Source organism: Corvus cornix, chromosome 1A, assembly GCF_000738735.6.
Source record: "Corvus cornix cornix isolate S_Up_H32 chromosome 1A, ASM73873v5, whole genome shotgun sequence".
Taxonomy (NCBI): domain Eukaryota; kingdom Metazoa; phylum Chordata; class Aves; order Passeriformes; family Corvidae; genus Corvus; species Corvus cornix.
In genome coordinates this window covers 611525-751847 of record NC_047057.1, presented here as the reverse complement: position 1 = coordinate 751847, position 140323 = coordinate 611525, and the positions used below count along the sequence as shown (strand labels likewise).

At 51.5% G+C, this 140323-nt stretch overlaps 4 protein-coding genes and 1 long non-coding RNA gene across 6 annotated transcripts in view; 3 read left to right on the top strand and 2 right to left on the bottom strand.

Moving 5' to 3' along the window:
- ZC3HC1 (zinc finger C3HC-type containing 1) overlaps positions 1-2165 on the top strand; it is a 12550-nt gene extending 10385 nt beyond the window's left edge. Inside the window, exons 8-10 of one of the 2 annotated variants that reach the window (XM_039570991.1) lie at positions 171-380; positions 550-759; positions 1735-2165. In XM_039570991.1, the coding sequence (XP_039426925.1) occupies positions 171-380; positions 550-759; positions 1735-1803 (489 nt within the window). In that variant the 3' untranslated portion in view covers positions 1804-2165. The remainder of the gene's footprint in view (positions 1-170; positions 381-549; positions 760-1734) is intronic. The other variant, XM_039570992.1, reaches the window with a different exon arrangement.
- Positions 2166-4606: 2441 nt separating this feature from the next.
- UBE2H (ubiquitin conjugating enzyme E2 H) lies at positions 4607-49604 on the top strand. Its single transcript, XM_039570994.1, has 7 exons — positions 4607-4868; positions 32558-32634; positions 33229-33303; positions 41697-41736; positions 42020-42072; positions 44560-44688; positions 48245-49604. Exons 1-7 carry the CDS (start codon positions 4816-4818, stop codon positions 48367-48369), a joined length of 552 nt encoding a protein of 183 aa, XP_039426928.1. The 5' UTR covers positions 4607-4815; the 3' UTR covers positions 48370-49604.
- A 17510-nt stretch (positions 49605-67114) lies between these two features.
- On the bottom strand, positions 67115-109132 carry NRF1 (nuclear respiratory factor 1). Its single transcript, XM_039571157.1, is given in 12 exon segments — positions 67115-67456; positions 78041-78097; positions 92031-92155; positions 94672-94727; positions 94729-94830; positions 97016-97117; positions 98763-98957; positions 99644-99802; positions 103969-104109; positions 105105-105231; positions 107120-107234; positions 108399-109132. Coding segments are annotated over 12 exon segments (1566 nt in total). The 5' UTR covers positions 108622-109132; the 3' UTR covers positions 67115-67292.
- A 15465-nt stretch (positions 109133-124597) lies between these two features.
- On the top strand, positions 124598-126929 carry LOC109146050. Its single transcript, XR_005604542.1, has 2 exons — positions 124598-124722; positions 125680-126929. It is a non-coding gene; the product is annotated as an uncharacterized LOC109146050 (long non-coding RNA).
- An 8480-nt stretch (positions 126930-135409) lies between these two features.
- SMKR1 (small lysine rich protein 1) lies at positions 135410-138117 on the bottom strand. Its single transcript, XM_039571443.1, has 3 exons — positions 138028-138117; positions 137337-137395; positions 135410-135687 (listed from the first exon to the last, which is right to left on the bottom strand). Exons 2-3 carry the CDS (start codon positions 137337-137339, stop codon positions 135484-135486), a joined length of 207 nt encoding a protein of 68 aa, XP_039427377.1. The 5' UTR covers positions 137340-137395; positions 138028-138117; the 3' UTR covers positions 135410-135483.
- Between the last annotated feature and the right edge of the window lie 2206 nt (positions 138118-140323).

Genomic DNA, 140323 nt, shown 5'->3' with positions numbered 1-140323 from the left:
CACCTGGCCAACTCCAGGTGCTCCGAATCCCGGGCTGCCCTCATCCACATCCAATGGACACATCCTTGTGGTGGGAAGAGCTCCTGTGGGATGGCTGAGGAGGATTGGAGCCGGACAGGGCCCCCTTGGTGACCAGAGGAGCTCCATTAATTCCATGTTTTTCCCCCCAGCAGCACGAGAAGAGCCCATCCCCAGCTGTGTCCCGCCCACGGGTTTGGGATTCTCCCAACTCCATCGACCGGGGCGAGTTGGATGGGACCAGCCCCACTCTGAGGAGCCGCCCTGTGACCCGGAGCATGGGACAGGGGGACAACGTGGAAGTGCCATCCAGCCCTGTGCGCAGGGCCAAGCGGGCACGGCTCTGCTCTTCCAGCAGCTCGGTGAGTGATGGGGGCACAGGGATGCAGGCAGGGTGCTCCTGAGCCGGGGATTTGGTGGTGTCCCCCTAGCTGGCTCAGGGCTGGGGTTTGGGCACGGAGAGGTTTTCTTGGAGTCTGTTTAAACCATCCCATCGTTGTGTCCCTTCTCTGTCACCTCCTCACTTCCCAGGACGCTTCCCTGAGGAGCTTCTTTCACCCCAGCTCTCAGCACCGCGATTGGTGTCCCTGGGTCAACACCGGGGAAGGAGAGGAATCCCTGGAAGATGCTGCATCCCAGATGGAGAAGGAGCCTGGGAAGGCTGAGCCAGGCTGGGAAGTGGTGCTGAAGAAGCTCCTTGGCATCCGAAAATGTGACACAGTGCCTGAGGCAGAGCCAGTGGTGAGCATCCCAAACCAGAATGCTGCTTGCCCAGGCAGCAAAATTTTGGGCTGGATGGGCTTTGTTTGGGCTAGACACAATCCCAGCCAGGTGACAAGGACCAAACTGCAGAGGCTGAGCTTCCCCTCCGGCATTCCCACAGCCAGGCTCCATCCCATGCCAGGCTGGGATGCTCGGGGGCTGCTATAAATAACAGCCATTCCCAAGCGCCTCGGCACTGCCCAAGATCCAGTTTCATTCCATGTCCCCAGAGCTCCTCTCTGCAGCCATCCTGATTCCTGGCTCCAGGTTCTTGGATTGCCAGGTTTGCCGAGCCAGGGGAACAGAGCTGAGGCCACAACTCCCTCCCCAAGTGGCTGTGGAGCAGCTGCTGCCTCCCTGGATCTCATTATCCACTTGGATTCCTCCTGCCAGCTCCTTCCTGCTTTGCTTGGAGCTCAGAGGAGCAGTGGAGCATTCCTGCTTCAGGATTTGTCCTGGATTTCGTGTGATTTGTGTCCCCAACAGGTCCCTTGTAGTGGGAGGTGTTCCTGCCCACGGCAGGGGGTTGGAACTGGGTGATCTTTAAGGTCCCTTCCAACCCAACCCATTCCATGATTCCGTGATTCTGGCTCTGCCTTGTGCCAGGAAAGCTCCAGACAGTCCAGTGGGACCAGTCACAAGTCAGAGGCACCAGACCCAGCTGGAGCAGGGGATGGTTGGAGTCCCTTCCTGCCTTTTGGCGTCCTTTCCTGCTTGTTGGAGTCCCTTCCTGCTTCTTGAGAGTCCCTTCTTGCTTGTAGTCTCCTTGTTTTCCCCTCCAGCTGGCAAATTGGGATCATGAAGATCAGGAACAAACTGCTGTCCTGGCAGCCAGCTGGGATATTTTGGATGGTTTTTTGCTGCAGTTTCTCCTCGTGCCCTTTGCCACTGGCAGTTGCAGGTCCTGTTCCAGTGCTTTGACCTCTGGATGTTGCTTTGTTCTGTCTCTTCCAGAGTCTCTCGGAGAAGTCCTGCAAGGTGTTCCGCATTTTCCGGCAGTGGGAGAGCATGAATTCCTCCTGAGCAGGCCACTGCCTCTGGAAACCAGCACAGGGCATCAGGAGAGATCCAACCTCTCTGTCGTTCCTGCAGCAGCTCCGTGCCCTGGGAAGGGAATCTGAGGAAGCTCCACGCCAAACAGAGCCCTGGCCACGCTGGGATCCCCTTCCCTGACTGCCTTCCTGAAGCCCCTGCCTTCACAAACTGCTGCTGTGTCCCTCAGCTCTGAGGGCTGGAGCTGGGATGTGCCACGGGCGCGTGGGGTGATGAGGGGACACCGTCACCTCTGAGGTGTCCGTGGTGTCCGGCCGTGTCCCGCCGCCGGCAGCGCACGGAAGTGACGCCAGGTGGGAATAAACATTTCATTTTTATTGTTTTGCTTTTTCCTTCCTGCTGGTGTGGTGCTTTTTCCCAGGGCAGGAGGAGCTCGGGAGCTGGTGTAGCTCCTGTATCCCTTGGGGTTCTTGTTCTTGTGGGATTAACGTCTGGCTGCCTCCCTGTTTCCCACTCGACATCTTCTTGTCTTGTTTGCCTGTTGTGGGTGTTTTTCCATTGCCTCAATCCCTGGCCACTGCTGGTGGCCAGTTTGGGGGAATAAATTCCCCCAGGTTGGAGGCTAGGACGCAGCCAAAAGCTGGGAAGAGTTTCCATGGCTTGGGCTGCTGGGAAGGGAGCGGTCTCCATGGAAGGGAGAGAAGAAGCCAAGAGAGGAGACAGTGCTGTCATTTCCGTCCTTGAGGATGTTGGGGAAGGGGCTTTGGGAAGGGCTGAGATTCCACAGACAGCCCTGCACAGTTGGATCTCCTCACTCCAGGTCTGTGGATATGGGTGGAGGCACAGGGATATGTCTTTTATTTTTTTTTTTTTTTTGAGGAAAGGAGCTCCTGCCTCGGTTTCCCCAGCCCCGGCTTCGAGGTTTCATCCTGCCTCATTCCCTTGGAGGAATTTTCTGGCCGTGCTGTGCCTGGAAATGCAGGGGCTGCCTTGGTCAGGGCTGATCCGAGCTCTCCCTGAACCCCAAAAACTTGGGGGTGCACCAGCCCACCTGGGGGCTTCTCCTGGGATCCACTGTTCTGGGATAGGTGTATCCCTCTTGGGCAGGAATCCCATGGGAAGCAGCAGGACCTGAATTTGGGTGAATTCCCTTCTCTTCCTAAGGGGATTCTAATTAAAAGGGCCTTAACGAGGGGCTGCTTCACCCCCATGGCCCTGCTGGGCTGGGAGTTGGGGTGAAGATGGGGATACCCCTGATCCAGAGGGGTGAGGATGGGCTGGGAAGTGCCTGGGATGGGCAAGGAAGAGCCCCTTTTCCAGCTGCCTGGACCTACAGATCCCTCTGTTCCCCACAGCTCCCCATGGTTTCCCCATTCCTTACATCTCCCCTCAACTCTGGCTCCTGACAGCTTCCCCATTCCCAGTGATTTCCAGCAGCTCCCCATGGCTCCCCCTATTCCCTACATTCACTCTCCATGGATTCCGCTGCCCTCCTTCCTCCCCCCATCTCCGTTTTGCTCCATGATCAGGGAACCACCCTGCAAATCATGGGATGCACCCATTCCAGGGAGGATGATACCCCCATTCCAGGGTGGGAAAGGCCAGCCACAACCCCTGCATCCCAATTTCCAGACCCAGGAGGGCTCAGAGGGTCCCCAAAATTCCCTCTGCACTTGCATCCCGAGGTCTGGGTGCTGGCCTTAAGGCATTCCAAAAAGGAACGGGGTGCTGTTGTAGTCCCTAAAAGCCTGGAATAATCCCTGTTGCAAAATCGGTGTTTCACAGATGGAATACCAGCATTCCAGGAAGTTATGGTAAAATCCTTATTCTCCCTGTCCAGTTCTCCCAGTTGCTTGGAGCCAGTCAGGGAATATTGTGGCCTGGGAAATACAGGACCCTCTATCCCAAATTTTCCAGCTGCTCTGCTCAAATATAACCCTGTCCCCCTCCCAAATTCCCCCTTGGAATGTGGGGAGTGGATTTGAGTCCCCTCTGGTGGTGTCACCTCCTGCCCCTGCCAGACTCAGGGCTTGTTGGGGCATTAAATGGAGGAACTTTTTGGGATTCTTTGGCTGTGTCTCCTCCCCATGGGGGGAGGAAGCACCGGGGCAAATTTATGGGATGATGCTGGGGTCAGGAATGCGGGGTGTGGAGGTTCCACACCGGAATCCCATCAGCTTGGGAGACACCCATTAGTGCTGTCATCATCCGGGTGGGTAAACTGAGGCACCGGGAAATGCTTTGCCGGTGTCACACCGGAAATCCGGAATGGTGACTCCTGCTGTAGGGCCTGGCCAGCCGCCACATTCCCGCTTGGATTGAACGGGATTGCCATGGGTGCACTCCGTAGTCTGTGGGGTGATTCCCTGAGCCTGGGGAGGTCAGGCAAAGTGGAGATGGGGCAGCAAGTGCGGGGCATCAAAATCCATGGGGAACAGGGGTAGCGCAGGGAATAACGGGAAACCATTGGCCCTGACATGGGTGCACCTCATTTTTTATGAGGTGGTTCTTTGGGCATGGTGGGAACAGACAAAGTGGAAAGGGGGAATAAGGGGAGTGTCAGAATCTATTGGGAATGGGGGAGACCCAAGGAATACGGGGAGCCGTGGGGAATTGCGGGAAACATTGGACAGGGAGGAACTGGAGATCTGCGGCCCCAGCGGGGCCTCGAACCCCCGGCCCCTCCATCACTCCCCGCTCCACCTACCCCCCTCAGAACTACAACTCCCGGCGTGCCTCGGGGCCGGCGGTGCGTTGCGGGTGCGGCCAATGGGAGTGCCGCGGGGCGGTGACGTCACCGCAGGTGACGTCAGGGGTCCAGAGAGAGGCTGGGGCAGAGGCGGCCGGAGCGGCTGAGGGAGCGCGAGCGGCGCGGGGGGGCCCTGTCGGCGACAGCGGCGACAGGAGCGGCGACAGCGACAGCGGCGGGTCCCAGCGCCTCGCAGCCCGGCGCTCCCCCGCTCCCCTCGGTGCCGGGCGGCCCCGGCCCGCGGCGGCGGCGCTGACAGCCCGCCCGGAGCCCCGGGGGCGGCCGCGGCCACCATGTCGTCCCCCAGCCCGGGCAAGAGGCGGATGGACACCGACGTGGTCAAGCTGTATCCTTGCCGTGCCCCCCCCCGGGCCCACGGGGGACGAGGATCCCCTCCTTCCCCCTCCCCCCCCACGGCCGGGCCTGCGGAGGGGCGGGAGGGCGGGGGCACCGGGGACCCCCGCCGGGGTCGCCCCCCAAACCCCCCATTCGCACCCCCTCGGCCTCTCCCCGGAGCTGGGGGTTGGATCTGCCCCCCCACCCCCACCAGGGGAGGCCTAACCCCGCTTCTGCTGTATTTTGGGGGGTTTATCCCCCTCTGTGGCTTGACAGACAGCCCTGGGGGTGTCCCTGCAGACCCCCCCTTGGTGATGCTCCCCCAATCTGGGTGCCCCGCACCCCCTCTTGCCTGCCCTGGGGAGGGTGAGGAAGGGGAGAGCAGTTCCAGCAGCCACAGCCCAAAGAAAGGCTTTTGTGGGGTTTCTTATTATTATTTATTCCCCCATTTCACCCCGCGGTTCACGAAGCTTCTGTTGCCGGCTGAGGGATTTAATTTTTTGGGGAGGACGGCGGGGGGGTCCCTCGGGGTCTGGTTCAGCAGACCCAGGGGTGGGTGAAGGGCATCAGGGCCTGAGCCCGTCTCCCAAGAGGTTTATGTAACCTTCCAGGTTTAGTTAGGCTTTATTACTTTTTATTTTTCCCCTTCTTCCTTGATAGATCTGTTTATATTTTTCCTCCTTGTTTTTATTCCTGGCCCTTTACGGGGCGGTGAATCCCTTTTTCTCTCTGTCTGGAGAGTGGGTGGCGTTGAAATATACCATTGGGAATTCGGTTCTAGGATTGTTTTATTAATAGTTTTTGTTTACAAGGTGGCGGTGTGAGCCGGGAAAGGGTAGGAATGACAAGAGTGGATGAAATGTTTTTTGGATCTGTCGCCTGAACGTGCCCGACCTCAGCAGGACTCGGGGCTGGTGGCTCTGCCGTGGTGGTGTCGAGGGGTCGAGAAACGGGTCTGATTTAGTTCCCAGAGAGAGATAAACAAACTTATCTGGATTTGGTGGTGTTTTTTTGGGAGGGGGGGGTGTAGGGAGGAGCAGCAGCAGCGCTCCTGTTTGTGGCTTATCGAAGGAAACTTGTGTTTGACGTTCGCCCTGCGCCTTTCTCCCCACAAAGCTGCTCTTGGTGTATTTTTCGCCCTGTTTTTAAGCAAATAGGAAATGAGTCCTGATGGTGCTCGAATCGGAGCTATTTTTATCCAGGGGTTTAAAGTTACACACATGTCAGACTCCACCAATTGCGATCGATGCTTAATCGCACCGGGAGGAGGGTCGGGAATTCCAGCTGTTTAGTGGGGGGGGGAAACCTTTCTTAGGGATACCCTGGAAAGAGCTCTGGGCCAGAGAGGGGCCGAGGCCCAACCTGATCGGCTGCTGCTCTGTTTCCCTTTCCCCTCCCCCTCTCTTCTCCTTTTTTTCCCCTTTTTTGTTCGGTTCCTCGCCGACATCTCCAGCGATCGCAGCATTTTGGAGGACAAAGAGCAGGTTTTCCCTGTGAAGTGGCTTTGCTGTGTGTTTCTAGGAGCTGGGTAGGTAGAAAGCCCCGAATATCTGGGATTCCTCTCGGTGCTGGGGAGTTTCTGCTCTGCTCTTTCTGACCCCTGACAAAAGGAACCCCGAAGGCTTTTCCAAAAGCGAAGCCGTTGTTGTCGGCGCAGCCGTCCCTGTTTTCCAAGGGGTGAGGGTTAGAGCAGTCGGTCTCCTGCGGACAACAAACTTAGGAAGTTGGATGTGTCAGATGACTCCTCACCACTCCTCCCTCCCTCGCTCCCTCCCTCCCTCCCTCCCCAGCCTTTTTTGTTTGTCTGCCTGACTTGCCCGGGGTGAGCAGCTCACTAGGCCCCGGCTCCCGAGACGCTTCCCTGGGGAATCTCCCCCTCTGGAAGCTGATCTGAAATCAGGGTCTCCTTTGAGACATGGCAGCGAGGAGGGTCTTGGTGGTGGCCAGAGGAGAAGGGATTCGTCTGAAGGAATGTGCTTGAAGGCAGCTCCTCCCGGGGCTTTGAGGGTTTTGTTGCTGTGTAGGGTTTTTGTTTGGGGTTTTTTCCCCCATTTTGCTGCCATTTTCATTACAGTTTCCCTTTTCATCCCCTTTCCACGTCTCCAACAGAGAATAATAGTATGGATTTATGGCCTGCCAAGGGCTACCTTTCCCAGTAGGGAGGGGGCACCGAGCAGAGTGAATAACACTCCTGCCTTCTCCTGCTCTGGCAGGTTTAGGAGCCGAGCGAGGTCTTTTTATGATTCCTATTTTCAATCCTAACACGTCCGTGTCCTTTTGTGGATGCCTCTTTGTGAGGAGGGAAGGGGAGAGGTGGCTGCTCTCCGTGGGGCTGCAGGGAGGGCAGAGCTCTGCGTGAATGTGTGGAACTGATGTTTAATAATCTCCTGGACGAGGATGTGCTCAAACTCCCCGTCACTCATTGTCTCCCTCCGGATGGGGTTTGTAGTGCTGAGGCTGGGAAAAGAGAGCCATAATCCCTCCTTCCCCTTTTGGGGGGCTCCAGCCAAAGTTTCCTGGGTAACCTGGTGACCCCTCAGAGTAGAGGTTTTTCAGGAAGGCTCTGTGCTCCTCAAAACACCTCCAGACCCGCTCGCCAGCGGCCTGGAAGCACAGGGTTATCCCACCGGGAAGCACCCAAACTCTAGGCCAGGCCTCTCCAGGTAGCTCCCACCCCGGGGACGGCAGAATGGGGGCTCCCCTTTGTGGTTCCCCGCAGTTTTGGGGCGAGTGCTGACCTCGGAGCCGTGTTTGCAGGGAAAAGGCCTCGAGCTCTCACAACTCCGCGGATTGGCTGCTCTGTTACTACCCGGAAACCGGGCCCGGGGCAGAGCGAGGCTGCAGCTGATGGGGTGCCCCAGCCAGGGTGTTTACACCCTTGGGGGGACCCACCCCGGCACCCCCATCCCCCAGCAAACCACGGGGCAGTTTCCCGTTCCAAGCCGGGGTTTATTGTTCCGTGGCCGCTCCGCTCGCAGCTTCCCCTTGGCCGGGAGTTTATTTAGTGCTGATTTATTTTCCTCCTTTTGTGGATAAATGCTGCTGGCTGGGTTGTAGTCCCCGAGCTCTATTTTTAAGCGTCAGAGCTGGAAAAGGGAAGTGTCACCCTGTTTTGTGCCTGAAAGGAATTATAAATAGTGGCCAGCTTTGTTTGAATCTCCCTGTGCTGCCCAGTTTGCAGAGCCGGGGGTTTGGGAGGTGCATCGGGAGCGTAATTCACGGAGCGTTGCACTCCCTGCTAATTTTAGGCTCGTCCTGAGTCAAGGAGAATAAAAGTACAAAGCTCCTTAGTTTACCTGCGGAGCATTTTGTAATCTCAAAACTCCCCCCCGTGTTTGCTCCGTCGAGGCAAAGGGTAGGACAGAGTTTACATTTGGGATAAATTCCTTTTTCTGGTCGTTATAGGCTTACACCGCACTTATCATCCCACTTGAACACCTTCCAAGAGTGGCGTTGAGCAATCGCAGGGTCACGTGGCTTTGTTCTCTTTGGCCTGTCCCCAGGGAAGAGCGTGTGCACTGGAATGTCTTGTTTTGGTAGGGTTTGGTGGGGCTTTGTTGTTCTCTTGGGGTTTTGTTTTATTTTTGCTTTGTTTTAAAGGATGGATATTTCTGGAAACTTTTAATGTAAATTTTCAAATGTCATGCTACATTTCTTTCTGCTCCACTTCTGGGGCTCTGTTTTAATGAGGTCTCCAGGGATGAGGGGAATCGTGTGGTGATGTTTTAAAATGCACAAAGACGTGGCAGCAGCCCCTTCCCAGAACTGGGAGAGCCCCCCTTTTTCCCAGAAATGCTGGCACAGGTGGTGGCTTATAAATCAAATCCAGGTAAACGTGGCTCAGGAGGTGGTGCCTGTCATTAGGAGAACTTGAAATCCACAAATCTCTGCCCAAACCAAACCAGCTGGAGGAAAAATAAATAATCCTTTTTGCCTAAATGACAACTTCCAAGGGTATCATCTTGCTGCTTTTAGAGCGGGATTCGATGTCTTTGCTAGTGGCTCGATGGTTTTTTTCCCAAAAAATTGGCTGGAGCTGGAAGTTCACTCTCCCTTTGTTGCCTTGTCTGTTGGATTGGGGAGGATTTGGGAGCTGGGGCTCCTCCAGCAGACCTGAAAGCCAAGTGCACCTGTTTAATCATGGAACTGCCACGGTCATGGAGATGAAACTGGGAAATATGGATTTGGTTGGGGCTGCTTGGAGCAGAGCGCCCGTTGGAGCCTGACATCCCAGCCCTGCTTAAAATAAGGAAAAAAAAGCATTTGTATCACTCTGCTTTGGGATAATTTTAACTCTTTCCCCATCTCATTCCCCAGACTCGGAACAGGGATTTTGGTATTCTGAGTAGTCTGGCAGGATGATGCTTCCCAGTTGCCGAGTTCTGAAGTGGCATTAGAGCCCTAAATGCTGATGAAACAAATTCTAGAGGCCTTTTCTTTGTTGTAACAGTTTAAAAACCCCAAAAGTCAACGTGGGATTTTGGGAGAACAAACGCCTTGCCTGTAAAATGGAGTCCCCGTTCTCCCCTCCGCTGGGTCCAGGAGTTTTCCAGTGCCAGCTGTTTTCCCTGGCTTTCCTAGGGAAACTGTGCTTGGATTTGTAGTAGGGGATTGTTTTTAAGTGTCATCACGACTATCTTACGATCCCAGTGAGCTTTTGGAAACATCTCCCGGAGTGACTCCCACGTGCTTGACATTCTCAGCAGCAGGAGCCGATAATGGGAGCTCGGAGCACGGCTCCCAGTCCTGCAGACCCTGTCAGGTGCCAATATTTTGGATTAAGCAGGAGATGCCCCTTGATGAGGCCCTGCATTGTTTCATTTGCCAGGGAAAAATCACATTTAATCTTCATGGAAGATGTTTTGTCCTGTTTCCGGTCATCGTCGTGCACTGCCATTAAATGATGGTTGGTTTTTTTAATGTTTTGAGGTTTTTTTAATAAATTTCTCCTTCAAACTCACCCTTAATTCCTGTCCTACCCTGTGCCTACCTGTTGTTCCTGGAGCAGGTGGAGGAGACAGTCTGGAAGCTGAGGGAGTAAATCCTGGAAGGTGCCGAGTGCCTCCTTGGGAGCTCACACCTGGATCACTCCAGGAGCTCATTCCTTGGAGGCTCCAGGTTTGTTTTCTCCGTGGGAATGCCAGCACAAGGGGGTGATACCTGAGGATGGAGGCGATTCCCAGAGGGACAACTCCCTGCACAGGCTGTTACATCTTGGATCCCTGCCCTGTGTCCTGGGGAAAGCAAAAGCAAAGGAGTGCTTAAATTGAAAGTCTGGATAGACTTTTTCCCAATTTATTTCCATGGGGTTTTTTTCCTAAATTGAAAATCTTGGTAGACTTTTTCCCCTCTTTGTTTTCTTCTTTTTTTCCCCCCTAAATTTAAAGTCTTGATAGACATTTCCCCCTCTTTGTTTCCTTGGGGTCTATTCCTAAATTTAAAATTTTGATAGACTTTTTCCCTGTTTGTTTTCTTGGGTTTTTTTTTTCCCCTTCCATCAAGGCAAAGCAGCAGGAATGGGGCTGTTGGGAAGAGAAGGGGCCTCTGGAAGCACCCTAGTGCTGGGTGCAGTGTCACTGAGTGTTCTCAGCACCTGTTGGTGCTTGGTGCCCTTCTTAAACCGTGATTTAATCGGAGCCATACCCGGGATAAACACATAACAGGTTGTTGTTAAGGAGGGAGAGAGCCCACAGTTAAAGTGACAGGCTCCCACATGGAGCAGATTCTGAGCCAAATTCTTCCTGGTTTTATGGTCTGCTTAAGTCAGAGGTGATCCCACGCTGAGGCAGAGGTGCCTGAATTTTCCTGCTGTCCTGGACTTCATTCCAGCAGCAAAAAATGCTGAATAACGTCTCTTTTTTTTTTTCCTTTTTTTTTTTTAATATGAAATGGGAATTACAGATGTGGGTGTGTGTATCAGAGCTCAGCACTTCATTGTGTGTCTTATTGTGTGCATTCAGCTTCCCTCCTTTCACTCCCTCCATTTCCCTGTGGATTTTGTCCATGTATTTCTGGAATAATGAACATAGAGCCCTGCTCTTTGTTTTTCCTCACCAAAATAGAGCTCGCGTGACTGAAGGATCATCCGACCTTGTCATCTCTGGTTTCTACTGGGTCATGCAGCCCATGTGGATTCCAGCAGGAGCCTGTGGATGAGCTGCCCTGGCTGTTGGATGGGATGGATCTCCCAGCACATCCCAGGGAAATGGGCTGAGTTGGTTTCGTTGCTGGCAGAACTGTGCCATTCTCGCTTTTCTTTTCCCTGCTTTTTTTTATTCCTTTTTTTTCACCTCCTTGGGGTGCTGAGAGCTGTCTGTGCCTTGGTGTGGATACACCTGGAATGCTGGTTGTTGTGGAGGAGTGCAGGGATTCATTCACCCATCACCCAGGCAGTCTTTTCCCAGGCTTTTCCCTCTGCTGTCCCCCCTCATCCCATTGCCTTTATGACCACTCGCCTTTAACTGCTGCCTCCTCATCTTCAGTCTCCATCTTTTCCCAGCTCCTTAGCCTCCCTAAGGATCTGTCCGAGATTGAGGGTGGATTTAATCTCTTGGAAAACAGTGATTTTTGCTGCTTCTTGCTCTTGTGTATCCAATAATGATTGGGTTGGTTCTGGCTTCAGGACTTGGCCTCTATTTTATTTTGCAGCTTCCAAGAGCCATCCTCTAATCTTAAATCATTTCACTGATTCCCTGGAGCAAGTTGATTCAGCCTTCCAGGAGAAGCCAAATCACTCCCAGCCCTTTTCCTTGGCGTGAGGGCTTGCAGATCAGTGGAGGGGTGGATCCGTGTGGGTCATTTGTAAACTGAGCTGGTGGTCTGTCAGCTCTAATCCCTTTAAACTGGGAATTACAGAGCAGGGCTGGATATCCTGCATGATCCACATCCAGGAGGTGATGGAGACTCCCAGATATTCGTGACTCAGCGTGAGGAAGGGATAGAGCCATTTTGGATTGTTTTTCTGAGGGTCAGGTGCTGCTTTCCAGAAATTGCTGCATTTCCCTGTGCATGCTTTCCTTGGAATAACTACAGGAAAACAGCATAAAATATTTTTTCAGGGACTGCACAAATAGAGTGTCTGGGTGGATTATTCTGAAAGGTTTTACACCTTCTGGCTTTAATTGTTTGGGGTTTTTTGGTGTTATTTCCTTCAAAATGAATGTTTTGAATTCATGGTCATGTTTTCTTTGGGAAAAGTCTACATTTATGACAGTTGCTGCCTTTTAGAGGAGCTTCACCCTGGAGGCTTTGTGTCATTCCCTGTTAAAGATTGAGGTTAAAAGCTGACAGTTGATTGTTAAATAAATTTTGCATTATTTCCAAATTCCAGGGGGCTTTTACCTGGCTTTGAGCAGTGGCAGGGGGGACTTGGGGTGGGAATTAGAGCCGTGCAAATCCTTGCTGCCTTCTCTCCGTGTCACAGCTGATTGTTTCTAGTCACTGCTGTGTGGATCTTTCCTAAAGCCTGGGTTGGGACAGTTGGAATGGGAGGGAAGGAGAGGGATGAGGTGGTGCTGTGCATAATGAAGGAATGGGATTGAGGGAAGAGGAATCCAGGCTCCCTTCTCCCAGCCCCGGAGTGAGGAACGGCATTGAAAGGTGAGCTTAAGGATGTTTGCACCAGGGAGAGACACTGGCAGGCTGTAAAATCTGGGATTTTGAGAAAACAAAACAGATTTTAGGGTAGGATCAGCTATTTACACAACTTACCAAGCATAACCCCTGAAAAAGTAAAAACCAGTGTGTGATACTAAGCCTGAGTGTCCCAGATTAACCTCCACTGTGGTAGATTAATGGATGCAAAGTTGAAAAGATTGATAAATTATTAACTTAACCACGTTGGCTTTTTTTTTTTTTTTTTTTGTGGGCTGTGGTGCTTTGTTTTGTGCTGGTGCTGGCAGGTCCGGGCCTGCTCCGAGGCTGTGTCCAAGGAGACACCCGATTCCTGCAGCAGGAAACGTGGATGAGAACACAACCCTGAGTTGTCTGAACAGAGATTGAAAATCATTTTGCTCTTAAAGGAGTTCCTAAATCAAAATGCTGTTTTAGAACTGAGTTCCGAAGCTCTTGGATCGCCAGTGTGGCCACGGTTGAAGAGCTAAGACTCATCTTGGTTTTAGGAAATGAAGCTGCTCCTTTAAGCCTTGCTCAGTGGAGTGTGAGTGGTGTGAAGCCAGATTCTTTTTTTAGTTTGAAAAGGACCAGGTTTAGCTTTCAGATGCATTTGGGGAGGGGAGTTGTTGGCTTTTTAAAGCATAATATTGGGAGTTCTGCACTGAGAGGAACCTGGTGCTTCTGGAAGCTGCAGGAACAACATGGAATCACGGGCTGTTCGGGTGGGAAGGGACTTTAAAGATCATCCACATCCACCCCCTGCCATGGGCAGGGACACCTTCCACTGTCCCAGGCTGCTCCAAGCCCCAATGTCCAGCCTGGCCTTGGACACTGCCAGGGATGGGAAGCCCACACTTCCCTGGACAGCAAGAACATGACATGGAATTAGTGAGAGATGAAGCCCAAAACTTGCCTTTGAGCTGTTCCCAAACTGATTTGTTTGAGGAAAATCCTTTTTAATCTATCCTATTTTTTTAAATTATTTTTTTATTTCCCTCTTTTTTCTTCCTTTTTAGGAGTGGGGAGAGGCTTCTCCCTGCTGCTAAATCCAGTGAAAGCTGCTCCATCAGGGGAAGCTGGCGGAAGCCACCGCTCCATCACCCTCTCCTTTCTGCTGAAGGCAACTGAAACTGGTTTTGTTTTTCTTCAGTCTGATGCCATTAATTCAGACTCAGTGACCTTCCCCCTCAGATCTCCAAAGCCAACAGGGCTGGACCCGGTTTCACGTGGCAGCCAGGCAGGTTTTAAACCTCACAATATCCCGGCTGCCTTCCCGCTGAGCTCATGTTCTGCGGGGCAGACGTGTCCGTGCCCATGCACTCGGCAGCACTGGGATCCTTTCCGAAGGCATCCACATCCCCCTTGGCTGTGCTGCTGAATTTTAGGAGCTCTCTGAACACAAAGTCAGGTTTAGAAACCAGCAGGGGCTTTGTTTGGATAAGAAAGAAATCAGGGGTTGATTTCCACAAGTTTTGGGGATGGCCTTGCTGGGGAATCCTCAATTCCAAAGTCAACAAGCCTGAAATAAAGGAACAATCCTTCCAGGAGTGCAGCAGTTATCCTGGGAATGTCAGATGTCTGAGGTGACTCAGCGTGGTTACACTGATTTATTCCTTGCTGCTCCTGAAGGCACCTCCTACTTTTTGTTTCCCACTGTTTATTTTTTCTTTTAAGGCTGTGTCAGTGTTGAATGGAGGGAAGCAGCGGAAATAACGAAGCTGAATGATCAGTGCTTTGTTTAACATCGTTGGTAACTTCATAGGCCTGGCTTAGGGAAGGAATCCGTGCCTGGATATTGGGGAAAGCTCAGATCCCAGCAGGAGAATGTGCTTTGAGAAGAGGGGGACACAAGGCTGGGTTGAAAAGTTGGGATGTCAGAAATCAGATCCCGGGAAGTCAGTGCCAGAGCCTGTGTTCCTTGAAAGGGAAGGTATGTGAGGAGGTGTTAACTCACCCTGCTCCCGGCTGGAGCCGCTCCACGCTTTTTTAAAAGCTGACCACACCATCCTGAGCTCCTGTGCCTCGTGTAAAGCTCCAGGCTCTTGGATTTAAACATTTTGTCATGCTCACAACTGCTGAGAAAGCTGCAAGTTACTGAGAATCCACTGGTTTTGTTACTTCATGGTTTCTGTCGCATTTTGTTTGGTGTTGCCACAAAAAGATACATTTAAATACTTGCCTGGTTCGGTGCAAAAAATCCCCGGAAAATAACCACGTTCTGCAAGCTGGGCAGGAGGCAAAACCAGTGTGTTTTACACGTGGAGAAAAGCACCAGCGACAGGAGTGGAAAGTGTCTAAAAACCCCAATTTGGCAGGACTGAAGAAATATTCCCACATGATTTTAGCAAATCAGTTAAACTGTGAACCCTGCTTGAGTCACTGGTCACTGCTTGAATTTCCCCCGGCGTAAAACCGAGACTTGAGCCTTGCCAGATGAAACAAAAGACACCCTAAAAGTGAGCTGATGAGCAATAATGTGCTCCTAACGATCCCTTTCATCCCTGGGAAGGCACCACTTTGCATTTCAAGGTTTGCCACAACTGTGCTTTCGCTCTGAAATCAGGAAATTTGCTGACCCTGCGCAAAGCCCTGCCGAGTTTATTGACCACCAGCATTTAAACCATCTGCCCATCTTGGATCTAAACTCAATTTTACACGTTTAGGGAATAGACTGTGGAGGAGAGGGATGTGTTTGGCTCTTCTGTTGTGTCCCAGAGGGTCAGAGCCTCGTGTTGGGATTTGGAGCTGCTCTCCCTGAGTTGCATCACAACAGTTCTTGCGCTCGCACCTTGATTTGTGCAGCTCCTCAGGTGTGGTCCCAAACTGCTGGAGCTTTTTAAATGTCAGTACTCTGGAAAAAATCAGGATCTTTCCTCACTTCAGCAGGATTTATTGGAAAAGGCTGAGGGGTAAGGAAAGATTTGCCTGTTATGCCTGTTTAGATGTAGCAGGAAATGGGTTTGTGGGGTTTGTGCAGGGATTCTGTTGTGGCAAAGTGCCTCGAGAGAGCCCAGGTGCTGCTGGTGCCTCTTCTCAGCATTGTGCACGTGGCTTTGGGGCCTTTTTTCCATTAGTTTTTCTCTGGAGTTGGTTGGATAAGTGGGAATTGTGTGTGAGAAGAGCTTATGTTATAACACAACAAACCTGGTCTAGGGAAGGCAGCCCTGCCTGTGGCAGGGAGTGGGAATCAGATGATCTCTAAGGTCCATCCCACACCAAAATTCCATAATAACTGGAGTCTGAACCAGCATCTCTGTCTTACTAGAGGCAAATTTTAGTCCTGTGTTGATAAATATTACATTTGCTATAGTTTGCTTATTTTTAGACTTTTATCTGTTTGCAGGGGCTTCCTGCTCAGTGTGGCTGGGATGCAACAGGATTCTGCAGGGTCAGGAGGTGAATTAATGTGTTTTTTTTAAAGAGTTTTGGAATTTTTTTCAGCTCAGTAACCACTGAGTCCTTAAATTGTCCTCTGTGGCTCTTGGTGGCTTCCAGAGTCACAGATTTCTCTGCTGCCACCTGAAGCTCAGTGTCATTAAGGCATTTCAGGATATTCTGTGTGTGAGTTTCTCCTGCCATTTTTCTCCAGACTTGGAAGGCACCAGAGGTGAAACCTGGGATGGGTGAACTCCATAATCCTCTGCAGGTTTTGTTTTATTTCCAGTGGCAGCTGGGAATGTGCTGCTGAGCATCCCAGGAAAAGGTGGATGGGGCTGTGATGCTGAAGGCTGTGACACTGCTTTACAAGGTGCTTCAAACAGCAGAAAAACGCTGAAAGAGGGTGGGGAATGTTCACATAATTCTTGCAGGATGGATCAGAAGCTGAAAGCACTTGGCTCAAGCAGGTCCTTTGGGTACAGGTGTGAAATAATCCCCACCTTTCCCATTTTGGGTCTCCTGAAGTCACCCAGAAGGCAGCAGGACTTTGCCACGTGCACATCCCTCTCTTAGGAAGTGGCTGGAGCTACCACAGGCGTCACAGAAACCCACATCAACTGGTTTTTAGGTCATTACCAGACTGGACTAAATTTAGCCTGTGAGCCAGAAGTGGGAGGTTTTGTATCCAAATTCCTGCCCCATCCCTATTTCTGGAGCATCTGGGCTGTGCCCTACACCCAGTCCTGCCTCTGCTGAAATCCCTGTTTCCTTTTAATCACACAGGGCAGGGACAACGCTGAGCTTGGGTTGGGAAGTTCCTGAATGAGGAAGTGGAGGTGGAATTGCAGGGAAGAGTAACAGGACGTGGAGCTTCCTTAGGGATGATGGGCTTGAGTCCCATGTAGGGCTGACAGTGTGGCCAAGAGGAGAACCCTGTCCCATTTTTGTGTATGGATCAGCTGCATATCCCAAAAACTGTGGCTTGCTGAACTCTGGTTGCTGCTGGAGATTTGTGTAGGTTTAGGGTGGGAACAGCTCGGAGTAAAGGGAGAAAACCACTTTTCTCATTACCCTTTAAATTTATCTCAAGGAAGGAATGTTCCCACTTTTTTTTTTTTTCTTTTTCCAAGCCCCACATCTCTGCTAAAATTGTCGAATGGCAGCGATGAGTAAAGGGGAGGAAAATAAGTCACTGTGGCAGCACAAGGGAAAATTGCTGGGAGCAATGTGCTGGTTCTGTAATTCCAAGCTGTCTTTATTTTAACTTCCTTGATTGTTGCAGGATCCTGGTGCTTTGCAGCAGCACACGGCTTAATTGGGGTTTTTTTTTTTTTTGTGGATTAGTAATATTGGCCTCTAAAATGGCTTCAAGTGTGTCAAGGCTGCTTAATTCTGATTTATTAAAGAAGGCTGTGATAAATGTGTGTCTTTGAAACCCTGGCTGGCTCTGCCGGAGGTCACCTGGAATTCAGAGCATCTGGCAGAGGTCGGCTCCAGGCTTTTTGTTCTGTGCTGGGGAAAACTCGGGGGGTTTTATCAGCTCCTCTCTGAAGGAGGAGACACTTCAAACTTGGTGACAAAATCCCACTTTTCAGGCAGCTGCACCTGCTAACGACTAAACTGTTAATTAGTTTTTAGTGCCATTGCAGTGGTGTTCCTTTGTCTCGTCTAGAATGGTGATTCAAAGAGATGATGTCAAGGAATCTTCTGTTTCAGCTGAATTTAACTCATTATGAGAAAGCTCTGCCTTCACTCCAAAGCTCCCCACCACAGCCTAAAAGCTGGGGATAGCAGTGTCCTGACAACACCATTTATCCTGGCAGTGTGGGGTGTATTCCAGGGCTGAATCCAAAACTCAACTTGGATTTTAAATTGACTGCTGGTATTTTCTTTTTCTTTCTTTCTTTTTTTTTTTTTTTGATCCACGTAACAAACTCCAGGTATCATTATACCTGCAGGAAACCTCCAGGCGAGTTTTTCTTCCTGCAGCTCTCAGAAATACGAGGACATAAATTTCGGGATGGCTGATTTGTAGAACTCCCCTGGGCTCTGTCTTTCACAGGAGTGCTGAGCCTCTCGTTAGGGAGCTGAGAGGGAAGTGGGATAATTAAGCCTGAGCAGATGTGCTAGAACAAGATACTGGATCAGGAGCAGGAGTGTGGATGAGCTGCTCCTGATTCCAGCGGATGCAAACTCACTCTGTCCTGGTTTTCCTCTCCAAGTGGATTTGGTGCTTTTGGTTAGGGAACTTTACTTCCAAGAGCTTCCAGCAGAGAGAGCACCTTCCAGACTCTCCCAGAGAAATATCCCAATCTTTCTGCAGCCCTTCTACCTCTACAGCTTGGAGGTTATTTTGGAGGAATCTGCCTGGCCACAGTGACAAGGACTTTGTGTACTGTGTTCCTGTGTTTTACCCTCTGCTGTTCTGCTGGTCCTGTTATAAAAAAAAATTCCCTTTTTCCCTTCCTCTGGTTGTGGTGGTGTCACCTGTGACAAAGTGGCTTTAATGAATCCTTCCAGTGCCTGAAGCGGCCTTGTAAAAGGAGGGAGAGGGACTTTGGAAGGGCTTGGAGGGACAGGCCAAGGAGGAATGGCTGTAAGCTGAAAGAAGGGAGTTTTAGATGGGATCTTGGGAAGGAATTCCTGGCTGGGAGGGTGGGGAGGGGCTGGAATGGAATTCCCAGAGAAGCTGTGGCTGCCCCTGGATCCCTGGAAGTGTCTGAGACCAGGCTGGACGAGGCTTGGAGCAGCCTGGGACAGTGGGAGGTGTCCCTGCCATGGCAGGGGATGAATGTGGATGAGGTTTAAGGTCTCTTCCAACCCAAACCATCCCATGATTTTAACCCCTGCCTTCCTGGGAAACGCTGACATCAGAGGCTTCCCATAGTCAGAGAAACCCACGGTGCTTGAGAACAGCCTGGACCTCTTCCTTCTGCTTCTGGTGCAGCTGCTGAGCAAAGGACGATCTTCAAAGCCTGGAAACCATAAAAAAAATCTAGAAATGGCTGTTTTCCATGCCTGCCTTCAGCATGACAGCTATCCCGGGAGCTGGGCACCCTCCACTCTTGGCTCTGGTGCTGCCCCAGCTCTGCCTGGCTGTGGTTTTGTTGGTGCTGGCGAGCTCCAGGCTTCCCAGACATTCCCATCTCCAAACAAAGCTCCCAAGGCTTTGCTGCCTCCTTCCTTGGCAGCCTCCGGGCGCAGCCCCGCTCCTGCCTTTCCGCTGCACACGGAAGCTCGTGTGGGGATCGTTGTTCATTCCAAGCGTGGCTCTCTCATGTCTCCCTCTGGAACACAATGTATCTTTAGACCTTAAACTTGCAGGAAAATCCTGGGCGATTTTCCCCTGGGAAAGGCCAAAAACGCCTCGGAAGCGCTCAAGACTTGAAACCACTCTTTTGTGGGCAAGTGTTGTTCTTGGTGCAAAGGCTGATGGTGGGAGCTGGATGCAGGAGGAATTGCTGGCATTAAAGGAAGCACCAGCCTGGTTTCCTGAACTCCCAAGGCTGATAAATGAACTTTTTGCAGGTGGTTTGGTGATTAAATGACCCCTTGTCAGTCTTTTTAAGTTACATTCTAAGCTGAATTGGCCAGGCTGGGTGGAACCTGGAGCAACCTGGAGTAGTGGAAGGTGTCCCTGCAGGTGGAACTGGATGGTTTTAAGGTCCATTCCAACCCAAACCATCCTGTGATTCCAGTTTTCCAGAGTTAATGGCTTGATGGATGGGAACTATTTGTACTGACCCTCTGCCCAACCTTGGAAATTGTGTATTTGTTTTTTCTCAGGACTGATCCATGTGGTGGAATCCCATCCGACTTGGCAGAAAGCTCTGAGTGATAGACTCAGATTTATTAATGAACCCTTTAAATAGAGATGGCCAAATGCACTGGACAGAAATCTGGGACAAACCCACTTGTGCAGCTTGGCTGTTCCCAGCCAGCACTGGGATGTTGGCTGTGTTTATGGGATCCACTGGGGAAGCCACAGTGCCCCATTGCCCTCATTCCATAGGAAGGATCAAGGGGATAATTGATTTAATAGCCATGACAGTGGCACATTGGATTGCTGGAGGAAGTTCTGTACAAAACTCTGGCATGCAGGAAACTCCTACACTTTTTCCTGTAGGAACACTGGGCTGCAGTTTCCTGGTGTGTGGGATTATGGTGTTTTTATATTGCAGGTGGCCTGGAAAGAAGGAAAACTTTATAAACTTCAGTTGTGTGTAACCAGGCTGCTTGTTCCTAAATCACTTGGGGTTTTTCTGCTTTGGTGTGAGAGAAAAGAGGGAAATTGTGGTTGTTTTAACTTCACCGGGTCTGTGATTCAGGTTTGGAGTTTGGGCTAAAAACCCAACAAAATTGTATGTAAATCCTGCCTGAGCTGCTCCTTTAAAACACTTTGAACAAAGCCAAGGAGAGGGGAAGCAAATCTGATCCCTCTGGAAGTTCTGGCAGGGCTCCTTCCCGCAGCAGAGAACGGAACAAATCCCATCCTCCAGGGTTTGGGAGGGATCTGTAAAAGGCACAGCACCCTCAGGTCCTCAGCACCAGAACATTCCCACGTGCGGATGGAAAGGACTCTGCAGAACAACCCCACACTGGAGAGAACTCTGTTTTCCTTGGTGTTAGAGGTGCTTAGGGAGCAGGACAGGAAAAATCCCACTGGATTCCGTTCCTGGCAGGCCATGGAGAGCTGTTGTAATACCTTACCCTGATGCCAAAGGAGCAGGATCCTGCCCAGGACTTCAAATGGGTTTCAGATGAGCCTTTCCAAGGTGTGGGTGCTGCCTCAGCACTTAAGGAAGGATTTTGGGTGCAGGCCCGTGCCATAGGCTGGATGTTGATGTTCATCCTGATTTTCCACTGCTTGTGAGCCGCTCTATGCCTTCTCTGCTGCACCTGAGAATCAGAAGAGCAGAATTTCACTTGTTCTTGAAAAAAACTGTATTTTTAATAGTGTTTTGAAAGGAACAGAAATCCCCAGGTGCCTCAGGAATGATCCACCCTGAAAAAAAACACCTGTAGCTGGTGGAGCTTTGTGTATTCCTTCAAATCAGGGGGTGGGAAATCTACATTGAAGCCAACTCATTATTTTCCCGTGTGTTACTTTAGGTTAAGGGAATTCACTAATCTCGAGCTTAATTTCCAAATCCAGTTGGCTTTTATTTCCTACACCCATGCTGGAGAAATCCCAGTGGGTTTGGAGATTTGTTTTAAAGCTCTTTTCTTTGAGGATTGGCAGGTAAGAACCCTTCTCCAGGAAGGCTCAGAACTGCTGGAGCTTCCTCAAGTAGCAAAGAATTCTGGAACAAGCAACTGGGGAATGGCCTAAAACTGGAGAGGGTAAGTTTAGATTAAATCTTAGGGAGAAATTCTTCCTTGTGAGGGTGATGAGACCCTGACACAGATTGGCTGGATCCCTGGAATTGTTCAAGGGGACTTGGAGCAACCTGGGACAGTGGAAGGTGTCCCTGCCCATGGCAGGGGTGGCACTGGATGGGCTTTAAGGTGCCTTCTAATCCCAAATTTTATGATTCTATGAAATATCAGTTGTTCCCTCTTCTTCAGGGGACAAATCATCTCCAAAATATCTTTGGGAGACCTTACTGCTGTTGTGGTTGGTGCAGAAAACATCTGGGTGGGAGGCAGTTCCCTCCTGGGAGTTTGGATTTTAAGCCCAAAAGCCAGTTATTGTTGAATTAAAGTTGAAGCAGCTTTGTGAGCACCAGAGCTGCCTAATTTTCACTGGCACTGTCTATTTGTGTGCTTGCTCTGGGATCTGAGCCTGGCTTAGAGTTCAAGCCCAGCTTGCCCAGGCTGGATTTTCAAAGAGCTGGTGCTGTCTCAGTTCTGAAAGCCATGGCTTGCAAACTCCTCTTACAAAGCCCAGTGCAGGCAGGACCAGGAAATGCATCCCTGAGTATTTCTAGTGGGGTTGGAAGGGACGCTGCAAAACAACCCCACACTGGAGAGAGCTCTGTTTTCCTTGGTGTTAGAGCAGGACAGGAAGAATCCCACTGGATTCTGCTCCTGGCAGGCCAGGGAGAGCTCCTGTCAGGATCCTGAACAGGACTTTAGAAGTGTTTCCTCCCCTTTGTGATGTTTCAGCAGTTCAAGGCTCGCTTTGTTTGTGGGAAGCCTCTCTCAGGGCTGATTTTTCTTGGAGCATCCCAGCATGGAGTGTTGATTAAACCAATTCTCAGGATTCCCTGGTTTCACACTTCCTCAAGTCAGTGTTAGGCTGTAGTTTGAGCTGAGGATCAGCATCTTCTTCCTGAGTCTCTGTGGCCCAATTCAGCATCTTTTGCAGGCAAGGAAAGATCCTGGCAATGGGCAGCAGAGAGGATGTGGAATCTGCCTCCGGAACTGGACCTGCTCCATGCCAAAGCTAAAATTAAGCTAAATTTAAGCTTAAAATATTTCCTTTGACACTTTCTCCTTCCTGCCACTGAACTCTTTATCTTGTTTAAAATCAAGACCTTGACATAATTCTAGATTTTTTTTTTCCCTAAATAAGCCCTGGCCAAAGCTCAGCTCTTGGCCTCTTCTGCATGTGCTTTGAGTGCAAACATCTCATCCCAAGGGCTTTGCAGCAGGAGGAGATGGATGTTTGTCCCTTTGGGGCTTCATGTCACCGTTGCTGAGGTGCTTTGAGGCACTTTCTGAATGACTGTGGAGGTTTCTGGGAGTAAAAAAGCATTTCAGTAAAATCTACAAAAACCTAACCCAAACCCCCCTTGAGGGAAAAGGCCACATCTTATAATAATACATTTTTCCCCCTGAAGACTAAATCAGAGAAGTATTGGAGTATGTCAGAGCAATCTGCTTTTAACAGACCTGCTGCATTCTTGTAAATCACGTGATGAGGGCCAGCCCCAAATACACTTAAATCTTGGGTTTGGTGTCAGATCTAGCACAGCTTTGGGGTCACGCTCAGTCCTGTGGTTTCACAACCACGGTTTCTCTTTCACAAGAGCTTCAGCACTTCTTGAATCCTCCCGAAGAGGAAATGAACCGTTGCCAGCACACCTGGAAGAAGCAACGATTGCATTTTCTCCTTCTCATATTTCACTGAAAACACACTTGAAATTTCTGGCTGCTTTGAGAAGTTGATTATTTGTACATGAAACACTCAATTCCACCAGTATGTCCCATCTCCATGGAAACCAACTTCTCTTGGTGGGAGCTGGAGTGATGCAAATATTAAATGTGGTGCTTCAGCTCAGGGACAGATGTGTGGCCACCTAAACTACTCCAGCTCCATCCTCCCTGCTCCTGGATCCAGCTCTGGCTTCCCCCTGAGCTGAAACTCAGAGCAGTGAATTGTTCTGGCTCCTGATTATTTCCAGCTCTCATGGAATTCTAGGAAGCTCAAGCATCAGGTGTGAGTCGAATCCTGAGGATGTTTTTGCCTCTCCAGTTATCCCAGAGAAGTCCACGTTGTCTGGTCTTCCCCAAACAGTGCAGTTCCCTCCCTGTAGGATCCATTTAAGGAGTTTGCTCATTGACAGTTGTTTCTAATTAGGTGTTAATTGCACTTCTTGGATCCCTGTTTGGCTTTTCCAGAGATTCAGTGAAATCTTGTGCTTGTGGAGGCAGCTAAGTCACGTTGTGGTCACGCACAGGGACATCACTTCAGCTTTATTGATCCCAACTTCAACTCCTTTCCATCAAATGCAATCCCTTTAAAATTCCTATGCCAGCTTCTCACCTTGACTAATGCATCTCCCTGCCAGGACTCGTGGAGGTCTTGGTTTAAAGGGATTGGAATCCATCGATGGGATGGAGGGAATTCCTGGTGCCACCACTGCAATTAAATATTGGCCCATCCCGTGGAAGCTGAGCGCAGTTTTAGACAAGTCTGTTCCAATCCGTTTAATGCAAAAAATAAAATACAGGATCATGGAATCATTTTAGTTGGGAAAGGCCTCTGAGCCCATGGAGTCCAACCATTCCCAGCACTGCCAAGGCCACCACTGCCCGTGTCCCCAAGTGCCACATCCACAGGGATTTGAAATCCAAACAGGGATGGGGACTCCACCCCTGCCTCAGGCAACTCTTTCCGGTGCCTTACAACCCTTTCCGGGGAGAAATTTTCCCGATATCCCCCTGAGCCTCCCCTGGCCCAGCCTGAGGCCGTTCCCTCTCTCCTGTCCCTGTTCCCTGCCAGCAGAGCCCGACCCCCCCGGCTGCCCCCTCCTGTCAGGGACTTGTGCAGAGCCACAAGGTCCCCCCGGAGCCTCCTTTGCTCCAGCCTGAGCCCCTTCCCAGCTCCCTCAGCTGCTCCAGCCCCTTCCCAGCTCCCTTCCCTTCCCTGGATAAAAGATCCAGTACGTACCTGTCTTCTTTTTTTCTCAAGTTGAAACTTCTTAAGGGGCAACAGAGAGTTGGGGAGGGCAGTGAATGAAATTGTTTCCCACAGGAAAAGAGCAGTGCTGCTCCATCCAGCATGGAATGAGGTGCATCTTGTCTTCCTGTGATGGATCTGGTGAAGGAAAACCAGGTTTGGAGCCTGGAGTGGAGGGGAAATGCTGACTTCAGTTTCTGCTGGGTTCAGAGCAGCCAACTCGTTTGCAAAGTGTCTCCAGGGAAAAGCTGACTTCTCCTTCTACCTTTTCCTTATTACTCCGGTTTCTTGGCACAAAGATGGGTGGAAATCAGCCAGATGTAAATCACCAGGAGCTCCAAAGGAAGCAAGCCAGGCTGGAGGCTTTGCTGGAACAGCATTTCCTTCTCCCCAAATCCCTGTTTTCATCCAGAAGGTGCCTTTTGGTTCACAGGGAAATGCCTCTCAATGGGGTCAGTGGTGACTGAGGGCTTTGTCTGGGGGAAATTTGCCATCCTTAGGTGAAATTGGGAGGGGTGCCTGTGGAATAATTTAAGCATTCTTTTTCTTGTGTGATTTCTTACCTCAGGCAGGTAAAACCTGGTAGAGAAGCAGCCAGGAAGGGTTTTTCCAAAGCAAAGCTGCATTTCTAACAAGGAAACTCTTGTGTGCAGTAAAATGAAAACTCAGCAGCCGAGCACAGGTTGCTGTGCAGTTATTAATTCACAATTCCTGTCCTTGCAGGGCGTTTTTGGCAGCAAACAGAACCAGTGTTGTTTTATAAGGAGTGAAACCCCCCCCTGTGTCACGGTGTCCCTGGTTCACTCGTCACAGGGATCAGCAGAGCCAAGGGATGGGAAAGGTGTTTGTCCTCAGAGCTTTGCAGAAGTGCCTTGCTGTCCTTTTTCTGTACTTGGTAGGATTAAAATCAGTTTTGTGGCTTTCAGAACTGTGGGATTCCTGGACAAGTCCAGTTCAGAATCACAGAATCCCAGAATGGTGTGGGTTGGAAGGGACCTTAAAGATCATCCAGTGCCTGCCATGGGCAGAGACACCTTCCACTATCCCAGGGATGTGGGATAGTCCAGTCCCTGTCCGGCCTGGCCTTGGGCACTGCCAGGGATCCAGGGACAGCCACAGCTGCTCTGGGAATTCCATTCCAGCCCCTCCCATTTTTCCCGGCCAGGAATTCCTTCTCACCCTCCCAGCCAGTAATTCCTTCCCACTATCCCTCTAGCCCTGCCCTCTGGCACTGGGAAGCCATTCCCTGTGTCCTGTCCCGCCATCCCTTCTCCCCAGTCCCTCTGCAGCTCTCCTGGAGCCCCTTCAGGCCCTGCAAGGGGCTCTCAGCTCTCCCTGGATCCTTCCCTTCTCCAGGGGAACATTCCCAGCTCTCCCAGCCCGGCTCCAGAGCAGAAGGGAGCCTTTGAAGCATCTCTCTGGCCTTCCCTGGGCTCTCTCCAGCAGCTCCAGGTCCTGCTGCTGTGTCCCCAGGGCTGGGGCAGCTCTGCAGGTGGGGTCTCGTGAGGGCAGAGTGGAGGGAGAAGCCAAAGGAAGGTTGGGATTTGCCCCAGGGACGTGAGGATAAAGCCCAGGTCGCCCCGGTGGTGTCATCCCAGGGATTGTGCCACAGAACATCCTTGGCAAATAACAAACCTGGCTTTGGCGCTACAAAACCCCTCTGCTTAAAGGTAGAAACTGTGAGGGTGCCCTGTGGCAACGAGAACCCCTGGCTTGAGGAAAACCCGTGGATTTTAATACTGGAATAGTTTTCGCTTGGAGTTCTCAAGTTTGCAACAAACGAGGTGCGAAAAATCCACCTCTTGCTGCTCGGAGAAATCACAGCTTTTTGTTGCCTTTATAACCTTTTTGACTTCTAAGAGTCTTTTTTTTTTCTGGTGTCCTGCAGGGCTGGAGGAGCCTGAGGGAAGTTAAATGTGAGTAACGGGCAGGGAGTTGAGGAAAATAGGGATAAATATGCCTTAAAGCATCAAAGCCCGGGCGCCGGCTGCGGTTTCACGTGCACCACTGGCACCCGGGGGTGTTGTAGCAGGGAAAGGAGGGAGTTTGGAGGAGGAAAAGCAGCTTCCAAGGGCTTGGAGGCAGGGAGGGACTGAGCTGAACTCGCCCTTTGCTGCCCACGCGCCGGCAACTCCGTAAATCCTCGGGCTCGGTGTTGCTTCGAGTGGAGCTCATCTGCCTTTGTAAGAAAATAAACATGAATAACCATCAGTTGCACTAATAGAGGTGATTTATGTTGCAAAACGCTGCTTGCAAAGACTTCAGAGGGATTCACACCTCTGACACCTCGAATTTCCCGTGCATGGTGGTGTAAAGCTCTTCACAATGGAAAAAATCAAGTGTCTGAGTGTTAATCTCATTTTGAAATCACCTTTTATCGCAAAGTATGGTGAATGATTTGCTCAAAGGCAGGTTCTCTGCTTAGGTGGCAGGGCTGGATGATTTATTTTCTTTTTTAAATGTATTCAGGTATGGTGTTTGGTTTTCCCTCAAATTCAGGAGGTTTTCTCTGGTGATGTTCTTCACCTGCAGACAAGTCTCGAAATAAGAGAGGACACATCAGAGATCCTTAGAAAGGACTTGCTTCCCCATCATGACCCTCAACCCATCTCTCACTTCGGTTGTAACCCCCAGATAAATCCACAGCTTTGTTTTTCTGTGGGATGTTCCAGCTTGCTGCTCCTCTTCGGGTCAGGGCTGCTCGCTGTATTTTCAGTGGAGTATTTTTATCTGGAAGCCTCGTTTTTCCAAGCTTGTAACTAATGTTAATTTGAAAGAAACTTAATAAAAGGGTTGGTTTTGGGGTTTTTTTTGAGTTAAATGTTTGCCAGGAAAAAGCCACTCAACCCTGTGAACAGACAGACCATCTGTAGGCCGTGATGTTCATCTGGGATTTGGGGAGATCTGGGTGTGAAGTCAAATCCTAACAAAATTTTTTTTTATTGCTGCAGGGGAAATCCAACCCTCCAGTGGTGGGTGGCCCTGCATGAGGATGAGGAAATGGGAATTTGACCCTGGAACAGGCAAATCCACGGTGGCCAGTTTGTCCTGACTGATGGGCAGGTCCTCGCACTCCAGATTGGAAAGGTTTTGTGGGGGCTTTGTCCTGATGTAGAAAAAGCAAAATGCTTTAAATTGCTTTTTATTCTGAGTGAGGAAACAATTTCCTGTAAGTTCAACCCTGGAAGCAGAGCCTTGATCCCGACAGGGAGCTGGGATGTTCCTGTCATGCGAATCCATGGCTCCGTCGGCCTTGGAGCTCCTGGCGCATTTCAGGCACAGGATGGGGAGCCTGGAAAATTCCCTTGGCTCTGTCCTAGCAACCCTTCCAAGCTGGTATTTGAAAACAAGCTTCCATAGCATCATGTCAATATTCCCAACATTTACTGGCATTAAAATTCTCTTGGTAGTCCTGGAACTAAGATAATTTATCTTCAGGTCCTCAGGACTCACTCCTCATTTCTGTGGCTTTTGAACTTAGAAACCTGACTCGTATCCAGATTTTTCTCTTTTCCCTTGACTTTTCCACTGGCTTTTTTTGGCACCAGGTCCAGTTGGCATCCTGAGGTGATGAGGAGATAAAAGCAGCAAGGCCAGAAGTCTTGGAAGGGATTTGGGTGATGGTTGTTAAACATTTTAGGGCGTGGGATGTGTTACAGGCTGGGTTTGTAGCTGTGAGCTTGACTCCGTGTCCTGCTGTGGGGACAAGTGCTCCTTCCAGGATGAACCCCTGGGATTAGGAATGTTAAAAGTCTTTATCCATTAATTTCTTGGGTTTTTTGTAAATTTCACTAATGAAGAGTGCACTGAGAGGCAATGTGGGCACAGAGGGATTGGCCTGGACAGGGTGGACTAAAAGGTGAGGGGGCTGTGGCCTTCCCAAAAAATTCTGGGTGTGTGGTTGAATTCCTGGGGGCTTTCTGCACGGATGCACATCAGTATCCAATGAAAGAGGTGGCTGGGAATTGTGGACACAAACATAGCAATCCCGGGAGAAACGCATGGAGGTCACCTTAATTGTGGGAATCTTGCTCCAAGTTCTTGATGCTCCCTTCCTGGGCTTTCCCAAAGCTGTGCTCAGTTTGCTGAAGACCTGGAGCATTTCTCCTTGCTGGGAGTTACTTGGAATCGCTGCGGGATCTGGCACTGGAACCCTGAATGCGGGAGAGGAGATTCTGTGTGCCCTTGGCACAACTGGGTTCCGTAAGGATTGTGGGTCTTCAGACAGGCAACTGCTCCTAGATCTGAGCCTGATGATTAATTCCTGGTGTGTTTGGGACAGAATTCATCTGGGATTTGGTTGTAAGACTTTCACCTTACGGAAAAAATTCCGTGTGAGCTGAGAGAACAGTTGGATCAGAGCCTGTGCTCCTCACTCCCAGATACATCCCCGGGAGTCATGGTGGAGCTTTCTCTGGGAATGTGGGCTGGACACTGCTCTGAACATGTCAGATCCTTCTGCTGTTCCCCTGTGCTGATTCCTTGTGCTGCTGGAGGGTTCCCTTGTGGCAGTGGGAACAGCTTTGTGAGATGGAGGAGCCTGGAGGTCTCCCTCAGATTCCTGGTCTTCCCAGAGTCCTGGCTTCTGCAATAAGTGTTTCCTTTCCTGGAAATTTCTGGAGATGGAAAAAGCTTGTAGGGTGGAAATGTTCTTTCTGTAACAGCTCCATGCAGTTCTCCCAGGAGTGCTCTCAGCTGTTTTGTCTGTGGAATTCCAAGATTTCACATTCCTGGGCATCTCTTCCATGGTGGAGAAGGGAGAGGGCAGATGGGTTCACCTCTGCTGTGTTACTGGGGGCTCACCTGGAATTCACCTCATTCCAAGGAAAGAGGGTTTTCCCAGCTTCCTCATTTCTGCTAACGCACTTCCGGAGATTTCCCCTGTGTTGGTGCAAGGGTTTTATTGCTGAAATCTGCTTTATTTTCAGTCTGTCCTCAATTATGGAGTCATGGTTTTGGTTGGGAAGGGACTTTAAAGATCATCCAGTTCCAACCCAAACTATGGGCCGGGACACCTTCTGCTATCCCAGGCTGCTCCAAGCCCCGTCCAGCCTGGCCTTGGACACTTCCAGGGATGCAGGTGCAGCCACAGCTGCTCTGGGAATTTGTGCCAGGGTCTCACCACCCTCACAGGGAAGAGTGTCTGGTATCATGTCAATAGACAATGTGGTTGTTCCCAAACCTTTCATCCCAATATTTCTCCCTTTCATGAACCCAGTTCACTCACTGATTTTTTTGGTAGGAATTTTAGGTCTTTGCCACAACAGGGACAATATTCAGATACGGCCCTCATTAATACTTTCTGAATTTGGGAACACCAGGATTGAGTCCGAGTGTGGAAAACTCAGCTTTAATTTATGGTCAGCATTAACTCACGGAGCTGGGGAGCATCCAGGCTGGGCCTGCTCAGGATCAGGCTGGGAGAGCTGGTTTTTATTAAGCAGAACTTAATTTAGTCCGAAGTAAAATCATTTGTATTTAACCTGCTCCGTGAAGCTGCTGCGAGTGTGAAATCCTCCAGTATTAAACATTTTCTGGGCCATCATCGTACACAGCAGGACCGTGTAAGAGTTTGGGAACCTGGAATCATTATCCTAAGGAATTAAACTTAAAACTTCCTGATGTGCTACTGAGTGACATGAAAAGATCTGGTGACAAATGTCCCTCAACATCAGCACTGAAAGCAGCCATGACACTTCTTTGGGAGGCTCCTCTCCGCAAACCTGGAGCGATGTCGCTTTTCCCAGAGATTCCCGTTGGATTTTAGCAGGGAAATCACTTGCACTGAGAGCATTTATGTTTCCATCTGCCCTTTGTGAGCTGCTCCTGGGTGACTGCTGGGTGCAGTGAGCTCCTTGCCGTGGAATTTTAGGGCAGAGCAGCTCATGCTGAACTAAGAAAACTCCAGAGCCAAAACAAACGGCCGTAAACTTTTCCCTCACCCCATGAGAATGAGGAGAAGGAGGTTGTTGTGTCCAAACCCTTTTGGAGCCGACACTGTGGGAAAAGTCTGTCCAATCTGGGAGTCATTGTACTTGAGGAACTGCAGTAAATCCTGCCGGACCCCGCGGATGGGACTTGGATCTCCCCACCCAAGCTGCCCGCGTGGAGTCGGCACCTCGGGCTGCAGGAACCTCTCACAGCCCTTTGTGAGGCACCTCCAGCAGATTTCACAGGTCGTCAATTCAGATCAGGGATCTGAGGTGGCAATTCTTTGTTCCTGGTGGGTTGGGAATATTTGGGTTTGTGCCCAGGTGTCATCAAGGTCCGAGGGGGGGTCTGTGGAATTCCTACAATCCTGGGCATGAAAGCAGGAAACCTTTTCCATCCGAGTGAAAAGTCATGTGGGAAAAAAGGGGGAATCTGCCTTTAGTTCCCAGTAGCTGGAACATTCCTGCCAAGCTCCTGCTGTGATGTGAGGGATCTTATTTGAAATATTCCGTGTCCCCTTCTCTCAAATGGGAGCAGCCTCGGAGCTGCAGAGCTGAAGTTCAGGTGGGAACAAACCTTTGATTTTCTCCTGCTTCCCTTGTAATTCATATCCAGACTATTGATGAAAGGGAATTGCTGTAGGATATTATTCCCAACCCATTAACCCTGATTTACAGCAGAATTCCTTATCAAGCCTCAGCGCTGAAACATCACCACTAATTGTCTTAAGCGAGCCTTGCTTGGAATAAAGATTTCCTGCCTTTCCCATTGTATTCCCTTCTTCCCACTTGCCTTTCCCTTTGTATTCCCCTCTTCCCGAAGCGCTTTGATTCTTCCAGTTGTTCTTTTCACGCCGCACTCTCCCCCCTTCTGTCTCTTCCAAGACTCGGGGTTTTTTTTGGGCTTGCAAGTCAAATTAACATGAGAGTGCCACGATTTGCATGGGAGCTGTGGGAGGTCTCCACCAGCTCCGGAGGCAGCCGGGGAGAATGGAATTCATGGGAGCAGCCTCAGTGCATTTATTTCATGGAATTCCTGGGAGCAGGGGCTGTGAGCATCCTGAGTGCATTTATTTCATGGAATTCATGGGAGCAGGGCTGTGAGCATCCTGAGTGCATTTATTTCATGGAATTCCTGGGAGCAGGGGCTGTGAGCATCCTGAGTGCATTTATTTCATGGAATTCCTGGGAGCAGGGCTGTGAGCATCCTGAGTGCATTTATTTCATGGAATTCCTGGGAGCAGGGGCTGTGAGCATCCTGAGTGCATTTATTTCATGGAATTCCTGGGAGCAGGGGCTGTGAGCATCCTGAGTGCATTTATTTCATGGAATTCCTGGGAGCAGGGGCTGTGAGCATCCTGAGTGCATTTATTTCATGGAATTCATGGGAGCAGGGGCTGTGAGCATCCTGAGTGCATTTATTTCATGGAATTCCTGGGAGCAGGGGCTGTGAGCATCCTGAGTGCATTTATTTCATGGAATTCATGGGAGCAGGGGCTGTGAGCATCCTGAGTGCATTTATTTCATGGAATTCCTGGGAGCAGGGGCTGTGAGCATCCTGAGTGCATTTATTTCATGGAATTCCTGGGAGCAGGGCTGTGAGCATCCTGAGTGCATTTATTTCATGGAATTCCTGGGAGCAGGGGCTGTGAGCATCCTGAGTGCATTTATTTCATGGAATTCATGGGAGCAGGGCTGTGAGCATCCTGAGTGCATTTATTTCATGGAATTCATGGGAGCAGGGCTGTGAGCATCCTGAGTGCATTTATTTCATGGAATTCATGGGAGCAGGGCTGTGAGCATCCTGAGTGCATTTATTTCATGGAATTCCTGGGAGCAGGGGCTGTGAGCATCCTGAGTGCATTTATTTCATGGAATTCCTGGGAGCAGGGCTGTGAGCATCCTGAGTGCATTTATTTCATGGAATTCCTGGGAGCAGGGGCTGTGAGCATCCTGAGTGCATTTATTTCATGGAATTCCTGGGAGCAGGGGCTGTGAGCATCCTGAGTGCATTTATTTCATGGAATTCATGGGAGCAGGGGCTGTGAGCATCCTGAGTGCATTTATTTCATGGAATTCCTGGGAGCAGGGGCTGTGAGCAGCCTCAGTGCATTTATTTCTCACACGTTGCTGGTAGGGGCCCAACACTCTCCTAAATCCGTGCTCACACCTTGCAGGACAGGATGGAAAACTCAGCAGCTCTGAGGATTCATCCCAAGTTTCCTCAGGGCAGGGCAGGGTGGGGAATTGGCTTTTACTGACGTCATTGTGGTGCTGTGGTCACTTAGATGTGTCAGGACACTGAAATTCCACGTCAGGCTTGGGATATTTTGAATATTTGGGTCAACAGGCTTTGAGTAAATTCCTTGGCTCCGAGTAATTGGGTTTTGTTTCCCGGATTAAATGTTTTTCCTTGACTTGCTGCATCAGGATTGAGAGCAAACACGAAGTCACAATCTTAGGAGGACTCAATGAATTTGTCGTGAAGTTTTATGGACCACAAGGAAGTAAGTTCGTGACCCAGCCCTTCTGAAAAACAAGCCAGTGGATTATGGTGGGGAACTGGGAGATGCCATTCCTGAGGGGAGGAGATGAGCAAATCTAAGGGGGAGAGGGAGAAATCCAGGGAAGCTGCTTTCTGGAGGGTGGGGAGGATCCAACTGTGAGTGTGGACATGGCTAGACCCCACCCTTTGGAGCTGGCAGAGCTGGATGCTGCCTCTGGAAACCTCCAGCCTTCAGCATTCCTAAGCTTTCCTACACCTGGCTCCCAAGTTTTGCATTGGTCATGGGAATTTCTTTGGAGTTTGTCGTTAAAATGGCTTTTCCACCTTAATTTAGCACCATCTCCAGAGGTAAGGAGGTGATCCCAAAGTGCCTGGTTTTAATCTGGTGTCTTTGTGCCGAGATCTTTTCCAGAATCGGTTCAAATCGTGTCAGGCAGAGCAGGAAAAAGGCTTTTCCCGTGGGAGGTTTGCTCTGAAATCTCACCCCCAGCGGAGCCGTGTATTATTCCAGAGATGTGTTTTCCTTAATGCTCTGGTTCTGTTTATCCTCTCCTCAGCTGTGGAGTGTCTAATTCCTGCTTTTCTTCCCTTGCAGCACCATATGAAGGTGGAGTATGGAAAGTAAGAGTCGACCTTCCTGACAAATATCCCTTCAAATCCCCGTCTATAGGTAACAAATGCTCATTTTCCATCAAAATCCTGTGATTTGTGCTTCAAGTTTGCAGGTGGAGTTGTACCAGTGCAATATAAGACCTTAAAGTCTGCAAAATGTTTTTTGTCAGATTTCAGATCTCAAGCAGAGAGGAATTTTGGGCTTTGGAAGGAGTAGGAGCTGGGAGTGGGATTTGGCTGCATTTTTGTGTGTTGATGAATTAAATCTCTATTCCATGTGCTTTTTTTAATAATAACTCCACTGGTGGGTGGTGGAGCAAAAGCCACAGTTCATGGTCTTGGAGAGAACCCAACTTTTGGGGTCTTCTGTCCAAAATTGGATGGAAGTTCCTCCACTGAAGCCTCCATCCTCTTGGAGCAGGGAATGCCGATGCAGAAGAGCTCAGGAGCAGGGATTTATCACCAAAAAAAAAAAAAAAAAAAAAAGCTGGCTTGACTGGTCAGGTTTGTTTCACCTTGGAAATTTAATTAGAAATGGCTTTTAGCTTGGATCCATCCTTGGGGAACAGGGAGCCACCTCAGATGTCTCCAGGTGCCCGACTTTATTCCAGTTGCTGAAGCTGTAAATAAAACAACCAATTTTCCAGTTTTCTGCTTGGAAAACTGGAGCAGGAGCAGGAAGTTCCAGCATCTCCCTTGTGATGGTGAAATGAGTGTCACCTGTGGGGCAGTGTCACCTGTGGGGCAGAGGGATCTGTTTGTGGCTCAGCCACCACAGGACTCCAGGAATGGGGAGAGCTGCCCAGGGAGAACTGATGTGGAAACTCCACTGGAAGGGTTGGATGGGATGGGCCCTTTCCAACATCACCATCCTCCTTTGGAGCTCACAAGCATTGGCTGCTGCCTTAAAATAACCCCTTAGGCTAAGATTTTATTTGAGAGCTCTGTGGGATGAGAAGTAATCTGTTCCAAGTGGGATTTGTGCCTTTTGGGAGAGGGCGATGCTGTTCATCCACCGTTCTTTACCTTTTTTTTTTTTGTTTGAAGCCTTCTGTGAACCCCAGAAATGTGCAAAGAGCTGAGTAACAGCAGAGAAATCTGCAGCTCTGAGGAGCCTTTTCTTCCTCCTGAGTCAGCTCTGGAGCTTCCTCTTGGAGAGTCACACTCCCAGTGTGAATTCCCACTGTTTGCTGCCAGTCCTTTGTCCCTCCTCCCTCCAAAGTGACACAAACCGATGCAGATCAGGGCAGTCTTAAATCATGGAATGCTTTGGGTTGGAAGGGACCTTAAACCTCCTTCAGTTCCAACGCCGACACCTTCCACTATCCCAGGGTGCCCCAACCCCAGTCCATCGTGGCCTTGGACACTTCCAGGGATCCAGGGGCAGGATGATGTGCAGGGAGCTGTTTCCTGCTCAAATCACTGAGTTGGTTTGGCCCTTCTAACGTTGGTTTTGCTGCCTTTTTTTTAGTTTTCCATCCCTCACTTGTTTAAATCCATTGTGTTTCCACTGGTTTATCCCAGACCTCATGAGGAGCTTCCCTCACCTTACGAGTCTCTGTTCAAGTGGCTGACAAAAACTTGTTTTCTTCCCAAAAATCTGCCTCTTGCTGGAAAATCCCTTTTTTTCTTCCCAAAAATCTTCCTCTTGCTGAAAAACCCCTTTTATCTCCTCAAGGTCTTGCTGAACCCCTCCCCCCCTTTTTTTCTTCCCAAAAATCTGCCTCTTGCTAGAAACAAGAGTTGGGTTGGATAAAATCCTTGCTAGACCTGAGCTGGTGTAGCAAAGCAGAGCTCTGGAAAAGCTGGGAAATTCCAAGGAAAGTGCTGGGCCTCAGGAAAGCTCCCAGGAAGCTGCAGGGAGGGGTTTGTTTTCCTTTGGTTCCCATTTTTGCTGCCCCAGCCCAGCTTATCTGGGACAGCCAGGCCTGGGTGAAGCCTCCTGGGCCATCCCGATTATCTCTGGTTTGGACATTGCTGATAACTCCAGATCAAACCTTTGTCCCAGCTGAACTGGGAGCATTGGAAAGGATCCTGTCCATGTGAGTCCCTCCTTGGAGAAAATACGGAATCCAGCAGCTTTTCCTTTAATAAATTCCACTTTTATGCTAAAGCTTAAAGCAGAAGCACCGTCCTTGCACCTTCCCTTGTTCCTCCAGGGCTGGAGGCTGAACTATTCCTTCCATCCTTGGAAATCTTTGATCCTGGCATGGGCTTTTTGCAAAAAAACTTGGAATTTTCGGAGCATATTTGGCTTTTTTTTTTTTTTTTTTTTTTTTGGTTTTACCGTGGAATTTTTTTTGGAGCAAATAACGCGAGGGCTCGGAGCGTATCTGTGTGCTCCAGAAAAACGGTGGCTGAGAGTTCCCTTCTATTCTGCTCCAATTGCTTTTATCCCAGCGTGGATCCAAGGATGAGATCCAGGGAATCTTGGTGTTCTCTCCCAAAGCACCAACCTGACAAGAAGAGGGTTTTCCAGTGGGTTCCAGAGTTGTCCTTGGGAGAGGTGTGGATGTTTTGGGAATCCCTGAAGGAGCAGCGATGCTCTTTGAGTCCAGGAGAAGCTTTTTGGCTCTTTTCCTGTCAAATCTTCGCTCCCTTCTCCCATCCACAGCTCCTTCCTCAAATATCCATGGCATTTATTCCCTGCCCTTCACAGGGATCATCATTAGTGCTGTTCCCTAAAACTGGCACCGGGAATGGCTTTTAAGGACCTAAACCATCCTGGGATCCGTGTGGAGATTCCTGGGACAGCTCCCAGTGTTCCATCGCATCCCGCGCTGCCTTCCCGGTATTCCTGGCACTGCCTGGGTGTGCTGTGGGATCGGACAGATCCCGTATTTTGCAGGATGATTTTTCCCAACAGGAGCTCCCCAGCTTGCAGTAAAAAGGGAACTGGACATCCTAGAAAAGCCAGGAATCTAAACGGAGCCAGATGTAGGGCTGGCAACTGGGCTCCTGTTCCCATCAGGATAAATAAACCCCTGAATATCCCGATTTTCAGGGTTGACCTGGAGCAGTTGCTCTGAACAAAACCAGCTCCAGTCACTTCCTGATGCTGCTGCTCCCAAAGCTTCAGCCAATTAACGGGAATGGGAATATTCCTGCATTTTTGAGGAAGCAATTCCCTGCTCCATGTCTGCTTCCACTTCCAAAGTGTTTGGAGCTGTTTATGATTTCACTGCCCCTGCTGGCTCCACTTCTCTCCTTTTCCCTGGGGTTTAATATCTTCAGGGCAACTTCCTGCCTTTCCTGCTTTTCCAAAGGGGAGTTGTGGAGAACTGGAAGGGCTCTTTGGGGCTCCAGGTCAGGAGAAAACTTGGTGTAAATTTGGTGGTTTTAATCACTCCCTGCTCCTGCCAAGAGCTGGAGATTCATTCCCTTTGATGCCACAAACAGGAGGAAATTCACTGGCAATGTCCTGCCCTGCTCGGATACAGGAGCAGTAGAAACAACCTGGGAGCTCGAGCTGTTTTCTGGAATTGATTTACTATTTAATTACTATTTATTCATTTCTATTATTTGAATTTAAAGTTCATATTTTATTGCTAAAATCTGCAGGAGTATTAGGCCAGCACTGGGTTTGTTAATAATCAAATCCCACGACTGGAAAATTTGCATTCAATATGCCCAGAGCCTCAATTGCTCAAACAAATTCTATGTATTCTATATATGCTTATAAAAATTCTCTCTATGTTTATAAATTCCTTCTGTATTTATAAAATCTCTCTATATTTATAAATCAATATTAAAGATATAAATATATATTTCTAAATATATTGAAAATATATTTATAAATCAATATATTTTTATAAATTCTATATCTTTATTCCTATATTATATTATCTTTATTTCATATTCTATTCTATTATTATATTTTCTATATCTTCATACCCAGCTCTCATTTTCCTCCATCTCTGTCCCAGTTATCTGCAGGTGCCTTGCATTTCTATTTTCCCTTTTTTCCGAGTGCTTCCCCAAACAAGACACCCTCTGTGTGCACAGAACATATGGAATATATATTTTTATATATAGATATGTATAGAACGAGGCATTGTGGCAGCTGGTACAAGAATGAAGCTGGATTTAACTTAATTTTTTAAAAATTTCATTTAATTCCAGCCAGGATTTCACAGATTTCTCCTGGCCTGTGCTTAAATTTATTGTTTTGGGAAGCTGCTGGGATTTGAGTGATAAAAACTCCTTGTGTTAGTGAGTACACCCCATTCTCAGTGCTCTGAGAGGGCTCCTCACCTCCAAATTCCATCAAAAATCAATTTGTGCCTTTGCCAAGGAGGGCTCCTTGACCTGACAGGGAGTGAAGCTCCGAGGTGGGAGCATCCCTGAAAAATGGGAACGGCCACAGGCTAAACCGGTTGTTCCAGACACCAGGGGGGACCAGGACAGAGGATTTGCTCTGCTGCCCTCTCCCCACCTCCTACCACAGCTCCTCAATCTTCTCATGGTGGTTCCACGGGAAGGGAGTCCCTGAAATCGGTGTAAAGTGGGTTTAAAAATTAAAAAATGAAATATCTAAAGATTAAAACCCAGTTCCCTTGCAGGCCTTTGGGTGTTTGGGGAGGCACAAGTGTCCAACTGGCCGCAATCCATGAGCAAATCCCTGTGTGGGGAGTTTGGGATGGGTAGGTGGATATAAACCCGCTTCATCCCTGGATCCAGTGGGAAATCCTCTTGCATTTATCCTCAACCATGCAGCTGCAATTGGAATGTCATTTTTCGTGGGTGTTTATGGTCAGTTCATCCTTTTTGTTGGTCAAGATAAACACGGAGCACGTCGGTGTTATTGGGCTCTCCCTGGGCAAGGCCAGGAGATTGGGATGTGCCTTTGGGAACGTCGCTCTTCCCTCTTATCTCCCAACTTTTGAGTTGTGCCTGGATGGTGGATGAACACCCTGGGGTAGTGGAAAATATCCCCATGGCAGGGGGTGGAACTGGATGAGCTTTATGGTCCCTTCCAACCCAAACCATTCTGTGGGAATCTTCCACATTCCCCAAGCTATCAGGTTTTAGGGATCTGCCTTTTGGAGGAGAACTTGCAGGCAAAGCAGCTCATGACAGCAGCACGTTGGTTCTTGTCATTCCTCGTGGCCATTTCCTGGGAGTTTCAGTCTGGACATTGATGTAAGTCTGGAATTCCTCCCATTTTTCCACTGTGGTTTTGCTCACTTTGATCCCATTACAAAGCAGTGCCCTGGATCTTAGGGTTAGATGGGGTCTTGGGAAGGAATTCCTGGCTGGCCTGGAATTCCCAGAGCAGCTGGGGCTGCCCCTGGATCCCTGGCAGTGCCCAAGGCCAGGCTGGATATTGGTGCTTGGAGCAGCCTGGCACAGTGGAAGGTGTCCCTGCCCGTGGCACTGGAGGGGCTTTGAGGTCCCTTCCCACCCAAAGCATCCTGGAATTCTGTGATCTGGAATACATCCAGCTGTTGGAGTGTTCTGAGTGTTCCTGTGTTTCCAGCATCGAGGAAGACTGGCAGCCTGTCAGTGAGCTGAGATTTAAATTTAACAATGCCCTTCTCCTCAAGGATTTTTGGCAATCCAAGGAATTCTCACTCCGGGGCTGTTAATGAAACGTCACAGTTTTCAAGGTCAGCATCCACATGTTGGTTTTGCAGGGTGGGAACAGCTGCATCCCTTCCTGTTGTGGAATTCCTTAGGGATATCCAGGGGTTCTTCTGTTATCAGCCAAAGGCTGATTTTATTTTATGCTTTGCCTCCAAAGGCAATCCTGGACTTCAGTGTCTCCATATGGAAAAAGGGTGGACTGTGCTGCTCATACTCTTCCCAAACATTGGCTTTTCCAGGAGTTCAGTGGCAAATTTGGTTTAAAATGTTAAATTAAGTGTTTGAAGTCACTCCAGCACCTGGAATCACAGGCTGTGACCTCAGCTTCACGCTCCAGGTCATGGAGAGAGCCCAAAATCCCGATCCTGTCCGATGGAATGCTCACCTGGAATTCTGCTTGCATTAATTGGGATGTGCTGTCTTCAGGCCTGTGGCAGTAAACTTGCTCCAGTGCTGGGAATTTTTTCCTCCCTCCTGGCTTCTTTTTGAACTTGGAATTTCGTTTTTACCTGGATGTTCATGGGCGCTGTGTCCTTTTTATCTGTAAAAATAAACACGGAGCAAGTCGGGTTTGTTGGAACGATGTCGGCGCAGGAGAATTTACATTCCACATAAAGGAGGAGAGAATTGTGCTTACTCCTGGATCAGGGAAAAGAAGGATTTCTATGGAGCCTGGATAATTTGTGTCCAGGGAATGAGGCTGGAGAATGAGTCCTCAGAAACAAATGCAGGGAGAGGATGTTCCTGTTCTTCCCTGCAGAACAACTGTTCCATTTGGGAAGCTTGAACCCAAGGACAATGTGAAGGAAGGGATTATTCTCAGTGTCTTCCCCACCCTCTCCAGTCTTCATTTCACTGTTTGGTTTTTCCCCACAAAGAGCCAGGCAGGATTTGGGATCGGGATCAGTGCTCGCTGCAGCTCAGCTCCGGCAAAATGGATCCGTGACCTGATTTAAACTTGCGGGAGCTGCAGAACGTAAATATTTGATGAAACTACAGCTTCCCTTTTGAAATCTGCTTCGGTTTTTCCAGCTAAATCCTGCCAAGCTATTCCTGAAATCCACTTGTTAGTGTGGAGATGTTTATGGAGTTCTCCCTTCTCCTCTTGGAGATTGTTCTGGCCTCGGCCGTCGTCTCAGCCTTGTGTTGTATCTGTGCAAAATCCCGCAGTCCAAGGAGACTTGGAATTCTGTTTGTGTCAGAATCCATGGGAAGGAAGGGAGTTCAACCCATATGCCAGCTCTGATCCCAGATGGGATCCATGCTGTCACTCAAACTGGGATTGCTCCTTGTTTGGGCAGAGATGATACTCCAGTGCTTGGATGAAGGTGGGGGAGGTTGGGAGCTTTTTAAATGGTAAATGAGGATTTTTTTTAGGCTTTTTGGGGCTGCTCTGGAAAGAAAACTTCTGTGTGTTTTGAGTCCTGGAAGGAGCTTTTTCAATGGATTGAGTCAAATATCCCGGACCTGAATTCCTTCCCTGTTTTTATCCTTGTCAGAAGCAATAGTTGCTGTTGGCTTAAATGGATTCCTGCAGAGTGCAGGGAGATTCCCACCTGGGCCGTGTTTGTCGGGATTTCTGGGCTGCGGGATGGTGGCACAAGAGGGAAAAGGAGATTTTGTTTCAAATTCTCAATAAAAATGGTGGCACAACAGGGAAAGGGGGGATTTATTTCAAACTCTCAATTAAAAAAGCTATGCCAAGGTTTGGAAGCAGCTTCTCCTGGTTGGAGCTGCCCCTCTGGGCAGAGCCCAAATGATTTCTCCAAGCCAGAAATGTGGGAATGAATTCCATCCCCATTCCATGTTTGTTTCGTGCCCACATCCAGATATTTGGGTTCCTCCTCTTGAAGAGTTGGGATCCTGGATCCTGCATCCACTCTCAGCCATCACTGGAAACATTTTTTGGGGTGGATGTGCTTTGCTTCCAAACAGATTGAGGATGGTGCATAATTCCATTAATATCTTAATTTTATCGTTATTTATGGGATAAGAGAGGAGTGTTTGGAGCTTCCAACTGTTCTGAACTTGAGGCTGAAGTTAGCAGCTGGAAAACAAAATTTACCTTTTGATTAAAGTGTGGGGCTCCTTGTGCTGGGACGTTGGAAGTCTTGAAACCACAGGGGTTTATTTAACAATTTAATTTGCAACTCAGAACAAAAAAATCCCTCTCAAATCCAGAAATCTGAAATGTGGACAAAGCCACATTGAGCTCTCTCCTCCTAAACCTCATCTGAGCTGGTTTTTAGGAGACCAGAGGCACCAACAGGAGAATTAATTGCTGTATTGATGGAAAATTGGAATTATTACCTCCCTGGCTCACACATGTAGATTAATGTTGTGATGTCGAGCTCATAGAAAATCTCTGTTGGGAAAACTATATTTAAAAAAAAAAATCAAATGTTGAGCTTAAATTTGTGTTTGGTGTTTATTTAGAAGTCTTTAAATTAGAAATGTAATTCAATAAATATAATCATAAATATAATTTAAATTATTTAAATTCGGTGTTCAGTGTTTGTTTAAAATTCTTGCCCTTCTAAACCCACTTCATCAGATGTGGGAGCTCCGTTGAGCTTGTGGAAAGGAATTTTCAGGATCCAACAAAAGCTTTGTGGTTGCACTGCAGAGTTTTCCTGAATTTCCTGAATCCAGGTTTCCCTGGATTTTGAGGGAATGGCTGAGGACCCCAGGCTGGGAATAGTGCCTGCCTATTTTAAAGGTTACACAGCTATTTATAGCTCAGGCCAGGATGGCTCTGAAACCACTCCGATGAGTCCTTGTTCCATAAATTCCAGACTCCTCTTGGGGAAAAAAAGACATTTATTTGGGATTTTTCTGCTAATTTACCTCTGTGTCTCCTTGCAGGATTCATGAATAAAATCTTCCATCCCAACATTGACGAAGCGTAAGTGAATCCCTCCTCCATGTCCGTGCTCAATCCTCTGAAATTTCAGATGTTTTCCCATTTTGTTTTTGGTTGTGTGGAGCTGCCTGTGCTTCCATGTCAGTAAAATTCCAGTTTGTTTTCTCTTGGGCAGAGTGGGAAGATTGAGGTAGTTGACAGCTGTTGACCGTAAATAGGAATAAATCAGGGCTTATCCCAAACCCTGGGGAAGGGGTAGGGAAGGATTTTATTCCGTTCCCAGAGGGTTTTCCGGTGTTAATTCCATCTTTTCCATGTGTTCCAGGTCAGGAACTGTATGTCTAGATGTAATCAATCAAACTTGGACAGCTCTCTACGGTGAGTTGGGCATTTTCCTCTGTATTGGGGGGACAGATGATTTTAGGCCGCTTTTGGGGGTTTTTTTCTTTGATTTTGGGGTTTTTACTGGATTTTGAACTCCTCCCTGAGCCAAGATCAGGTGAAAAATAAGATTTTATTGCAGGTTAGGAGGTGGCATTGCCTCTGATGCTGCAGAGTGATCCCCTTGGGCTCATTTCTGGTTATGCATCTCCTTTTTAGAGATAAAACAGATCAGCTGAAGCTCCTTTAAAATGGAATTTAGGGAAAGCTGGAATTGTTGGAAGGAACACAGCTGAATTTAGTCCAGGCTGCATTTAAAAATGGGAACTTCAGATATTCCAGTTATGCTTTGTGGAGGAAATCCAGGGAAATGCGCACGTGAAATCCCTCAGATTCTTCCCTGGAAAACTGATTTTAGCTATAACTCCTCGTTGGAATGATGGAATTCCTCAGGTAATACAGGGATGAGGGTCACAGCGTGGCTTTGTCGTGGGAGATCAACTTTGCCACTTTTCCATAAAAAGGACAAAAGGATTCCAGTGGTTTGGTGCTCCAGCATTCCGAGTCCTGCCTTGGAGCTGCAGGAGGACCCTGGGATGGCTGAATTCCCACTTCTTCTTCCCTCTAAAGTCACCAATCCAAGATTCCAACACCACCTCTTCCTTTCCAAGGCTTTGCCTCCTTCTGTGGCACAAGGAAATGAAAAAAGGGGGAATAACATTCCTTTGCTTTCTGGAGCATTGCCCCTTTAAAGCAGAGCATTCCCAAGCTGGCAAAGGATCTGGGTCAGATAATTCCAGCAGCAACCAAGGTGGGAGAGACCTGGAATATGCATCAATAAATTCCTGAGGACCTCGTGGTTCAATTCCTGCTCCTTCCCTAAGGAAGCATCAGCTCCTCAGTGCTGTGGTTGAACGTCCTGCACGTGTTCCTCCTGTTCCTGCTGAACCAACACAGATCTGGGGGGTTTGAGAGAAGGTTCCTTCAAGAAAAAAAATCATTATCCTGGGTGTCCTGTGAGCAGGGGGGAATTCCAGGGCTCTGCTCCCTCATCCTCAGGAGGTTTTAGTGGTCAGATGGCCACAAAGAGGCTCCTGATCCAAGTGGAGGCACCTGGCCCAAGTTTCACAAACTAAAATCAACTTCTTGCTGCCAGTGCCCGAATCCAGTCCCCGGGGATTCCAGCTACCAAGGGCAAGCTGCTGCCATGGCAGGGAATACTCTTAGAGAGCATTCCTGCTGTTTTCTGGGATCTCTTTTTTGGGTTAAGATCCTTTTTCCAGGTGCTCTTGTGCTCCATCCCAGGAGCAGCTGCTGGCTCCGAGCTGCTCCATGTGCCAGCCAGGACAAACCCAGGCACCAACCCAGGCTGCAGCTGGAGCCTGGAATTCTGTGGCTGCATCCCAGAGCTGGAGGAGCTCTTTGCACAGGGAGAGCCCTTGGAGATCTCCTTCCCCTTTTTTGGTGACCTTTTTGGGAAGTTGAGGGCTCTGGGATCTGGTTGAATTTAGCAGCTTGGTGGTGACTCAGGAATGGGATACACCCTTTTTCCAGGAAAAGGGACAGGTTGAGGTGGCCAAACTGCTCATGTGGTGTGTCCTGGGCAGTGATGGAATTCCCTGTGATCCATGCAGGACGGGACCGGTGATGCCCATCCACAGGCAGGATTTTCCTGCCACAGGGAAAGAGAGACTGATAAAAGATTTATAGAACATTCCCATGGGAAAGCCCCCCAACAAGGAACATTCCCAAGGAGGAATGATGACACAGGGCTGGTTCCTGCCCCTCCCCACCACTGGAATGGGGAGTTTGTCCTCTCAGGGGTGCAGGAAGAGAGTTTTGTGTATCCATGGTCACTCCTGGGCAGCAGGAGGAGGTTTCCTGTTGTGGATTATTTGGTGACAGATTCCTGGTGGCACCAAGGTTTTAATGGGAGCTCTGCACATTCCCGGAATTGTTTGGAGTTGGAGGAGTGCTGGTTTCTATTAACGAGCTCATGGGAAGCTGTGGAACACACTTTGTGCCTTCCATGGAATCTTGGAATGGTTTGGGTTGGAAGGACCTCGGAGATCATTGAGCTCCAAGCCCTCTCCTTGGGCAGGGAGCCTTCCATGGAGCACAAGACATTTAAACAGAGATTGGAAGAGGTAAAGAATTCAGGGAAGGGCAGAGCACCGCACTGTTGGTTTGGGGTTTTTCCTCATTTTTAAAGCCAGGATTAAAACCCAGGAAAATTCCATCCCCTTCCTTGCTTCACCCATGGATATCTTCACTTATGTGTTGGGAGGAGGAGTTTGTGAGGAGCTGCAGCAGCTCTTCCATCAACCCTTATTTTTATTCTTATTTTTGATTTTACTCTCTTTATTTTACCTAATTCCCAGACTCTCCGTGCACTTCCCCTCAGAGTTTGTGCTGCTCTTCCAGGATTTTTGGGATGGCTCTGGCTCTGGGGACGTGGACACCAACTCTGTGTTTGCCTTGCAGATCTCACCAATATATTTGAGTCGTTCCTGCCCCAGCTGCTGGCTTATCCCAATCCTATAGATCCTCTAAATGGTGACGCTGCAGCCATGTACCTCCACCGACCAGAAGAGTACAAACAGAAAATTAAAGGTGAGGCCTAATTAACAGAATTATTGGGATTCCATCCCGAGGGAATGATGGCTCTGATGCAAATTTGGGAGTCACCGCCTGGTTTTTCCCCTTCCAGTTCCAGTGATGGGAAGGAAGGAGGGATGAGGTGCTGCTGTGTTGGAAATCATCAGCAGAGCCTGAACAGGGAAAGCTGGGAAGGAAACTGGGTTAGGATTCAATGTGATTTTGGGAGATGGGAGAAATGATTGGGAAGGAATGGTGTGTGACCAAAAAAAAGGCAGGAAAAATTCCAATCTTGAACAGGAGCATCCAATGACACAATTAATGGATAAAAAATGGCTTGTTGGAAAGTTCTGAGAGCAGCAATCAAGGAGTTGGGGATGCTGTTGCAGGAGGTGGTTTTGCACCGTGCTGGAGCAGGAATTTATGGAAAATGCCAAATAATCCTTCCTTGTTCCTTCCTAGTCCAGCCAAGGCTTCCCAGATCCATTCCTGGTTCAGGGAATGCCGTTAGGAAGCTGCAGAGAAATTAGTAAAGGCTGGAAGATGAGGAAAAGAACTGTAGGAGTTGAAACTAAAGGACCAAAGGGGGTTAGGAACTTTGGCAGATCAAAAGTGCCTTCAGAAAAGAAGGGAATGGTTTTTCCTAGAAGCAGGATGTTGGTGTGAGCAGGAGTGGGACTCCACAGTGACTGGAGAGGGTGGGGGAGCACTGGGAGAGCTGCTGGAGGTGCTTCTGGAAGGCTTGGAAGGACAAAATGGACTCAAGAAGCTCCCAGTAAGGACCTCCAAAATACTTTGGATAAATAGGAGGATTGTCCAAGCAATCTGGTGAGTGAAACACACAAATGGACTTAGTCTTGCAAACGTAAGAAATGAGATAAAAATTAGGAATTGTGCTTTAGATTTGCCTTCCCTAAAATCAGCAGGCCCCCCTTTCCTGCTGTTCCAAGCCTATGGCAAAGCCATGGAATTTCTCCCTCCTCTGATCCAGCAAACACAACCCAAACAACATTTCATTTCCTGGTGGGAAATTCCCAGCCTTTGGCCTGGATTTGAACTGAGTTTTTAGGGAGCTGAGTTTTGTTACTGCATAACCAGGAGACTCTTTGTCCCTGGGAGCCCTGCCAGGGAAGGGTCTGCAGGTCTGGAACCTCCATGAGCAGCAGGAATTGGGAAAGCTCAGGTATCCCCAGCAAAACGTGGGATCAGCTCTGCCACGTCGCCCAGGAGTGGTTAAACCTGGAGTCACTCTGTTCTGGTGTGAAATGCCCAATTTTTGAGGGTGGAACTCCAAAGGAGCCGTGATTTAAATTGTGAAATATTCGGCCTCCCTTGGCTGATTGCTCTGACGGGATTGTGGGAACTTCCCTGCAGATCTGCCCTGCTCAGTATCCCCAAGTTCATTCCCTGCTTTCTCATACGAGGGAGCTTCCAGGCCAAATGGTTTGTCAGATAAAATCTCCAGTGCCAGCACTGAGAGTCCTCTGAAAACAGCCTAAAAACCAAAAATATCCTTGGAAAAAAGCCAGAAAAACTGATTGCAGCCCAAAGAAGATCTGAGGACATCCCTCAGGATATTGGGATAGCCTCCTCCCTCATTCCCATCCAGGTACAGATGATCTGGAAGGAGCTTTGAGTGCTTGCAACATGTTCCATAAATCCCAGAGTCCTGACTCCGCCAGCTCTTCCCAGGATTGCGTGACAAGTATGGGATGGAGCTGAACTCTGTCATCCCTCATTTTGAAAAATAGCCTTGGATATGTTAAAATTGCTGCAGAGGATCCTGGCAGCTCCCATGCTCTGGGAAACTCGGGAGTGCAAATCCATGATTTATTTATTGCTGCTGTTCCCGGTGTTTTTGTCGTTGGGAGCGCAGGGAATGTTTGTGTGATGTGGTGGTTTGGGGAGGAGGCCACAGGCCCAAAATTTATAATTCCTGCTCTGCTCTGCTTCCTCTGTGGGAGATTTCTTAGGGAATCTTCCTTTGGCAGGGTGAGGAACCGCTGAAGGATATCCAGGCTGAGTTTTTGCTGGGAGCTCAGGACATCTCTGGGAGCAGTTTTCCCACCCCACGTGGCTGAAGCTCCAGTAGAATCCCTTGGAACACCAGGGCTGTAATCACAGCTTGTTCCTGTTGCTCCAGGGTTTGTAAATGAATGAATCCCGTGGTGTTTTCCTGGCAGGAATTGGTGCGTGAGGGTTCCCCTTCCCGAGCACTCTTCTGTGGGAGATGCTTTGTCAATATTTAGATATTTTGGGTTTTTTTTTCCTTGACGGGCTGAAAGTCCCAGTTGAATGTAACATTCAGCATGGAAACTCCCTGGAAGTTTGACTTTTCCTGGATTAAACCTTCCAAAAAACCCAGCCCAGGAGCTTTTCTGGATAAAAAGTGGCATTTTAAGCTTGAAGTTTTAGCTTAGGCTCAAGGAGGCCTTTTCCACCAGCAGTTTCCATGTGGGAATGTCCTCTGGAAGCAGCCAGTGAGGAAGTGCTGGTGGCCTCCCATCCTGCCAGTCCCTGGCCGGTGGCTGCTGCGTCTGGAAGCTCCCAAGGCAGCTGCAGCCAGTGTTTAGGTGGATTTGGGATAATCCCAGAGGGAATTTCTGAGATTCCCACTAAGGGTTTTGACATCCAAAGCCTCGCAGCAACAGCACTTGGGTTCCCTTTGCTGGAATGTGCAAGGAATAACAACCTCTTTGGGTGAGCACCCCTTTTCCAGAGGGAGAGAAATTCTTGGAAAGCTCTGGGAAGGGAGCAGCCACTTCAAGGATGTGTCACAGAATCAGGGAATGGTTTGGGTTGGAAGGAGCCTTAAAGAGCCGTCCAGTTTCAGCCCCTGCCATGGGCAGGGAGTTTCCACCGGAGCGGGTTCTGCAGAGCCCCATTCTTGTCCTGTCAGCATCCCAATTCCATCCCAATTCCATTTCTTACATATAATAAAGAAAAGAAACAGTGCAGCTGTTCCTGGAGTAGTTTTGTGCTCTGCTGTCTCTGTTCCTCCTTCCTTCCACTTGGCTTACGTAGGATTTAGTCTGGAATTTTAGTCTGGTTCTCAGCTTTGCTTCAGTGACGGTTTTGTCCCATCAGTTTCAACTCAGCTCTTCATTTCTTCAAGTCAGGCCCCTTGCTGGCTTTTAGAGCTGTCCTCGAAGTCACCAACTGTGGCAGCAAATCAAATCCTGTCTTATTCCATGAGTTACAGCCCACTGGGAAGGACTTGGGTTGTTTCCAGCTACTGACACAGGATCCTTGGGATCTTCCTCCTTTCCAGGTTGCACATCCTGGACAGGGTCTCCACCAGCTGTTTTCCCATTGCTGGACAATGCTGGGTTTGGTGTGAGAAATGCACAATCCCACACTGGTTTGGATCAGAAGGCATCTAAAAGATCATCCAATTCCAACCTGGCCTGGAACATTCCCAGGGATTCAGGGGCAGCCACAGCTGCTCTGGGCAATAGGATCATTTACAATTTATATAATTTATCTGACTTACCAAATGTGCTGTGACCCAACCTCCTCCAGCTGTTGATTATCTGTCCCTAAACATCCTTTTTCTTTCTCTCCCCTCCAGAATACATCCAGAAATATGCAACAGAAGAAGCACTAAAAGAACAGGAAGAAGGCACCGGGGACAGCTCATCCGAGAGCTCCATGTCCGACTTCTCGGAAGATGAGGCTCAGGATATGGAATTGTAGTAGAGGAGGCCACCTGCTTTTCAGAGAGACTCTAATTTCCTAACCATGAGAAGCAGACTATAATATTCATATTTAAACAAAGCAATTTTTTTTATTACTAAACAAGGTTTTTATGAATTATAGCATTGATATATATATATATATATATATATATATCACCCTTTAGATCTTGATTTTCTTGGTCATTTCCCAATTCCCGAGGTGCATAGCGTATTCCCAACATTCCATTTTGGTAGCAATATGCAGCCCGGATGCATGCATTGAGATTCCATTTGGCCAAGTCAGCTTTGGTGTGCTACCAAACAGCTGCCCTGGGAGGGAGGGAATTAGCAAAAATAAAAAAAAAAAAAACCAAACAAAAAACCACAAACAAACGAAATAAAAAGAGGGATTTGCTCTCGGATTGAGGTTTCCTCCGAGTCTAAAACCTTGGGGATGGTAGAGCTGTGTAGGGATGGAAGGGGCTCCTCCAGGTCGTGTTTTAGGTGGAGTCACATTAAAAAAAAAAAAAAAAAGAAAGAGGGATTTAAGTAAAAAAAAAACCAATCCAAAGGCTTGGAGCTTCTCAGAGCATTGAAGCTGGAAAATGACTTGGAATTTCAGTCCGTTCTTTCTGTGGACTCCTCCCTGCCCTCCCGAACTGTAGGGACTGACAACCACTGGTGGATTTCCTCCGGGGACTTTGGAAAAGCTGGATGTTGTTCCCTTGCTTGGTCTGGATTAGGAGCTGTTCCCTTGCTGGGAGGGAAGAACCACCCGGAACCCCACGGATGATGCTCTTTGGACAGTGCTGGGATTGACCTGGAGCACATGGAAATCAAACTCTTCCCTTGTCCCAGTTTGGAACCTGCTGCCCTTGAATGGCTTCGAGTTGGCTTTTTTTTTTTTCGTTTTCTTCTTTCCCCCTCCCTCTTTTGCTCGAAATCTGGTTCAAACACCTGCCAAGCACTCACCGTGTCCTGGGAGCTCCTCTGACCAGATGGATTGGCCTTGCCAGAGCTTCAGATCCACGGAATTGTCCCGTTGGCCGAAGTCCACGAATCCATCGGCACTGATTTGATTTTCTTTTTTTTTTTTTTTTTTAATCTTTCCTCCTCCTTCTGCACCAGCTTGGTTCCCATCTGCTTGTGTGTGTACAACAGGATAAAAATTCCTTAAGAGTTAACAAAGAATATGATCTTAGAAAAAAAAAAAACAAAACCACAAAATTTGAGCTGAATAAAAAAAAAAAAAAACTAAAAAGCACCAATTGAGGAAGCAAATGAATTAATGAATTCACTCTTTGGTTTTTCGTTGGTTGGTTGGTTTTGGTTTTTTGGTGTTTTGTTTTTTTTTTGGTTTTTTTTTTCCAGGATGTTTGGGAAATGGAATGTTGGATTTCTCCTGGTGTCTTGCAGCAAGCTGAGAGATTTTTTTTTTTGTTGTTCCTAGAAATCTGATAGAGTAAATGTCTCCTTGGGATACTTGAATTGGGATAATTGTGCATCGCAGATTTAAACTAAGATGGATTTTTAAAGCTGAATGTTACCTGCTGGTTTTCTTTTGGGGATTTTTTCAAAGGGGTTTGGGCAAGATCTTCTCATTTGTGATGCGACCTGCAGGAAAAATCAACCCACCCTGAGCGACTCTGGAGCGGAGTTTTGAATGTCAGACTGGTACATTTGTCATTTGCCCAGAATTATTGGGGTTTATTTCCTTTCCTTTCGAGGCGCCACCGAGTTGGGCGATTCCAACCCTGTCTCTGATTCATAAAGCACAATCAGATTCTTTTCTGTTGCTTTGGGGGGGGAGAAAACAGAAACTCCATCAAGTCCCACTTTGCTTTGGCATGATTTTCCTGAATAAAAACCTACCATGAATTTCCTTTCTGTTAATTCCGGGCACGAAGCAAAGGTTTTCCCTCTCCTTTTTCCCATTCTTTTCCAGCAGTGATGTAGGGCTGTGGCTAGTACTGTGCTGAAGTTCTCTATCTAGCATTTGTGGCTTGTTGGAGGGTAATATTAATTATTTAACATGTAATGATGTAATTAACTCTTATCTAGCACGTTGTTTGCTCATTAATTTGGGGAGGGAGGGGCCACGTTTAACTCGCTTTCCTGCTGCCCTGGCAGTTTTGCTTGTGCTATACTTGTAGGTGCTACTTAGGAGTAGAGTCAAGTGCTGGGTGGTGATTTCAGTTTTAAAAGCTTCAAAAAAAACCAAAAAAAAAAAAAAAACAAAACAAGCAAACAAACAAAAGGCAACCAAAAAAAAAAATCACAATAAAAATTTGTATTTTTTCAATATTGTATAAAAACAGTGTTCTAATTCCCTCGCCCCCTTCCCTTGCAGGGTTTTCTTCTCCATCATTCCCTCACGTGGATTTAGGGCATCCAGCTGCTGGAGTGTCCTCCCTTTTCCTTTTGGGAAACACTAAGCTGGGATTCCCAAAAAAAAAAAAAAAACCCATATTGGGAAAGCACAGCTGGCTGTGTGAGGACACAACGGGATGGATTCACGGAGCTTGTCCAAGCTGCTGCCTGCTGGCTCAGCGTGGCCAGAGCCACAGAAATGCACATTCCCAGCACTTCCCAAGCCGTGACAAATCCCAGGGTTGTCCTGGGAGGAAAAACCAGCTGCCAAAACGCTGCTTGGAAACGTGTCCTGGGTGAAGGTGCTCCAGGGGTGAGGTGGGTTGGGGTCAGCTCCTGTCCCACCCCCTCAGACCCCGCTGCTTCTTCCCCTCCTACATTTTCCACCTCTTCCTCCCCCCCCCCCCCCAAAATCTCCCTTCTCCCAAAATAATCTTCCCCCCACACAAAAAGTGTGTGTGTAGAACTTCACCAGCCTAATCTGGATGAAAAGGTGAACCGTGCTGGAGCAAGAGAGCTTTTTTTGATCACCTTCAGAGTGTTTGTCTTCGTCACAAAACAGTGGTGGTGTCACCTTGGGAATTCCCGGACCCTGGGATGAACTTCCCACTGCCAAACTTTGCCACAGCCCTTGGAGCTGCTTTGGGAACAACCTTTGCCTTCTACCCCTGTCATTTCTCCTTTTGCCCTCGAGCTTTTCCATGGAATGAGAAGCGGAGCGGACACGTCCCCATGTCCCTCTGCCCCGACTTTTCCCGACCCAGGGATTGCTTTGGCGGATGCCAAAGGGTGCTGGCACAGGGAGCAGAGCTTTGCCACCAGCCTGGCTGCTCCTCCATGGCTGAACCCCACCCCATCCCTCAAACGTGCCACAGGGACGGGGCTCCCCTTCCCTCCCCCCTCCTCGGGAAGGCTGGGATGTGTTTAACAATTTTATATTTTTTTTTCCTTACTTTTTCCTTTTTTTCCTGGCTTTTTTTCCCTCCTCCACATCCTGCTTCCCCTTTGCAACAGCCACGATTCTCCCACCTGTGCTGGGTTCCTGTCAGGTGGCACCTGAGGAGATCTCGGGGTGGTTTTCCCTTCGGTTGAGTCGGCTCTTTGTTATTTTTCCCTTTTCTCCTCTTTTTTTCTGGCGTTGTCGGTAGCGTGGCGCAGCTGCCTCTCCTCTGGGTATAACCTCTCCAATAGTTGTGTATAATTAAAGAACTGTAAACTTCTTTTTTTTTTTAAATAAAATCTGTATATACCTTGAAATCTGGCTGGTGTTTGGGCTCGCAGGGAGGACCCTGGACCGTGCAGCATCCCTCGGCTCTGCATCCCACCAGGACCAGCTGATCCACAGGGATCACCTCCCAAACCCATCGCCGGGCATTTTTCCACCTGGGAATGACCAGCTGGAGGTGGTTGGGCACCCACCGAGCTCACTGTGGGAAGGTTGATGATCTTGGAGGGCCTTTCCAACCTCAGCAATTCCTTTTCCAGCTCTTTGGGTGATGTCCTTCCATGCCCCGTGACCGCAGCCACGGCACCAAAGCTGATTTTTAGGATTTTGGGGCTGGCAATCCCTCCCGTTCCTTCACCTGTGGATCCCAAGGTCTCCTTGTAGCTGGAAAAGTTGTCCCAGGTGAGGCTGCCCGGGATTCCACGGGAGCCGTGTAATTAATGGATGGTAATTAGGCCGAGTGGCTGTTTTCTGGATAATCACTCCTGATTTTGGCTCGGTGTTGGAAAAGGTTTGGGATAACGCGCGCAGGGAACGTGGCCGGGAGTGGGAGCAGTCCAGGGGGTGTTTGGGGCTGTGGATGGGCCAGGGAAGGTGACAGCGGCTGGCACCTGCCTTGTCCCCTCTCCTCCTGCTTTAACTTCCCGCAGCTGCCGCCCCAAATTTGCTGCAGCTGAGCCAGACCTTCCTCTCCATCTTCCTCCTCCTCCTCCTCCCCGACTCCTCCCTTGCTCCAGCTCGGGGCTGTTTGTCGCCAGCCCGGGGACACGGTGGCGGCTCTGTGTCGTGCCAGTGCCACCTGCTGCCAGCGCCCAGCCCGGCACCCTGAGCACCCTCGGGTGCCGCTGGGTGCGGGGCGTGGGACCCTGTCCCCGGGCCACCTCCTGGGGCCACCAGCTCTCCGGGCTCTGCCCCTTTCCCTGCGGAGGGAGCCGCGAAGGGGGGGACAGTCCCACCCCCCCCTCGCTCTGTCCCCCCCTTTCCGGGGCCTCTCAGGGCCAGCGGGGGGGTGGCACTGTCCCCTCTGCCCAGCAGGTGGCCCCCGTGCCCCACCAGTGGCCTCCCAGTCTGCCCAGTACAGGGCAGAGCTGGGCCCGGCGCTGGGTGCCCTCCCTGTCCCCCTGCAGTGTCCCCATGGCTGCTCTGTCCCCACTGTCCCCTGGGTGCCAAGTGCCACCCGCTGTCCTCCCTCGGGGCGCCGGGAGGTGGCTGTGGTTTGGGGGGTCACTGCTGGGGTGACATGGGGGGACAGGGACACAGAGCCGGTGGCAGGAGCTGCTCCTGCTCCCGGGAGGTGTCACCCTGCCCTGGGGGCACCCGGCGGTGTCACCCTGCCCGGTCTGTGCCGACGTCAAAGGGCAAACCCTGAGCCTGAGGCTCCCTGGGATGTGGGTGACACCTCACGGGGCTCTGGGAGCCATCATTGTGAGGCTCTGGGTGACATTCCCATGGGACTCTGGCTTTTACCACCGTCGGGCTTTGGGTGCTGTCCCCAAGGAGCTTTGGGTGCTGTCCCCAAGAAGCTTTGGTGCCATTCCCACAGGACTTTTGGTGTCATTCCCATCGGGCTCTGGGTGCTTTCGCTGTGGTGTTTTGGGTGCCATCCCTACGGGGTTTGGGTGCCATTTCCATTGGGCTCTGGCTGCTGCTCCCATCTGGCTCTGGTCAGTGCCACCCCCGTGGGGATCTGGGTGCCATCCCCGAGGGTCACTGGGTGCCACCCCCGTGGGGATCTGGGTGCCATCCCCGAGGGTCACTGGGTGCCACCCCCGTGGGGATCTGGGTGCCATCCCCGAGGGTCACTGGGTGCCACCCCCGTGGGGATCTGGGTGCCATCCCCAAGGGTCACTGGGTGCCACCCCCGTGGGGATCTGGGTGCCATCCCCGAGGGTCACTGGGTGCCACCCCCGTGGGGATCTGGGTGCCATCCCCGAGGGTCACTGGGTGCCACCCCCGTGGGGATCTGGGTGCCATCCCCGAGGGTCACTGGGTGCCACCCCCGTGGGGATCTGGGTGCCATCCCCGAGGGTCACTGGGTGCCACCCCCGTGAAGATCTGGGTGCCATCACCTTCAGGCTTTGCTTGGTGCCACCCCACAGCCCCACAGCCCCTGTGACAGACGGGGACAGCCCAGCGCTGGCAGTTGCTCAGGGCTCTGGTCCTGGGGCTGCTCCTGGTGGGAGCGGGGCATTCCTGGATTTGTTCCTGTGCCAGATTCCAGGACCTTCCACCTTGGGAACCACTCCCCATCCCCATTGGAGATCAGAGCACCTTGGATCCTGCCCCAGCTGACGGGTGCTGCGCATCCGTGCGGATGCACCCCGGGCCCCAAGTGGGCACCGGGATGAGATGGGCCCCTTGTGGTGACCCCAGTGTCCCTGGGGGACACCTGAGCCTCTCTGCCTGCCCCGCGCCGGCTCCAGTTACGGCCCGAATTGTTCCTCCCGGCTGGAAGAAATGCCGTCAGCGCCGGCAGATCGGTGGCCATTACTAATGCATGACATTCCCGTGGGACACGGCCGTGTCCGACCCCCCGCAGCGGGACCGGGACCCCCCCGAGCTGTCTGCACCCCTTGGGAAGGGCAAGAGGGGCAGGGGTGGGGGTGGGGAAGGGTTTGGCTCCCTCTTCCTTCATCCAGACCCTGAATGCCGGCTCAGGATGGCTCAGGATGTGCCTGTCCAATGGAGCAAGCCAAGGCCTGCGGAACGCGTGCGTTCCCAACTGGGGCGCGAGCACGGTGGGGCTGGAGCCGGAATGGACCTTCCCAGATGGGTCCCAGTGTCCCTGTCACATCCCAGGACACCCGCAGTGCTCCCGCAGAGAACGCTCCCAGCTCAGGGCACGTTCGGTGACAAATATCTCTGTTTCCCCATAACCGGTGATTCCAAGCCTTTTGCAGCCGGGGGTTCTCCCTCCCTGCTTTGCTCCTTCCCAATTTTTTGCTCTTTTCCCTCAATTCCTCCCTTTATCTCCAATTTTTCCCTCCCCACTTGAGCACAGTGATGGCGAATCCAACAGCTTCACCCCACACGCAGCCCAGCCCAAAACCCCCCCAACCTCCTGGGATGGGGATGGGATGGGGATGGGATGAGGACGGGGACGGGGATGGGGATGGGGATGGGGATGGGGATGGGGATGGGATGAGGACGGGGATGGGGATGGGGATGGGGATGGGGATGGGGATGGGGATGGGGATGGGGATGGGGATGGGATGGGATGGGATGCTCATCCCTGCACATCCCAGCTCGGGCTCACACCCAGCAGGATGAACAAGGCGACCACCTCCTTGTCCCTGCTTCCACCCCAATTTTAAGCCAGGATCTCATGGAACAGGGAGGATTTTGCCACAGAATGTGCCGGGGAAGGTTCCCTGGCTAATGCACCTCGGCTGCGCTCCCTCATCCCTGCACATCAATATTGCATTATCCTTCCATCCCCCTCTGAGCCCGGCCAGGAGCTGCAGAGAGAAACCCGGCCCCGGCAGAGCCCCCACCCGAGCGCCGCCGGGGCGGCCGTGCCCGACCCCCTCCACCTTTCCAGAGGCTCTTCCAGGTCCATCCACATTAAATATTCGGCAGAGGAACAAAAGAAGACGATGTAAATTTTTAAACAGGGCTATTTGCTCCGCTCGGCTTACGCAGGATGAGGCCTCCGCGAAATTTTGTCCGCACCTTGGCGGAGCCGAAATATTGATAATGCCGGGGAGAGGGATGAGCCTGGTGCTGAGGGACCCATTCCGTGCTTGGGGTGGCACCAGGCAGGCCATCAAGGTGTCCCAGCCTTGGGATCATCCCTTGGCATGGGAACCATCGCAGGTGCCTCCTCGCTTGGGGACCATTCCAGGTGCCTCCTTGCTTGGGGCCATCCTGGGAGTTCAGGGACCACCCCAGGCTCTTGGAAATCTTTCCAGGTTTTTTCTTGCTTGGAGACCATCCAAGGATCTTGGGGAGGGATCATCCTGGTTTGTGGGGATCATCTGGGATGCTTTCCATCTTGGGGACCGTTTTGGAGTCTCAGGAACCATCCTGGGTTGGTCTCAGGGACCATCCCAGGCTCTTGGACACCGTCCTGGGGTCTTGAGGATCATCCTGACTTCTGGGGATCATCTGGGTGCTTCTCTTCTTGGGGATGATCTTGGAGTCTCTGGAAGTGTCTTGGGATCTCCAGGATGCTCTTGGGGATCATCCTTGCACCTGGGGACCACCCAAGGTGCTTCATTGCTTGGGAGCAGTCCTGGAGTCTGGGCATGGGAACCATCCAAAATTCCTCCCTGCTTTGGTACCAGCCCAGGGTCTCAGGGACTCTGAGATCTCTGGGAATATGGACCATCCAAGGTGCTTCCCTGCTTAGGGACTATCCCGGGATCTCAGGAACTATCCTGGGCTCTTGGGGACAATCACTGCACCTGTGGGAACATCCAAAGTGTCTCCTTGTTTGAGGACCATCCCTAAATCTCAGGGACCATCCCAAGGCTCTTGGGAACCATCTGGATTGCCTCCATGCTTGGGGACCACCCCAGACCATGGGAACCATCCCAGGCTATGGGGACCATCCTGGGTGCTTCCTTATTTGAGGACCATCCTGGAATCCTGGGAAGCATCCAATGGGATGTAGGGACCATCCCAGGTGCCTCCCTTCTTGGTAACTGTCCTGGGCTCTTGGAGACCACCCCTGACTCGTGGGGACCATGCAAGGTCTTGGGGACCATCAGAGGTACCCCCACGCTTTGGGATCACCCAGGACCCTCCGTTCTCCGGCACCACCCCGGGGTCCCACAGAGCAGCATCCCAAGCGCATCCCAATCCCCAGGATCCATCACCCTCACCCCCATCCCAGCCCCTGCTCCTCCCCTTGTCCCTCCCTCCCCTCTCCCCCCATCTCTCTTGGGGGGCAGCCCCTCCCCGAATCCCCTCTGCTCCACGGCCCAGGGGGTTTAACCCCCACCAACAAAAAATCCCGGGAAGCACCGATCGGCTTCTCCCACCCTCCGTCCCGGCGGCCTTCGGCAACCCGATCCCGGTCCCAGCGGGCAGCCTGGCCCCAAACTGGTCGGGCTGGTTTGCGGCGCTGGAGGCCAGCGCTGCACACGCACCTCGGGGGCGGGGGGGGCGGCGCTGACCCCCGGTAGAGATTTATATTTTTATAGATTTTTATTTTTATATATTTATGGGGTTTTATCTGGCTTGCACCTGTGTGGTTACGTTGCGGGAATTTGTGTGCGATTTGGGGCCGGGGGGGGGGGGGGGTGTTAATCTGGGGCAAGAAAGGGAATTTTGGGGGGGGTGGGATATAATTTTAGCAGGATGGGGGCGGGGGGGGTGCACCGGTGCGAACCATCCCCGTGGCTGCAGGGCTGGGACAAGGAGAGGACCCCTCCAGAAGCCCGGGACAACCGGGAAGCGATTCCCGCCCCCCGGTATCCATCACCCGAGCCGCGCCCCCCCCGCAGCCGCAGCCCGGGGGTCGCGCCCCCCCTCCATCCCCCCGCCCATCCCCGTCCCCTCGGGGCGGGCGGCGGCAGCTGCGCCTCTCGAGTTGCGCTGCGAGGGGGTGCGGGGGGGCTCGGGATCGGTTTCCTTCACCCCCCCACGGCCCCGAGGGGGGATGTGGGGGGAGTTTAGGGAGCGGGAAACCGGATCGGCGGCGGCGGGGCGGCTCAGGTGCGCGGGGTCCGGTGTCCGACAGCCGGTGAGCGGCCCCGACGGCGGCCCCGGGGCGGGACGGCACCGGCTATAAAAATGCCCCCCCAAGGGGAAGGAACCGCCGGTTGGGGCTCAGCCTTCCCCGGGCCCTGCCCGCCGCCGCCGCCGGGACGGAGCCGCCCGCCCCGAGGCCGCGGGGATGGGCGGGCACCGCCTCCCACCCCTCGGAGCGCAGGGAGGGATGAAGCGGGGGGGGGTCTTCTCTGCCTGTTTAGGAGCTCCCGCTCCGTTCTCAGCCCTCGGGGGGTCCCGGCATCACCCCCTCGGGGTGGCCGCAGGGGTAACGGGGGGCACGGACCGCGCCGGTGGCCCCGGCGGGGCGGCCCCGGGGGTGGGGTGCGTGGGAGGAGGGGGTGGCCCAAGGTGAGCCCGTCCCCCCCCTCCCCGCCCCAGGCCCGGCTCCACCTTCCGGGGCACCTGGGCCAATTGGGAGCCGCAGGGGGGGTCCCCCGGCCGGGCTAAGGCCGCCGCCGCCGCCGCTCCCCGCCACTTGGGCGAGCGCCGGGACGGCGGGCGGCGGCGGGGACCCACCCCTCGGGGATGCGGGGTGGGGGTGGGGGGTGTCCCGTGTCCGTCCGTCCCCCAGCCCCATGGTGGCACCCCCCCTCCCCCGTCGGGGCCCGGTGTGGCCGCCCGGAGCCGAGGCAGCGCCCGGAGCAGAGGTAAGTGCGGCCCTCGGCCCCGGGGGGGTCGGGTCCTGCTGGGACCCCCCCGGGGCTCAGGGACCCCCCCTTTGAACCGCTCCCTTCCCCCCGCGCCCGCTCCCGGCAGGACCCGACCCCGGGGCGGCGCGTCCCCCCCTCTCCCCGCTTTTCCTCGACGTGAGGGTCCCCCGAATCCCTTCGGGCTGAGCCCCCCCTGCCTCACCGCCCCCTCCCAGCGCCCCCCATCCTTTCCGGGGTCCCCCAAACCTCTGCCGTCGGGGCGGTGTCGCAGCGGTCGCATCCCAGCGGAGCGATGCGAGTGACAACGAAATCGCGGTCCGGCCCCACCGCCCGCAGCCGCAGCTGCACCCCGGCCTTGGCGGGGTTGTTTGGGGGCTCAGGGGTGCCCCCCCCGCCCCCCGGGTGCGATCTGTGGCCGCTCTGCAGCCCCGATGGCAGCTCCGGTGTCACCAAATAGCGCCGGTAACGAAAGCCCGGCTGAGGGGGACCCCGTAACATGGGGGCTGCTTTGGGGGGCTGTCCAAGCCCCCCAACCCCTGGGGTACGTACGCCCCTGCCCCGCCCGATGCTGCGGAGTGTGGAGGGACCCCCGGGGGCTCAGGCGTGTCCCCAGCCCTGCTTGAGGACACCAAACCTCAGTCGGGGGTGGCAGGGTGGGGTCCTGCCCCGGGCTGGGGGCTGCTTTGGGGTGAGGGGGCGTCCCCCCGGCGCTGGGGGGGGGGGGGTCATGGCCGGTGTCTCGGGCACTGCGGCACAAATCTGCCCGGTTTAACCCCGAAATGGGGCTCCCAGCTGCACACGGCAGCTCTGTCCCTGTCCCGGTCCTCTGTCTCCATCCCTGTCCCCATCTCAAGCCCCATCCTCATCCTCGTCTCTATCCCTGACCAAATTTCTGTCTCTATCTCTCTTGTGGTCCCTGATCCCGTTTCCATCTGCATCTTTATCTGTCCCCATCCCTGTCCCCATCCCTGTCCCCCTCTCTGTCCCTGTCTCCATCCACATCTCCATCTCCATCCCCATGCCCGTCCCTTTCTCCTCCTTCTCCTTCTCCTTCTCCTTCTCCTTCTCCTTCTCCTTCTTTCTCCTTCTTTCTCCTTCTTTCTCCTTCTTTCTCCTTCTTTCTCCTTCTTTCTCCTTCTTTCTCCTTCTTTCTCCTTCTTTCTCCTTCTTTCTCCTTCTTTCTCCTTCTTTTTCCTTCTCTTTTCCTTCTCCACCTCTTTCTCCTTTTCCTCTTTCTCATCTCCATCTCCATCCCCATCTCCATCCCCATTCCCATTCCCCTCCCTGCCTCTGTCTCCGTCCCCATCTCCTTCCCTTCTTGTCCTTGTCCCATCCCCAATCCCCTCCCCATCCCCACCTGGCGATTCCCATGGCCTGGGGTCCTGCAGCTGCCCGTGTCAGGGTGCCGAGGATGGACAGGTGCCCACCCCCACTGCCCCCCATGGCAGGGCAGACACCGGCAGTGGCCACATCCAGGAGCCACCACGTCCCTGTCCCTCGCCGTGGCAGGGGCAGTGGCCAAGCACCATCTTGGTGCTGTCGGTGCCATGAGCATCCGCAGGCGACTCCGGTGGCCTTTTGGGCTTGGGGATGGCGTTTTGCCTCGTTGGCCCCCAAAACGTGGCTCAGGGGCCAGGGGACCCCCATGTCCCCATGCTGAAGATCTCAGGCCTTGCGGCAGAACCCTCCGGAGCCCTCGGAAGGGGCTGCGGGAGCGGGGCCGGGGGGGCCCCGGGGGGGCAACATCCGCAATGCGGCAGCTCCCAACGTCATGAGCCGGGGTGCGGCGGCTCCGCAGAGGGGCTGGCTCAGCCCCGGGGCCTGGGCTGCCGCAGTGGCCTTGGGCGGAGGCAGGGGGACAGGGACAAAGGGGGCACCCCAAAGCCGCCGCCGCCCCGGGGATGTTGGGGCGCGGGCGGCTGGCGGGGAGAGGCCGGGTCCCGCCTGGCGCTGTGCCGGGGCCACGCGGGCGACGACGGCGCGGATTAAGGCGAAGCCGTCGCGTTCAAAGTCACGCCAAGGATGGCAGCGGGCTCGGCCTCGCCCGCGTCCCCTGGGGAGCGGTGTCCCCAAGCCACCGAGGCGCCAGGGCGGTGTCCCCCAGGTGAGGACGGTGCTGTGGTCACGGGGGGCTTCTCTTCCTTTAGGGCTGCTTGGCTGAGCGCCATGGGGGTTTTGGGGCTTCTCCAGGATTTTTGGGTGCTTCTCTGGGGGGCTTTGCTGTTGGAGCCCCAAAGGTGGGTGCAGGTTGGGGACAGGTCTGTCCCTGCTGGCCTTGACCCCTCCACGCTCCCCAAACCGCGGGGATGGCCGAGCTCAGCGAGTGCTGCTGCTCGTCTTTGTCCCCAAATTCGAGGCTGGACGAGGTGTGAGGGTCCAGGGGCTGCATCCTCGAGGGGGGTCAGCTCCCAACGCCGGGCCCGGGGCACCCCGAGCTCATCCCGGGCCCGCTCGGCTCGTTGGGGCCTCGGCTTTGCCGACACAAAGGAGACTTTGTGCCTTCCTCCTCCTCCTCTGCCACCGCCGCGGCCGCTGGGGACGGTGTCGCTGCCAGCCGGGGGGTCCGCGACCATCCGGGGGGGCTTTGCCACCATCCGAGGGGGTTGCAAGTTTTTGGGGGGGTCTGCGGCCATTTGAGGGGATCTCCATCCTCTTGGGTGGGTTCATGCTTTTGGAGGGTCTTTAGCAATGAAGGGCGTTCGCACGTTTTGGGGAGTTTGCCGCCATCTGGGGGCTTTGCAACTTTTTGGGGGCCTTGCGGTCATTTGGGGGTTTGCAGCCATCCAGAGGGTCTGCATCCTCTTGGGGGGGTTGCAGTTTTGGAGGGTCTGAAGCCATCAAGAGTCTTTTGAAATTTTTGAGGGGGTTCAGCCATTCAGAGGGGTTGTGGCCTTTTGGGGGCATTGCGGTAGTTTTTTGGAGGGGAATTTGTCATCTGGATGCTTTACGAGCATCCAGGGAAGATTGCAAACTTCGGGAGGGGGGCTGCAACCATCCAGGGGGTTTTTAACCTTCTGGGGGCTTGCAACCATCCAGAGGGGTTGCGAATTTCGGGGCGCTTTCAGTCATCCATGGGGGTTGCAACCTTTTGGGGGGTTGAAACATTCTGGGGAGGTTGCAGCCGTCTGGATTGTTTGGAATTAATTGGAGGGATTGCAGCGTTCTGGGGGGTGTAGAACCATCCAGAGGCTTTGCAACATTTTGGGATTTGGGACTGTTTTGGGGGGCTTGTGGCCATCTGGGAGAGGTTGCAACATTTTGGGGGTCTGAGACCATTCTGGGGGGTTTGCAGCCATCCCAGGCGGTGGCAGACCTGGGGCTGGCACTCCTGGATAACCCAGCAAAGGCAGCGGCTGGGAAATGGCTTCCAGCATCCCTATCCCAAAAAATCCCCAGCTCTCCACCAGCCGAGCTGGGGACCGGATCCTCCCCACCCTCCCCGGGGCGAGCATCTCCCTTTGCTTGGCCATTCCCCAATCATTTTGCCGATCGATAACAATTGATTCCCATTTTTCCCGTCGCCGTTCCGAGGCCGGAGGCCGGGCCGAGGGCGTTGGGCTCCTAACTGTGAATTTGGGTGGAAATCCAGGGGAAAAAGGCAGGTGTGAGCTCGCTACTCCTGTTCTGTGTATGGCACTGGTAGAATTCACTGTGCAACCCCGCGGTCAGTGAATTACCATAGGGCCATAAACAGAGCAGAGAAAGACCCGCGAGCCCCGCGGGGCCGTCGCCGACGCCGCCTGGCCCGTTTTGGCACTAGCACATTTTTGCTTTGATTTGTAGCTTTTGAGCAATTATGTGTAGTGCCAATATGGGAGAGGGTGGAGAGAGCAGCGCCGGGGCGGGGATGGAGGAGCAGCGGGGCTGCGGAGGGGGGTTCGGTGGGACGGGATGGTGGAAACCCCTCTGGAATTGCTGGGATGAGGGAGGGATGGCCACAGACCGAAGGCATGGTGACATTGAGGTGGTGTCCATCCCAACGTGGTGTCCCAGCCCATGGGGACACCTCGGCCAGGCCGTGTCCTCGTGGTGGCCATCACGAGCAGGATGGACCCCCACTCCTTGTCCCCTCCCGGACACGACTCCCTGGGGTTGAGCCGAGCATCCCCACGGGGGATCTGGAGCTGCGTGTGGGGTTTTTCGTCTGGATGGGTGAAATGATATTTTTCTTCCTATTTTTTGCAGCTTTCCAGGCCCGGCACCGCGGCCGCGTGTCCCTCGTTGTCCCCAGGCTGGGCCTGGCTGCCGAGACGGTGCCGGCGGTGCCCGGCCCCGGGGCTGCCTTTGGCAATGGTAGAACTCACACTGGTGCGGTAGCAGGATCCGGTGGTTCTAGACTTGCCAACTACGGCCCCGGGGCACCGCCGCGGACACGGGCCCCCGGCGTCCCCCAGCGTCCCCCCGGCACTCCTGGGTTCAGCCCGGCATCCCCCAAACCCCCAGGGCTCTGCTGCCGGGCTGGGAGGGCCCCGTGGGGTGTCCCGCTCCATCCGCTGTGGATTTGGGGGGATGTGATTTGCGCTGGGTGTCCTGCACACGCGGGATGGGGGGATGGTGATGCTGAGGAAGAGGGGTCTGGCATCCCCCATGAGAGGGGGGAAAGCCGGGATCTGCGGGATACCGGTCATTGGAGCAGCGCGGCCACGTGTCCCCAAGTGACTCCGGGTGTCAAGGGCTGATCCGGCCCCGCGGTCCGGGCAGGGCCCTGCGGGGTTGGGATTAGGCCACCAGCCCCTACCCCAGCCCCGGATCCAGCCCCCGCTCCCGGATCCAGCCCCCGCTCCCGGATCCGACCCCAAGCCAGTCCCGTGTTTCTGGGGAGGGAGGAAACTGAGGCACGGACGATGCAGCCGGCGGTGGCAGCTGCCACAGGTCCCCTGCCCGTCCCCAGGTGCAAGAGCAGGGATGGTGCTGGGATTTAGGGGCAGGGGCTGTCACGGGGAGGGGCAGCTCTGGGCTGATTTGGGGGTGGGGGCTGTGCACGCCCCTTCCCCCGCGGCCGGGGCTCGGCTGTGGCCGGGCTGTGCCGGGATATGTAGGGCAGCGCTGGGTGATTACGGGGCTTTCGGCATAAGCCCGCAGAGATTGGATCACACTGGATTAGGCTGCACGCTCCAATCATCCTCCCTGTGCCGGGGGGCGGGGAGGGACGGACGCACGGACGGACGGACAGACGGATGGGGGGTCCCCATCGCCCTCCTGGGGCAGGTGGGGGCTGTGGGGGCACAGGTGTCCGTGTGTCTGTCTGGTCATTCATCCGTCTGCTGGTCCAGGTAACAAACACCCAGCGTCTGTCCATTCCTGCAGCCACGTCCATTGGCTGTACGGACACCCATCCCCTGTCTGTCTGTCTGTCTGTCTGTCCTGGTGTGGAATCATCCATCCACCCTCCTGCCTTTCCATCCATCCATGCATCCATCCATCCATCCATCCATCCATCCATCCATCCATCCATCCATCCATCCATCCATCCCATCTAACTCTCCATCCATCTGTCCGTCCATCCCACCCCTGACCCATCTCCCAGTCTGTCCATCCATCCCTCCACCCCCCAGTGCTGGATTTAACCCCACCCCCACTCAGCAGTGGGGCCCTGCCCTGCAGGGGGTGGGGAGTGGTGGGGTCAGGGGTGGAGCATCCCCAAGCCCCACCCCACTGACCACACCCCCGCTGACCACGCCCTACTGACCACGCCCTACTGACCACGCCCTACTGACCACACCCCCGGAGCTCCACCCCTCCCCAAAGGCTCCACCCCAAAGTGCAGCTGGTGCCTGCCAGGACCGAGTTCCCCCGGGATCAGCTCCCTGTTGGGGAGCATCCCAAGGCCTCCCCTCCATCCTGGCCCTTCCCAGCTGCAGCGGTGGGGCTCATCCTGAGCATCCACCTGCATTTTTGGGGTCAAATCCTGCAATTTGAGGTCACATCTTGCAATTCAGGGTCCTCCCTGGGCACAGCAGTGCTGGCATGGGGGGATAGAGACAGAAAGTCCACACAAAGACCCCCCCCAACGCCTGGAGGACCCCCCTGTAGCGCCCAGGCTGGGGGAGGGAGCTGGTCCAGCCCCACCAGTGTCTCCCAGTATGAGCTGGAGGTTACTGGTGCAGGGAGGGAGTGGGATCAGCCCCACCAGTCTCTCCCAGTAGGATGTGGAAGTTACGGGTGCAGGGTACAGCCCCACCAGTCTCTCCCAGTATAAAGTGGAGGCTGCTGGTGCAGAAAGGGAGCAGGGTCCAGCCCCACCAGTCTCTCCCAGTACAAGGCAGAGGCCGCTGGTGCTCGGGGGCTCCAGGAGCTGCCCCAGCAGGAGGCCCCGACCTGCTTATTAAAGGCCGATTAACGAAGATTAAAACCTCCCAGCAGCGTCTGCCAGGCCGAGCTGCCTCCCCCGGCCCTGCTGCCAGGTCCAGGGCCCCTCTGGGGCACCCCAGCCCGGCCATGGGATGTTCTGGGGTGCCCAGGGGTCCCCAAACCCCCAGGTCACCGTCCCAGCCAGGGCAGCATGCTCCATGCCGAGGGATCCGCTCCAGCTCGGTGGGAATACCCGGGAGCATCCCCAGGAAAGCAGCCCCATTCCTCCTTCCCGCCCTTCTCTTTGTCCTTCCAGCTTTTCCTGCTCTTCCTCTCACCCCACGCCACAGAAGCCCCCGCAGGATTCACCGGATCTGGCAACCATCATTCCAATAAAGCTGCTGAAACCCATCCCCGCGTTTCCCGGCTCCTCCTTGGGTTTGCGCTCCCAAAAAACATCCCCCGGCTCACCAGGACCTTGGGGGTGAGAGAGGGCTGAAAATCAAGGAATTCAACCCAAAAGGCAGCTCAGCCCCTGGGTGGGAGCATGGGGGGATGCTCCAGCACTCCCAAGGTGTCCATCCAACCCCAGATTGATGCAGGAAGAGGAAAACGAGATAAATTGCACCAAAAAAAAAAGGATGAAGCTCCAAAACCATCCCAGCGCCGCTCAGCTCCTCCTCTCCAGCCCCAGCGTGGGAGGGGGGAGGAACCAAACCCCAAAAAACACCCACCAGGAAGGGAGGATGGCAAATATTCCCAAAATATCCCCAAAATGCCCCCAAAGAGGAGAGTTGGACAGCCGGGTAGACACATTTGTAACAATTTATTGAATGAGGCAATAATAGACACTGGGAAAACAAGGGGGGGGTCCATGCTCTGCTATTTGCCTGGTTTTTGTCTTTTTCTTTTTTTTTTGGGGGGGGGGAGGAAACCTCTGGGACTAAAAGAACCTCATTTCATCGCCAAAGAAACACTGACTTGAAAAGCCACCGACATCTTCACAAGGACAATAAAAAAATAATCATTAGAAAAAAAAAAAAACCCAAAGAAGATCCGTAAATCGGAGAGAACCAGGACTGTTTCTGTGGAAAGATCTCCCTCCCCTCGGAAAAGGACCCCAGAACTGTATACAAAGAACATGTGATAGGTTTGTTTTTGCGGGGCTCGTTTTTTTCCCCCCATATAAAACAAGTAAATACAAGAATCTGAAAACTTCCTCGAAGGCGGAGCGAGATGTGGAGAACTTGAACAGCCACTTGGAAATCATAATAAACCCCCCCAAAATAATCCCCCAAAATGAAATCCCATGGGAAATGCTTAGGGGGGGGGGTTTGGTTGGGCACCAGGGTTTGGCCCATGGGGACACTGAGTAAAGTCTGTCCCCCCCAAAAAAACCCCCCAAAGGCTTCTTTTAACCCTCCTGGGAAGGGTTTTGGGGTTAAAAACCGTGCTGGGAGAGGCACAGGGCAGGACTGGGCTGGGGCGGAGGGTTGGGGTGAAGAGGGTCCCCCAAAGGGAAGGGTCTCGCTCGCATCCCCCCTTCCAGCGAAGCTTTTCCTGCGGGAATCAGAGGAGGAGAGGATGGGGTGGCAGCGGGGAGGAGGATGAGCCCGAGGTGGCTCTTTGGCAAGGGAAATCCTGGGAACGTGGTGGGGAAAAGCGTGGGGGGATGGGGGGGGGACGCAGCCAGAGCCCCTTTAGAGGCGCTCCCACTCCGGTCTAGAGCCACGAAACTGGGAAATAATAATAATAACAACAACAACAACAACAATAATAATAATAATAAAGAAGAAAAAAACCAAAAACAACCCCAAGGATCTAAAATGGCAGGTACAAGAGCAGAGAAGTAGGAACAGGTCTCCAGTGTGCACCAAGGGGAGCCGAGCGGGGCGCGGATCCTCCGGCAGGCGCGCGGCTCCTGGAAGAGCATCATCCCTTCGGGGGGGGGTGGGGGAGGTTGCCACACCCCCCTGCAGTCACACATGCTTTTTTTTTTTTTGTTATTTTAATTTTTTTCCCCCAAAAGAGGAGTCTTTTTTTCCAAACTTTTTTTTTTGTTGTTTTCTTTTCTTCCTTTTGTGGCTTTTTTTTTGTTTTTTTTTTGTTTTTTTTTTTTTTTGGGGGGGGGTGGGGGGGAGGGTTTGTTGTTTTGTTTTTTCCGGGGTGGGTTTTTGGAATATAAAAGTCCATATTAAAATCTTTGATACCTAATTCGCTGCCAGGGGCGGGCCGTGCCCGGAAGGTGCCAGCGGGTGCTGCCGGAGCGGCGCTGGCCGAGGGTGTCCGTGCTGCCCCCCGGCCTCCTCCTGCTCGATCCCACGGGGGGGAAAACGGGGCATAAAGGGTCGCTTTATTTTCATTTTCCTTTCAACCTCCTCGGAATCCAAGTCCCATCACAATTTGGCTTCTCGCTCCTCCGAGAGCAGAGTGGCGCTAGAAAAATGCACTTTACACAACATCCTCTGCCAGGATTTGTTTCGTTTTCGTTTGTTTTTCTATTTTTCTCGTTTTAAAAAAAAAAGAAAGACAAAAAAAAAAAAAAAAAAGAAAAAGGTCAACAAAACCTTTTCGTTTCCGAAGCTGGGAGACTCAATGCCACCTGATTGCATCTCTGGAGAGGCGTAAAAAAATGAAGTCGCGTAAGAGACGAGGAGAATCGCCACGATCCCGCTGCTCCGGGCGCCGTCACTGATCCAAGGTCACCACCTCCACCGCCTGCCCGTCCATGGTGACGGCAGTGTCCGCTATCCTCGTGGTCACCGGCGCCATCGCCACCTGCACGGGGCCGTTGCCTTGGGCCAGGCTGGTCACCACGGTCTGGTACATGCTCACGGGGATCTGCACGAGGCCTGCGGAGACAGGAGGGAACAGGGGCGGCGTTGGGAGGGAGCGGAGCGGGAACGGCGGCCCTGAGGTCCCCGAGGGCTCGGGGGCTGCATTTGTGCTGCTCTGGGGGGGGTCTTTTTATGGCTGGAGCTCTCCTTGCCTGGAGGGGGGTCCTCAGCTCTATAGGGATGTGGAGCTGCTGGAGCAAATCCAGAGGAAGCCACAGAGCTGCTCCCAGGGCTGGAGCACTGCTGGAGCCAGGCTGGGAGAGCTGGGAATGTTCCCCTGGAGAAGGGAAGGATCCAGGGAGAGCTGCGAGCCCTTTGCAGGGCCTAAAGGGGCTCCAGGAGAGCTGCAGAGGGACTGGGGCCAAGGCATGGAGGGCCAGGAGCCAGGGAATGGCTTCCCAGTGCCAGAGGGCAGGGCTGGGTGGGAGATTGGCAATTGGGAATTGCTGGCTGGGAGGGTGGGCAGGCCCTGGCCCAGGGTGCCCAGAGCAGCTGGGGCTGCCCCTGGATCCCTGGCAGTGCCCAAGGCCAGGCTGGACATTGGGGCTGGAGCAGCCTGGCACAGTGGGAGGTGTCCCTGCCCGTGGCAGAGGTGGCACTGGAGGGGCTCTGAGGTCCTTCCCACCCAAAACATTCCAGGATTCTATCCACGGAAAACCAGCAATCAAGAACGACGCCGGCCCCCGCCCAGCTGTGTCCGTGCTGGATGAATGATTTGTGCCTTGGAGGCCTTGCTGTGCTGGATTTGCCCTCCATGAAGCCACTGGGATGGGAGCGGGGATGGGATGGGGTTGGGATGGGTGGCAGCAGCTTGGGGCCCACACCCCGGCGCTGTCGGGCTGCAGGGAGAGAGAATGAGGATGAAGAGGAAAGAAATGACATCATTTTTGGAGGAGGAACCCAAACCAGCCATGTTTTGGGATGGTACAGCAGGGAGCTGCTCAGCCAAACCCGTCAGGCCGAGTTTTCCTGGAGGCAGGGATTGCTCCCACCCCAGAGCCCATCAGGGATCACCCACAGACACGGAACACCCTTCCTACATGCGTTTTTCCACTTGATATGCCCAGAATTGGGAACTGCGGGGCTGAGGAAGGGATAAATTCAGCTTTTCCCATCCCCTGTCACTCTGCAGGTCACTCAAACACCTCCCCACCGGTGGCACATGGGAGGATCCCGTTGCTGTGCATCCATGAGCCCCATTACAGCCACTCCCCAGCACAATTCCCTTCTTCCTGCTCCCTCTCCATCCCAGCCGGGTCCTTCTCCCCTCACAGGGAAGGGGCAGCGTGGGACCAACAAGCCCTGGCCAAGCCAAACTGGCTCCTGGCACTGGTTCTGGGCTCTCACACGTGCATGGGACACACAAAACAGAGAGAGGAAAGCAAAGCCCCTTCCTCAGCCCTTCCCCAGTCATGCATGAGTCCAGCAAAGTAGAAACAGCTTTTCCCAAGGCTGGCTCAGCTGCAGGAGGGGACCAGAGGCCTCCAGGCTGAGGATGGAGCTGGCAAAGCTTTAGCACTGCAGCGCCAAAGGCGAGTCCTGGTGAGCCAGGAAACACCAAAGCGACAATAAAACGAGGCCCCTGAGGGTTGTTGTGATGTGAACAGTGGAAGGAGGTGGAAAAAATAGTGAGGAGCACTCGACAGAGCTGGGCAGGGGAAGGGAATGGCAAATCCTGCAGGCTGGGAGGAGAAACTTCATCGTTCTTCTCCGGTATTGTCCCTGCACCCACCTCCACCTGTGGCTTGGCCAAGGGAGATTTGGACAAGCAAGATGATTTAGACATTTCAGGAACTACCCACACCTCTACTGGGGATAAAACCAGCTTTTTGAGGTCAACAAATCCTTCCAGCAGCAGCACGGGATGGATGGCCAGCCCCCGCCACGACATCAGGTTCCTGAGCGAGGCTTTCCCGAAAAAGCAGCACAATCCCTGTGGGTTGAGGTGCAGGGAGCAGAGCTCTGCCCCACCAAGGGCACTTGTTTGGTAACGCGAGGCAGCTCCGTGTCCTCGGATAACTCTCTGTGCAGACAGGAAAGCTTAGGAGTTAATCGTGCTGACCAGGTGGGTGACCCCAGCGCAGCCCAGAGCTCCTCCAACATCCCTCCCCTCGGGGTCCCGAAGCGCTCCGTGGGCTGGGAAGTGTCCTGATCCCCCAGCCGGAGGGGTTGTGGCCACATTCACCAAGCCCAACCATGGAATTGGTTCCCAGGTTGGTTGTCCAGCACTGGCTGCCACGAACGGCGCAGGGTCAGGAGGAGGTTCCCAGCTCCCAGGGCGCTTTCTGGTCAGTGGGAATTTCAGGCAACAAAACGAATGTGAAAAGAGAGCTCAGGCTCAGCCCTCCTGAAGAAAATCTCCTAGCAGACCCCTCAGGAGAACACAGCACATCCCAGTTTAAGCAGGACCTGGGGATCTGGCCTGGGATGCACCTCAAATCCCCAGCTCCAGACCAACAAGCCAACTAAGCCCTTTGGGTTACTTGGGTTGTTAACCCGGAGCAGATCAAATGCCACATGGACAACGCACGGAGCAGAGCCACCACCACCGCCCCGGGCCACAGACCACGCGACGTCGAAGCCACGATCCCTCCACGCTGTCCAAACGTGCCAGACCCGGGTGCTGGCGAGCACTGAACACCCAGCTGGGGTATTTGGGAAGGATGAGTTAATTCAGACAAGGCTTGGCCGAGCCCGGCCACCTCTCGGAGCGCGCGGAAGAGCGGGGAAGTGCCAGCGAGAGACGGTGCCGCGCAGATCCCTTTCTGCACGGGATTAACGCAAATCGCCTCAGCAGATGACGTAGCGGCCCTTCCTGCCAGGGGTGGTAACAAACCAAAGGAGGAGAGGGCTGGAAAGTCTGCTGTGCATTAGAGCCGAGCTGATCGCCCTTGGGAGAGAGACGATTAAACCGCTGAGATGCTGTAATCAGGTCTGGGATTGGCCCCGCGCTGCATCTGCTCAGACCTGCACCCTGATTAGCCCTAATCTAGCTGGCATATGTTAATCTAAAGCATGGATTTCAGACCCTTTCAATTGTATTAAAAACAGGAAATCCATTAGACCAAAAAAAAAAACCAAAAACCAAAACCAAACCCAAACCAACTTTTCTCGAGTCTTTGAAAAATACATTTCTGCAAAAGAAGCGGAGCTGGGCTGGGGAGCGCTGCGAGGAACAGGGCAGGCAGGGAAATGGGATCCCACTGGATCCTGTGGCTGCTCAGACCGGCTCCTGTCTGTCACAGAGAGGTGATGGAGCACACACAGAGCAGCACAAACCGTGGCCACGGGCTCCCAGGAAGATGCAACCAGGCTGTGACTTTGCTACCCCTCCCTGAATCCACCCAAAAAGCCCCTCCTGTCCTTGGCAGGGGTGAGGAGCCAGCTCTGGCCAGCCGGGCACAAGGACAACATCTAGAGAGGCAGCTGGGACAGCACCAGCTCCTGCCACATCCCAGAGAAAGAAGTTTTTTGGTGGAGGATCAGCTGGATTTGGTAGGAAGGAGGGTCCGGCATGGCCGGTGACAGCCGTGGGGGAATGGGGAGGACACGAGAGTGGCCAAGGGAGGAGAAGAACCATGGAAGGCCTCAGGGGTTGAAATGGCCACCATGAATCAGGATTGGAGTCGATTGACTCGGAGGTGGCTGTGGTTGGACTCAAATGCCGGGTCAATGTTTGCAGCTGCATTTCAGCTGGGGGACTGTGATGGGCCAGAGGAGAGAATGAAACTCCTGCTGCTTCAGCAGGGAAGAGGTCTCAGCTTAGGGAAGGACAAGGGTAAAGGTCAGGCTCTGCCCGCGACCAGAAAGACATGGGATTCAGAGGGGAAAAGTTACGCCATGTCTGATAAAGAAATCTCACCTGGCACGGAGCATAAGAACACCTGCTCTGATCCTAAATTGCAGGTGACTCCATTAAACCACCCCAAAGGGCTTGAGGGGAGAAGGTTGGGTGGGTGGAATGATTCAGTGCCTGGGGAACTGGGGTCAAGGATCAGAAATGCCCTGGACATCTTGGGACTGTTGGATGCTCAGGGAGCCGAGATCATCAGTGCCAGTTTCTGCCTTGCTTTGACACCTCCTCAGCCTTGAGATCAAAGCTAGTGCAGCATGGACAAGGCTTCAGCTTCAGCTTCATTCCCAGTGCTGCAGGATATGGAATATTGTCCAGCTCAGGGACACAAGACGCGCTGTCTTCTTCCTGGTATCTCAGGCTGAGTCCTTATCTCCCATTCAGTGAAAAGAGGCTCAGGCCAAGGAATCATGGAATGGTTTGGGTGGGAAGGGACCTTAAACACCACCCAGTGCCAGCCCTGCCATGGCAGGGACACCTCCCACTGTGCCAGGCTGCTCCAGCCCCAATGTCCAGCCTGGCCTTGGACACTGCCAGGGATCCAGGGGCAGCCCCAGCTGCTCTGGGAATTCCATTCCAGCCCCTGCCCACCCTCCCAGCCAGCAATTCCCAATTCCCAATCTCCCATCCAGCCCTGCCCTCTGGCACTGGGAAGCCATTCCCTGGCTCCTGGCCCTCCATGCCTTGGCCCCAGTCCCTCTGCAGCTCTCCTGGAGCCCCTTTAGGCCCTGCAAGGGGCTCTCAGCTCTCCCTGGATCCTTCCCTTCTCCTGCCTGGACACCCCCAGCAGCTCCACATCCTTCTGCTGTTGGGGTCCCCAAAGCTGGACACAGCTCTGCAGGTGGGGTCTCTTGACAGAGGTGGACAATCCCCTCCCCTGACCTGCTGCCCACGCTGTGGGATGAGCCATGGACAGAGTTGGCTTTCTGGACATCTGCCCATGTGGCTCCACATCCAAATGCCACGAGACCGAGTAAACCTGGCTACCTCATCCCAGGTGTGAGGCAGTCACAGCAGGCATGGATGGAGGATGGGCTGGAACGGCAGCACAGGTCCCACCACCACAAAGTCCCGTCAGTGAGGAGACCAACCCAATGCAGCCTGGGACAAAGCTGTCTGGACTGGGAGCATCGAGCTGGGATCTGGCAGCAGATGGAACGAAGAGCCTTCTGCCGTGAGTCCTGTGAATGTCCGGCATGTTCTCCTTACGGCAGCAGTGGGAATTTGCAGCTGGACAAGGTTCTGCGAGCCTTGGAACGCACCTGGGAGCAGAGAGGTCTTGGCTGACACCAAAACAGGAGCTGTCTCAACAACCTGGTTGGACAATGTGGACATTCAATACAGCATCCTGAAAGCTTCTTGCGGAATCTCCAAAGCCGTGTGGAATGGCTGGGAGGAATGGAATGGTGTGTAGCTCCACGCTGCCAGTCACCCATGGAGTGAGGGATGTCCTCTTGGCTTGACCCTCTACATCACGGGAAGGTTGAACGGCAGGACCTTGCATGAAACCTTTTCCACGTGGGGCTCAAACAGGAACTCAAGACAAAGTCCTGGAGGATGAGGAGGCAGGAACCAGCCCAACTCCTGACCAGACAACAGCAACCACTGTCACCAGATTGAACGTCACCGCAAGAACAGATAAAGCTTTTTCCTTCAAAAAGTACAAAATCCTCTTCTCTGGCAGCATTGACGACAACATCTAGGAATGATCAGAGAGCCGATCTCCTGCCAAGGCAAACTCCCACGGGAACAGCCCCTGGAAGGGGAGGGAAAGGCAGTGGAGAAGCATTCCCATGGGACTCCTGCATCAGGGAGCCAGGAGCCCCAGGCAAGGCCCAGCCCTGCGGTACCGAGCCAGGATGACGCCAACAAGAAGGGGGAGATAATGCCAACATCTCAACAGCCTCGTGCTTGAGGGGAGAATCCAAGAGTGGAGCCGTTACCTGAGGGGAGCTCATGGCTCTACAGGCCATGACGTCACAGGAAACACCGCTGGGCACGGAGGAGGAGGGACACAGGTCTGGAGTGGCGAAGCAGCACAGAACTATTGCTCTTGGGAGTTCTTTTGTGGGACAAAAAGGAAAATGCACAAGGACTTGAGCGATCCCCTTGGAGCTCCTCAGAGAGCACAGGACGTGATCGGGTTCTTGCAAGGCAACCTCATCGTACGAAAACCCAGCACCTCGGCTGAGAGCTGCAGGTGCCCCTCCAAAAGCTGGTGCTGCTGTTGGGGATCCAGTGGCTCCAGAGGCCAAGGCTGACACTTCTTGCTCTGTGTGCCGCAAGGAGGAAGTGCTGCAAGCTGTGAGCACTGCAGAGCCAGGAGTGAGCGGCCTCACAAGTCCCTCAGCCCCCAATGGAAAAGGCTAAAAAGAGCGGAATTTTCCACTGACTTTCTCAGCCGTTGACATCCAGCTCGTTCAGAGGACTTTGTTTCCACCAACACTGAGGGGAAACCAGAGCAAACTGTGCTGAGCACCATCCCACCGAAGCCTTTCACAGTAGATACTCCTGCAACTTCTCCTTCCCCTCCTCTGGAGGCAGGGGCTGAGGAATCCAGCTGAAATTCCCGTGCTCAGGAATGCACTACGGGGCCCTAGCGATGGAAGAGTTCTCGTCAACGGTTCCGAACGAGTAGATTTTAATACACACACACCCAAAAATCAAGCCAGAGGACCTCCAAAAAATGAAATGTTTGCCCTCGGTGGGCAGCACAACGAAAGGGCACTGGGCCTGCTTTGGTCCGCATTCCTAGGTGTAAATACATCAAGGCTGGTGCAGGTAAGTAGGGAATAATCATCTTTTCCAATTGTCTTTTCCCCAGTAAGACATGAGCTTGAAGAACAGCATGGAAACCTGCACTTAGGAGGTGGGAAACATCCCAGACAACAGCTAAACATAATGTTGGTGAAGCTCTGGAGCAGCACCTTCCTCACTGGAGGTCTTTTAGAGGTGGGTGAAGACCGAGAGGGGCTGGTCCTACAGAACCAAAGACCTTTCCTGTCCTCACCAACTGCAATTTTGGAAACCATGTGGAGGGTTCCTGCCAGCACTGCTCAGCACAAATGTTAGAATGTCCCACAGTTGATTTCTGTTAGATGTTTCCTTTGACTGGGAAGCTGGTTTGCGAAGATTTCCGGAAAATATCCTCCTGACCAGCTCCCTTCTGGGGGACTGACTCGAGAGGCCTTCAAGAGGTGGGGGAGGACAATCAGTGGGCACGAGGGTGTATTTTCAGGAAGATAAGCCAGCTGTCTAACGAGTTCCAAGCACAGCAGCTGAAAGAAGAGCTCTCAAAGTCAGGTGTTACCCTGACAAATCCTAAACTGCCAAACTAAACGTGTCCCTTAAGGCACGAGGTGTTGACACGACACCATGGAAGGGATTTCGCCCAGAAATAAAGCATTTCAGGAATCCCACCACACTCAGCAGTGACAGAGGAGCAGAAGACATCTCTCAGCATGGACACTTAGTTAAAGATAAGATGAACTGAAAGCTCAGCCCCCCATCTCTCACCCCCTCAACTGCAAGAGCATCAATGATTAATCAGACCTCTCTTAGGATGATATTTGGAAGGATTTTTCCCATCAGAAATAGCTCAGTGCCCCATCCCTGGAAGTGTCCAAGGCCAGGCTGGACGGGACTTGGAGGAGCCTGGGACAGTGGGAGGTGTGGGTGGAACTGGGTGATCTTTGGTCCCTTCCAACCCAAACCAGTCTGGATTCTGTAATACTGACAAATCACAAAATCCCCATGCGGTGATTTAAGCTCTGAGAGCTTTCCAGGCTCTCAAGTCACGGCTCTGCCCTACAGAACCTCTGTGCCAGTCCGTTCAAAACACGAAGATTTTTTTTTCCACCAAACGATAATATGCAAAAGGCTGCAGTCCTCATTCAAGATCCTCCATCACCTGTCTTTTCAGGAGCTACTCTGGTCAAAACCCCAATAAAGAACAGTTTAATGAGGCACCTGAAGCTTTGAGAGCAAAGTTGAGTCAATTAATTTACATCATAGCCTTGACTCATCCTTCGGACCAAGGTAAATGCAGGAGATAAGATACAACATTCCCATCCACAGCTGCACGGGACGCAGCCCTGGAGCCACTGCCTCCTTCCCTGCACCCACCACATCCCCATGGTCACATCTCAGCCTCTCTGACTGGCCCTGGGGGTCACCTGCCTGCTTCATAGTCAGTGGCTTGTTCTTCCCTGAGCTTTTCAAGGAATGCCTGGATGTGGCATTCAGTGCTCTGGGCTGGGGGACAAAGTGGGGATCGGGCACAGCTTGGACTCGATGATCTTGGAGATCTTTTCCAACCTAACGGATCCAGCCTGTGATTCTTTGGCTCCTCTGGATCTGTTGCAAGGACTTGCCTTCTCTGCTCCTTCAGGGCAATGGGAGCTGCTGTCTCAGTGACCCTAAAGCCACTGGTTGATCCGGAACCTCCCGCCCGGCACCACCGGAATGGGACCGGTCAGGATGCAGCACCACATTTACGTGGCTCGTTCTTCCTCCCACTCACTCAGCTTCAGCAAAATGTTGGTATTTTGCATCAAGGTGTTGTTTTAAATAAAATCCAAGCATCCAAACTTGAGGTTTATCTCCAAATCTTGGTCAGGGACCAGCCTTCCTTCCCTAGCTGGGAGCACCAGCATCTTTGGGACATCCCTGTTTTCTCCCTCCCTATGAGGAGGGAAGGGCCATGGCCTAGCCAAGATCTGAAACATCTTTGGCTCAATCTCCCTTATTTCTTCCAGATCTTTTGGGGGGCTTTGAGTTTTGGGGGTTTATTTTGGATGTTTAGGGAGTTTTGGGACTTCTTTTAAGGTTGCCTTACTTTGAGACAAAAACCACACAGCTGGAGTTCCTGATTTACAAGAATTGTCTCCTCTGGAGCCTCAGTGCTTCCATGGAAAGAGGAAGATCCCAGTGAGCCAACCTGGCACCCAGACTCTTCCCTGGCACAGCAAAGGCCCACAGTCTCCAGCGGTGGTGATAAACCATGCCATGTGCCATGGACCTCTGTCTTTGCAGCGAGGACAGTCCCAGGAGGAAAAAAACTTGCAAGGATTGTTAACATTGGAAACAATCCAAAATCCCACGTTTTCTGTTTCATCCTCATTTTGATGGAGAAACTCAAAAGAAAAGGATGCTTGGGAAAGAAGCACAGCAGCAGTTCGGTCTCGTGGGGGTGGATTAGCTCCACACCTTTTGCTTTGTCTTACCTGAAGCCATCTGTCCCCAACTCCTCTCCCCTTCATGGGGTGAATTTAGAGCTGGAGAACCAGGCCTGGGCATCACCTGAGGCAGAATTAAGCTGTGCTTGCTTAAGCTCAGTCCTCACCTAGACTTGGCCCTCTATGCTGGGTCTCCAGGGCGTGGCACCTTAAACTGGAGTCGATTTGGCATTTAGGAGAGGTGACAAACACAGGGAATGTCTCTGCCTGTGGGAAGGAAGGTTTTTACTGGACTCCAGGGCTGGAAGCTTAGAGAATAACCTGTCTAAGCCTCTGTGATGAGCTGGCTTTGGCGTGGACACACCTGAGAAGATTAGAAGTCTATCGTGGTCAATCATCTCTACACAAAACACAGATAAAAATAGAGGGAGTCCAGCAAGCCCTGAGGCCTGCTCCCGTTGGGCTTTGCTTCCCCCACGACCTGCTGGGTGTTAATACAAAACATGGGGCAGCCAGGGGTTACCTGTGCCAAGTGTCCCAGGGAGTGGGGAGAGGAAACAGCTACGGGTAAACCAGTCTGTTCCTCCTCTCAGGAATCAGGTGTTAAACCCATGAATGAGGTTCTGAACAGTCACCTAAAAGGGATCCCTGTCAGATTTTGCCATAAATGTTTTGCTGACTGCCCTGGTATGCTTTTAACATCCCCAGGGCTCTCCCAGAGGAAGAACTGAGACTGATTCTTATCCTGCTTTTTTAAACAGCTTTTAGTGTCCTCTGTTTTCTATATGGTTTTATTAAATGGCTACTGTGCAAAGCAAGGCAGGGCTTTGCTAAATTTACTAAAATACCTACAATTAAAAACCTAAAATTACTAAAATATTTTATTACAAGTCCATCTTACAATAAAATCATTGGAATCGAATCATTGTTTTTAAAAACAACTGAAATACCCCGTATCCTAACGAAGCAGATAAATATTTGGCAGAGTTTCTGCAGGGACAACACTTTGGGCATCCCTGCCAATCATAAATAGTGTGGGAAGGGAATATAGATCATGTCAAAGGCTCTACCTACCCTCCTGTGCTGTGACCCTCACAGCCCATCCTACTTCTTCCTTCAGGTTCCTGCTCCAATCCTCTAACTCCTCAGGGCTGCTGGGTGCTCCAAGGGTATTTGTGGGGTTTTCTCTTCTTTGCTTTGCTGCTTTAAAGCTGTAACAGGTCCGTGACCTTGAAAAAGCCAAACTTCACAAATCCAAAAGGCCCAGCATCCCCACAGCCCCCTCTGTCACCGCAGGACTGCTGCTGCTGAGGGCTGTTACAATCCAAACCTCTGTCCTCACTGATTCTTTCCTGAAGTCACGATTACGAGACAGCTCGGCTTGTGTCAGGCTGAAAGGAGATATCAGCACATCCCAAAGGCATTTCTACCCCAAATGGTGCCCAGGCACAAAACCCAGACAGACACAGCCCCTTTAACCCCGAGAAACACCAAGAGGGACCTAAAGGTACAAGTGCAAAACCAGCTAAATCCCAACATTCCAAACCGCCACCACAGAAATCCACTCACCTAATGAACTCTCTGCCAGGCTCCACTTGCAACCTGAATAGTCTGCTGCTAGGATGCCTGACAATGAAATGCAAGTGTAAAAGGCTGGGAAAAGGGCAAATGCTACAGCTGGGGAGGGGGGGATTTAGTGGGGTAATTAATGTACTTATAGGAAATGCATCCTTTGGTTTACTGGGTGAGTGCAAAAACTCAGTGACCACAGAGGAGGAGAAAACTCAGTGACCACAGAGGAGTAGCACCCCAACGTTAGGGCAGAGTAACTAAAATATTTCTAATTCCACACAGAACATTGTGTGTGTAAGGGGGAGGTAAAGTGGGAGGTAAGAATAAAGCACTGCCAGATATTTTACAAATATTTAGACGAATGGTTTAATCGGCCCAGCGAGGAAAGTCTGCACCAAAGCAGTGAAATCCATCACGGAGAAGCTCAGGCCACCTCCAACAAAGCTCTCCACAATCCCCGGCGTAGAGACGAATGAGGAGCAGAAATGGCTGCCAGAGTGGAATTTCTATGTATCCCAAGAGCACGAGGCTGGGAAGTTCATGAAATCCAGGCACTCCTTGGGGCCTGGGAGGAGCTCCATGTGATTTTAAGGCTCTGCAGGACTGGCTGGCTTCAGCTGGGCCGGTGCCGACGGATCACATGCGAGCACGGACACGGGCACATCCTCCAGAGCGTTGAGCACATGGAGACATAAAGCAGCCATTGTGCTGGCAGAAAGGCAATCTGTAACCAGATAGGCCCTGGCTCCATCTAAAAGCCATTTTCCCAGCATTTTGCTGACTTGTTCCCCAGGAGCCTCGCTGCCACAACAGGGTGCACATTCATGGCCAAGCGGCGGGTCCAACGCCACGGGTTCTCCCCCCCGTGCCCCACCAGTGCCTCTGTGCCAGGGAATTCCGGGCTCTTAACCCAACAGAGGTGACACGAACACCCCAAATGAGCTTTTGGAAGAGATAACTCCTTGGGAAGGTGTTTAAAGCTTTGCCTTGATATGGGAAGCTGCAGCTGTGGCGATCTGCTGGAGCCTCACCTTGCACTAGGTCCTGCCCAGCTACCGGGAGGTAAGTTTGGCTTTTTTCCTTCGGGACAAAAGGGCTGGAAATGCACCTGAAGGCTCCTTTTTTCCCTCCTCCTCAAAGCACACCCTCCAAATCCAGCTAGGAAAGCATCCCTGCTCCAAAGCAGCACATCCCCAGCTGCAGCAGTGCCCTGTGCTTTGGTGTCCCCAGCCTGTCTTTTACAGGACGAGGGCCACGTTTGGCACGGCTTCCCCCCAGGTAGGACCTGGCCCATGCTCAGCAAGGCAAGCAATAAATCACAGCGCACACACGACTCAGGTGTGGAACTTTTCGTGTAAAGAGCAAGTTTTTACAGTCCACATTCCTCCTTTTTTTGTGCACCACCGTCTCCCGCTGCCCCGGCTGCGCGGCAGGTGCGATGGGTTCCCACCTCTCTCTCCTGGGAGTATTTATTCTTGGAATGCTGCTGCCTCTGGCAGATTCCTCCCTTTTAAACTCTGCACATCTGTTGCTAAAACCAAAAAGTTTGGGCTCTGGCCTGGTGACTGAAGGCACAGAACATTTGTGCCCAAACCATCAAGGCCAGGGGGCTTGGAAGCCTCCTTTGCACACCAAGAGAAGGCAACAATGGGTGCAGGGAGAGGGATGAGTTTGTTTTCCCTAAAAAGGAGTTCTCCAGCTTTTTTTTGTCCCTGTGGGTCTCACCCTGGATGTGCAAAGGGAAGATTTGTGGCACACGGACCCGAACAGACAAAATCTGTGAGGAGAATCAAGCGGTGCAAGAGCCTGTCCTGTCCCTTCCCAGGCTGGAAAATGAGAGAGCTCTGGTGGTGGCTGGAGAATTCCTTCTGCTTTGTATTTTCTGGGATGATTCAGGCCCCAGTCCCACTGCTCTGGCTCGGATGGGAGGCGCCCAGGTGAGGAAGCACATCTCCACCAGCAGCAAACACACAGAAGCCTTAAAACCCGGCCAAGTCCAAGTCTTGTTAATTTTCTGCTGCACTTCAAACCTCTCAGTATGTAATTCCTATTTGGAAGTGAGACTCAAACTTTTTTTTTGGCAAGAAAAATGTACTAGGAACCTCTGAGAAGGACATCATAACTCATCCACGGGTCAGAGCAACGGGAAACAACCAGGAACCAAACCCACTGCTGGCTGTGATCGAACTGAAACCCCCCTGGCTGCTGACTTCAAAGGAGCTGCACATCCCCTACTTATGCCAGCAATAAAATTCCACTTCCATTAGCTCCTTGTTCACCACTTAAACGCAGCAGTCCCAATTTACACAGCAATTAGAGCCCCCTAATGCTTGGGAGTACAAAGCTTTGGGGTTTTTGGTTTTTTTACCCCCTGATGGGAAGAGGTGGAAGGGAAGAGATCAGGCGGCTCAGGGGAATAGCAGAGAGCCTTTCACTGCGAGGGCTCGTGCTCAAATCTGTCCTAGGCCAGGGGAACAGATGGTCCCTCCCGAGGGCTGGGCCGTGGCTTACATGAAATAAGGGATTGTCTCAGGCCACTGGTGGACAATTTATTGCAGCCACAAACACCCTGCTGGTGGTTTCTGCTCGAGAAACCCAGGGATTCCGTGGCCATGATGTAACCGCTGCCTACCTGATCCAAGGCGCCTCATCCCTGGAGGGAACTGAGGGGAATTGCTGCCTGTGTGGTGCAAGAACCTGGATCTTGGGCTAAACCCACCTGCTTTAGCTGTCATCAGCTCCTTGGACTTGTCAGCACCAGAATGCACTCACTGAACTTCCCCTGGGAGCTTTGGAAGGTTAAAATCATGGGGAAAACAGAGATGAGGAAGTTCAGGGATCTGTGGCAACAAGAAGGCAAAACCACAGGGAAAGGAAGTTTGCTACAGTCTGAGCTGGGGATGGGAATAATAATACCATGATTAATTTTAAACCAGTTCCAAGCTGGTGCTCCCTCAGTGTTTCTGTGTCTTCTCCAGGGCACAATTTAACTTCCCGTGGGCAGATGGCAAAAAGTCCATCGAGTATCCCCGGAGCTGAAGGGGGTCCACATGAACCATCAGAAAGTGTTACCCAGAGAGGAAGTTGTATAAATGTGAGGGAATAAATTACACCAAAAGACACGAGGCTGGGAGACAGAAGTCAAACTCAGGTTTAAAAATGCCACTCATGGTTTTGGCAAAGATTCGGAGGAAACCACTCCATGAGGAGAAATGGGGTTTTTTTCAAATTCTTGGAACCTGTTTTGCAGCTCCACGAGGATTCCAGGAGGAATCCTGGAAGTGTGTGCTCCTGACCTGGCTCCAGAGACACCCAGTGGGGATGGACTCGTGCAGCCTCTCCCACCCTCCTGCTCCGGTGTGCCAGCCTGGGCCCTCGGAGCAGGGAAAATAGGGCGATTCCCTGGAATCTTCCTGCACAGCTGTTTACCCGCTGCGGATTACTGCTGTCACATGAGCTGCTTTACAGCAAAGCCAAGCTGTCTCCACGAGCTGAGAAGGTCACTGGGAGACAGGGGCCTGCAGGGACAGACACACCGCCCTCCTCTGTCCCTGCCTTCCCAAAGGGGCACCGGCCTGCAGGAAAAGCGTTCCCGATGGTCAGAGGGCAGGGGAGGATGGTTTCACCTCCACGACCTCTGCACTCACCCAGTGCGAGGGACAGGAGGGCAATCCCAGGGCTGAGCCTCTGCTGGTCCATTGACCAGGCTCCAATCAAAGTGTTGGAAGCTGGAAGAGTCCCTAGGGTGACAAATTTCCCTTCTCTTCCTTGGGTGCCCAGCAGTGTTTCGGACAAGGCCACCCAACTGTCCCCAGCCAAGGGATGCCAAGGTGGAGCTGCATCTCCTCAAGCTCTTGTGCAACCTGCTGATGCCTCAAATAGCACCCCGGTCAATCCCAGAGCAGGGAATGTCCCCTTCAACCCCAAAATCTAACAGCTGAACATCAACTGAAGAGTTTCACTTGGCAAAACAGAAATCTGAAAGTTCACTGCAGCCACTTGGGAAAATTCATTAAAAGCTCCCATCTTCCTCGCTCTGCCAGGGCAGGGCTGGTGCACGAGGAAAACCTTTCTGCTCACAGGCTCAGGGGCTGCAGGACAGGGCTCTTTACTATGCCCCAGAGGCACGAGACAGATGGGGCTGTGCTTTTAGGCTTTAAAATCAGTCCCTGCTCCGGAGATCCAATGAAGAGGATAAATCCAGGCACAGAGTGATCCTCTGGATGTGCTCGGAAAAAAGCAGCAGGGGAACGCGGGAGGTCAGGCCCTGCTGAGGAAGCAGCTGAGGCTCTTAGGAAAGAGGGGCCGAGCACTTTTTAAGGCAAAGAAAACCAACAGAAACCTCGAGTTTGGAGACGTCCATCCAGGAGGTGGGAACGCGCATTCCAAAGAGGAGCAGGGAGCGAGGGAGAACAGAAGCCACAAGTTGCCCGCAGGGAGGAAACTTTGGTGCTTCAAAACAAAAGACCACGAGCTGGGTAAATGAAGAGCCAGCAAACCTCAGCGCAGGGAGCAGCCCCAAGTTGCAGACAGGGCATTTCTCCTTGCCCGGGGCTGCCTGGCGGGGGGAGAGCTCACAAAGCCCATCTCATTTCCTAAGATGCCTCCCACGGCAACAACAGCTTGCTGGGATTTCAGCCAGCTTCCCATTTGGATCAGATTGCACCCTACACCCACTGACAGCCATTAAGGGCCTGGAGCTCACAAAGTGCCCTGGGGTCAGACGAGCCTCCATCCATTCAAAACCCAGCGACTTTTTCCACAGCTCTGCAGAGGAGAGGGTGGCCTGATCCAGCCCGGCCCGGAGCCACGAGGGCACCTGCCAGGGAGGGCAGGGGCTGTGCCCTGCTGCCATGAACCAGCAGATTGCAGGTTTAGGATTAGGGAGCCCCTCTCCATCGGCCCTGATTCAGGGTAATCACAGGCTGCTCTCTCAGTTCCTCGGGTGGTGCACAGCACAGGTAAGAACAGCAGTGACGTCCCCAGCCTCGCCCGTGGTGCAGCCCTGTCCCATCCCAACACGGATGGGGATGAGGCAGGAGGCCTTGCAAGCCAAAATCTGCCAAAATCTGCACTGGAAGACGCTCCAGCTGCTCCAAAGCTGTGGGGACCACTGCCCATCCTCACCCTCGGGCAGTGAGGGGTCACTTGGGATCAGCTGAAGGAACTGCCCTGAACTCCAGACACAAATTTAGCTCTGCTCTGGGAAGCAGCTCACGAGGAGGGAGAGCTGGGATCTCTCCTTTGGGGTTGCCTGGAGGAGCAGAGATCGTGCCAGCAGCATGAAGGTGTCCGGGGATCTCTGCTGTTAAGCCGGAAAATCTTCCAGAGATGGGCTCAAAAAGCTGAGGTGGGGCTGCCACACGCTCCAGATAGTTTGGAATGAGTTGTTACTACAGGCAGAATCCACCACACGGGAATTTTTTCCTGGGAGAGAGGAGCAGCAAAGCAGAGCCTTGATTCAGGCTTCATCCACGCCCACCCAGCCCCATACTCGTGGGTTTGAACGCTCGGCTCCACACCCAGCACGGATGTGTCCGGCAGAAATGGCAAAAAGCTGCTTTCCCCAGGCTGTGATGGCCCTTCCAGGAGCACCACAACCTTCTCTGAAGAAGCTCTGCTGGTCGAGCTCTGCTGACCAAGCCTCTGATCTGGGTTAGCATAAGCGTGGAGGAGGAGGAGGAGGCCTGGAGAAAGGACTCAGCAGTATCTCTGATGGGTCAGGAGACATGCAGGACTGGGCAGAGCTGGATTTCTGACCCCACCTGTGCCCTTTCCCCTAAGCCAAGAGCTATAAATAAAACAGCACCGGGCTGGAGATGTGCAGCTTGTCAGGAGAGCGATTCCCTATCCCAGCCCGGAGGCAGAACAGCGATCCCAGAGTGTGGCACTGCCGAGATCTGCTTGCAGACACCCTTCATAAACACCTCCATCCCTTCCCATGCCCACTCCTGGACTGAAATGTTTGTCTGTCCTGCTCTGTGCTTCCAGAGGTATTTAGGAAAAGGAGCCCACTCTGCTGGCTGCCATTCCTTTCCTGCCTGGATTCCACCACATCTCTTTCAGACAGAAGCATGTCCAAGGATTAACATTCCCATCTATTGCAGACACCCCAAAAAACCTGCTGTGACCACAGAGCCACATGCCCTGACAGCCCCACACACCCAGAGGGGACCAGCAAAGCTCAGGATGTGGCTCTCAAAGCCAAGCTGGTGGGGACTTTGTCACCCTAAACTGAAAAAAAACACCTGGAATGGTGATTTAACATGGATTTAACACGAATGGTGGTGGTGGTAAAGTCAAATGAAAAGTCTCATTAAGAGATCACAGAACCACAGAACAGTTTGGGTGGGAAGGGACCTCTCAAGGTCATCCTGTTCCACCCCTTGCCATGGGCAGGGACACCTCCCACTGTGCCAGGCTGCTCCAGCCCCAATGTCCAGCCTGGCCTTGGACACTGCCAGGGATCCAGGGGCAGCCACAGCTGCTCTGGGAATTCCATCCCAGCCCCTGCCCACCCTCCCAGCCAGCAATTCCCAATTGCCAATCTCCCACCCAGCCCTGCCCTCTGGCACTGGGAAGCCATTCCCTGGCTCCTGTCCCTCCAGGCCTTGGCCCCAGTCCCTCTGCAGCTCTCCTGGAGCCCCTTTAGGCCCTGCAAGGGGCTCTCAGCTCTCCCTGGAGCTTTGATTTCTTGAAGACAGAGAAAAGCAGGATCCAGGGAATATAAATACATCCCTTCACCTGCCAAAAGGCCTCTTTCCAGCACCTATCCTGCACTGAGCAGCTCTGTGTGAATCCAGCTGGATTACTGAGGGGCTGTGAGATGAAGGTGCAGGAGCCTGGGCAAATATCATACAAATCCACCGAACAAACGGGCTTCAAATCCAACCTAAACCCACAACAAATCCCAGCCAAGCATCACATTCAGAGCGTTCCCAACCAGACTGACCAGTTCCTGGTTTGGGATGAAGAGTCACCACGTGAATTGTGGGATTTAACAAAAAACAGCTGGGATCCATCAAATACGAAACTTCCCAACACCACAACTCAGAAGACAATTCAGATCATCTGAATTTTCCAAAGGAAATTCAGGATCAGCCAAAAGAGCTCCAGCTTCCTGTTAGGATGGCAAAGATGGGAACTGCTTTAGGTAGTCAGACCTGCTTTAAATTCTTGCACCAGCCATCAGGCAGCTCCTCTTTCAAAATTCATGGCTAAAGAAGAAATCCTGCCCGGCCTGGAGTCGCTACCAGTCCTGCTCCCTTCCCTCTTGCAGCCCAGAACAAAAGGGAACATATTGCAGCTATGCTGAGAGAGGAGAGCTGCCGTCTACCCCTTTAAATGTAATGTTAATGCCTCGTAATCAGCTTTAATTTTTAAACAGACCCAGCCCTCCTGTCCATTTCCCCTAATTCGGGACACGTGGAAGGTAAATGGCCTGCGCTTAAACCGGGCCAGCCTGGGCTGTGACAGCTGGGGAGCCTGTAAGTCTCAACTGCCTGATCACAGGAATGGATGTCAAAACTCACCAGGGGAGGGGAAACGGGGAGGGCAAGGGAGGTGCTGGAGATGCTGTGAGGTCAGGGAGAAGCCAGGAGACAAGGCCAGAGGGGCACGGCTCGTTTATGGGGTGGAAGCTCCCCGAGACCAACAGGACTGGGAGAGATGATGGAAGTGATGGAACTTTGCAAGCAAAGGCCTCGGCAGTGGCTCCCTGCCCCAGGGAAGGGGCTCCCTTTTGGGGTGCTGGGAACACCGGCATGGACACGCGGAGCAGGAACGGCTGGAAGCTTTTAGGGACAACAGCAGATCCCATCAGGAACTGAGTCACCCCTGGTGCCTCAACAGGGCGCTGCCTCCTCCCTCTGTGATCTCAAAAGGCAGCTTTGGAGCTAAAGAGCAACCCGGAGACTTCATGTGAGCCTTGGATACAGAACGGGGGCACAAAACTGCTTGGGAGGCTCCTTGTGCTCCCCTGGCACCGCTGCCCTTGCAAAGAGGAGAGAGGCCTTGGAACAGCCCGAGTGCTCATCACAGAACAATATTTTTCCCCAAGAATCATGGAATGGTTTGGGTGGGAAGGCATCTTAAACATCCAGCTCCAACCTCTTGCCATGGGCAGGGACACCTTTCACTGTCCCAGGCTGCTCCAGCCTGGCCTTTGGGCACTGCCAGGGATCCAGGGGCAGCCATAGCTTCTCAGGGAACCCTGTGCCAGGGCCTGCCCACCCTCCCAGCCAGGAATTCCTTCCCAAAATCCCATCTGACCCTGCCCTCTGGCAGTGGGAAGCCATTCCTGTAAGCCCCATTCCTGTAAGCCCCATAACACACCAGAAGGCTGCTGTCAGGTCTCCCTGAAGCCTTCTCTTCTCCAGGCTAAATAAAGACAATAAAATGAGGTTTCCCTACCCCAAAAGGCCAAACTGTCCCCAGAAATGACCATTCTGTGTTCCCATCAAAGGACTTTCTGAGGAAGCCCAAAGGGATCCACTCCAGCCCCCGCCCGTGCTGGGCTGTGCGGGGCCGGTTCCATCCCACACCTGGGAAGGGGACCCAAGGCAGCTCTGCCCATGGATGTGGCACAGCAGGGACTATTTTTAGCCCCGGTTGGTGGGCAGACAAATCCTAATCAGCAGCAGTAGCCGCCTCGTCAGCAGTGGCAGGATGTCAGAGCAAAGCCGGCCGGTGGCCGTGACAGCCCCGCGTCACAGGGACGGCTCGGGATTAGCGCCGGGAATCAGGCAGGACGGGCAAACGCCACGGGAGCCGCCAGGGTGGCTCCAAAGGGCAGGGCAAGGTGTGCCAGGGATCGGCCTGCCTGGGAGGGGTCGCTGCAAACAGCAGCACTTTGGGGGCTGGGGAATGTTTTGGCTCTTGGCAGAGCGGGAATGAGCCGGCTGCTGGCATCGGAGCTGCGGCCGGTGTCCCAAAATCCCAACAGGGAATTCCTGGTCACACACAGCGGAGAGCCAGAGGCTGACAGGGAACGGGTGTGGGCACAGGGATGCAGTCAGGAACCCTCTCTCTCTACAGGGCACACGCAGGGCAGTGAGTGTGGTTGGAATCATGGAATCATTAAGGTTGGAAAACATTTCCCAGATCGAGTCCAACCATTCCCAGCACTGCCAAGGCCACCACTGACCCACGTCCCCAAATGCCACATCCACATGGCTTTAAATCCCTCCAGGGATGGGGACTCCAGCACTGCCCTGTTCCAATGCCTGACAACCCTTTCAGTGAGGAATTTTTCCCTAATATCCTAAACCTCCCCGGTGCAATTGGAGGTGTTTCCTCTGGTCCTGTCGCTTGTTCCCTGGGGGAAGAGACTCGGACTTGACGGGGACTAAGCTCCTTTTAACTGAGGTTTATGCCAAGGTATTTCACCCAGAGTCCAACAGCTCCAGTGCTGATAATTATTCATTTATACACAGCAATTTGTCCTCTAGGAAACACCTCTCCCTGTTCCTGGAGCTGCTCAGCAAAGCCAGGAATTCACTCCTCTGCTCTCCTTGCTGGCAGCCACTGGCATCTCTTCTACCCTCTCATCTGAAACACACCTGCAAAAATGATTTTCCTCACCTTTCCTTCAGATTGGGATTAAATCCTACCTGTTTCAGGGCAAACCTTCATAACAAAATTCTGTTCCCACCAGGGAGGCCCTACAAAAAACTTGACTTTTTCCTTCCTGTCCTCCTGGATGCAAACATGCTGATCTGCACTTTGCCAAGCTGCTAGCGACTCATTTGGCTCCATATTCCCTAAAAAGGAGATCCAACAGGAAAAACATAAAATACTGCTTTTTAAAAAGTGACATTTGTAGCCCCTAAGCCTCCCCCCCCCCCCCCAAAATTTAAATATTTTTCTCGTATGAAAAAGCCACCAGGTCCCAGTGGCTCAGCATTGCACCTCCCTATCCCGAGGTATCCCAAAGCAAGGACAGGGATCCCAAAAACCTGTGCCGGGTTTTCCCAGCGTATCCGAGCGTTCTCTGGGAGACACACACAGGATAGGGAACGGGATCCCAATCCTGCCCTTCCCTCCTGGATGTGTTTTCCCTCAGAGAGCCGGGTGGGAGCGGCAGCCGCGCTCCAGGCCCGGAGCTGCTGAGAGGAGCGTTCCCATTTCCCATCTGCACGGCCAAGGCTGGGGACAGCTTCCCACCTGTTGACTTTGTGTGGGAAGCTCGGCAGCCTTGCCCAGACCTGAAGCTTTTCCAGCATTTAAACCTCTTCCCACACCGAAACCACCCCCTGGGGCAGCAGTTCCGCGTGGCACTGTCACCCCAAATGCCGCTGGGGGCTCCTTTATCCCGCACGAGACGCTCGGGGACTGACGCCTCCTCGCCGGGGTTTGCGAAAGCAGGGAGCTCGCTAATCCCCCCCCGCCCACGTCAGACCCTAATGCTCTCCCCAGGCACAATCCTGGCTCACCCTCAGCCCTAAGCACGGCCCCTTTGGTTGTACAGAGAGCAGGGATTGGGTTTTCGGGATGGCTGGGGGGATGCAGAAGGGCAGGACTTGGTGTAGGCTCCTCTCAGTGTCCCCCTTTGTGCTCCCAGCAGCATCTCCAGCAGCACGGGGAGGAGATCGAGCAGGAAAATGTGCTCTGGGGACAGGAAAAGGGCAGCCAAGGGGGACGAGCAGGATCCATTGGGTCTCTGGCTGGACCAGGCTCTGGTCTGTGAAATTAATTCCCTGGTTATGGCTCGATCCCACATCCTCCCCTGCCTCTACCTTCCCAACTCTTTCCATTGTGCCTCATTCCATGCCCTGGTTTGAATTCCACTGGGTTGGAGCTTGGAGCTGGAGCATTCCACTCCTCTCACCTTCAGAAACAACCCCAGATTTGTGACGACCCCGAGGCTGTTAAACCTTCCTTGGTCAGGGAGCTGCTCTGCCCCTCCCAGGCAGCCCTGCGCAGGCACAGCCCCGCCAGGAGCCTCATCAATATTTCAGGATGCAGCCGGGAAGCCCTGGCAGCTTTCAGGGCCCCCACGGATCAATGGCAAACAAAAGGCTGCAGGAGGAGGATGCTCCAGCACCGGCACCGCTCCTTCCAACGCCCACCGAGCTTCTCTCACTCCAAAAGCAGCTCCAGAGCACAGCGCTTCCCCTCAGCAGAGCATTTCCCAGGATTTTCACCGATTGGTGCTGCCACCATCCCCTCCACTCGCTCTCCATATTCCTCTGTTTAATGCCAACCACTTAGGAACAAAACCATCTGAGCCTCCAAGCGTGGGGTCACCGCTTCCTGCGTCCCCACTCCGAGCAGATGCTCCGGAGGAGCAGGAAAACCATAATGCACTTAGTTGGTTTGACACTGCATGGGAGCAGGAGATCTTGTTTCCTTCAGCTGGGAATGTAACAGATCACAAGATTATCCACAGCCCTTTCACGGTTCGGCCACGTTCCTGGGCTCCCTGCAAGACATCCAGCCCTAGATTCCAACATATCCATGAATACACGGATGTTTCCTCCTTTTAGCCATCGTGGTTGTCTTGTAGTATTTATTATTATTATTGTTACTGTTATACCAGAGAAGGGATGGGAAAAATGCAAAAGCGAGATAGAAGAAAATAATAAAAGAGAGTAATTCCATTTAATGGCTAAAATCAGGAGTGAAACATCTTGCCTGACCTCCAGAAATATTGATAGAAATCATGGAATGGTTTGGGTTGGAAGTGAGTTAAAGATCATCTCTTTATGGATAGTGGACACCTTCCACTACGCCAGGTTGTTCCAAACCTGTCCAACCCGGCCTTGGAAACTTCCAGGAGTGTCAAACTCTCTCCTTTTCCCTATCAATAAGATGGGGATAAATTTCTATCCTACGCTTCCAGATAGGATTTTTCCTCAGAAAAGTCCTGCAGAAGGTTAAGAGCATTCCCAGAGAGAAGCATTTATTGGGAATATCAGCAAATTAAGACCTTGCAAGCAACAGCGAGCAGGGGGAATTTGCTGGTTAGGACCATTCCGGCTCTGGCAGTTGTTTTCCCCAAATCACTCCCAATTCCACCTCCTCTGGACAGAAGGGCACAGAGCAGTTTGTTCCTGCTGCATCCATCAAATCGTGTCCAGGAGGATGCTCCCACTGACACCCCGGGCATGGAGATAAATCCTGCCGGCAGTGCCAGCACTGGAAACCCATCTGCTCTCCCTCCCCAGACAGAGACAGCAGCAATGGATACCAACATCTCCTCCATCCCTGAGGGAGATATATTAGCTGGTTACGTAAGGAACCAACAGCATGGAGCTTCCAAGGACTCCAAAGCCCTTCCCCTTAATACCACCGGAGATTAGAGCAAATCGAAGGAGAGTGGAAACCAGGCGAGGGGCTGTGGGCGAGGTTTTGCTCACAGGAAAATGCTGCAGTCTCTCCCCTTAATGCACTCTAAATCCCATCTGATTTCCAACTCGGCTGCTAGGAAGGGGAAAAAAACAAAGAAGAAAAAAAGGGAAAAAAAAATAAACCAGCCCAGCCTGCATTAAAATGATATCAATGCTGGGAGAGTGAGGCGGAGTGACTCAGGGAGGGTGTGGAGAAGGGGAGTTTTTAGGGGAAGCATCCACAGGAATCCAGACCGTGAAAGCATTTTGGCAAGCAGAGCATAAAAGGAGCCAGGGGTGCAGATCTGCTTTTCCAAATCTGATTAGTTGCTGGTTTTGAGCATCCAGGGTCAGATCCTGCCTCCGATAAACACGCAGCACTTATCGCCCTCACGCCAGGCTGCCGGCAGAATAAACACAATCCTGCTCCTCCCTCGGTGCCAGATGCATTCCCAGCTCCGAGGACAGGGATTTCCCTTCATTTCTGCTCCCTCTTCAGGCTGGCTGACTCCACAGCAAGGGAATCCAACCAGCTCCGAGTCAAATTCCTCCTCCCTCCACTGCAAACTAAACATCGACGTTTCAAAGGGAGCGCGCTCCCGGCTGGATGAGGATTTTGATGGAAGTCAGCCTCGAGCCCTCACCTAAGCAGGTTCCTGCTTTTCATGCAAACTGACAGCTCTGCCACCCAACCGTGGCCCTCCTTGGGCAATTCACGTCCAAAAAACCCCCTCGAGGTGATGTTTCTTCACAACTTCACCCTTTGCTCCCTTTTCCGGCTGATTTTGACACCTCCTTCCACTTAATCCAAATAACCAGTGGGTTTCTTGGATAATGCCATAATAACCAGTCTGAGCTTGGAAATGATCCCAGAGTCAGGCTGGGAAAGACCTCTGGGATCACTGAGTCCAACCTATGACCCAACACCAAGGCTTCAAGTGCCACGTCCAGGTGTTCCTCGAACACCTCCAGGGTCAGGCAGAAGCACGGAGCTGGAGGCAGTGGATGAGCCCCAACGAGGCACATTTGCACATTCCATTCATCCCTTGGAGCGGTTTCTATGGATTTACAGTTTTATTTCTAGTTTGAAGAGCTGCAAAAGTCACCAGATGTGGCAGAAGGGACATAACAGGTGAGAAATGCTACAGAGAATCCCTGGAACCAAGGGATCGACTGTGGTGGGAAGATGGAAAATAAAGCAGGAGGAAAAGGAGCCGAGGCTGACTCAGGAGCAGGCACCAAGCACAGAAAAAAAGCCTTGAGAAGGGCAGGAAATAAGCAATAAAATGTTGGTTAAAGAGTTCTGGAGATGAGTTTATTATGGCACCAACTAATTGCGTTAATTGATCAAGCCTGGCCCTTCCTGTGCTAGGCACAGACACACACCACGGGGAAGTTTTCCCCCCCAAAAAATAAGGATAAAGAGCCAGCTGGCAGAGGACGGGAAGAGCAGAGCCACCAGCACCACGGGAGCAAACAGGGGGTTAGTGCTCCCATTCCACCCTGAGATGATAACTCACAACTGGTCAGTGACCCCCTGAGTGAGGGAGGAGTATTTTACCACCAAAACGGTGACATTTCAATAAAAAGAGAGGCAAAGGCCGTTTTTAAGAGCCTAACTTTAAAAAACCCAAATAAAAGCTTTGCAGAAGCCTTACCATTGGCATCCTGGACTCCGGTGAGCGCCCCGACCGCTGCTGCAGTTTCCCCAGACAGGACAATCTGTCCCCCTCCTTGAAGGGTGGCCTCGGCCAGCGTGGCTACGGCGTGGGCAGCGGCTTCACTGCGGGCATGCAGAGGGGAGAGCAGGGTTAGGAACACCAAAGGAACAAATCGTTCCATTTTAACCAGGAAAACACAGGCCCAGAGAACGATCCAGAGCAGAGGGATTCGTATCTGGCCTGGATGAAGTTATGCAGAGGAGGAAATCCACGCTGGAGGAGGAATGGATGGGAAGAAGCTGCTTCCAGTGGATTTTTTCAGCTTGCAGGTGTCTTAGAACACCCCTGTGTTCTCACTGTTGCATCCTTTCACTTGGGATTGCCCAAGACTTCGGGACAATCCAAGCAGTCATTCCACATGGCTCCTTCCTGCCTTGGGACTCAGGTACCAGACTTTTGGCACTGGCACATCCTTGGGGGCTCTGCAGATTTCAGAGCTCTGCTTTCATCCCTGGTTCTGCCAGTTCACCTTGCCCTGAACCAGGCCCAGAGCTTGCCAGGACCAGCATCACCAGCTCTGGCTTCAACTCCTCCCCAGCCAAGCGGATCAATAATTCTTTTTAATGAGGGTTATTTTCAGCAGAGTGCTGGTAAATATCTCCACACAAATGAGGCCAGGCCAAAAGCCCTTCTCGTGCAGCAGCCCTGCTGTGAGAACAGCAGCGTCAGATATTTAGGAAGGGCTGTGCACAATCCTTCCCTTCCCACACCCTCCCAGCTTCCCAGAGACTCCCTCTGGACCATCAGCTCTGATTTGTCTCTAATCCCCTTTGAAACCCATCCACACCTTTTGCTTCCCCAGCATTCTGGAGCAAAGAGCTCCACATTTAATTAGAAGAAAAAAAATTGCATTACAGTGCCTCAAACTCCTGGCTGGGCGGCCCTTTAGTCTGAGATGGTGAGAAACAGACAATAAAAACTTTCCTTTTTTGTTTTCCTCACAATTTCATACATTTCCAGTGATCTCCTTCCCAAGCTGAAGAGCCCCAGCCCGCTGTGGCACGGATCCTTCCTGGGCTTTGATCACTCTTGTCCTTTCCAGACCTTTTCTATCTGAGTGGTGAGCACTTCCCACACCATTCAAGATGTGAATGCCCCATCAGTTATTCCAGAGGCCTAATCCTGGCTTGTCCTTTATGCCTTTCCTTGTAACTCCCAATACTCAATTTATTCTTTTGACAATATCTGCTCAGCAGTGGTAAAACATTCCTGGAGCCAAATTTCCTACCAATTCTTACCACAATGAGCTAAAAAAGCAGGGATTTCCCTTGGCTTCCCCATGGATGCTCCTCCTCTGCTCATTCTCTGCTCGACCAATTGACTCAAATATTTTCTGAGTATTTTCCCGTATTTTCCTTCTCTTCCCTCATTTCCTGCTTAGATGCCAAACTCTTTCCTACTGCATCCACTCAGGGTGGATTTTCAGCTCTAAACAGCCGCTCTATGTCTCAGAGCAGCTCTTAAACACTCTTAGAGCACCACAATATTTTCTTGTCTGGTTTTCCTACTCCCCTTGGCACATCCTTCTCCTGAGCCTGGAGCTCTGGAAAGGCTTTTTCCCTGCAGGAAGGCCAAGGGCAGTTCAGCAAACCTGGGATCAGGTGTAACCCCATGCCCAACCTTCCCACTTGGGAAAAAAAAAAAAAAAAAAAAACCCACATAGAGAAATCCAGAATCCCGGAAATGTGCAAGATAAAATTCTGCAAGTTGGATTTGGGGAGATGGGGCTTTTTCCTGTAACTCCAGTGTCCTGAAAAGATCATTTGCTTTTAAAAGGGAACTTTACAGGGAAACTATTAGTAAATAAAAAGCCTAGTTGACCAGCCTCATGTAGCAGACAAGAAATATCTCAAGGACCCGTACCTGGACCACAAAGAGCAGAAACAGTTCTAGGTGTGTTTGGGATTCAATCCCAACAGAAATTTGGGAGCAAACTGGGATCAAAGTGATTCCTTCAGCAGTTTCTGGATGGAACAAGGTCTTGGAGCTTTATTCCAGCCACCAGCAGTGTGGTCTGGTGCCCTGTCCCATCCCCTGGCTGCTCAGCCAACAGCCTCTAAGCAGGATCCTGGTTTGGAAGAGGAAAATTCTTGTCCACGCCTCAGCAATGGGAAACCTCCTTCACTGCTGTGCTGTGATTTCCTAAGGTGCCCCTGCTCCCTCAGGGAGTGCCACAGCCATTTCCAGGTTCTAGGAACAGCAGGACAAGTTTAAGCAACTCAGCAGAGCTGAGCAAAAATAATTTGTCCTGCTGGGTGGACCTGTGGAGCTACACCTCAGATCTGAGCGCAGCCAAAACCCTTACAGAGCTCCTTCCAGCACTGCAGCTCCTTCAGCTTCTACTTCAGAAAGACTGGGAAAAAAACCCCCCAAAAACACTGGCCTGTGGATGAAATTCTGATTCTGAACAGAGCAGGAATCAGGAACCGTCCCGCACACACCTGGACACCGCCCGCCACAGGAATTCGCTAAGGAAAAGCCTCTCAGCAGGGTACAGAGCGGACTCTGCACCATCAGAAGGACACCCAGGAAGGAGATGCCAGGCCCGGGCTGTGCCAGCTGTCCCCTCTCCAGGTACCTGTTAAGTGCCATGGTGACAGTGGCTCCCTGCTGCATCTCCTGCGACGCTGCCACCGGCCGCCTCCGCTAACGAAGCCACCGCCTGCGTGGCCTCCGATGCCTGCGTCGTCTGGATGGTCATCTCCCCGCCCTGTAGCGTCGCCCAGTTCTGCTCCACCTGGGAGGGGAACACAGGGAAAGGCTGTAGGATCAGGCATCATCCCCTCAAGGGGTGGCTGCTTCCCAAAAAGAAAGAGACGGATCATTTCAAGAGGTTTTCGCCGAGTCCTGCACTGGAAAAAGGGAGGGAGGCTGGGATCCACCTGAGGATGTGGCTGGACACCACAACCCTCACCAGCCATGAGGCTCATATTCCATAAAGATCCATAAAAGTCCTCAAAAGCCCAGAAATCCCTCTTGTCCAGCCAAATCCTCAACAAAACAGGGCAGTGCTGTTGTTGCTGTACTCAGATCACTGCCTGCCAGCCTGGGCTGTTCATTAATTAGCTGTGCTTAATGGCCATAAATTAAAACACAGCAAGTTCCACCTCACCAGGAGGAAGAATTCCTTCCATGGAGAGTGGCAGAGCTCTGGAACAGCTGCCCAGGGAGGCTGTGGAGTCTGGAGACATCCCAAACCCACCTGGACGTGTCCCTGTGTCACCTGCTCTGGGTGAGCCCACCTTGGACTGGACGATTTCCAAAGGTCCCTTCCAACCCCAACTACTCTGGAATTCTGTGTTTCTACAGTGCTGGAGCCCAGCATGGATCACATCTCTCAGGGAAAGGGGCTGTGTTTTCCTCCCTGTTTCTATTTGAACCCATCCACTGACATTTTGGGGATTGTCCATGTTCCCATCCAGGATTTATTCGGACAGCACCTGTGACCTCAGATGGGATCGAGCCATATTGCTTAATAAAAAATGATGGTGGCTGGAAGTGTTCATGTATCCCTAAAATTCCCTAACTCCAGACCTTCCCACAGATGATTTTCATATTACCTAAAGTTTACCCAGTCGCTCATTTTCCCCTATATTTTCATTTGGAGCTTCACGGTTCAGGAGATAATGATTTTATGGCCACAAAATCCACCAGGATGAGAACTAAAAACATATTTTGGACCAAAGAAGTGGAGGGCCTGCTGACAAATCCTACTGGCTGCTTTGCAAGATGAAGATCTCCCTCCACCCCCCATCCCTGTTCCCATGCCCATAAACATTTCAGGACACTCACCAGCTGCTGAGACACACAAACAAAAATGTCGTAGAAAGTGATGGAAAAAACACCTCAATTCGTTGGGATGGAGAAGGATAAAAAGCCCAGAAAAGCAGAGCTGGCTCAAGACTCCAGGTAAAAGTTTGCACGAGGAAATTTTGCTGCCTTTGGGCAAAGGTTAATCCCAAAACAGGATGGAGAGGGAGGAAGAACCCGAAACTGCGGGTGGGAAGGGACACCTCAGTGACACACAGCGCCCTGCGAAGGTGCCCAAGGTGTTCCAGAACAGGGATGGAGTAAGGAAAGAAGGAAAAGAAGCTGGGATTGCCCAGGCCCTGCTCCACAAAGGTTGAGCCGCTGAGATTCTACAGCTGAGAGGGTGTAAAAGGACCATAAACCCACCCAGATCCATGGGCAGGGACACCTTCCACTAACCCAGGCTGCTCCAGCCTGGCCTGGGATGGGTGAGCCCCATCCAGCCTTAGTTGTGCCTTTGAAAGATTTCTTTCAGTTCTCAGGAGATAAAACCGGTTCTTGAAAACCCTCAAAGCAGCTGCAAAGTACTCCAAGGCCGCTCCAGGCTGTTTCACTCAGGGTCTGAGATGGGAACAGGCTCTGAGGCCAGCAAAGCTGTTCTGTGCTGCCACCTCTCGCCGTGACACCCCAGCCAGGCAGAGCAGGCTGGGTAGGAAAGGGACAGAAAGGGACCTGCAGCCTCATTTAAAGGTGGGTTTGAAGCCAAGAGGGCAAACAAAATCTTTATAACTTTAAGGGAATGTTTCTGAAATACGCAGAAAAAACCGTATTATTTTTAATGTATTATTTGGTAAAAAAAAAAGGGGGGGAAAATAAATGTTTGCAAGTTTGAGCGTTCAGATTTAGGCATGGGAATGCCAAAACAAAATACAAAATAAATAATCTGGGGGAGGTATAAAAGAATGTATGAAATTCAGACCTAAGGCTTCCACTATAACTGTGTTTGCAGAGCCCTGAGTTGAAACAACAACAATTCAGCACTTCCTATATGAAATGACAGTCTCCTGTTCTGTGTCACCCCTTAACTCTGCAGGCTGGGACCACTGAGACATTTATGGAAGTTCAGGCAGGCCACCCAGGTGCCCCTGGGTGAAGCTGAGGCAGCTCCTCACCTCTCCATCAGCCACGGCAGAATAATTGACTTGTGCGACGGTGACTGTGGTGGGCAGCTCGGAGGCGTCGGCCAGCGTGGCCACCGTGGCACCGGTGCCAACCTGTGGAGGAGAACAGAATAATGCATCTGTCACTGCAGGAAATGCCCACGTCGCTCAGGCAGAGGGGCTCTCAGAGTAAAAAGGATAAGGAATTTGCCAGGAGGGTTGGAGAGGAGGTGTTGGAATAGGTTGTGCAGGGAAATTGGGGATGCCCCATCCCTGGAAGTGTCCAGTGCCAGGTTGGATGGGGCTTGGAGCAAACTGGGATGATGGAAGGTGTCCCTGCCCATGGCAATGAGAGGATCTTTAAGGTCCATTCCAACCCCCTCCCACCCCGTGATTCTGTGACCAATTGTAATTGCAGAGCTCACAGGAAACACAGAGCTGTCTCCAGAGGAAATCCCAAGCTGGAATCATGTTAATCCATGGCAGCTTCCAGACTGGAAGCAAGTTTTGTACAAGTTTTGTACATCCCTCATGCTGTCCCCATGTCCACGAAGGCCTCACCATTCCCCCAGCCTCAGGAAGAGCAGCTGTGGGAGCACGGTGGAGTCAGCTCCCTTCTCCCTTAAAACCCACCCAGCAGTCCTGGCTCGGAACTCCCTGCACACCCTCCTTGCTTCCCATTCCCTGGGGCTCATCTCCAGGCACCTGGCAAACATTAGCTCATCCTCAGTACCCCTTTGGAAATCACCTTTTCCCCGTTTAACAGCTGGGAAAGGACAAAGGCAGGGAGATGGGCAGCTTTGTCTCTAAGGAGAATTAAATACAAATGCCAGGAAGTCAAGGGGATCTCAGGTGTCCAGCACCTGAAAGGACACCAGTGAAAGGGAAAATGTATGGACAGGTGGGCAAAGAGAACCAGCCTGGCAAGTCTGCTGGGCCTTGGGGAGGAACAGAAGACTGTAAAAAGCACTGAAAAGCTTCATTTGGGGGAAAAACCCTACTCATACAGCCAGTTTTTATCTTCATTATGTCAGGAAATTATGTCTGAGATGTCACTAAAAACGTGATGCTCAAGAGGAACAAAGTGCTGGGCCTGGTTAGGAACCACCACCAGTGGTGGTTTGGAGGCACAGGGGAAACTGAGATTCAAACCCCACTGCCAACAAGGAGTTTGTGGGAAGTTTCAAGAGAAAACCGATTTTTTTTGACATCCTGTGCTGCCAGAATCTGCCTTCCCACACAGGCAACACAGGGAAAACAGCAGCAGCACTGAGCCAAAAACCACTGCAAGAGGAATCCTTATTCCATGGGGATAAATATGTATTTGGTGCTTGTAATAAAAATATTACACTTCAGGTGTAAGATGAAGAGCAGGGCCACAGAAATACCTGGTCTGCTGATTCAACTACACTTCATGCCATGAAAGGAAGGCAGGTCCACCACCTTTCCTCCCAGGGCCACCTCAGGTGCTGTGTGGTGACTCCACGAAATGGATTTGTTGTAAGTGGGTTCATTACATTCAGGGCAAATCCCTGAACTGTTTGACCACATTGCAGAAATCCTTGCACTGGAGAGCAAGGGGTGGGAATGGGGAAGAGAGAGGATGAGGATGGATCTGTGTGTGGGGAGCGTTGTGGGGTAAGACACGATAAAGACAAAATTCCTGAAGGACAAGTTTAGCTCCTGAAAGGAACTTCCTTAAACCACCTCCCTGAGGCAGACTGTGCTGGAAATGGAAAATCCAAGGAGTTCCTCTCACCTGGATGAGGGACACGGTGCCATCAGGGTTGCTGAAGGTTTGTACCACGGTCTGGGAGGGCACCAGGTGGGCGATGCTGTGCGTGGTCGTGGTCTGTGGGGTCTGCTGGTCCTCGAAGGCGTAGAGCAGGTCCTCGCGCCCGTGCTGCTTGTAGCAGTTCTTCACGATGGTCCTCAGGGCCTGGGTCCAGGACACCTTCCAGCACAAGGGAAGAGGGGACAGTCAGTCCAGGAAAGTTTTCTGAACCAGCACAGCACTGGGATTTGCACCTTTGTCTTCACTGGGGTTTCTCGGGTGGTTTGCAGTGATTCATGAACGAACAACCCCAATATTTAATCTCCCTCTGCTCATCCCCTCCTTTCCCCAAGGAACTCCCCCTGGAGAGCCACAGGATGCAGTGAAGATGTCCCTGCTCACTGCAGGGATGGGATGACCTTTAAGAAGGCCCTTCCAACCCAAACCATTCTGTGACTCCAAGCAGAAAACCATGGTGATTTGGCAAAGCACCAAAATGCTGCCACAGCACCATTTCCAGCCTCGTCACCCAACCTGTCCTGAACCAGCCTGCCCAGGTCCTGCTGCCTCCACACCACCACCACCACCACGGTGCCTTCCTTTGATTGTCTCTGTGACAGGCTGGTAGAAACCTTACCCAAGATTTTCCACCCAGTTCTCTCATTTTTCCTGGCTCCACTGCACATCCATGACTCTTTCCTTTAAGCACAAAGCTCCCTGCTGCTCAGGAGGGCACAGCATCCCTCCCCTCCTCCAGGAGGCCAAGACACGGACTCTTCCTTTGTCCCTCAAGGGAAAAACCACTCCCAAAAACCATTCTGCAGGCCCCTGTGCTCTATTTGGAGGCAGACAGGGGAGACACCCACCCGCTGCTTCTGTTCCTCCGTGCGGACGTCGCTGCGGACGTTGGCCCACGGAATGTCCTCGGGCCACCAGATGGGCTTGCAGCTCTCCTTGCCCCAGCCTGGCTTCCCACGACCCGTGGAATACTTCAGCATCTCAGGGATGAAGGCTCTCAGCTGTGCCTGGAACAAACAGAAGGTTGAGAGGTGTTTAGGAATTCACATCTCTGGTAGTTTTGAGGTGCATTGTACAGAATTATTTTGTTCAACTTCCATCCTGTTGGAGCCATCGACTGGAAGAGGCCTGAACGCCCAAGGAAGGTGGACAACATGTTGCCATCTTCTCCCAAGACTCCCAAGGTTGACAGCAGGTGGAAGAGCAGAAACAAAATTAAATCAGCTGAAACAAAATTAAAACACCAAGGCAGCAACACACATTGTATTGACACTTTGTGGCTCAAACACTGCCACGGAGAGAACAAGCCAACCTGAAACAGAAAAAAGAAATAAATAAACCACAATAACCCATTAAAAACCCCACACTCCATGTCCCTACAGTGGCAGGAACTCAGGCATGAGCTGATGCATCCTTTACAGAGATGCTGCAAGGGGATGGAGCTTCAGTGACTGCTCGAGTGTGGAACCCACAATCTCACACTCCTCCAGCCCTGTCCTGTCAAGATAAATACAGAACTCACACAGGGTTTTATGACAAGATTGGTTTTGTACCAGGGACTCCTTGGAGCACCAGGAAAAGGCTGGGTCAGCTGCAGAGCAGGAAGAAGAGAGCTCACCCTATGCCACAGGAAATCACGTTAACTTAGAGCTTAAAAACTGCATCTAGGAGCAGCTCCTTGCATCCCTTCAGAGCCTTGAGAGTAAATTATTTTCACAGAATCACAGAGTTGTTTGGAATGGAAAAGACCTTTAAGTCCAACTGTTCCCAGCACTGCCAAGGCCACCACTGCCCACGTCCCCAAGTGCCACATCCACAGGGCTTTGAAATTCAAACAGGGATGGGGACTCCAAACCTCCCTGGGCAGCTGTGCCAGGGCTGGACAACCCTTTCCATGGAGAAATTTTCCCAATATCCAGCCTGAGGCCGTTCCCTCTCTCCTGTCCCTGTTCCCTGCGAGCAGAGCCCGACCCCCCGGCTGCCCCCTCCTGTCAGGGACTTGTGCAGAGCCACAAGGTCCCCCCGGAGCCTCCTTTGCTCCAGCCTGAGCCCCTTTCCCAGCTCCCTCAGTTCTCCAGACCCTTCTCCTCGTGCTCCAGCTTCCCCAGCTCCCTTCCCTTGTCTGGACAGAGTCTGGATGCTGCATCCACTGGCTCCAAGCTGGCCACGAACTCATTTCAAGCTGCCTTTTCCACGTTACATATGGAATATGCACAAAGCACCTTTTTCCCAGCCTGTCCATGATCCACCTTCCACTGCAGACCCTCGTGTCACCCTGACATGCTCCAGCTTCCCTGAATGAAGCCCCATTTATTCACACAAACCTGGTAACAGCAGCTTTTTTGAGCTGCCTGGTGCAAAAACAGTTAAAAAGCTCCTTCCCCTGCACTGCCATCAGCAACAGGCTCCTTGTTTCCAGCTGGATTAATTACTGGTCCATGGGAGTTCAGGGCTCAAGCTACTCACGGTACTTGTTAAGGAGGGTTTGTCTTTAATCCACGGGGGAGACAATCAGCAGCACTGTCAGGAGAGAGGACTTGGCTAATTAGTGCCCTAACGAGGCCGGGGCTCTGACACAGGTAATGTCCCCCTCACAAAGCCCCCACATCCCTCAGGGCACAGGTGGGAACATTCACCTGCAGGAGCCACGGTTCTGCTGACACCCTCCAGGAACCAGCCAAAAATCAAGTATCTGCTGGAAAAATCCAGTGGCACGTTCCAGTTTGTGCCCTTGGCAGCCTGGAAAGGGCTCAGATAACTCCCAGGATGGAGGGTTTGGGAGAAACTGTGAGAAATGTTTCTTTGCCACCCCTTCACACAGGCTGAGTGTTGTAACTTCTAACATTAAGTTCAAGGGTTAATGGTACTGGGCTAATCCCAATCCCAAATGCAACAAAGCACAGCCAGCTGGATTCCAACTGCTCCCCAGTGCTGGAAACAACAAGGAAAGTGGTTTCTAGAATGGAGCAAAACTGTGGCTGGGAATTTTCCACACATCCCCACAGCTCAGCCTCAGGATCTCTGGAGCAAAGTCGAGTCCATGCAGGACCTCAGGTGCACCTGGAAGAGGGAAAAGCAGCAACTGCACGAGAGCTGGAAGTGACCACTCATCCCTGAATCCATCCCTGCTGCACTTCCCAGTGCTGGAAAACCCTCCAGGCTATTGCTCAGCTGCATGGGAGCTGATTCCAACAGGGATTCTCCCTCTGCCACGTGCCAAGGACCAGCTGGGAGAGCAGGAACGCAGCTGCCAGGAGGTGAACGGGCACCACGATGATTTTTGAGAGGCCCAGAATAACTTTTATTGGCTCCTACAAGCAGGTTATAAATCATGGGGGCATATGAAGTTTAAAAAAAGTCAGATGAAAGGACAAATCACCTGCTCAGAAAACTCTCAGTGAGAGCTGACTGAAGCACGGACCTCAGCTTGATTAAGCTCGGATTACCCAATCTTACTCCTCAATCACATCACTGAGCAACTGAGAACAATCTTAGGGTCAAACTCAGCTGCCACCAAAGTCCAGAAAGCACCAAGATTCCCCTCTGTGAAGGCTGCAGGGTGAAAATCCCACTGGGACACGGGTTTTCCTGCCCACCCCAGGTGGGTGACACTCTCCATTCCCAAGGTCAGAGAAACATCTTTGCCCAAGCAAGTAAAGGCTTTATTTCCCTCCAGACCACCAGGGAAGCAGAGCAATTAAAAGGAGAGTTATTTTCACCTCCTCACTGATGACACCTCTACACCCACCTGCTGGCACCTGCTGAAAGCAGAGGCCTCATTTTTCCAGTCCCTAATTATATTTATATACAATTTATATAATTTTCCATCCTAATTATATTTATATTTATTTTTATTCCAGTGTTTCATAGGGTTCTGTGCAACTCAGTTGCAAAAAAGCTCATTTTTTTTTGCCAGCACATACAAATAATTATACTGGCAGCTCTGGGAATCAAGATTCCCACAAAAAATGATGGCACCTCTGTGCACAGCTCAGGAGAAACCTTTCCACAAAGCTCTTCTGAGCTACCTCACTGTGCTGGAATGATGAGGCCCATTCCTAAAAAGATCCTTGTTTCACCATAAAGCAGCAGGAGAGGATTTGAAGCAAGAGGCTCTACATCAGCACTTTGGGCTGGCTGAGCAAAGGCCCTGCAGGACAAAGAGGAGAAGAACATTTCCACAGGGAACTGTTACTGGTTCACAGCAAAAGCTGCCAGCGAGCAGCTCCTGCAGGTGCCACCTTTCCCAGTAGTTTAAAAATCCAAGAAATGAGTTTTGCCTTATTTGTCAGGGATTGGGAAAATGATCTGTACCAGCCAAGGCACAGTCAACTCAATAAAATGTTACTGTTAGTGTGAGCTTGTCTGATTCCACTAAGAAACAGAAACGGTGTTTTGAGCAGGGTGTGACCTCTGCAGAGCACAGAAACATCTGCACCTCTCTGCCCTGCTCCAACACCTCTGTGTGTGCTGCCCTTTCCACCCTTGGAAAGAATTGCCTTTCAGCATTTAGAACTTGTTCTGGTGCATCAGGGTGTACCCAGAGCCTCCTGCAGGACACACCTGCCTGAATTCAGCTCCTGCATCCCTGGGGAAGGGGATTTCCCTCCAGATGAAGCTTCCCTAGGGAGTCCCCTCCACTTTGTCCTAGCAGTGAGGTCAGCAAGGGGCTGGACCTGGAGAGGAAGGGAATCTTCCACATGCCCAGGGCATGTAATTCCCTGTCTCCAACAGAAATATCTCACTCAGGGTCTGATCTGGGGTTAAACCTGCGGCAAACTCTGCTCCAATGCACAGCAAGAACCAGAGGAGGGAATGAACTACAGGACACAGAAAGGTGTCCACAAGTGACCCTCCCAACCTCGGTGCCTAAAGATTGTGACACAGCACAGAACAAACATTTTCCCTGTTCCCACTTTCTGGGAGGTGCCAAAAGCAGCTCCATGGGGAATGCTCCCAGCAGCCTGAGCTCTCCTCACCAGCACTTCTTTTTCACAGACAAAATAAGTGCCACTAACAAAGCTCCACATCCAACCACGAGCTGAGCTGTTACAGCCCCAGGGGGAACAGGAGATCAGAGCCATCCCCTGGAGACGAGGCCACACAAAACAACAGGACTGCAAGATGCAAATGTCCCTCTCTTTCCCTGCTTCAGCCACGGGTGGCTGCTCACCTGGGTCATCTTGTCCACGGAGACGGGGATGCCGTCGATGGTCAGGGGTGGCAGCTCCGAGTTGACCTCCTGAGGGGCCGGAGCGTGCTCGGCCAGCGCCGACTCCAGGTCTTCCAGGATGGTGCTCTTGTACTTGCGTACCTGTGGGGAGTTGTTAGGCTCAGGTAAACAAGGTGAGGAGCACCAGGAGAGGAGCAGGATGCAGGCCCAGCCACCTTCCCCAAGGCGCTGCAGAGCAGGAGGAGCAAACAGGGGCACAGCTGGCAGGAAATACCCAGCGGCCCCGGAGGCTCGGCCCCATGGAAGAGCTGCTGATGAAACCTGAAGTAACACTGGCAAGGGAGGAATTTGTGGGATGAAAGGAAAAGTTCTGAAGCCAGACTTGTGGTGGGCAGGGTCTGTAACAAGGTGCAGGAACTGACAGCGGAGCTGAGCTCAAACACGTCATTGGTTGGGGTTGTTTAGTCTGGAGCAAAGGAGGCTCTGGGGGGACCTTGTGGCTCTGCACAAGTCCCTGACAGGAGGGGGCAGCCGGGGGGGTCGGGCTCTGCTGCCAGGGAACAGGGACAGGAGAGAGGGAACGGCCTCAGGCTGGGCCAGGGCAGGCTCAGGTTGGACATCAGGAGGAATTTCTTCATGGAAAGGGTTGTTAAGCATTGTCAGGAGCTGCCCAGGGAGGTTTGGAGTCCCTGTCCCTGGAGGTGTCCAAGGAAGGCCTGGAGGTGGCACTCAGAGCTCTGGGCTGGGAACAAGGTGGGGATCGGGCACAGCTGGGACTTGATGATCCTGGAGGTTTTTTTCAACCTCAGTGATCCTGGGATTCTGTGATCATGAGCTGTTCCCTCTGATTTTTAATCCAGGATATTCCCCCCTGGTGAGATGTGCCAGGCAGCCACTCTTGAAGAGAAGAGAGGACCCCAGTGCTGCCCTCTTGTCAGGGAATCACAGGATCATTAAGACTGGAAAAGATCTCTGAGACCACTGACTCAACCAGGTCCATAAAAGCTAAACTCTGCTTTCCAGGGTTTGAAACACGACCTTCAGATCCCAACCAGGCTTCCAAGGCTGCCCTGAGCAGAACAAAACCCGTAGAGAAGGTGAGGAAGTTCTTACCTCACTTTCCTAGGGACACCTACCACATTCTCCAAGGGTGCAGCACCGAATACTTTGAAGACAGGGTTGGGTTTGGAGGGTGAGATGCACAGGACGATGGCCTGCTGCCCCACTCTGGTGGTGTACTCATCCAGCGTGGCCCGGAGCTTCCTGAAACACGGGGGGAAAACAGGGAGTGGGCATCAGCTGAAAGCCCTGCAGAAACACAAGCCCTCTCAGTGCCAGCTCCCTTCCTCAGCGCTGCCCCGGCACAAAGCAGGTGAGAAACGGAGCCCCAGCCGCTCAGCTTGGCCGCAGATTGGGTTTATTCCTCCGCTCCGCAGGCCTGCTGTGCTCCCTGCGGTCACCCAGCAGCTCAAATGTCAATTATTCTCCTCTCTCTGCTTTTTTCATTGATGTGAAAAGAGAAATCAGCAGAGCAGCAAAGCTGGGGCAGCAAGAGTCTGCACACACCCGCTCTGTCTTAGCAACACAAAACTTGTGTTTTCTTGAAGCACCTGAATGATTCATCACAAGAGGCCTGCAGACAGAGGTTGTTTTGCATTCAGATCACAACAGTGCAATTCTCCAGCACCAAAGTCCTGCTCCATCCAGATCTGTAGGAATTCAAGCTACAGGATAGGCAAGACCTGGAAATATTGCAGCACAGGAACCCCAGGTGTCCCAACACCTGCCCCATCAGCAACTCCCTTTGGAATTAAGATGTTCTGTTGTATATTTTCTGCCTCTTATTCCCTTTTGAGCAGGGCTAGAGTCAGAAATGGTGGCAGAAGCTCCAAAAGCAAGAGGGAAGTAACGTTTTCCTCAGAAAACCTGAGCACTCCATGAGGGGCCAGCTCAGTCCCTGTCCTGCTCATTTCAGAACCTGCTGTTTGTAGGACCCACCAGGAGCACCACCAGCTACACACAGATCCCAAAATCTGGAGTTTGAACTTCCAGTGATTCCCAGTGGTGTGAAAATCAAGCACAAACATGTGTTCAACTGATCAGAGTGGGAAAAAAAATGATGCTTTGTCATTTTCATAATGTAATAAAATGAAGCAGTTGTGTGGAAGGAGAAGAAATAATTCCTTCACAGAGCAGCTTCCTTAAAAATATATTGTTCGTATTTCAAGGGAGAAAAGAGTTTGTTCTTCAGAAACACTGCAATAAACAACACATTGGGGGAAGGAGGGAAAACCAGAACGGAGCTGTAAAAGGCAGGCAATTCACTCCCAAGGATTATTATCCAGCAGTAACTCTGCCCAATAATTTAACTGCCCCATGAGATCCCAAACAGCACAAAAAGCAAAAACTGCTTTGTTCCAAAAACTAGGGAATGGCAGCAGCCAGTATTCACAAATGTTTCCAGAGCATGGAATTGCAGGGGGTGTCTCCAGGCTGGAAGGGCTGCGCAGTCCCTTCGGCTCCGGCGTGGCTCGGAGGCCATCAGGTGGGCAAACAGCCTCAGAGCACCTGGAATGCAGCACCTGGAGGGCTCTGGAGCCCTGGTGTCTCCACAGGAAGTTTCTAAAGGCAGAAAAAGTGTTTCACCTCAGGCAGGGATCTCTCCTTGATTATTCTTCCTAAAACCGTGCTCTAAAGGCCGGGTCGCTCTTCAACGTGGAGTTTGTCCAGTGGCAAAGGGAATTTGGATATGCACACGCTGAATTTATTCCCAGATTTGTCTGACCCCGCAGAAAAGGCTTTTTGCATGAGGCAGATAAATCCTTTATGCCACAGCAGAGCTGGGATGTGGATGGAGCTCCAGATTCCACTAAAGCCACTCAGGATCTGTTATTGGTGACCAGCTGGGGTTAAAACAGAACAGTGCATCCACCAGAGTGCCAGTCCTGGTGACCATAAAACCACTTTAGAGATGAGCAGAACCGCAATTTAACCCTTTAATGCAAACTAAAACACAACTCTTGGGTTCCAGGAAGACACTCCCAACAAATCCCCGAGCTGAGCGACTTCTGGGGCAGCACCTGGTGTGACCACACAGGGCACCAGGGCTGGCTGGAGGACCCTGAGGTGGCAGGGACAGGCAGGTGCTCACCTGAGCAAACGTGTCTGCTGCCTCTTCCGAATGGAGGGGTTGGACTCAAACACGTGAGGTCGCTTCCGTTTTTTCCCCGTTGCCACGGCAGCAGCTGCTGCCATCCCCACAGGGCCTGGAAATCAAACCACAGAGGGTCAGTCAGCACCAGCAGCTCAGGAACTGGGAAGGATGTTGTCATTGTGACCCCTCCAGCCCAGCCAGGGATGGGTGCCAAGGGTCTCCCCAGCAGAGCCAAGTGACACAAATTCCTCCCTGAGCTCTGCTCTGCAGCACTGGAGGTGTAGTGAAAGGTTCCATTCCCCAAGCTGGCAAATCCCCAGCTCAGTCCTGGGTGAAAGTCACATATTCCAGCCTAAAGTTTTCCTTACAATCACAGAATTCCGTATTTTACCTTCCAAACGTACAGAAAAACTCCCAAGGCTTTGAATAACTGACAGATCTGAGGAGATGCTGGTGGCTGGGAAGAGGAAACCAGGTCCAGCACCACAAATCCTGCGTGGACACCTCAACTACAGCATCAGGAGTAATCTGAGGCTTTCCCAAGGGATTAAGGACCTGTTCTAATGGGAAGGAAACTGAAAATCCAGAGTTCCCAGCAGCGTCCTACCAGAGCCTTCTGAAGACCACCTGGGCCTGAAAATCCCGTGTGCTAGAAGGGAAGGGGAAAGAAAAAGTCCTGCAGGATGGGAGGCTGAGAAATTCATAAGCAAAGGGCAATGGGATGCTCAGGGCTTGGTGGGACTTCACAGGTTTGCTCCAGCACATCAGGAGCTTCATTCACCTGATAAAGTCTGATACAGAGTGGCCAGACTCCCAGCGCTTATTGATCACTCCATTTTTCTGCTAGTGGAGGCCAGCTACAAGGCCAGCCTGGAGGACATTTGGCTCCACTGGGAGGAATCTGTGATTCTAAAATACTTTCCCAGTCCAGAGATATCAGGATCTTTCGTGGATCTCCCTGGGAGAGGCCTAACACGTGGCCTCTCCCTGCCTCGGCACTGCCGCGCCGCGCTCCTGGGTTATTTCTGCTGTTGTTTATGTGGGGCCTGAAATAAGTTTTGCTCTTTGACATATTTGGTATTTTAATTTTGTGGTTTGAGGCAGCATTTTAGCAGGGACCTCTGTATAAACCAGCAATTCCCAGCACCTCTGTGATCCACACAGAAATGATGGGGGATTCAAGCGGCCGGCAGAGCTTGTGGAGAATCCAGGGGGAATTTGGGACATCCCAGGGGTGGGATGGACCAGGAGGTGTGGAGCACCCCCCTGGCTTTACCTGCAGCTGCCAGGTGAGCAGTGACCTCGTCGGCAGCCGTGGAGTTGAGGATGTCGGAGTCGTCGTAGGAGGTGTCCTCGGGTGAGGAGGGCGAGTCCTCGTCAGCGCTCAGCATGCTGTGCTCCGTGTAGGTGGCCACGTGCACCTGCTGCACCTGCTGGGCCACGGCGTGGGCCTCGATGGTAGCCATGTGCTCTGCCTGGGTCACTCCGTGTTCTTCCATTAAGAGTCACTGGCAGAGGAGACAAAAAGCACGGTCTGTGAGCACGAGGGACAGAGATCACCTCCCCCGGGGACAGTGGATGTCTGTGACATGAAAATAACTCCACCAGGAGCCAGGAGAGAAACTTGGAAGTTAAAGAGTTTGGAAAAATCCACACTTCCAGAGAGGGCACAGCAGCCAGACACCGTTATCTCTGCTGGAGGAAAGGTCCCCAAGGCTCCCACAGCCCTGAGATTCCGTGTCCCTCAGCCGCATGTTAAAGGGTCAAAGCTGGGACTTGGTTTTGCCCCTTCAAGTTCCAGCTTTTGGGGAAGAGGCCTGAGGGTGACACAAATCTCCTCTGACCTCAATAGCTCAGCACACAAACGAGGATGCCAGTACAGAATCCCAGGATCACTGAGGTTGGAAAAGCCCTTCAAGACCATCGAGTCCCAGCTCTGCCCGATGCCCACCTTGTTCCCAGCCCAGAGCTCTGAGTGCCACATCCCGGAATTCCTTGGACACCTGCAGGGATGGGCACTCCAAAGCTCCCTGGGCAGCCCCTGCCACAGCCTGAGCTCCCTTTCCATGCAGAAATTCCTGCTGCTGTCCACCCTGAGCCTCCCCTGGCCCAGCCTGAGGCCGTTCCCTCTCTCCTGTCCCTGTTCCCTGCGAGCAGAGCCCGACCCCCCCGGCTGCCCCCTCCTGTCAGGGACTTGTGCAGAGCCACAAGGTCCCCCCTGAGCCTCCTTTGCTCCAGCCTGAGCCCCTTTCCCAGCTCCCTCAGCCGCTCCTGGGGCTCCAGCCCCTTCCCAGCTCCGTTCCCTTCCCTGGACACACTCCAGCCCCTCAATGTCTTTCTGATCAGGAGGGGCTCAGAACTGGACTCAAGAGTCCAGAAAAGGGCAAAACCATCACAACCCAAGCACAAATATCACAGAAAGCTGATTTATTTAAGGCATCCAGTGGTAAAGCACTGAGCAAAGTAGCAGCTTACAGAGTCAGCAGGGCCCTGGACCACACACTGGGAACACAAATCTGTGCAGAAGGACCAGGACGGGAGGCTCAGGGATATTTTCAGTCTGTGCCTGCTGTACATTTGTGGAAAAGAAACGGCACATCCCTAAGATATTTTCAAACAGAAGAATTAGAACCTCAACCCTCAAAAACAGATTCCCCAAAGAGAATCTGTTCCTGCTCGAGGCAAAGAGCAGGAAGAGGTGACCAGCTGCAGGGAACAAGAAAATAAACAAAAGAGATTCTGACCTTGTAAGTACAGTCAGGGAATTACAGCTCCAGACTGACACCAGATCATGGGATGCCACGGAGGGGTCAGTGAGACACGGGAACAACCCAAACCACTTTGTCAAGAGGGTTATGTTGTCCAAACAAAAAGGAGGCTGCAGCCAGCTGGGGGTCGGTCTCTTCTCCCAAGCCATAGGCCAAGAGGAATTGAGTTCAAGTTGTGCCGGGGAGGTTTAGATGGGATATTAGGGAACACTTCAAAAGGGTTGTCAGTGGAACAGGCTGCCCAGGGAAGTCCCCATCCCTGGAGGGATTTAACAGGGGGCATGGTTTAGTGGTGGGATTGGCAGTGCTGGGGGAAGAGCTGGAATATTCCAGCCTGAGGGACAGCAGAATTGTTGTTGTCAGACTGTCACAAACCCACTGAGGCTACAGCTAAAGCCAAACGAGCTTCAGACACCCAGTGCTCCCTAAAAAGCTGCTGGAGTCCGACGTTGCTGTTGTCCAACCCTGTTTACAACGTGGCTAGTAATATTAGCACCATCCAAAAATAGCAGGGGTTCCAGCAGTGCCAGCGAGGAAGGGACCGAGACGCTGAGGTACATTGAAGCAAACCGAAAATCTCTGCTGGAGAAGCAATCAGCCCTGAGCTCCTTCCAAGAAACTCATCCTGCCATCACCAGAGAAAAACGGGTGGGGGAAAAAAATATTTCAAGTAAATCCCTATGGACCAGCTTAACGGATTTCCCAAGCCACCGAGCTTTTCCTGGAAGGGGACATTGCTGCTTTTCTCACTGGAGCAATGCAGCTTGAGGCATTTCTACTAAAATTGCAAAAATCCATGGAAAAATGTGATCAGAATATAACTGACAGAGCACAGTGACCTTAAAGTCCATCAGCAGACAAGACCCCAAGACGACGGATGCTTCCGATGCCATTTCCACGGGGAGGAAACCTCCCACCCAAAGGCAACCTACACCTAACGCCACAAACACTGAAACCTTGGGAAGTCATTCCCATATTCAAATTATTCCCAAAGCATTCCTGATACAAGCCAGGCTTTGTGGGCAAACACCTTGACTGGCAGGTGAAGGTGTCACCAACCTGGCGACGCCGCTGCTGCCCCAGCAAAGCGTCGCCCTGACGCATCCGAAGGGTGGGGCTTGGATTTGAGCAGGGATCCGGGCACAGGGGATGAAAGGAAAGCTGTTCCTGGTTAGCTCTGGAGATAAGCATTCACCATTCCAGAAAAGGAACGCTGATCCCTGTTTTTCTCCCGAAACCAGAGCAGTTTCAGGCGCAGGGAAAGCCTAATGACGCGACGGTGCCTGCGGAGACATTTCCTGGTAGTCGTGGCTTAGTCCAGAAGCCTTGGATGACAGCCAGAAGTATTTTGGAAGTCATTTAAAGTGCTTATAAAAACTATGAGGATAAAGCTCCTCTCATCCCACAGTGCAGTTGCTTCACGAGCATGTCAGGGGTTCCTTTGATGTCCTGTCAGCCCTGATCAGTGGCTGTTGACACCATTGCTGGAGGAACACCAGATGCAGGAGGCAACAGCAGAGCTGCACCACTCAAACCACCAGAAAACAACAGGAACTGGTCGTAAACCCCATTAATTCTACACCGAATTTAAACCCACACGGATTGAAATGAAGGTCTCTGTGGTGTGATTGGAACAAGTCGTAACCCAGCCCGTAAATCCCCACAGACACCGTCCTCTACCACCACCATCCAGGTTAATGGCTGCTTAAAACTGAGCCCAAAATAAAAAGTCCACACCAGAAAAAAATCGCAAGGAACAGCAGCACAATGGAAAAACTCCCTTACACACACAGGGCTGGAATTAACTTAAACCTTTATCCCACTGAAGAGGTTTTGCTTCAGACACCGCAGGAGACACGACTCTGAGAGAGGCTGAACCTGGAGATGAGCAGTCATCCCCTGGAACGTTAAATCAAGAGGCCACTTTTACCAACTCATCCAACACCTCATTAATTCGAAACCCTGCTCAGATCAGCAATAAATAAAAGAATCGCTGGCTCTCGCTTCTTGGGTGGGTTAAATAATTTTGAAAGGAAGCAAAATATGAATTATATGGAGATTTTGAGAGACCTGCTTGCTCTGTCCTCTCGTGAGCACGCACAGCTCGCTCCAGCCACGTGTGTGTGGTTGGATCCCTCCTAGGATCCAACCATGAAAGGGACCTTGAGGAATGGAGGGCTAAAGTTTTGTGTGAAAGGGAAGATTTAGATCAGACATAAGGAGAAAATTCTTCCCTGCTGCCCAGAGCAGCTGTGGCTGTCCCCGGATCCCTGGAAGCGTCCAAGGCCAGACTGGATGGGGCTTGGAGCACCCTGGGATAGTGGGAGGTGTCCCAAAGCAGGGGGGAGCACTGGATGGGGTTTAAGGTCTCTTCCAACCCAAACCATTCCATGATTCCACCGCTCAGAAATGGGGTGGGAACAACCAATGGCATCCAAAACACCAAATACAAGGATCTTGTGTTCAAATAGATCAATCAAGTTGATTTTCTTACAAAAGCTGCTTCTTTGCTAATTATCCTGATTGTCAGAATTCAGCCTTCATATTTTCGTATCAAGAGTGAGCCATTCTGGGTGGAAAACCAAACGGGAAAAGCTCCCCTGCATTCTGTACCAGCATCAACATGAAAATGAATACATTTCCTAACTGAAATGCAGGAATTAGCAAATCCCCGATGGCAAATGGAGAGATCAGCTCCCACACAGCCTGCTCAGGGTGCTCAACCTTTCCTAACCAGATGTTTTGTCAAGAAGGAAATCCCATCCCAGCAATGAACCTTACAGGATGGATGTCCCCAGCCCAAGCAGCAGCTCTGCCCTCTCTGCGAGGAGCTGGAAATTGCACGGGAGAAAAAGAGAGGATTAAGGAGAACACCTTCTGAAAACTTTCTCAGAATCCTCTTTACAAGCGATCAGTGTCCCCAGTTAGTTTAACAGACACATTAATGAGGTCGGGGGACTGTCCCTGTTCCCATTTCAGGCTGGTCAGGTCACTGAACTTCTCCCCTTCCCAAGGATGAGACTCAGGAGAAAGGCCGCCACCCTCCAAAGGCTTTGAACCACTGAAAAGACGGAATCGCGGAATAGTTTAGGATGGAAAAGCCCTCTAGGGTCATCAAGTCCAATTGTTGTCCCCCTACACTGCCAAGGTCACCACTAAACCCATCACCTGGTGGTGGACCCACCCAATCACACAGAGCAGGACACCTCGTGGCCTGCAACAGTCTGGTAGATTAAGGCTTCCCACATCATTTCCCCCAAAACCATGCTTTGTACTCAGCAAAAACATGGAGGAAGGAAGGGACAAGTCATCGTTGTGGTTGCTCAGTCAGCTCAGGGGACATCAGATGCTCCCAGGGTTTTTAATTTATTTTGGTTTAATTTGCTTTGGTTTTTTTAACTAAATAATTTAAAGGACTTATTTGAGAGGGTCAATCCTCCATACCCACTCTCAGGAGTAATCCCTCTGGTTCGTTTCCTCATTTCTTTCAAAGGAATGGAAACACTCCTGGCTTTCCTTTCCCAAGCCATTTTCTGTTTGATCTCTGCGCCGCAGTCAGCACCAATTCCTTACTGACAACCCTGCTCCACAGAGGAGCCCAGCACGGAGCACTTTGTCTGGCACTACACGGGAATCTCAAAAAAAGAAAGAGAAAATCTGGTTCATTATTCAAGCTGGTGCCACTCCCTCACGGCTTCACTTCAGGGAAATCCTGCTCCGAGTGTTTTCCAGAAAACCTGCAACACCTCCTGCCTCTCTTCCGCTCTTCTGTGAAGCTGACAAGCATCTGGAGTTTAATGTGCCTTTAATGGATTCAAGCCTCTGCCATAAATAAGTCGTTTGCTTTGCATTAAACAACATCACACTGGCACTTTTGTTCTGGGGGGCGGCTGCAGGGAGCTCCTGCGATCCGCACGCGTTCGTTCTGCGGCAGCAGCCCCGTGCTGCTCACCCCTTCCGTGCACCTCTGTAGGAAACCATCCTCTCGATTAGGTTCTGGCCATTGTTTGCTTGTCCCTTTCCCCTCATTCGGAGGGAGCCGTGGTGATTCCTCACTAAATGCTGCTTCATCTCTATCCCTTGGCCACGGAGCAAGGCTGGAGCAGTTTCCAGCTTCCCAGCTCACCGAGATGCTGCTGGTGGCACCCAGGACTTCACACACGTTCCTACTGAGCTCCTTCCACACTCCCAGGAGGGTAAGGAAGGCCACGCTGCCCCCATTTATTTTAAGAACTACCAACTGTTTGCAGCTGCAACAGCTCCTCCTCCTCCCTGCCACAGCACCATCGGCACCGCTGGCGGCTCACGACGGGGAGGGACCAAAAGTACCTTTGATGGTCTGGGTTGATGTGATGTGGAGGAGATTTTTCAGTCAACTGGGTCACACTTTGTGGATTCAATCAGATTATAAAGCACTTCCTCTGCACTTAGTGCACAGGAATGTGTTATTTAAAAAGCTGTTCCAAACTTCCGCCTGCGCGTCTCGATAAACTCCAATCTCCCTGCAGAGACAGCCTGGGATAATTCGCAAGTGAAAACTGATCTTAGCAAGGAATCAATCACTGGCCATTTACTAATGAAATCAAATCCTGTTTGAGTGGAATTATACCTTTGAAATTGTCCAGTCCTGCTTCTTCAGTTCTGGCACAAGACCCTCTAGGCAGTTTTTCCAGAGAGTGGGTACCTCCTGTTTTGTCATCTGCAGATTTCTGGTAGATCACATTTTGATGGTTACAACAACCACAAAGAGCCAAGCTCATCTGGGATGGTATTCCATGACTTTCACCAGGAGCCATGACTGAAATCCTGGTGTCCCTCAAACCTCGTTTTGAGAGATTTGTGCCTTCCCTCCGATAAGAACAGCCAGGAACGATCCAGTTTTGGTGGTTCCTGAGATGGTCTGAGTTAGAGGAGCTGCTGCCAGTTGAGGGGAGGATTAGAGGACAACCTTTAAAAAGGAGGAATGGCCAATCCTGGTGTTGTCCTGGCTCTGTTTCTCCTCTGTCTGGGCCAGCTGGTACCTGGCAGCCACACCTCACCCACCTCCCAGCCAGGGCGCAGAGCATTTCCTGACAATGCTGGTTAAGAAACCACTTCCAGGAGAAATCAGAGCTGCCAGGAGGTCTGTGCCAGCCAATTCCAACTGCACCAGCTTGTGGGAAAGCCCAGGCGAAGCCCATTCCCATCACTCAGCAGCACTACCACCACCGAGCCAGTCCCAGACCTTCTCCTGGTCTTTTCTCCATAGGGACAGGAGAAAGAGGATGTCCAGGTGTCCCTAGAAGGTGATTCCAGACTCCCAACCACAGAAATGCAGCTCTTTCCATGATTTCCACGTTGCACTGGCATCTCTCACTGGGTGAATATAATTCATTAATTTGTATTAAGGGTGAATTTGATACCACTCCTCTATAAAACTGTGCCTAGAGAGAATCATCACTGCGGGTTTGATAAGCAAACGCCACCATTCACCAGGATAAGATTGATTAATATCTCACTTATTACCCCAACTCATTTAAAATGCACATTTAAATGCCAAAATCCCACTTTCCACAGAAAAAAAAATCCTGCCTTGTTCATGTGGAGAATTTTGAGGCCTACACCTCAACTTGATAAAAAACAGCTTCTTTTTTTATGGTGAAGCCCTTCTGGAAGCTGTGCAAGGTTTTGGATGGGAATGACTTTCCAGGACTGGAGACAGAGACTCCTGTCAGCAGCACAACTGATACCAGGCACAAAGCAAGATAAGACACTCCAGTTTACTCCTGTGCTATCAAGATTGAAGTGAACATCTTATTTCACACAGTTGGCAGAGACGCGGCGACTCAAGCACCAAGAGGAGCAACAGGAACCAGCTCTCGTTCCACAGCGTCCTCCTGTGGCACAGCATCAGTAAAATGATCCTTTTAATTAGGATGGGGGGGAAAAAAAAATCCCAATGCTCCTGGTCTCAGCACGAAAAGACCTAAAATCCAACGGATTCTAGCAAACAAAACCAAAATTCCTTCTATTAACGCGCTCTCTTCGTCACAATCTCACATCAAAGAGCAAAGAAATCCCCCTGCAGGAAAAACTTCACATGTGGCAAGGCTGGAAAAGAAACAAATAGGATTTCACACGTATTTATTAGGAGAAAACCTCCTACTTGCTGCCAAAAGCTGCTGTTGGGTGATGTGACAGAACACATCACGGACCATGGGATTGGCAATGGGTCCTTTTTGCAGCCTAATTTCCCATATTTAGCACCAAACACCAGCAGGAAGCCACAGGGTGAACACAAGGATGAGGTGGATTCTTGAGTCCTCTTGAAGACCCTCCTCAAGCTTTGGCATCAAGAAATAATATCCCAGTTGGAATCAACCCTCCCCGGGAAGACCCCAAGGAAAAAAGGGCACATTTAGGGTTCGGAAAGCCACGGGAAGGGCAACCACCACATCCCAGCCTGTGCCAGCCGAGTGTAACCCAAAACTGGAAGCGAAACTGCACCACAGAACCGTAAACCACTGGATGGAATTCTCATTTAGCATTCCCGTGCTCGCCCCCAGGCTCTGCAGGGTTCACAGGAGGCCTTTGTGGTGACTCTGCCTCACCAGTATCCACCTGCAGCACCTGGGCCAGAACCCTTTTTTCCCTAAAATCTTTTTGCAGGATGTGTGGTCTGCCACAAGTTTAAGAACCAGAACATGATTAATGCCATTCTCTGGGGTAATACTTTGTCACCTTAGGCATTCTTTCATTTTATTTAAAGAACCACAGAGAAATCCCAATTTTAACCTATTTTCCTCAGACCTGCAGAACCCAGGAGTCATTTTAAACAGCGTGAAGCAAGTAACTCATCTTTAGTCAATTCAGCTTTTTTAATTAACGGGCAAAAGTGGTCTTTTAAGAATTCCTAGCCCAATAAGCAGAGGCTGCTGTTTGCTGACAGCATTCCTGGTTCAGCACAGAGGCGCAGCCCTCAGCCTGGCAGGATTACAGCTGGAAAAGATGGAGCATGGCCCTTGCTGGCTGCTTTAAGGTGCAAATGTTGCCAGTTTTAATCCTCTTTTATGGAGAGAGAGGATCAGTGGTTATGCTGGACTACCACAGGGAAAGAGAATGGGAGTGGGTTACACAGAAAGGTTTGAGCAAGAGAGCGGCGACAGAGACGCCGCGGCCTCGTCCCGACGAGGCTCTGAGCTGTGAAGGATCACCATGTGTCCAGCACGGACAAGCTCTGTCCAGCCTTGGCTACATCATGGAATATCCTCAGCTGGAAAGGATCCACATGATCATCGATCCAACTCCTGGCCCTGCCCAGACATCCCAGCAATCCCACCCTGGGCATCCCTGGCAGCGCTGTCCAAACGCTCCTGGAGCTCTGGCAGCCTTGGGAATGTGCCCATTCCCTGGGGAGCCTGGGCAGTGCCCAGCAGCCTCTGAGGGAAGAACCTTTCCTGATATCCAATCTGACCTTCCCCTGACGCAGTTTCATACCATTCCCTTGGATCCTGTCACTGGTCACAGGGAGCAGGGATCAGAGCTGCCCCTCCTGAGGAAGCTGCAGCCCCTGATGAGTCTCCCCTCCTCTCCTCCAGGCTGGACAAACCAAGTCCCCTCAGCTGCTCCTCCTGCGGCCCCTCCAGCCCTTTTGCCATCCCTGTGTCCCTCCTTTGGACACTCTCCAACACCTCTGTACCTTTTTTCTCTTGTGGTGCCCAAAATTAGGATGGATGGATCACCTTAAGGACTTGGTCCTCACGTGGCATTAACTCAACAAGATCAGCACATGGTAAGAACAGACAACACAGCCCTAACCACATTTAATTATCAAACTTCCACCCTAAATGGCAGCCTGGCTACCCCTTCTTGATGTTCAAGTGGTTCAAGAACGCATCTGCTTGGCTGCAGAAGATGCACCCGAGGAGGAAAAATTCCCAAGAAAATCTACTGGGAACTAATGAACATAAGGATATGGAGCGAGGGCAGAGGGGCCCCGGAGCTGCTCCAGGGCTGCAGCCCCTCTACTCTGGAGCCAGGCTGGGAGAGCTGGGAATGTTCCCCTGGAGAGGAGAAGCTCCAGGGAGAGCTGAGAGCCCCTTGCAGGGCCTGAAGGGGCTCCAGGAGAGCTGCAGAGGGACTGGGGCCAAGGCATGGAGGGACAGGAGCCAGGGAATGGCTTCCCAGTGCCAGAGGGCAGGGCTGGATGGGAGATTGGGAATTGGGAATTGTTGGCTGGGAGGGTGGGCAGGCCCTGGCCCAGGGTGCCCAGAGCAGCTGGGGCTGCCCCTGGATCCCTGGCAGTGGCCAAGGCCAGGCTGGACACTGGGGCTGGAGCAGCCTGGCACAGTGGGAGGTGTCCCTGCCCAGGGCATGAGATGAGCTTTGAGGTCCTTCTAATCCAAACCATTCCACAATTCCATGATGACTCTAGGACCCTGAAAAGGGAAACTGTCCCCTGTGCAAACAACACACCAGGTACGTGAGAAAATCCCGTGGGTCACACCCGCAGCCTCACATTGCACACCACTAAAATTTGTGTTTTCTGGAGGGAAAAAAAAGTGCATTTCCAGCCCAACCATACCAAAGAGATCTGCCTGCGAGTCTTTCAGGTCGAAAGCACCTCCAAGCTGGGTTTAAACGCTGCTTCCCACATTTCCCTCTCCATCCTGACGGAGCCTGGTGAGCAGGCCAGGTGCTCTCCATGTCCCGCTCCGTACCCGGCTGCCTCCCACACGGGCACAGGGGACACTGCAGCCCCACACCCAGGGAGAACATCCAGAACTGCTCCATCCTGGAATTCCAGCCCTGACCCACCTTAACTCTGTGCTCGAGCGGGGCTTTTCCTGCTTTGAGCACGGTATGCAAATCCTGTGGGGATTCCAAGTTTTTACGGCTCCTGCAACAACCCCGCCTTTGATACGCTGAAAATGGACCGTGAATTTTTATTTGCTGCTACATTTTGTACTTCAGATGCCTTTCACGTCTCCCCACCACCACCTCCATCTACATATGCTTCCGATTATCGGGGCTGAAGTATTCCAACCATTCCCAGGGAAATTCACCGTTTCCTTCTGGAGCAAGAGACCAAATCCACTGATTTGCCCCCAGATCGCTGGGAATGCTCATGATGCAGAATTAATAAGCCTGAAAATAACCCAACTTTCAACCCAAAGCAACCACAAGAAGAGCTCTGAGTTCACCAGCTCCTTCTAGGAAGGGAAGGGAGCGGCACTATTTAAGTCCCTTCTCCTTCCAAAGGGAAATCAGGAGTTAAAGGATTTTCTTGGTGCCCAAGGAAGCGGCTGCAGAAGCAGCAGGAGACTCTAATGGCCGACACCAAAAATAAACTTCTTCATTTGCACAGCATTTCTCAGCATAAATAAAACATGGGCACTCTGGGCTGTGGTCTTGCAAGTATTTTTGACCCAGACTAGGGGGAAGTTTTCCAAGCCTGGAAGTCATCCCTGTTTGATTCCTTTAATTAGATGGTTATGTAATGAACAGTGGGAGGGACTCGGTTACTTCTGGATTGGCTTCCTTGGTCACATTAGTTACAAGCAAACGTGGTCTGTGAGTGAAAATACACTTTCTTGGTTTTTTCCTTATGCATTTGAGGTCAGATGAATTTTGCAGGACCAAAAAAGTTGAGTTTCCCTCCTCAGGTCTGTAGGATCTGAGCAAGCCATTTATAATTCATAGGCACCACAGGCAGCACACAAACAGGTAAAATAATTCACACATCTGCCTTGCAGAGGCTGAGAGTCACCAACACCCAACAAAAATAACGCTCGAAACCAAGGAGACACCTGCTGCCACCCTCCAGCACAAAACCAGGCTCCACTCCCCGCCAAAAGCAGCACGGGCCCTGAGAAAAGGGTGGAAAACAGGAAGAAAAGGAGACTCTGGCGTTCCAAATCCTACTGATCTGGAATACACCTTCCATCCTGAAGCATCCTCAGGATGTTTTTGTACAGCTACGTCTATTTTTTTTCGGGAGGGAAAAAACAAGATGGAATTTCATTGACATCAAAATGTCAACGCGCATCAGGACGAGCTGCGAGCTCCACCAAACACAGCCTGCAGCTCCCCGTGTTCCATCTGGCAGTAGAAGGGATTCCCTCTTGGACTCCTTCTCGGAGTCTGGCAGCAACCCATCCACAACAAACCCAGAGCAGCCTCAGAGTCCTTCCCAAAAAAACTGGAATGCAGCCTGAGCTCCAAAACCAAGCAGGGGCACAGCCTTGGTTACCTGGGCACCCTCTCACGCTCCCGGTGAGAACACAGGGACTGCTCCTGGTTGTAGCTGTGCTATTCCCAAAGGAAAAAAGGCTCTCAGGAAAACAGGCTCTCTCCAGCCAACCCTCCCCGTGGGACTGTCCACCTGGCCACTGGATCAGCCCCAGCAGTTTTGGGGAAAAAAAGCAAAAGTAGAAGGACCAGAACCAGGGAAAACACAAATTTTGAACCCCATTGCAATCACTGCAGTGGGTACAGAACAAACCCGAATTCCCCCGAAGCTGGAAGGTCCTGCACGGCCCAGGTTTAGCCTGGAGTGGTGAGAGGTTCCTCCAGCCCTAGCACAAAGCTCTGCCCAACTCTGGACTTTAAACCCTTTCCCACGGCCCACTACAGCCTTTAGGCTGGAAAAGCGGTGAGAATTTCTGGTGGAAGCTTTAGTTTCAGGAGATAAAAGACACCAGTGCTGTTCTGAGTTTCACAGCTTGCAGCATTCGGAAACCAGAGGGGTTTTGCCAGGACTTATTTACCTGGCTTGGATTCCCAGGGAAAACAAGATGCTGAAGAGATTCACAAGAGCAGGCACACAAATTCCTTCACTAAAATAAGTGATAAATGGATTGGGGCAGGGGTGTGGATCCACAGTCAACAGTGGGAATGTGGGAAACCACCGCACTGATGTAACAAACAGCTGAAATCCAAACCCTGAGAGGATGGATTCCCTTTAAACACACACAGACACCGCCCCAGTGCCAGGGCCAGGGTGCCACTTCATCCAAGGGAATGGCTGGAGCTCTGTCAGGGGGGTTTAGCAGGAGATCAGGAAAAGGTTCTGCCCCCAGAGGGTGGTGGGGCACTGAACAATACAAGTAAAATCCCCACTGTGCAGCAGAAGTCATTTTAAAACCCAAAAAAAAGGTGGTTTATTTTATTAACTACCTCAGGCACTGGGTAATGACTAACACAAAATATCTGAACTGTGTTTTTTTTCCCACACATCAACTTCAGAAGCGGCGTAAGGAAGATAAAAGTCCAAGGCTGAATTTCACGGAACTCCCTGCACCGAAAATCATCAACACAGCCCCACCATTCCTACTGACAGCACGAAATGTTCTTATGTAGAAAAGTCTGGATTCCATTTTCTTGGTAAAAGAGATACAGGAGCACAGCAGAGTTCACTGTGCCCTGCTGCCTTCCTGGAAGACAATTTCCCAGATCCGAGAAGGGTAATGCATAAAAAATAATAATTCCCAAAGCCTTTGAGAGAGAGAAACTGCGTGGAAATCTCCCTTCTTTGGAAAAGCAATGGAAATATTCCCAGAGCTTGTACATGCACATGGCAGAAGCTGGACATGACACAGCCTACAAGGGAGATGGACACAAACAGTGGTCCCAGTGCTCCCAGTCTCGGCTCCTCCACTCTCCTGGGGTTCCTTGGTTTCCTTTACAAGGCTGAAATATTCCAGGTCTGAGCTTGCCAGAAGTGAAACTGCCTCGTTTAAGGCTGAGAAAAGGTGATTCAGGCTCCTGAGCGAGAGAAAACTTACGAAATTCCAACACACGAAGAATTCCTCAGGCCAAGACACCCGTGGGCTGCCAGGTGGACATCGGAGCAGCTGCCCAGGCACGGGGCTCCTGTCCAGGGAATTCCAGACAATTACCTGAAAAACCCCACCGTGGCCAACCTCCCCCAGGAGCCAAGTGGCCTTTGCTCATGGAATCATGGAATTGTTAAAAGTTGGGAAAACCCTCCAAGACCATCGAGTTCAACCATCAACTCAGCACCGCCGTGCTCGCCACTGAACCACGGCCTCCAGTGCCACATCCACAGGTTCTGAACAATTCCAGGGATGGGGAAGTGTTCCACCACCTCCCTGGGCCGTCTCCACAGCTTAATTCCCTCCGTCTTCCCACACATTTTCCTGATGGAGCCACACGGAGGTGCAATCCTTAACCCACACCAAGGAGTCCCACTGGCAGAGCTGGGTTTTCCAGGATGGCTTAATTTACTTCTGGAATGGGATGGTTGTTGTCCTGGCCAAGTTACCTCCATCAGACCACACACTTCCTAAATCCTAAAATATTCCAAGAGCTGCACAAACCCCGCACGGGATGAGGCCCAGGGCTCCCAAGCTCGCTGTGTTTATGGCCTGTGCACAAGAGGTCATCGTAAAACCTCACAAAAATGATGTGAGGCCGCTGAAAAACAACTGGGATGCAATAAAACTCCATAAAAACCAACTGAGACGCTCTGTAAAACACCAAACACGTGCAGAAATTACAGAGGAAGATGAGAGGATTTAAATAAACACTGCACTGTAACACTTCATGGAATCATGGAATGGTTTGGGTTGGAGGGGACTTTAAATCCCACCCCATTCCACCCCCTGCCATGGGCATGGACACCTCCCACTATCCCAGGGTGCTCCAAGCCCCAATGTCCAACCTGGCCTTGCACACTTCCAGGGATGGATGAGCAAGATTAAAACCCCGAAAAAACACTTTATATAATCCTGGGCTTTCCAAAGGTACCATCATCACACACTTCCTCTTTCACCCTTGATGGAAAAAAAAAAAAAATCCTTGCTCCCAGTTTTACCACCAGCCCGAAAACTTCAATTAAAAAGATGAACAATTCTCTCACCCATTTCCCCAGTATTTGGGCATTGAAAGTTCACTGTGAGAGAATTTAAAAAGGAGCAATTGTGATGTGGATGAAGGAGAGGATGAGACAAAGGCTAACGTGAGGATGAACATGAGTTCATACTGGGAATCCTCTCAGGACATGGGAAGAGGGTCTAAAACTGTGCCTGGAAAGCAGCAAAGCTCAGAGACAAAACCACAACAGCCAGGCCCTGCCTAAGGTAAAACCCCCAAATTTTCCCCAAACTAGAAATAACAGTTCAGTGGAGAAAAAAAAAATAATCAAAATATAAAGCAAAGTTCCCAAACTTGAAGCGAGAAAACATCTCCCCACGCAACGAAAATCATCTGTAGCTGCAAGAAAGCTGAGACATGGTAACCTCAAACGCAGGAAGAGTCCTGAGCTGAATTATTTCTGTCCCTTAATTATTATTTACGCTAAGAAGGTCCTGAGCACCTCAGTCACAGCCAGGTCTGTCCTGAGCCAGATGTTTGAGAGGCCTTTTTTGGGTATATTAATACATACCCAGTTACACCCCTTTTTTACAGGCCATTTGCACCCCTTTTTTTGGGTATATGAAATGGAGGGGGGGTGAGTGATTAACACGTTTCAACTCGCTCCCAACCTCCTGTACAAAAGGAGGAAAATTATACATGTAGGAAATGTGAAGAAAAATAAAGGGGAGGGGGAAAGGGGGATAAAAGGGGAAAAAAAGAGGGATGATAGGAAAAAATGGTGGGGGGGGGGGAGGGAGAATGAAGGGGAACTTCATTAATGATCTCAGAGGTCTTTTCCAGCCTAGTTGGTTCTGTGATTCTGGGGGGAAAAAAAAAAGAGGTGAAGTGGGAAAAAAACAGGGGTAAAGGAGGAAAAAAGGGGGCATGAAGAGGAACATCAAGGTTGGATTCATTTATCTCTGATGCCTTTTACAACCTTACTTGATTCTGGGGGGGGGGAATGGGGGGGATGAAAGGAAAAAATGGGGTGAAGGGAAATAAAAGGAGGGGTAAAGGGGAAAAAAGGGGGTGTGAAAAGTAAAAAAACGGGGGTGAAAGCAAAAAAGTGGGGGTGAAGGAAAAAGGGTGGGTGAAGGCAAAAAAAGAAGAAAACAAAAAGGGGGGAGGGGGGGTGAAGGGGAACAATAAGAAAGCATAAAGAGGGGGAAAAAAAAAAAAAAAAAAGCGGTGGGGAGCGCTAAAAGGAAAAAAGAAGGCGATCCGAGAATACCAGGGAGAACGGCGAAGCGAAAAGCCCCGCCAATGTCTGCGGCCGCGGCCCAAGTTCCCCCGCCCGGCCGGCCCGGCTCAGCCCCGGGCCGGCGCTCCGGGGCCGCCCCGCACCGCCGCCCCCCGGCCCGCTCCCCCCGCCGCCCGTCCGGCCCCCCGCGCTGCCCCGGCCCCGGGGCGGCCCCGCGGGCCCGGCGCGGCCGGGCGGTCGCGGCCGCCGGGGAGCGGGCGCGGGCGGCGGGGGCCCCGCGTTGGTGCGGCTGCGCCGGGGCTGGAGGAGATTGCGCGTAGGACGTCACCTCAGAGCGGCTGCGCTGCGGCGGGCCCGCGCCGCGGGGCCGCGGCGGGCGGAGGGCGGGCAGCGGGCGGGGGGCGAAGCGGGGCGGCGGCGGCGGGTCGCCCTCGGCCGCCGCGGTGGCGAGCGCGGGAGGCGGGGACCGGCGGCGGGCGGCGGCGGCGGAGGGAGGCCGGGACAGCGAGAGGGGGGAGCGGGACGTATGGCGTCATAGCGCCGCCGCCGCCATCTTGGGGAGGGCGAGGGCGGCGGGGGCGACCATGAGCGGGAGGTCGGGCGGGGCGCATTTGGGGGGGGGCGGCGCGGGGGCGAGGGCGGCCGGCGCCATGTTGGGAAGGTCGCGGCCGTTCCCGCCTCAGGGGCGCTGAGGGACGCGGGGCCGCGGCAGAGCGGGACCGTCGCAAAAAGCCGGTTTGACGTGGAAATCGAGGGAAAGCGGTTTAAAACAGGTGGGGGTTTTGCCCCCCCCTTTTTTTTTTTTTTTTTTTTTGTGGAAAAATCCTGTTTAAAATGGAAGTTGTGAAAAATATCAGTTTAAAATGGAAATTGCGGAAAAATCGGTTTTAAATAGATTTTTTTGGGGGCCATATTTTTGGTGAGAAAATCCAGTTTAAAATGGAAGTTCTGGGAAAATGCATTTTAAAATAGAAATTTTGAAGAAATCTGTTTAATTTTTGTTCTATTTTTTGTGAGGAAAAATATCACATTTAAAATGGATTTTTCTTCCCTTTTTTTTTTTTTTGGCAGAAAAACCCATTTTAAAATGGAAATTGTGGAAAAAGTCCACTTCAAAATGGAAATGTTTCCCTTTTTTTTGGTGAAAAAATCCAGTTTAAAACAAATATTTTCCTTTTTTTCTTTTTTTTGCCACAGATCCAGTTTTAAATGGACATTTTCCCTTTTTTTTTTTTTTTTTTTTTTTTTTTTTTTTTTTTTGTGGGAAAACCAGGTTTAAATTCGGATTTCCCCCCCATTTTTTGTGGAAAATTTCAGTTTAAAATAAAAATTTTACTTTTTTGTGTGCGTAAAATCCAGTTTTAAATGGATTTTTTTCCCCATGTTGTTGCAAAAAAATCTAGTTCAAATCATGTTATTCCCCATTTTGTGTGGAGAAGTCCAGTTAAAAATGGGAATTGTTTCCATTTTGTGTAGAATTCACAATTCACCGCTCGCTGTCCCCAAGCAGCGGGGAGGGTCAGTGGGACTTAATGATCTTAAAAGTCTTTTCCTATGTAAAAGATTCCATGGTTTAGGGAGTTGAAAAATAAAGGGGAAGGATTTAAAACACAGAGGGGAAGGGAGCTGAGGGAAATAATAAAAACTGGTGTAAATCTGTGGGTTTTTTGAGTCTTGAGGTGGGACTTGATACTTGATTCCCTGAACATGTCGGATTTGTTTTTCCTTAGGAATGATGTGGAAAACACAACGGGAACAGGCATGAGGAGAAGAGTTCCCAAAAGCTGGTGAAGAGCAGCCTGGAATGCAAAATATTTTTAGGGGTATGCCTTCATTTAAGGGATCATTCGTGTTTATTCCGTGCTCTCTGCTGGAGGTCTGGTGGATCAAAAATTCCTTGGGCTTTTAATGAATCACCCCACAGGCCTGGCATATCCTGGGATCTCCACAGGAGGAAGGTCCTGCAGAAAGGTGGATTTAGGTGAGCCACCAGGAAAATCCCACGGGGGTAGGATGTGACAGTTCTGGAAGGGCCTCGGGCCAGCGGAGTGTGAGGTTTTAGGAGCAGGTTGGACAAAGCATGGCTCAGGAATGCTGCAGGTGCAGCTGCTCCTGCCTCGGGCAGCGGGGTGGGTGATGGCATTCCCAGAGTCCCATCCAGGTGCGCATTTCCAAGGCCGCATGGTGCTGATGGATTTGGAATGGGCTGCTCCATCCGTGGGATTGGGAAAGTGCCCCCCATCCCTGAGTTGGTGGCTGTGGAGTGCTGGGACGTGTGGTCTTTTTTGCAGAAGGCATCCAGGAACAAAGCCTCTCAAAGGAACAGCATGGATATTCATTTGGGATGGACTGGAAATGATCCAAAAAGGCCTCGTTTCCCACTGTGAACAAACTAACACTTTCTTTTCGGAAAACTGAGCATTAGTGCGTGCCTCTCTAGGTTCTCCTGGATATCCAGGCTGTGCTGGGCCAGAATCCTACGTGAAAAGGTTGGGAAAAGACTGATTGGGAGTACAAATGTGCCTGTGGCCAGCAGAAAGAAGGGAGCCATGGGAATGCTGGAGGGCTGGTCAGGAAATGCCAAATTCAGTGTTCAGGGAAAGACTGGGGAGGAACAACGATACACGGTGGGGAAAGGTTTAAATGTCCACATCCTGGGGTCTGGGAAGAGAAAATCACAGAAAAATCTCAGAATCGTGGAATGGGTTTGCTTGGAAGGGAATTTAAGGGTCATCCAGTTCCAGCCCCTCCCATGGGCAGGGACACCTTTTATTATCCCAGATTTCTCCAGCCTTGCCTTGGACACTTCCAGGGATGGGGATTTCACACCTGTGAAACAAATACTGACTTTGAGAGACCACAAACAGCATTTTTCAAGTGTTCACGGTGCAGACTGGAGGGGGAAGAACACAGCCACAGCTCCTTGGCCTGTTTCTTCTCTCCCTCTTTTCCAGATTAAAAAAGGCAAGTGGCGTCCACCGCTTTCCTTTCACGTGTGTCCTTGCAGCAGGGGTTGTTCAGGAATGTGCACTGAGCTGCCTTCACACGGCTCATAAAGAGCCAGGATGATTTTCCCTACTCCAGGGAGAATTTTGCTGGTGCAGTGAGTTTGTTTTAAGTGGCCCTGGCCGGGCTCTGCCTTCCACGGCTTCTCTGGGGCTGACCAAGGCTGAGTTTGGGGATGATTCCTGTAGTGAAAAGCTCTGTTAAAGATTGTAGTCCCCAAAATCTGTAATCGTTCTGGAGAGCTACTGCTGGGGGGATTTTGGATTCCTGCAGCATCTCCCAGCTCCTGTCAGGGCTCTGCAAATGCACTTTTCTGGTCTTACATCTGAATATTCCCTCTCTCCACGTAGTTCTCCCCTTTTGCAGACACTCCTCAGATACTTTCAGCTTATTTTCACTTCTTATTTTCAAATACAGGATATAAATAAATGTAGATATAGTCTGGTCAAGTTCACCACAGAATGGTTTGGGTGGGAAGGGAACTTAAAGCATCTCATTCTACCCGCTGCCATGTAGAATTAATGGGGAGACAAAGATCAGACTGAAGAAGGGGGAAATGAGGTGGGAGCTTGTTGGCAGGAAGGCCGTGCCCTCCCATCCCCATGTGGTGCCTGAAGCTGGTTTTCACACCAGCTTTTTTTTTTTCAATCGGTTTTTAGGACAGGCGTGTCCTGACTCATTTCCATGCCAGTGGCTGCTGGAGCACTTGATAATCCCAGTCCTCGAGTGTGGGACAGAGCTGGCAGAGCTCCAGGGAGCCCCAGGCTGACACCTCCTCAGCCCAGCTGCCGTGATCCTCACACAGATGCAGCACACAGAGCTCCCCAAAAACGTGCTGCTGCAGTGACTTCCTACAGAGCTGCCAGTCCGCTCACCGTGAGATCCAGCTTCATGTCCAGACTGCTTTCCTTAAGGAAATAAATGCCCAGAGCAGGCCCTGAACACTGATTAGCCCGAGCGGGATGTTTAGGATGTGTTTTTGTTGCGATGTCCCCGTGGCTGGGCGGGTGTCCGCTCACCATTGCCCGGGTTTGTGTCAGAGGAGCGGGCAGGCTGAGCTCCGCGCTGGGCAGAGCGATAAGCTCCAGACGGCCGCGCTTCCTCCCCGAAGAACTCCCCAGCTCTGCTCCACTCCCCCGCCTTGGAGGCACCGCCGGGCTGGAGGCAGGAGGTGTTTTTGTCCTCTGAGGCGCCCAGAAGGCACAGGCTGGGTGGTTTCCTTTCAGACAAAGAGAGTATAGCACACAATTTTACCCTCATCATCCAACACACCAAAGTCACAGAGTTTTTCCAGTTTTCTCACACCCCTTTCTATGGCCTTTAGCCCAAATTCCTCAGGACTAAGCCGTGGCCATGCTGATTTCCCATGTGAGGAATTTACATTTCTGTAGCCACGGTAATTTTTAATTTGCTTTCTCAGCAAAACCTTGTGTATCAGAGATTTATCTCACCAGTGTTCCTGTACCTAAACAAGACACCCAGGGCTGCTCTAAGCCCCTGTATACATTTAATCAGAGGAATCCCATCCTGAGCTGCTCTTGCTGTATTCATCCAGATAACTAGTCCCGGCATTGATGCAGACATTTAGATTTAGGGAAGATCAATCCCGTGAATCCCAGTTTAGCAATACATGAGAAGGAAAACCGCAGGTTGGAGGTGTTAATTGTCACCTTGTGCTGATGAAAGGGCAGCAGTGTGGAGAAGGGAGGAAAGCAACAAGAATAACAGGTTTAAAATATGTAACAATATTAAAGGGTGGAAGGAGTGCACTTTGTTACCGTAAAGAGCTGAAAGGAAGGGATTTTAAGGGAACAGGGACATAACAACACTCACTTCATGGAAGATCAGTGTAAAGGCAGCGTTGGGTTCAGGTGAGCTCAGGATTAGCACAGTTCTGCCATGTGCAGGAATGGGAACAGTCCTGGAGCCACCTGAGAGGTGAAGGACCCTGGGACATGCCAAGGGACACCAAGGAGCTCACCAGAGGCACCCCAGGAGGTCACCAGTGTGAATCCCACAAACATCTCCTCTGATCTCCTCTCCTGAGGAATCTTGCAGCGCCAGGCTGGGGAGAACTTTTAAGACCTGCTGAAGCATTCTGAGAGGCCCCAGCTGTGGTTCTAGGGGAGAAAAGCAAAATATCAGCTGCCAATATAAGAGCTGGAAGTGTTTCCTACTCTGCTGCCTGCTTTTCTGGTGATGGGAACAGAAACTGTGCAAGGCACATGAGTAAGACAATGGAAAGGACGAGGAATTGATAAAAGTGTGTGGATTTCCAAGGAAACAGAGCTACTCCTGGGACAGTTCCCAAAGGGCAAGCTGTAATTTTCAGGTACTCCCTCAAATATTGTATCTAATTTCAGGAAGTTCTTCCTGGATAAAGTATCTCAGGAGCCAAAACAACAGGTGACAGAAGCTTTCAAGGACCCCATCTCAGGCCGTGTCATTTGAGAGGAGTTGGAGCCCATGCCAAGCTCGATGGTTCCGACTGGACTAAGACCAAGAGCCTGGTGCTTTGGAAGCTCCAGAATACCCCAGCAGAAGACACCTGTTTTGCTGGGTGTTCACTGCCTTAGCGGCTTGATAAAATCTGCTGCCAACCCAATCAAACCTCACAGACAGGAAATCATTGTCCTCAACAAGGCCCTGCCCTTGTCTGGTGGAAATAATTCCATTTGGTACAAGCAAAGCGCTCCCGGTCGCTCCTCCCCAGCCACCTCTAGTGAGGGATACCTTAAACCCGGGATGGGAAACTCGCAGCACCATCACAGGCAAATGTCACAGAGCAGAGATTCCCTCCAGACGGGAAGATGTTACAGTTTCAGGGAGGTCGGTCTGGGTCTGTAATGTTTTGAACTGCCATAAAGAGAAACTGTAAGAACCGTCACAGACCAGGTTTTGTGTAAAAACCAAAGGAACCAGATCATTCCTGCTGTGCCCTGGGCAATCCAAGTCACCACTGTGCCTTCTACACCCAGTGTGTGCCACTCTGGGAGCAATCCCTCCGATCACATGAGCATGTGGGGCCAGATTTATTCTACAAACCTTTTTTTCAGATTGAAACAGATCAAAAAAAGTCTTAAAAAGGAAATTAATTTTTTCGGGAATGATGTAATTTAAAGAATGAGCATCTTGCCATAAACATGACAAAGAAACATCAGAGTTCTTTGTCTGTAAGTGGCCATAATTCATGTGCCCGTTTCCCATCTCCTTTTATCCCTGGGAGATACCAGCACGAGCAGCTCAGCACCCACAGCTGTGCTACAAACGTGCAAAGCAGGGTGAGATAATCCACATTTAAAGCCTCTTTCAGGTGTGTTCAGGCCATGTCACCACTGAGAAACCTCCAGGAAACCCCAACTGCAATAACTGTAATTTAATTGCTTCACTGATACAACTTTAACTCAAACATCTGATTTAACATCTCAGTCTGCACAGAAAAGTCTTATTCCAGGCTGATTATCTCTGTACATCACAGAACAGGCACTTCCTTTTAAATGATGTGGGAAAAGTGCCCCCAAGAGTTGCATGACCTACTTGAATCATCCTGAGAGAGAGAGAAAAAAATTAAATTCTGAAGTTAAATGTAATTTTCAGCTTGTACTAAACAGCTTTAAGTGTTTTTGCTTTCTTCAATAATCCGTGTGCTCCTGTCTCCCTGCTGACGTTTCCTGTAGGATTGTAGGAGCGCTTGGCCTGTCCTTGCAATTTCAGCTATTAAAAATACTCCAGTATTCAGCAGTAAATGCAGGTGAACTTTTAAACGTTTAGGTCACGAATTTCCACCAAAGAGCAAACTGCTCCCTGCACAGCACATGATTGTGGCCATTCCAAGGAATCTGCTGCAGCCATGTGTGGCATTAAATATTTTCCTCATTTTTCTTATACATTTCTCTCTTTTAGTGCCGGTTACAGCTCAAAGACAAATGCTGACACTAAGCCAGGCTTTTGCATAAAGAAGATTTCACACTTGGTTTACTTTAGCTGCATTGTGAATATATCAGACTTTAACAGTAAATTTAAAAATTCCTTTGGCTTGTTTCTCCTGAAATCACATGGCAATAACCTAAAAGGAACACAGCAATTTTAAAGGCCTCTATTTCCTTTTAAAATAATTAAATATCAGGACTCCTGAATTCCCTGAACACCCCCAGAAAACTACTGGATAATTATGCAGTGGGTAACACACCAGGATGTAACAAATCCATCCCAATGTTTGACCTGGGAGACTTTGGTACCTGCAGGTGTCCTGCTACCTGCACAGCAACCACGTCTATGAGTTCTAGTATTTCATTCCTTTTTCTCCTTTTTATGACAATTACAAAAGCAAAAGAGAGAAAAAAACAACTCATGTCTTTAAAAAAAAAATCTAAGTAAGTTTGCAAGAGAAAGCCTTATAAAAAGCCAGTAAAATAGGGATTTTTTTTTTCTTGAAATGGCACCAGGGCAGCAATACAGTGAAAAATGAGCAAATAAGAGAGGAGTTAACCCACTGGAAACTCTATTTTATTTCCTTCTGCTGACACTATTTAGTGCCAACATTTAAAAAGCCTCTTGCAAGGAAGTTTTTCTTTAAAAATTCTCCATAGGAGCCTCTTTGTTATGGAGATACCTTTTATGAGGAAAAGAGTCCTCAGCTATCCATCCTCCCATGGAGCTGGGAAGTAACAGCCAGGGCAGCTCTTCAAATGAGAACTGGGACAAAAGGATCGCTGCCCCTTCTCAAGCCTTTCTTACACATCCAAAGATCCACGGTGCTTTTCCTTGGCTGAAATAATGTGCAAGGAGAAACCTGGCAGTGCAGAAACACTGGCTGAAGGGAAAGGACAGGCAGCTGCTCACATAGGGCTTGAAACACCCTCGTTCCAAATGTGGTGAATAATCTCTTTCATCAAACCTTTCACATTTATATATATCTCCACCACTCCCATCACAGAACAGTCCTGGCACTCTCCCCACCCACAAACACACACATCAACATCTCCTGTATTTTTAACAGCGGGGCTTTGGTACACAACTTCCCGCAGGAAACGTGAACCAACAGTGGCAGCAGAGCACAGGAAGCCCCAACACTACAAAAGTTTAACTCCCTGCAAGACCTGACACACGTAACACCACCAACTTCCCTGTGCCAGAAAACAAAGTGCATCTGCAGCTTGCAGATTCCCCTCACAAAACTCTTTGTGACTTACTCCTCATAAACTCAGCTTAAATCCTGCACCCCAGCAGGCAGAAAAGCCCATCTGAGAACCAAAGACTTACAGGTTGGGATAAAGCAGAAATAGCTGCAACTGTCACCCTGCAGCTGTGGGGACTCCCTGTGAAGTCACATCCACGGGAGCCAGAGGCTCTCCCTCAGAAGTCATGGCAGAGCCTGCAGCACTTTTAAGCAAATTGAGCCATGTGAAGTCCAAACTTTTCTTTAGAGATTTCTCTTGGTCTTTACGAACCACCAGGGAGCCGGAATTACATACAAAATTCAGCTGAGAGGTAAAAGGAAAAAGGAAGGGGGAAAAAAAGTGTTTCATTACTCAGTTTGGGATGGTTGGGAGTGAATGGTAGCTTTTCAACTTTTCAGATCCACTAGAAAGCAGAGTCTTTGTCCTTTGCACTTCACTGGTCACCATCTGGAGTGTTCAGCTGCATCATGCTGAAATCAGAATTTTTTGTTAAAGAGAGAACATATAATAATATTTCACTCTTTGTTCCAGTAAATTTTGGATACTGGAACTTTGGAGTCTTGAAATGTTTGTAGCTCCAGCTTACCACAGACATAAAAATGGCCTTGCTCACTTTGAACCATCCTTAACCATGTTAAGCAGCTCCCACTTCAGTGCTCGGAAATATCTGTCCCTAAAAGCTCTGTGTGGTAAATATACCATACAAAAATCTACTTTCTTGGGGTTTAATTAATTTCTTGGCTTGAGATGGTGAACACAGAGGTTGCAAGAGATCTCTGGCTTTAGAAGGCTGATACTTGGAGGAAATAGCTGCGACTTGCTGCGACCAGAGACTTCCTGGTGGGTGGTGGGGAAGCGAGAAGGCGAGTGAACGCTGAGGAGGAGCTGTAGGTGCCCAGCTCAGAACAAACTGGTGCTGCAAACCACATCCCTGAGTCATCAGAGCAGGCCAGCTGCAGGGAAACAGGAAATCCACTGGCCTGGGTGTCCATCCTGGGGACATGGGTTACTGGTGAACACAGTGCTGGTGCCGGGTTGATGGTTGGAGCTGGTGATCTTTTCCAGCTCAGAGCTTTTCCATCCTTAACGATCCTGTGATTATTTTCTTGATGTGTTGTGAGAGACTGAAGTGGTTCATGGCTTAGATATTGCTAAAATCATCAAAGGGCTTTTGCCCACTGTAGCAAACTGGAAAGAAAGTGCTGTCCACCTGTGACCACCCCTCCCCAGGTACCCCTACTAAGTGGGATGTTGGATCTTGAACCCGGGATAAGACAAAGGTGGTACTTCTGTCCAGTTATCCCAGGTCGGGGAAGAAGAATGGATCCACAAGGGTAGGAAGAGAGACTGTCATGCTGATGGCTCAAACATTCAGGGGGAAGTTGCCAATGTGCAAAGCAACCCGCCCAGCTGGAGAGGGCAAGCACAGCCCAGCTCAGGCTACAAACTGATCAGGGACACCCCTGTGAACCGGGCACTGCCTCTTTGTCCTTACTCAAGGGAACTCAGCTGGGATAACTCCCCTGCCCGGGGAATATCGGGACATTCACAGGTAGCCCAAAGGTGTTCACCTCTGCTGATGGGCCATAATGGGCCATAGTGGACTGAACCGTGCCGATATAAAAGGCAGCTGTATCATCCTAGAAGGCGTCAAAGAGTCCCGAAGTGTCCCATGACTCACAACATTCCATCATCCAGTGTGAAACTCCCCGCTTCAGGGGAGATGCCTGGGTGTTCCCACCTGAACCTGAGTGAATATAAACCCAATAGATTTTGTGTTCCCTGCATTTCCCCTACCCCCTCCTCGGGATTTCCTCTCATCACCCGGTGGATCCACTCTGTGCTCATCACTTCGACCAACAGACACGGAGATAGCAACAACCAAGTCTCATCACGAAGCCTGTGGGTGGTGAGATCCTTGTCCTCATATCCTTTCCCTCTTTCTTTTCCTTATCTATTTTCTTAAGTGATATTTTTATGCTTTCATATTGTCCTATTACTGTAGATAATAACAGCCCAAATGGGTACATGGCTGTTTTCCTGTGCAACCAAATTGCTCTAAAATAAACCCTACATATACATACATATATATATATATATATATATATATATTTCCAAACACCAATTTTACCCTTGGCTTTCTAGGGTGGGTTGTACCACATGAAAATGAAACAAACCCAGTGGAGTTTGCAGTAAGCTACAAATGACAGCAGCTGGCTGACGAGCAATGCCACCAATTATAATTTTCCCTGGTCAAAACCTCCTCATAGAAGGAACATTTTAGGCTGGAGAAACAGCACCAGGATTTCCAGGCCTTTATTGGCTTGGGTTGATGATGTTAGAATTGACTGTTACCTGTAACAGAAAGGTACCTGGAAGTTGGAGGGGTGGAAGGACTTGGGAGAGAGGCACAGCTTCCCTCAGCGTGGTGCTTCATGATTTTTCCAGGGCTGTGTTGAACACCCGAGGAGGAAATGCAGCACAAGGGCTCTGAGCTTGTGGTCTCCAGCCAGGACGTTCAGGCTAAGAATGATCACAGTAAGTGACAGCCTGGGCATGGGGGTTCATCACCGCCTCTGCTGGGTGTAACAGAATCACTGACAAACCTAAGTCAGGTTCCCAGAATCATTTGGGATGGAAAAGACCTCCAGGATCATCCAGTCCAACCCGTGACTGACCCCACCTTGTCCCCAGCCCAGAGCCCTGAGTGCCACCTCCAGGAATTCCTTGGACACCTGCAGGGATGGGCACTCCAAACCTCCCTGGGCAGCCCCTGCCAAGGCCTGAGCGCCCTTTCCATGGGGAAATTCCCAAATACCCCCCCTGCCCCTCCCCCGGCCCAGCCTGAGGCCGTTCCCTCTCTCCTGTCCCTGTTCCCTGCCAGCAGAGCCCGACCCCCCCGGCTGCCCCCTCCTGTCAGGGACTTGTGCAGAGCCACAAGGTCCCCCCTGAGCCTCCTTTGCTCCAGCCTGAGCCCCTTTCCAGCTCCCCCAGCCTCCCCTCACATGACTGACACTCTCAATCCTGCCATGGGCTCCACTTCCTGAGCTCAAGGAGGACTCAGGGACTCATCCCATGCATAAGGAATGGCAGCAGTGTGGGTAAATCCAACCCCAGCACAGCCCTGCCGAGGCACAACACCCCATTCCACACAGACCCGGGGGTGAAGGGCCACAGCTGAAATGACAATGGCACAGTGTCCCCTGCCATTTGTCACTCTGGGCTTGAGCTGTAATAAAAGTGTCTTTGTACAGACACAGCAGTGACCAAGGAAAATATTTGAGCTGACCACTGCAGAGGTCAGGGCGGGTTTAATCACAGAGGAGTCTTCACTGGGGAATTTGGTTTTCACTTCTTTTTCTTCCCCTTCTTCTTGAGAGAGCCAGGCCAGGGATAGCCCCGGAATTCCAGGAAGGCAGAGGCGTTGTGAGAGATGTAGTAAGCGTTGAGCATGGCAGCTGGGCTGAAGAGATCCACTTCTTTCACATCCTTCTTCCCACCCTTTTGAGACTTTTTGCCTTTGCCGCCCTTGGGTTTTTTGGTTTTGCCTGCCTGCAGAGAGAAAATGAGCACAAACCCACTCAGTTCTGGGTCTTTGTTGTCTCACTTCTGGGTAGAGGATCCCAGGCTGAGAGACTGAGAGAGCTGGGTGTGTTCACCTGGAGAAGGGAAGGATCCAGGGAGAGCTGCGAGCCCCTTGCAGGGCCTGAAGGGGCTCCAGGAGAGCTGCAGAGGGACTGGGGCCAAGGCCTGGAGGGACAGGAGCCAGGGAATGGCTTCCCAGTGCCAGAGGGCAGGGCTGGGTGGGAGATTGGCAATTGGGAATTGCTGGCTGGGAGGGTGGGCAGGCCCTGGCCCAGGGTGCCCAGAGCAGCTGGGGCTGCCCCTGGATCCCTGGCAGTGCCCAAGGCCAAGCTGGAGTGGCAACTGGGACAGTGGAATGTGGCTGGAACAAGATGAGCTTTAAGGTCCTTCCAGCCCAAACCATTCCACGATTCCATGATCCCAAGACATCCCAGAGCAGCTGTTTTGTTCCATCTTAGTCCTGGCTCGCAGCATTAGCTCAGAACCCCTCACCCAGACCACAGGACTTTGTGGTGGTTTTGTAGAAGGACTCACAAGCATTAATACAACTTTCACCCAACCCCTGTTTGCTCTGGAGGCTCTGAGAACCTCTAAGGCCATCAGACTGAGCTAATCAGTGTCCCCCTGTGCTTCTATCTGGCTAAAAAAGGTTTGTGCACAATGGAAGTCAAACATCCTTTTCCACTGATTTTTTTTTAATTAATGCATGAGGGTGCAATCCTGAAGTAACTTGGCCTGTGTTCATCCACTCCCGTGTGCCTCTTTGTGACTCTGGATCTTAAACCAGGAAAGCAGGACTCCCTCCTACAGCTTTCATGGCTCTGGGATAGAGCTGCTCTCCTACCACTGGTGGTTACACAAATCCAAACCCACGTATGCAGTGTTATAACTTCTGAAAAGTCCTTTCATAGCTCAGCGCTACTCGGTGCAAAAGAGACAAATATTTGTGCTCTGAGTTGTGAGAGTAGAATAAAGGGCACAATCCTCAGAATCACCTGGGACTATGGTGTGAAAAAATACGGACAGGTAAAGAAAGATTTTTAAAAAATCAAATTTTCTCTCTAAAAGACACAAATCCTCTAATAGAAGCAAAAAAGAGAAAATAAGAGTGTAAGATGCAGCTGATGGCAGATTATTTGCAAACTGAAACTACCTGACCTCAGACATATGTTTGAGATGAGTACAAGCCTCCTTCACAGACCTTAACTGGACAGAATTTGGGGAATACTTCACATGCTGGAATGTGCCCCCTTCATGGGAATGTGCTCATGTCAGATTTTGCAGCCAGTCAGTCACCTGAGTCCCACTCCTTGTTTGCCAAGGGTCTCTGGTGGATTTTGTGAGCACTTGTGGGTTCCTGGTAGGAATTCAGCCTGTAGCTGATCTTTCCAAATATAAAAGATGCTTACAGGCTTCATACAATATGTACAAAATTTTACGGCCTGCAGCCAAGAACACAAAAAAGCTAAAAACCAGAATTAGGTTTATACTTGCATACAAAATGAAATTGGGCAGGTCTGTTCTGTCTTGCAGCTGTGGGAAGAAACCTTCTGGATATTAACCCTTTTCCTCAAAAAAGTGGTATCAACACTTCAGAAGGATCAAAGGTGTTTTACCATGGCTGAGTCTTTTTACTGAGCGGCCAGGACTCCACATCAAGCCCTGGAGATGGACCCTGCAACACAAAATCTCATGGTGAGTTACACATGAGGTGTTAAGCACCTGTGTCTGTGTCAGTCCCCATTAAACTTTAAAGCAAAAAAGGGAAAAACCAGTCCCCTGCAAAACCAGGTCGAGGTGGGTGATCCCTAAAAGCTGATACCCACCTGTGAAATCAGCTGCTAATTGTCAAATTCCAGGACTCTGAGCTTTTCAGCAAAGCCCTTGAGATTTCCAATGACAGAATCTTGTAAAAGACCTTCAAGCCCAAGTCCAACTGTTCCCCAGCACTGCCAAGGCCACCACTGATGCCAAGTGTCCCCAAGCATCACACCCACACGGCTTTTAAATCCCTCCAGGGATGGGGACTCCACCCCTGCCCTGGGCAGCTGTGCCACGGCAGGGCAACCCTTTTAGGGAAGGAATTTTCCCGATATCCAGTCTAAACCTCTGGCACAACCTGAGCCTGTTTCCTTTTGTTCCGTCCCTTGTTCCCTGGGAGCAGAGCCCGACCCCTACTTGGCTGCCCTCTCCTTTCAGGGAGTTGTAGCGAGTGAGAAGGCCCCTCCTTAACTTCCTTTTCTCCCCCGGCTGCCCCAGCCCCACTTCCCTCCCTCACCGGCCCGTGCAGAAACGGCAGAATCTCACCTTCCTGTCCCCACATCACCGCGGCTCTGAAGCGGCCCCGCTTCCCCCGCAGAGCCGCCATGACCTCCCCTCCTTCCCCTCAGCGTCGCGTTGTCATAGCGACGGCGGGGCGTGGCCTGGCGCTGACTGACAGACCCGCGTCCAATCCGCTGCTGACACGCCCGCCCCTCGCCCAATCGGCTGCCGGGGGGCGGTGCCCGCGCGGGCTTCCCGCCACTGCCGCCGTCACGGGGAAAAGGGCGGGAAAAGCTTTGAGGGGGATGAGGGGAGAGGCCGCCGCCATCCCCGCCCCTGTCCCTGTCCCACCCACAGCCAAAAGTCCCAGGGAAGCGGCACCAGGACGCGAAAACCCCCCCTCACCACAGCTTGGAGCTGAGAGGAGGAGAGGAGAAAATCGTGCTTTCCGAAGGTCTTGCAAAGATTGGTGTTTGGCGGGCTGTTAGTGGAATATTCGCGTTATTGCTGTGTGACACGGGGGAATCTCTGTTTAAACACCTGACTCAGCCTCCTTCACCACATAAATATTTAAAGCAGCCTCTGCCTTGCCTCCTTTGAGAGCCACAGCTCCGGACAGCAGGCCCTGAAAATGACGTGTAATAGAGGTTGGATGTTTCCAATAAATCCCCATAAACTGAGGTCTGCGATAAAGGAAAGCGATGGAGGCAGAGGGGTCTGAGGGAGGGACAGGGACCTGAAGGGCTCATTTTCTTCCCTGCACCTTTTTTCGACAAAACAATTTTATCCAAGGGTTGTAATGCTTCTAAAGGCCGGGTGATTTTTAAATTTGGGAGAAAATATGGGAGACAGGAGTCTCTCCTGCATCCCTCAGCACCAGATTTTCACTTGCAAAGCGCTAAAAAAAAAAAAAAAATAAATCAAAAGGCACAAGTGAAAAATAGCAGCAGGAGCTGAATTCCCTCACAGAAAAAAAAAAAAAAAATAGCTCGTAATTGCAGAATTACCAAACTCCAACAAACACATCAGTGAGTCTGCCTAGATCATGGGTTTATTTTTACCTTTGACTTTAACCTCCCTAAATGTGCGCTCTGGCGTAGGATACATTTAGTCCTGTTTTAAATCATAGAAACCCCAAACCGTTTAGGTTGGAAGGGACCTTCAATATCCAGTGCCACCCCCTGCCATGGGCAGGGACACCTTCCACTATCCCAGGTTGCTCCAAGCCCATCCAACCTGTCCTGGAACATTTCCAGGGATGGGGAATCCACAACTTTTCTGAGCAAACTGTGCCTCACCACCCTCACAATAAAAATTTTCAGAGGAAACTTCCTTCCTTCTTCCCTAATAGCAAAAGACTTGGTAGTGTAGCTCAGGAAAAAGGTCTGCGGATTTGGGAGTAAAATTCTCTTGAAGATGCTTTGGATAATGAAAGAAAAAAAGAAAAAAAAAATTATTTCCGCTGTGTTCAGGGAAATTTTGTGTCATTTGTATTAACAAACCACATGGCATGAAAGAAGCAATCATAATTACACTAATTATCTGCTTTTAGCAACGACAACCGTCAGGAGACCACATTGTCATTATCGAGGCTAAAAGGAAGGCACAGCAGTGAAGGCACAAGCACTGAAATATTCACTCAAGGAGACCAAAATCAGCCTGTGCAGTCAAATGTTGTGCTTTGTGACAGTGCTTGGACCTGGCTGCAGAACAAGCTGCTGTTTACACATGCAAGGCTTTGATAAATAATTAAGGGAAGCTTCTCAAACTCCAGAGTAGAATAAGCTTGACCTCATACAGTCATTGCTGCAGTTACAAGTGGATAAATACAGAGTCAGCCAGGATATCTCGGTGTTGTTATTTTTATGGAAATAGTCACAGAATAAAAAGGAGGAATATTTTTTTTTTTAACGCTGCCAAACTGAATGGATGAAGGCTAAACCCCCGTTCTTTTTTGGCCTCAGCTGTGGTGTCCATAGGATCACTCTCTCCTTTCACAACTCTGAAAGGAACTTTGTATCTTTGCAGCCTTTTGTCCCTCACTGAAATTTGCATTAAATTCACCAACCAGCTCGAAAGTTGCTTAGAGAAGACTGAGAAATTAATAACTTAAATGCATTTGCTTTATATCCCTAGGAAACAGGAAGAATCGACATGAAAACAGAAGAATCTGTGCTGAGGTGCTGAAGAAAAGGACTTGCCCACAGCAAAACTTTCAGCAACCACCTGTAGGGTGAAAACAAAAAAAGTTCTTTATGCACCAGTTACAACAGAAACTGGGAACACTGGAGGGTTCCTGGAACCAACAGTCCTGTTGGGGTGAGATAACAGATGTTCCTGC

What these genes read in the sequence shown, in the direction of transcription:
- UBE2H (XM_039570994.1), top strand. Translation starts at nt 4,816, where the DNA reads ATGTCGTCCCCCAGCCCGGGCAAGAGGCGGATGGACACCGACGTGGTC. An exon ending in GACACCGACGTGGTCAAGCT is followed by an intron (nt 4,869 to 32,557) that starts GTATCCTTGCCG and finishes TTGCTGCATCAG; the next exon opens with GATTGAGAGCAAACACGAAG. An exon ending in CTTCAAATCCCCGTCTATAG is followed by an intron (nt 33,304 to 41,696) that starts GTAACAAATGCT and finishes GTCTCCTTGCAG; the next exon opens with GATTCATGAATAAAATCTTC.